Source organism: Epinephelus moara, chromosome 9 (assembly GCF_006386435.1).
Source record: "Epinephelus moara isolate mb chromosome 9, YSFRI_EMoa_1.0, whole genome shotgun sequence".
Lineage (NCBI taxonomy): Eukaryota > Metazoa > Chordata > Actinopteri > Perciformes > Serranidae > Epinephelus > Epinephelus moara.
In genome coordinates, this window is record NC_065514.1 from 18,542,441 (window position 1) to 18,670,642 (window position 128,202).

The 128,202-nt window shown below is 40.5% G+C and overlaps 7 protein-coding genes across 12 annotated transcripts in view; 4 read left to right on the plus strand and 3 right to left on the minus strand.

Moving 5' to 3' along the window:
- The window catches only part of plgrkt (plasminogen receptor, C-terminal lysine transmembrane protein), a 17,240-nt gene extending 17,001 nt beyond the window's left edge, over positions 1 to 239 (minus strand). Inside the window, exon 1 of one of the 2 annotated variants that reach the window (XM_050053535.1) lies at positions 94 to 239. The gene's annotated coding sequence lies outside the window, so the exon portion shown is untranslated. Of the gene's footprint in view, positions 1 to 29 lie in introns of both variants that reach the window. The other variant, XM_050053536.1, reaches the window with a different exon arrangement.
- A 5,709-nt stretch (positions 240 to 5,948) lies between these two features.
- Positions 5,949 to 19,423, plus strand: LOC126395885 (uncharacterized). The gene is made up of 10 exons (XM_050053660.1): positions 5,949 to 6,077; positions 8,064 to 8,124; positions 8,229 to 8,491; positions 8,919 to 9,015; positions 9,417 to 9,683; positions 11,996 to 12,115; positions 13,529 to 13,573; positions 16,327 to 16,377; positions 17,014 to 17,137; positions 18,749 to 19,423. Exons 2-10 carry the CDS (start codon positions 8,070 to 8,072, stop codon positions 19,236 to 19,238), a joined length of 1,512 nt encoding a protein of 503 aa, XP_049909617.1. The 5' UTR covers positions 5,949 to 6,077; positions 8,064 to 8,069; the 3' UTR covers positions 19,239 to 19,423.
- Positions 19,424 to 33,732: 14,309 nt separating this feature from the next.
- On the minus strand, positions 33,733 to 58,406 carry mrrf (mitochondrial ribosome recycling factor). The gene is made up of 7 exons (XM_050052917.1): positions 58,278 to 58,406; positions 52,808 to 52,981; positions 52,495 to 52,647; positions 45,662 to 45,780; positions 37,405 to 37,496; positions 35,573 to 35,732; positions 33,733 to 34,543 (listed from the first exon to the last, which is right to left on the minus strand). The coding sequence occupies exons 2-7, from the start codon at positions 52,977 to 52,979 to the stop codon at positions 34,466 to 34,468; spliced, it is 774 nt and encodes a 257-aa protein (XP_049908874.1). The 5' UTR covers positions 52,980 to 52,981; positions 58,278 to 58,406; the 3' UTR covers positions 33,733 to 34,465.
- Positions 58,407 to 58,527: 121 nt separating this feature from the next.
- Positions 58,528 to 72,952, plus strand: rbm18 (RNA binding motif protein 18). 2 transcript variants are annotated; one of them, XM_050052918.1, is made up of 6 exons: positions 58,528 to 58,742; positions 59,735 to 59,848; positions 65,310 to 65,436; positions 66,468 to 66,554; positions 69,678 to 69,778; positions 72,350 to 72,952. In XM_050052918.1, the coding sequence occupies exons 2-6, from the start codon at positions 59,742 to 59,744 to the stop codon at positions 72,531 to 72,533; spliced, it is 606 nt and encodes a 201-aa protein (XP_049908875.1). In that variant the 5' UTR covers positions 58,528 to 58,742; positions 59,735 to 59,741; the 3' UTR covers positions 72,534 to 72,952. The 2 variants fall into 2 exon arrangements, with proteins under 2 accessions (XP_049908875.1, XP_049908877.1); XM_050052920.1 differs by having other exon boundaries at positions 66,468 to 66,548.
- Positions 72,953 to 75,224: 2,272 nt separating this feature from the next.
- Positions 75,225 to 92,728, plus strand: lhx6a (LIM homeobox 6a). Of its 3 annotated transcripts, none has more exons than XM_050053239.1 (9): positions 75,225 to 75,778; positions 76,553 to 76,624; positions 76,830 to 77,012; positions 78,935 to 79,056; positions 88,760 to 88,980; positions 89,347 to 89,447; positions 89,868 to 89,963; positions 90,275 to 90,449; positions 90,570 to 92,728. In XM_050053239.1, the coding sequence occupies exons 1-9, from the start codon at positions 75,665 to 75,667 to the stop codon at positions 90,647 to 90,649; spliced, it is 1,164 nt and encodes a 387-aa protein (XP_049909196.1). In that variant the 5' UTR covers positions 75,225 to 75,664; the 3' UTR covers positions 90,650 to 92,728. The 3 variants fall into 3 exon arrangements, with proteins under 3 accessions (XP_049909196.1, XP_049909197.1, XP_049909198.1); XM_050053240.1 differs by having other exon boundaries at positions 75,225 to 75,742; XM_050053241.1 differs by lacking the exon at positions 75,225 to 75,778 and adding an exon at positions 75,817 to 75,961.
- Positions 92,729 to 92,864: 136 nt separating this feature from the next.
- On the minus strand, positions 92,865 to 108,027 carry morn5 (MORN repeat containing 5). 2 transcript variants are annotated; one of them, XM_050053243.1, is made up of 5 exons: positions 107,834 to 108,027; positions 106,068 to 106,215; positions 104,330 to 104,441; positions 102,882 to 103,013; positions 92,865 to 93,504 (listed from the first exon to the last, which is right to left on the minus strand). In XM_050053243.1, exons 2-5 carry the CDS (start codon positions 106,212 to 106,214, stop codon positions 93,386 to 93,388), a joined length of 510 nt encoding a protein of 169 aa, XP_049909200.1. In that variant the 5' UTR covers position 106,215; positions 107,834 to 108,027; the 3' UTR covers positions 92,865 to 93,385. The 2 variants fall into 2 exon arrangements, with proteins under 2 accessions (XP_049909200.1, XP_049909199.1); XM_050053242.1 differs by having other exon boundaries at positions 107,681 to 108,027.
- Positions 108,028 to 108,057: 30 nt separating this feature from the next.
- Positions 108,058 to 114,321, plus strand: ndufa8 (NADH:ubiquinone oxidoreductase subunit A8). Its single transcript, XM_050053244.1, has 4 exons — positions 108,058 to 108,241; positions 109,350 to 109,513; positions 112,906 to 113,071; positions 113,842 to 114,321. The coding sequence occupies exons 1-4, from the start codon at positions 108,191 to 108,193 to the stop codon at positions 113,977 to 113,979; spliced, it is 519 nt and encodes a 172-aa protein (XP_049909201.1). The 5' UTR covers positions 108,058 to 108,190; the 3' UTR covers positions 113,980 to 114,321.
- Positions 114,322 to 128,202: the final 13,881 nt, after the last annotated feature.

Genomic DNA, 128,202 nt, shown 5'->3' on the forward strand with positions numbered 1-128,202 from the left:
CTAACTAACGTTAGCTCCCCATGCTTTACCTGACAGGTTTAGGTTTTCACCTTGAGTGGTCGCTTGGTTAACTGTAATGAAAGCTTTACATACCTAATATACTTTGACGACGTTTAGCTAAATAATGAAATGATACTCGTCACAACAGCGGGACTGACAGGTCTTTCAAGGACATGACATGAAAACAAAAATGTGTACACCGCCTCAGAACGAACTGACTTCCTGTCTGTCGTACTGTCATCAGTTGGTATAAATAAACAGCGCACTTCCGGTTAGACTTTCAAAATAAAACGAAGAGCATGTGTCGCAATCCTAAACATGAAGGGTGCATTCCAAATGTTAAAAATAATATTATAGGGGTAAATTTTAATCATAATGACAGCCTACCACGAATATAAGTAATTGTATATGTATATGTATAGGAAAAGACATATCATGGTGATATTTCATCAGGGACAAGTCACATTTATGATTCAAAGGCATTCATTTAAAGAAATTCAGCAACACGTGTCTGCTTTGAATTACTTAAATATTTAGTCTGAGAATATAGAGGTTGAGAACACAGTTTACGCATGCTGCTTGCGTTAAAAAAAAGTATAGTGTAATGGTACTGCTTTCTATGTGCAGTCTATGGTCCCAGTGTAGTTAAATGAGAAATGTCTCCCTCTGCTGGTGTTTTGGGGCTTATCCATGGTCTAATTCAGTAATACATTATTTTACAGTCAGTGGCTCTTTTTGCATTTGTTCTCACATGTATTTGTCACAAAATTAGGAAGACTTTCTGCAGATTAAATCAGAACCATGCAGATTCAAAGTTTGGATTTCAACGGGCCCCTGGGTCATGGGAAGAGGTCAACAAAAAAAACTTTTCACTAACTTTAAAGTGATGATAGATAGATAGATAGATAGATAGATAGAAGTTTTGACCAAGGGGTTGCAAAGAAAAGACAATATTACTTTATAATAAGGAGTTATTTTACATTAAATAATGTTTTTAAAATATATAGTTTAGATGGATAGATAGATTATTTTGCAAAATATATATCTAAGCTGTTACAGACAAAAAAAAGTTGAAAACTGTAAGACCTAGTATAGGCTCCACCACCCAGCACGTGGTAAGTGGATATAGATGGACTTTACACAACTGGGGTCCTTCATACGTGTGAAGATACTACAATACCTTTGTGAGAAAGTTAGCATCCCTGCTTTTAATTTGTTCTGACATGACTTGTCAAAGTGAAAATATTCATGTTGCAGTGATACATATCAAGCCAAGCTATCCTTTGTCATCACAACAGCTTTGGGAATTCCTGGCCAAATGTCACCTTCCTGGGCAAATAACGCCTGATTTTCCATCTCCATAGCTGTGTAAGACAAAAAAAACAACATTTAAAACTGAAAGATTTTTATGTAAATATTGCACCCAGCACAGGATAAATGGATATAGATGATGAAAGAATGGATGGACTTTGCACAATTGGGGTCGTTAATACTTGTGAAAATACCACAATAACTTTGAGGGAAAGTTAGCATCCCAAGCTGCTTTTGCGTTTGTGCTGACATGACTTTTTAAAATGAAAATATTCATGCTGCAGTGATGCATATCAAGCCAAGCTATCTTTGATCATCTACGCATTACAACAGCTTTGGGAACTCCTGGCCAAATGTCAACTTCCTGGGCAAATAATCTCTGTAGCTATTACAGACAAAAAAGTTTTAAACCGGAAGACTTTTATGTAAATGCTGACCTGTTATAGGCTCCAGCACCCAGCACAGGATGGGTGGATATAGATAATGAAAGAATGGATAGACCTTGCACAACTGGGGTTACTTAAAAGGTGGATTTGTCAAAGAGAAAATATTCAAGCTGCAGTGATACATATCAAGCCAAGCTATCTTTTGTCATCAACGCATTACAACAGCTTTGGGAACTCCTGGCCAAACTGTACGTTCCTGGGCAAATAACGCCTGCTTTTCCATCTCCTTAGATTCACAACATACATGAGTCATCCTACGAACACTCCTTCAACAGCACATACAGGCCACAGCACCACAGAATACAATATTTGTGTTGAAGGCCTTGCATTTTAATTTATTCTTCCATTTTTAATACCATAATTGACTGAAGAAAAAAATGCACATTTACTCAGATTAAGTACGATCTTTAAAGCCAGACTTACGGCATATTTTTTACTTCCTGGTTACACCCTATCAGTACACCCCCTACGGTACTGTACATAGGCCTATTGAATGATTTACCACCTATTGAATGATTTACCACTGATTAACCACTGCTGGAGGGCACAGGAAAAAACAAACCTGTTTACACAAGATCTTTGTCACAAACCTTACCTGCTTTATCTTAGAGTAATCTGAGTAGCACAGACCATTATGAGTTCAGATTTCCTAAGGGTTTTTTAAAACTGTGGAAATGCCACAAAAATAAACTCCCTAGTCGCAAAAACATTGATAACATCAGACTTGAACCACTATAGAATTGCCATGTTGCAAATTTTGTGTGTGACCACGTACAACACGAGGGAGCTTATAAGTGTTGATGGGAATCCCACAGAAAAATTTGATACAGTCATACTGTGCATGGGACAGACAGAAATCATTGGATGCCTGTCGCCTTGAGTATGGGAATTCCACCTGGCCCATAATTTGTGATGGAAATGATATGTAAAAGATATGTTGCGTCAGAATTTGCCAGCTTTCCCAAATGACGTGTGTTGATTTGTGTGGACATGAATCTCTGTGTTGTTGGAGCATCATTTACACATCAACACCAACTGAAAATTCCAGTTTATTTACGAGACTGTAGTGGCAGCCAAGTGGTAATAGTAGCAGTGTTACTTTGTCAAGGGTGGAAAAAACTAAGTGCATGTACTTATGTGTTTGTCTGTGTCCAATTTTGTGGTAACTGCACTTGGGTATCTTCATTTTCTTCTACTTAATACTTAGTCTTTTCCACTACTTTCAAAGTACTTTTTCATTCAACAGCTATGGTTAATTATAACTTAGCAGAATAAAATTTTATATAGTCTACAGAACATTAGTTTGTAAATACACTGCAGTTGTACAGATTAATCTGCCCAACAGTCTATAAAGTCATTACAACTCCACCTTAACCAGTTTCAACCTTAAAGGGGAACTACACCCATTTTCAAAATTCATACCTATTATTCAGATGGTCAAAGACAGTGAAAAAATATTAGTTATCATTAACAACTCTCTCCCAAATCCAAAAACCAGAGTGCTAAAACTCAAAATTGTGATGTCATAGGGTTCGCAGCCAGGGGAACGATCTGAGTATATGAGTACATATGAGCGAGTTGCCAGTTCAATCCCCGGCTCCTCCAGTCCACATGTGGAAGCATCCTTGGGCAAGATACTGAACCCCAAATGGCTCCTGATGGCTGTTCAATCGGTGTGTGAGTGCATGTGAATGGTATCAGGTGGCACCATGTATGGTAGCCTCAGCCACCAGTGTGTGAGTGTGTGTGTGAATGGGTGAATGTGACATGTGGTGTTAAAAGTGGCTTGAGTGGTCAGAAGACTAGAGGGACACTGTACAAGTGCAGTTCATTTACCATTTAAACATACTGGAATTCTTAATTTAGGTGGTGTTCCTCTTTAACATACCTCTTACATGTTTACGCATCAGTAGGCCTACAGTGTTGAGGAGGAACTAGTTACATGTAACAGAGTTATGTAATTAAATCATCACATTCCTCATCCCAAAGCAGGAATTACTTCTTTAGTATATGTTTCTGAATAATGCAGGTCAGCAGAAACTTATGCACATATGTGTTTAGGGCTTTTCAGCCTCATTGCCCAGTTTAAAACATTGTTGTTCAATTCAATTCAATTCATCCATCCATCCATTCATCCATCCATTTTCATCTGTTTATCTGGGGCCGAGTCGCAGGGGCAGCAGACCGAGCAAAGCACCCCAGATGTCCCTCTCCCCAGCAACACTTTCCAGCTCCTCCTGGGGGACCCCAAGGTGTTCCTAGGCCAGATGAGATATGTAATCCCTCCAGCGTGTTCTGGTTCTGCCCCGGGGCCTCTTATCAGTGGGACGTGCCCGAAACACCTCCAACGGGAGGCGCCCAGGAGGCATCCTGATCAGATGCCCGAACCACCTCAACTGACCCTTTCACTACTACGAAGGAGAAGCAACTCTCCTTCGGGATGTCCGAGCTCCTCACCCTATCTGTAAGGCTGAGCCCAGACACCCTACGGAAGAAACTGATATCGGCCTCTTGTATCCACAATCTCATTCTTTCAGTCACTACCCAGAACTCATGACCACAGGTGAGGGTGGGGACGTAGATGGACCAGTAAGTCGAAAGCTTCGCCTTCTGGCTCAGCTCCATTTTCACCACGACCGACCCAATTCAAGTCAATTCAGTTCAGTTCAGTTCAGTTCAGCTCAGTTCATTTCAGTTCAGTTCAGTTCAGCTCAGTTCAGTTCAGTTCAGCTCAGTTCAGTTCAGTTCAGTTCAGCTCAGTTCAGTTCAGTTCAATTTAACAGAGCTTTATTTAACCTGAAGGAAATTCTTGTTTAACAGAGCTTTATTTAACCTGAAGGAAATTCTTGTGCCAGAGAATGTTTCAAATTAAGCAACACTATGTACAGTACAGAACAATTTCACGTTCACAACCAGTAACAACCAGAGCAACCAGAACAACCAGTGGGTTTCCCAGGCCAGGGTCACTCCGTGGGTTCAGTTTTAAAAACAAGAGAGTATTAAACATCTGGCAAAATATACAAATATACAAGATAAGTTAGAAAAGTGGTAAAAAAAAAGTAATCAAATGTAATCAGAGTACTTTGATACAGTGATTAAAACAGTTAAATTACTTCTACATTTTTTGTTGAAGATTCTCAGTTATCCAGGTCATGGTAATCATAAATGCTATATCGTAGGCAGTGCGTCCAGTTGCATATGATATAGCACTTATGATTATTACATTTTTGTAGCAGCTAACTAGTAATCTGTTACTGCTACATTTCAAAAATAATCTTCCCAACACTGAGTAATTATAATCCAGTAACAGACAGGGGCCATTCTGCTGCATGATAAGTACTTACTTTTGACACTTTAAGTACATTTTGATTCAAATGCATGTGTCATTTTAAGTACTTGTAGCAGCTTTTTTGCATATAGCCCACATGGATATGGTTTACTTAAGTACAGGATGTAAACACTTCTTCTACCGGACTGATTTGTCAAAGCTTTGGCGGTTACTGTAACCTAAATGACATAAATACATCTCACTGAACTGTAAAACAGCTGAGCCGTGTAAAAGTGGAAACTGTAAAGTCTACAAACATACTGCTGTACTGTACACGTGACGTCACAGGGACCCCCGCGAGGGAACTGATGATCACAGAGACAGAAACAGAAACAGAGAGGAAAAAACACACAGACGCCACCAAACACATCTCGCAAAGTCTGATCAATTTGATTAACAGACAACTCTTGAACGTCTCTTATTATTATTTATTGGCACGCGCAGCAGACACACAAACAAACACCTGCCAATAAAGTTTACAGGTTGAAGGTGGCGCTCTGCAGACATGAGGCTTTTGTTAACGTTTAAGGTGTTGGAAACTTGTAGTTACCAGATAAGACATCCGGGACGTCTTTCTTACTGTAAACAGCGCGCACTCATACTTCCTTGTAACCTCGTTATGTTGATAACCTTTCCTGGGATATGACGCGCTGCTTTGTTATTAGAAAAGTAGTAGCCTAGACCTGTTTCCTCGGTAAGGGATTGTAAAATAGCAGGATGCAATGACGTTTACAGTATTTTTTTTATAGCACACGTAGTATTAACAACATGGGGATAAAAAAAATCAGTTCTTCCTCGGTTGTTGGAGTCAAAAAGTTTGACAAACTTGAGCTGAACTCGCAAACGTCAGTGTGTGTGTGTGTGTAGGGGGGGCGTGTGCATGTGGTAAGGGCAGTCATAAACAGTAGAGGAGAGGCAGAGCGCTCAGATCAGAGCTGAAGGAAGAAGGAAACACCAGATGAAAATATATCCAGCTGTTGCATGACCTCCAGGTAAGAAAATTTGCTATCACTGACTGTTAACAGCAGCATTTGCACAGCTTTTAAACCTGTTTCCTAACATATTATTATAATTATTTTTATTGGCTATACTATTTATGTTGGAAGTAGATGTTTATTTGTGAAAATTTAATTACTTTTTCTTTTAATTTTGTATAATTTATGTGGTTTTACAAATGTACTTTTTTTATGTTAATATATCACTGTTTTGCCAAGTGTTTGAATGTGTAGCCTGACAACCAGTTATCTTAACAATAGTAAACATGCTCACAACAGGCTTTTGTAACAAACTTGAAACTAACTAAATTAAGAATTCCAATATGTTATTTCCATGGTCGAAGAAACTCCAATTAATATTTGTGAACATAAGCTGCTCTCTGTCAAAGAGCCACAAGCCACAGAAGTGAGGTCACAGGGTACAAATTCCAGAGCTGCTCCTCAGACAATGAATGGGAGCCTGATTTTATGCACCACAGAATGTTTGGTTTCTGTTTTTGTACCCAAATGAGTTTTACTCTATTGTAGTGTTCTCAGCTGTGAAACAGAAAATATTCCTGTGTACTCAGAACATTCCCCTGGGTGCCCTCAGTGTCATCAAGAACATGTTTCACCATTCATTGTCAGTAAAGCAGCTCCAGAGTTTGTATTTGATGCAGCACAAGTTTGAGTTTTAGCACTCTGGTTTTGGGATTCAGGAGAGAGTTGTGCCTGTTTACTAATAGTTTTTTGGACTGCTTTAGACTATAATGTGTATGTTAGAATATGTATGAATTCTGAAAATGGGCAGAATTCCCTCGAAGCAATGGCAGCTCACCCACATTCAAAGGCATAAATGTTCTGCCAAACTGCAGTTCAATCAGGAGAGACACATTTTTATGGTAAAAGAATATTTATTAACATGTGAACGAATGAATAAGAATGTGGAAAGTCTTTGGCGATTAGACCCCGTAGAGATGGTGTGATTTAAGGAGAGTGATAAATCCATAGTCGAATAGGGAACCCCCCTGGGGTCTAGACGCTGGTGGTGGTAGAGGTGGTGAAGATGAGATGAGAGGAAGATGGAGAAGTGCCGATGATCTGGATGAGTAGAGGAATGAATCTTTGAGAGCTTGTCCTGGACTCCGGATACGATGGCTGGAGGTGACCGGGGTGGACAAGGGTGCAAAGATTCTGCCTAAAATGATGGCTAACAGCAGCAGAGGAGAGAGCAGATTTAAAATTTTGCAGTGGCATCCTGATTGGCTGAGAGATCGTGGCAAAGTGTGATGGGATAACTAGAGGAGTGAACACCCATAGACAGCTGATTAGAAGGAATAGTGGAGAGTGGGATGGAGAAAAATGTGAAAGGGTGAGCACGAGAAAGGTCTTCCTGATTGAACTTACGCTGAGCTTCATTTGTCATTTCCATCTCACAGATTATTTGCTTTTAGATCTGTGTGATATGGTGCAAGTGAATAAAACTAGATTTGTAGGTAGAATTTCATTCTAAAAGGATTACTAAAAGTGCACCCCGATTTTTACGTGTTTCATGTGTGTCTGACTTAATATGTTCTACTGAAGCATATTTGCTATCAGATGAAATCTATTCTGAGAAAAACATCTGCTTTGTGAGTGTGTGTGTGTGACACAGCTCCAGAGTCAACAGGGACAACCAAGAGCATCCTTTGTACTATTTTTAGTTCTTTATCAAGAATAAGCCAAGAGGGAAGTAAAATGCTTTGCAGAGCTGAGTCATGCTGAAATTAGGAAATAAAAATGTATATCTCACCTACATGTGATGTTTTGATGCGATGATGTGTGTTTCTCTTGTCTCAGAGTCATGTGTTTTTTTCTGCGGAGTGTTGAAGTAAGCTAGATCGAGCTAGCTGTGGCTGTGGAATTCACATCTGGCCTTCTCCAGTAAAATGACTCATGCTTCTCTGTAACACGAACAAAAAAACATCTTAACATCAGTGCAACTCCTTTTTGTCTCTTCCTTAGGTGTCAATGGACTGGGCCTTTATTCTAGTTTTGCAGATCATGCTTCAGCCATCCCTCTCAGGTATGTGGTAGAATCTCTCTTTCAGGTATGTGGTAGGAAATGTACAACAGACACATGTCATGACTGTGTTAATCCTGACATTACTCTGTGTTATCCCCCTGCAGTGTTGTTCACTGTTGAGGCAGAGCAAACCATGTACAAGTCGAATTTCGGGGGAGCTGTTGTGATGGGCTGCAGGTTTCAGCCCAAACTATCAAGTCCTCTTGCTGACCTGAAGGTGACCTGGCACTGGATCGGCAACGGCTTGGTTCGGGATGTTTACTGGATGGACGACTGGAGGGAGAACCTGGCGTCCCGGGATCCAGACTATGTGGGCCGAGTCAGGCTTCTCACTGATGAGCTGCAGGATGGCTGGGCCAAGTTAGAGGTCAGTACTGGCAGTGATGTGTTCAGGTTCACGTAGAATTTGTTATGGGTTGCCTTTGTACATGGGCGTCTGCTCTACCTACTTAGCTACTGGGCACCCTTGCCAGCTCCTTTTCATGCTATCAGGAATTACCAAGGCTCACATTCCCCACACACAGGATGGCATAGAAACTGCACTGCTTACCTCAAGAGTATCATATTTATCTCCCCATTATTCTCTGTGTTCACAGTACCAGATACTCAGGTATCACTGCCAAATAGAGACAGAGACAGTAGTGTTTGTCTAAAGCAGAACAGTAAACAAAGAGATGTGCTAGAAATAAGTGTTGGAGATAGCAAAAGAGGGACTACGCAACTGAATTTATGATTTTCATTCATGATTTTTAGTTTAAACCAAGACACTACTGTCTTCTTTTGTCACTTCACAGATCTCCAAGCTCAGGATAAATGACTCCGGCAACTACCAGTGTTTGGTGCAGACAAAAGAAGGAGCCGATTATAAAACCATAACTTTGTCTGTTACAGGTAAGAGTCTGTGACAGTGTAGCACTATAATATATTAGGTCTTTAAAAGGGGAAGACTCCAGGGGTTTTGTTGTGGGAAGGATGGGCCGTAGCCTGTGGTCATTTCTGGGCAGCCGGCGCAGCAGTCATTGTGTGAAAATGAAACTAACACCAATATTACTCAATATGTTAAAAAATGCTTTTGGCTCATATAAACTTTCCTCGAGATCTTCCCCTAATCATGCAAGATGTCTTGATCATAATCCTGAGATTCTCATGGATCAGATTTGATAGGACTCATTAGACTTTATTGCATTGCAGACAGAGCACAGGCACTGAGACAACGACATGCAGTTTAACATTTAATCAGCAGTTAAAACAAGGTACTTATTGCATATTCTTCTTGTCTGATTCTCCTCCAGCACCTTATAAAAATGTGACTAAACACATTCAGAAGGTTGAAGAGGGGGACGAGGTGCTGCTGACCTGCCAGTCGGAGGGATACCCGCGGTCCCCTGTTACGTGGCAGGATGGACACCGGCGGAGCATCACTTCCAATAGCACAGACAAATCATCTCCTAACCAGCTTTTTAAAGTCACCAGTCAGATACGCATCAAATCGTCAGACAAAAACAACTACACGTGTACCTTTATGAATGGTGGCTACTCTGCAACATTTGATATTCCAGGTATGTTTTTATTTCCTTTCCTTCTACTTACAAAAAAACTGAACTGGAGAGAAAATGAAAGCAGACAGGTTTTTAAAAAAAATATATATATATATATTGACCATTTATTTGCAACATCTCCCGGTCAAGTCTGGCCAGGGAACTTAATTTAATGTCATGCCCCGTCACTCCCCCATCATTTCCTGTCAGCTCCCCATGACCCGCTCCCCCTCCAAAAGATTAAGGAATCAAAAGAAAGCAAGCAAACAGTCATCAGTATGATGTGTCCTGCGGTGGAATGTAACCAAGTACATTGACTCATGTATAGTGCTTAAGTAGAATTTTGAGGAACTTTACACTTCTTAAATCCTCTGCTTGTCAGAGGGAAATATTTTACTTCTTACTCCACTGCATTTATTTGATAAGTTACTTTGTAGATACAGATTCATACAAAATATAATCATCTGTATGATGCATACAAATAATTGTAACAAGCCAGCTCAAAGGCTGCAACAAACATAGGAAACAAAAGGGTAATATTTATTTACAACAATAGCGAAAAAGAAACGTCTGTAACCAAAAGAAAAAGCAGGAGAGCCTATGAAGAAGAAGAAGTAGAAGGAAAAAGAAGAAGAGGAGCAGGGACTAATTTTATTCCAAAATTGCATAATTGCCTAGAGTTGGTTCGTGTTCTCACGGCAGCATTTACAAGCAGACCAGATCAAATGCCTGCGCGAGAAAGCTGCTCTTGATTGGTCAGAATTTCCATGTGGGAAAAATCCAGGAAGTAAACAAAACGTTGAAGAAGAGCACACTTGTAAGATAAATGTGACACTTTCTAATGTCACAATGGAGGGACAACTACGCAGGTTGATTTTAGCGCTGCTCATCGTGGACTATATTGCTGTCATTGTTCATTTTAGTCAAACTAGAAAACAATGTTTTGATGCACTGGATGTGCTGAATGTGCATATTAAGGCAGTACAGGAGGAGGTGCACATTAATAATCCTCCAGGACTGTAACATGCTCATGTTTAACCCAAACAATGTGTCATGTGACTGCAGTTGGTTCGGGTTGAGGTCGGAACACATTCTCACCACAAACAAACTGCACCAGAGTTTGTTTATAACCACATCAAGGCCACCTCTTCAAGAAGGTCTGGTTGGTTTGGTGCACACCTGAGTGCGATTGCTGTGTTCACACCTGCCCAAACGAACTGCACTTAGGGGGCAAATGAACTTGAGTTCAACTGAACCAAACCAAACAGGGCAGGTGTGAAAGCACCCTTAGAATGAGCTGTTTATATCTACATACTGAGCCACCATGTTGTTCTACAGTAGCCTAGAACAGACAAACCAAACACTGGCTCTAGATAGGGCCATTTGTGTTTTTGCATCAACCACAGTAGTTCTCCTTCATGCCTGGAACACAGGGGAATTTTCAGTTCTGCAAGCTCTCCGCTAAATGCCATTAAATCCTGCACACTGGACCTTTAAGTAAATCATCTTAGTACTTCTTCCATCAGTACTTCTTCATTTTTTTCCCCCCTCATGGCACCTCCGTTAAACACCTTCCCATGGATGTAAGAAAACTGAAGCAAATTTGTGCTACTTTAACTTATACACAAGAAAAATAAGCTTGCACTTCTCAGTTTGGTGAAGTCTTGTTATCTGACAACAGGAAATACAACCATTTGCGTACTTATCACCTAACTGCTGTTTCCTGTTATGTTTGCATCAGAGATATGTGCTGTCAACCCACTTCAAATGTGATTACTAACACAGATGAGAAATACCAGCCTTCAAACTCAGTCTTTCCAAAGTTACAAATTTCACTTGCTTTTCAGTGAAGCTGTAGGTGGTGTGTTTGGGTTTGAGCTTCGATTCACAAGTGTGTAGGAGTTCTGTTACAAGAGATTTTGTGTTGTGCGGAAATGTGTGGCTGGGTTGTGTTTGATGTAGGCTGCACATGTTTCTGCTTACATGTATGCAAAGGATTATTTGCTCCTTTGGATGCAGCATGTTGGAACCTGATAAGCTAGGAATATAAGGTTTGTCAGGTTATTTTAAATAAATAAAAACAGCCTGCAAATATGACAAAAAGATGAAAAGTAAAAGAAACTCTGTCTGCATGCATGGCTAATAAAAAAAAAAAAAACACTTTTTAACATCTGCATATTTTAGTTCATTATCAGTAAGGGGAAGTTCACAATGGTTTATCTTCGGTATATTTGGTTATTTCCATAGTGGTCAACCATTAAAAGCATGGGCAGCACTTTTTTGTCCTGACCCTGTCATTGCTGAATTACATGTTTTTCTCACTCTTTTCACAGACGAAATATCTGTTGCTGTTCCGCCAGTAAAGACTGACGCTGTGTTCATCGTACTGAGCATAGTAGTGGTAATGGTCGCCATTATCGTTGCAGTGCTTGTGTACCGACGACGACGAAAAGGTAACCAGTCACTCAATTCTTTATGTGAACAGCACAAATTCAGAACATGTAGCTTACAACAAACACGGTCATACACAGAATGCAGGTGTAGATTGGAGACAAACTATACAAATTGGAATACTCTCATGTCCATGCAGAGTGCAAATGGTGCTGGGATTATTTGTTCTTGCACTCATGTATGAAGCTGTAATGCACAATACACAGCGACGTGACACTGAAGCTGTAGCCTGAAGACAGTGTGTGCAGGACAGCAGTGTGTGCACTGTGCAGAACAGGCAGCATGTGCAGGGTAGGCGGGGTCACTGCAGAACTGGATTTCCCTTTAGGATGTGCCTTGAAAGAATATCTGCAGGAAATGGAATGGGAATTTCATTTGTTTTTAGTCTTGATTATTTCCTCATTGTAAGCATTCACACTGGTTTATTTTTAACTGTGACAGCCAATGCCTGTGACAGCCTTTACAAAACACTTTAGTGATTTAGGCCAGAACAGAATTGAACTTTTTTGATGCCCAACCAGAACAGAGTTGTTCAGTTTGTGTCAGACTCATTTGTCAGTATCTAAAGCATATCCTTCCTGTGTCAAAGCCATGGCAACCTACTGGTGCTTATTTTGTTTTTTGTCAGATGGCCAGAGGAACTTGTGCCCTGTCAGTAAACAACTGTGTCATTTCAAATGAAAGACACTGCAGGCTCTGACACACACATCAATACATGTTGAGTCAAGTCGCTGCTGCTGAAAAGAGGAAGTGTTTGAAACATTACAAAATTTAGACATCAGATCTGTCTCCTTAATGTCTGCCATTTTTCCTCGAGGGAAGTTTACACCACCATGTGATTTGCTATACATGCTTACATGTGACCATGACTTTGCTATTTGGATGAGACGTGTTCCAGTCAACAAGTTTGGAAACACCCATGGTGTTAGTATTGGTTTATGTGGCAGGGGAATTTGCGCAGCTGTTTGGTAAATGCGTGGGTGGTTTTTTTTAGTGTAGCACGTTTCTTGTTTGTATAGTCCCCTGAACAAGCACCTCTATCATTTCAATAGTAGGTTTATTACATGTTTCTCTATATATGAATGTGTGAAGATGATAAGATACTTCAGCTACAGGTCTGGAAACCTACAGGCGGCATTTTTTAACTGGAATCAGATCGCAATTTCTAAAAAGGTCTTGTTGTTCACCATAAAGAATACAAAGAATCGCGCACGTGATCCATCACATGTACTAATTCATGTACTTTCAATAGCACATAACATACATGATTGATATCAGATATTTAAAAGACAACATTCAGTGTCACATTAAGAAAACAGTGCCAAACCTCCACCTTTTCATCTATCCATACTTAAATACACACACACACACATGCTGTATCAACACCAAATTAATGGCTATGTTTCTTTCTATAGGTGTAAGCACTCACAGTACCAGGAACTTGGTGTTTGATGGTCGAGGTAGGTCACTTTCACTCTAAACAAAGTTGAACAATTTACTGGCAACACACAACATGTGCATGTGCAAATAATGTAACACCCATTAAAAGAATGCCTTACAGGCTTGTTACCGTAATAACCAAAGCCATGGCACAATGGCAGTGACAGGACTCACAGTCACAACCATACCAAAGTGTAGAGTAGTGTCTCTCAAACTTTTATTATAATATTCCCCTTTTAAAATATGTTTTCAGTCGAGTACCCCGCAACCAGCGCAAAACAATCAATATCATCTCAGTAAAGAAATATAAAGGTGATCACAGTGAGTTTGATCAAGGGGGGCAGCGTTCGAGACCAACAAACCACTCAAAGCCAGCTTTTTTTTAGTGACTTCTACAATCTTTTCCTAACCCATAACCAAGTAGTTTTGTTGCCTAAATCTAACTGCCAACCTCTTCTTGCTTCCAACTGCTTCTGCGTCCAGATACAACACAAAAGGCTGGCCACAGCATCATAGTAGTAACACTGGCTTCTGCCCAAGTGGCATAATACAATGAGTGGGGATGAGATCACGTTTAGAGAACTACGTTAAAGGGCCAGTGTGTAATATTTGGCATGGTTTATTGTCAATCTGAATCTGAATCTGAATATTCTACCCATTAATATGTTTATACAAGTGTATGATCGCTATAAAATAAAATTCGTTTGGTTTTCGTAGCCTTATAATTATGCTTATATATATATATATGTATAGCAAGGGCCTTGCTTTAGAGAGGTCGCCATCTTGCGCCGCCATGTATGTACGGCAGACCAAGCGGACAATCCAGCCAGCCAGAGAACGCGTTTCGCGTGTATAAATGAACCAACGAAGACAGCGGAAGGAAGGAAGAAGAAAGAGGAAACAGCAGAGAGTGTTAGTAGTTCGTCGATGGAGAGTAGTGAAAAGTTTTTTTAGTTATAAAGTTTGCGAATGGACCACACTTACCACACAACAGGAGAGAATGAACCCGAACCGTCATCTGCGAGGAAAAGAAGACGCAACTTCACTCCTTGTGATGCACTCTCTGCGGCGCTTTTCCTCCTGATGATATATCTCCCCAGCAATGGTAGCAGTAGCACCGAATCCCATTCTGTGCATTCAGCCTCTCTTCTCGCCCGCTCAGCATCAAACACATGGAGTTCCTCATCTGTATGCTCCGGCTCAAACAGGTATGGCTCTGGGTCTGTGTCCGCTACAAGAAACTCTTCAAAATCGCGTTCAAAGTCGTCCATTGCAGCTACTATAGTCCGGAGATATTGCTAGGCTAAATAAACAGCTGAGCTCTGTTTACAGGCTACGCTGTCAGTCAGTATGCGGGCTGGAGATTGGTGGAGCAGAGAGGGGAGGGGGGTCTCCACTCAGTATGGTAAACGAGTATGCGTGTATGAAGTGTGTCTGTTACGCTAGAAGAGTCAGAGTTTGGGACGGAGTCTTTTACCCCCTGGAGTGTTACCGGAGTTTCTGGAGTGCTCAAATAAACTGGCCTTTTTCCCGAACGCTCTTCTGGTCTCCTGCTCGTGAGGGATTCATTACAATATCGTAACATGGTTTAGATTTCTAAATAAACATTCACCTTGTCGCTAGAAAGACCTACTCCTGAAAAACTCAAGCGCAAGGCTTTTTGTCCCTACGAGGCCACCATCATTTACCTGACGGGAGGGGTGAGCGAGTGAGCCCTGCAATCTAGAATTTGACCACTGATGTCACTGTTTTCAACCCATTTTACACACTGGCCCTTTAACTAGCCTGCACTACTTGACTCAACACTAGTTGCAAAAATACAGAGGGTGTGCCCGCTTATGCTGGGCACGACTGATGGCTGTAACTAATACATTATATCACGCCTTAGCTTAGCCTTCCTCTATGGATCAGAAGGAATGCAAAATGTATTAGGATGTAACACTAAATACTGCGCGGGAACACAGAAGTTATTGCAAGGTAATGTAAAAGTAGTGCAAAAGTAGCAGTGACCTTTAGGGCCTCCGTAGATTCCACTTAAAAAGAATTTCGCTGCAAACAAGATGATCTTTAGTCAAATTGCTGATGATGCATTTGCATAATATTTCGACACAAGACAAAAGACGCCTACAGTTTCTGTCATTCATGAATAAGACTGAGACTATACATTTAGGGGTATCCTAAAATGCTGATCATAATTTCCTCCTCGACTGTGATGATTCACTCTCTGATCAACATCAGCCATTCTCCAGTTGCCTGGCTGCTTGACTAGCAGTTGCCCATGAAAGTTACTCATGAAATAATGAAATTGTTATGAGTCATTCGCATGTGTGGTTTAACAGTGGAAATTCTAAAATCCCTGCTAATGGCCCCTGACGGCTGTGCTGCTCGCGACCAAGCGAACATGTAGCGTGCTTTCACAAGAAGGGCTAAAACTAAGATGACTTCTTGCAAGTTACAAAAACATAACACATACGTAAATGCATTGAGACCTGTGGTTGAAGTTATTCGTGTGAAACGCTCAGTGAAGGTGCTGAAATACGGCTATTTCATGAATTACGAAAATTATCGGCATCGCGTGAAAGCTGATTATGTTACATGGACTCAACACTTGTTCTCTTGAATACAGAAGTGCAAAGATCCCCTTTTCTGTACAGTTGCACAGCACAAAGTACATCTTAGATTCGTATGTGTACACATCAAATAACTCACTTATTAATGACAATAACACTCTTCTTTGTGTCATTTTTCTAATGGCACTCTTCTTTTCCATCAGACCTTGAAAAAAATAAAGACATTGCGGAGGAGACAACTATCTTTAATGTGGGTAAGTGGCTCTCAAGTTTTTCATCGTCACATTTTCCTTAAGCCCAAGATGATGTCTTCAGATGTCTTGTTTTTTGCAAGCAGCAGTCCAAAACCCAAAGATATTCAGTGAACTTCCACATAAAATATAAAAAAGCAGCAAATCCTCTCAATTTGGCTGCTTGAATTGGTGAATGTTTGATATTTTTTGTTTGAAAAAAGACAAAATAGTGGCCAATTAATTCTCTGTCAGTCATGAAATCAGTAAATCAGTTCTACAAATGATTATACAGAATTAATTTGCAGTGGCACTGAGTAAAACCCCTGTGGATGTTTGTGGAAAACTGCCTTTAAATGTTCAATACTGACGTTACCACACCCAGTTAAGAGTTAAATGTTTTCAACAAGCCTCTCAGAGAAGACTTATTTAGCGCGACAACTTGTTCCAGGAATCTGTAGTTTTCTGTAACAGCATTATACTAAAAATGCCTTTTACTGTAAAATTATAAACCTACGCACTTCACACCAATATTACCAAACAGACACTCTTCTGTGCAAGACTGAAAGAAAACATCTACAGGATTTTTCACACCATTTGCTACCTCTTCATAAAATGACGCGGATATGGTCATGATCTGGTCTGTTTTATTGTCTGCAGGCTGCGTGGAGGAAAATCTGGGGGTGTTTCTGAAAGCCCATTATTCCGATTCCTTCAGCACAGAGGCGAAACAGCACTGCGACGCTGTCAGTGTGGAGGAACTACACCACAAGTTGCAAAACAAGTGAGTCACAAACATAGATTTTCTATGTTGATTGTTCAGATGCCAGACTTCTGTGATCTTATTTACAGTAACAGCAACAATTTGGTTGTTTTTTTTTTATTCCAAATTATTGAGAAAAGTTTTAATTACCCCCATTCTCTTTGATATATGAGCAAGCTAGCTTGCAAACTGTTAGTTAACAAACTTAACTGTCAGTCAGCAAGCTCGTTAGCTTGGCCAATAGCAGGAAAAAAAGTACACACAGCTTTTAAAGATGCTCATATATGAGAGTCTGCAAACCATTCCTCTATTGTTGAGCAGTTAATGCTTCAGCGAAGCAGGGTTAGGCTGCAAAGATGGCTTGATATTGGCCAGTGGCATAAATGTGCAATTCAGAATTCACCAGAGTTGAACTGGACATTAAAAGTTTGGGCAGATTTACTTCTCCTCTGCAAGCCAAATTATAGAAAGTCGTGATTCCATCCAAACAAATGGATATTGTCATGAATGCTGATGTGACCATCTTATATATTGATATACAATCAGTGTTAATGGTACAGTAAATGTAGTCAAGCGAAGCATTCTATGTTGACCGAGAAAGTGGAGTTCCCCTGCTTGCTGAGACAAAATGTTTTTTTCCAAGGATGGCCAAGGCATGAATCCCTTCTCTCCCTCCTTTATTGGTTGAATTGGTAAGGTTTAGGCACGAGGAGAGGAGTGAGAGTGGTTAGGGTTAGGTTAAGAATAAAAGGCACAAGTAGGGCGGGTCATGCCTTCGCCATCCTAGGAAATAGAAATCTTGCCTTGTGGAGCAGTGCCACCAGTGGCTACATATACCAGGATGCAAGCTTCTGATGTCCATTACTAGCCTGCTAGCCTATAGCTATTACTTTGTTGGCCAAAACATAGCATTAGTGGACAGAAATACTCCCTCAGTGGTCATCTGTGCACTCTCAGCATCTTGGTGGTCTTTTCTGGTTTATTTTCTGGATCCTGACACACCTCTGTGTAAGAGAGGAGTTAAACTTTCATGCATTGTAACTCACACACTCATGGTTGGGATCAGCGACAGCATCCAGCAAAAATTGCAAACGCTGACATTGATTGCAGCAGAATGATTCCGTTTTCATTGGCATTGGAGGGCAATTTGAGCAAAGGCACCACCAGTTGGTGTTTGCTCTCTGCAACTCAGATTCTGGAGAGTTTCCGCTGGCTGTATCCTCTGCACTCTTATTTTAGGATGCTATTTTTGCTGTTGGAAATGTAGCTAGTTTGCAATATAAGCAAAGAGACAAGGAAGTTCTATTTCTGAGCACCATGTAGAGGCGAAATCCAGCTTGTACAGTAGTTCTTCCTTGCCTCCAAATATGTCACTGCCAAGTCAAATGACGATGCTGGATGCAGAAAGAACAACAGATTTAGCAGTCAGTGTAGCATGCACAGAGGAATTTATTGCTTCAGTTGACTGCATTTGCCATCAACACTGATTGGACATCCATATGCAAGGCAAATTTTCCTGCAAGGAATTTTAATGTTGTGTGTGAACATATCCAGTTGACACAGCTGATAGATATGTTTTAATAGTTATATGGGCCTGTGAAGCTTACAGTCGTATCCTGCTTGTTTTTCCAGTAAGGGCCAGCCTCTGAATCTTCAAGCTTTACTCCCAGAAGCTGGAGAGACACTCTTCCTTGAGGGGCCCCCAGAAAGCGGGAAGACAACTTACGCCCACATCCTGGTCTCCTCTTGGACTGAGGGGTCCACACAAGCCCTCTCGAACCTCCTCGATCTCAGCACCCTTCAACTCCTCTTTTACGTCGACTGCAGCAAAGTGAAGGGCAGCCTGTATCAGGAAATAACGACTCAGCTTTCTCTCAGTGAAAAGATATCAACAGAGGATGAGCTGAGGACGGTGTTAACCAGGTGCAGTGAGGCTCTGCTGCTGTTGGACGGGTACAAAGAAGGGAACCAATATTTCGACGAGTCCTTGAGGAAGTTTCTAATGGAGAAAGGAGAGTGCAGGGTGCTGGTAACGGCCTGCCCAGGACACTGCCCCACACTGAAGGGGGCAGTTGAGACAGAACAGGTGCTGTTGCTCCAAACACAAATTGCAAAGTACTGAGGGCACAAACACTTGTGACCGACAAAGACATTAAGCACTTGTTACATGTTAAACAAGCATTTTATGATGTTGATATGTTTTTACATGGACTATGTTGTGTGAGTTTGTATAAGCCCAAATATGCTGCAAAGACTGTTGAATTCATATATGTATGATATGTAATAAATTCTACTTTTGTACTCTAACTCTTTACATGACAGCCCTGTTATTTTGACTGAAAATACTACAAGGAATCATTTTTTATAAGTCTTTTGTAGAAATGGGTGTAGAAACTCCACAGTACAATCGGTAATCCACCTTAGCTTTGTTTTCTCTTATCTTGAAACTCCTGAAAGGAGTTTCGGCGACATCATCAAACTCTCTGTTTCCAACAGATCTGATAGTTCAACTAACACTTGATTAACGACTGCAATAGTTTCTGTTTCTGTTCTGTGTCAGTCCGTGAGAAAAAGAAAGGTCATTATTAGGGTCATAAGTTAGACTGCAAGTGAAGCAGGAACAGCTTCTATGCTGCTATTAGTAAAAAGGGAAACGAGTGTTCCTGGCAGCACAGTGACAGAGTTGATTCCAGTAACATTTGATAAAAAAAAGCCTTGACTTTTATTTCTGCCTGTTCTCTTTTCTCTGGTAATCAAAGTGTCTTATCTCTCCGAATGAATGAGTAATTAAGACTTTTTATTCAGTCAGCATGTTGTGCTGTGGGTTCATGCATATTTGACCTATTCTTCACCAATGCTTATCCTGTTGCAGTGCCTCTCCCCAGCAACTGCAACAATGTTCAGGTCTATTGAATAACTAGAATGAATGTTGGCATTGTACGTGTCTGCAAACTATGGATACATTTATACAGATATGTGGACACTTCATATTTATTTACACTTTTGCTTTCAATTTTACAACAGTGGTCTGCTGCTGTCTGCGACTTCACTTAAAATACCCAGGTTGGTCGCCACAAACACAGGTGGAAATGCGTCGTTAAAAAGTACCCGGTCTTGAACAGTGGTCTACTGCAGTCTTACCTAAGTGAAATGCCATCCACCATCCCCGCCACCTCCTCTTGATAAATGAAGCTTTGCGTTAGTTCATGCAGGACACAGAAGTCATACGCACACCAATCACAGCCCATTCCCACACAAGGCGGTCCATTTAAATATGGCGTCCCATTGATCCCTGCTACACCAATGCTGCCACACACCACTGCTGCTGCTGAAGCTTTACCTCCACCACCCCAGCCTCCACTGCAATAACTGTATTTCCATTTGTTGCAATAAATGGTTAAATCTATGACGAGAGTGTTCCTGACTCAAGTAACATTATGATACGTATGAAACGTACAAATGAAACATATCCTTGTTTTGGAGAACTATACAATGCCAACATTTTCTTCTGGTGACTGTATTGTTCAGGTTTAGACCGGAACCTGTACTGAATGTTGGATTGTGTGTGTTTCCACTGTAGTCAGCAGTGATCAGCATGATATTTCCTTTCTCTCACTCTTCAAAATCTTTGTGTGATGTGTAATTTGCCAACTCAAACTGGATTCAGGAAACAACATACAGTCAGTGACCTGCAAAAACCAGCGCACTGTAGAAGACGTGGTTCTTATTTTCACACTGTTATTTTTGCGTTGCCACATAAAAAGGTGCAGTCAACAGCAACCTTATTTACATACATGCTTTACAGCGACGGGAGAATATTCTAACAGACGTTGAAAAAAGGAAGGCTTTACTCAGTACAGAGAAATGAGAAACTGTCAGTAACTCAACGTGGGGGGGTTTTTTTGGATAAGAAATCGGGTTGCATCAGAAAGCCGTCTGTGTTCCTTAAAGCTGCTCTTATCTACATATTTATAAGAGCACTGGGTCAAATGCTGACAGGTTTTGTTTGTAGTGATTAATCCACAGAGAATCATCACCCAATTCTGCAGTTCATCTCATCTTTATAAAGAGCATTTTAGCATCTTTCAGCTCATCGTTTTGCAGCCTGCAACTTGAGTTTCACAGCCTTGTTTCGGGCCTCTGCAGGCAGCTGTGTTAGTGTAAAAGGCACTGATAAACACACTGTACACTTCCTGCCTGGCACCAGACAGCAGACAGATAACATTGGGTGACTGTGGCTCAGAGGTAGAGCAGGTCATTCACAAATCAGAAGATCAGCGGTTTGTACTGAACCCGGAATTGCTCCTGAGTAGCAGGTGGCACCCTGGATGATAGCCTCGGTCACCAGTGTATGAATGTGTGTGTGAATGGGTGAATGTGGCGCTTTAAGTGGTTGGATGGCTATAAAAGCACTATACAAGTGCAGGTCTATTTACCACCCATTACCAGGTCCAAAGTTAGCGGCTAACTGATGAACAAAGTGAAGCATTTAGCTGCTAAAAAGATATATATTTCCTTCAGGAGCTGGTGGAGACGCAAAACAGAGCTAAAAGGCGACTCAATTGCCAGAAAACAGTTGGCATTGAACATTTCTGCAAACAACAGATACATAGTAGTTAGAATTGGGCACAAATCCACTTAGTTATGGTTAGGAAAAGATCATGTTTTGCCTTAAAGTATGTGCTTTCCATTGCTATATTCCAGCCTGAAATGCAGCGATGTCTCGGTAAAAAACAACTGCTTTTCATGCCTAAAAAGTCACTGATTAAAAATAAGTATACAGTGCAGTATTTTTCTGCAGGTGTGCTGCAATATATCATGTATTACTAATTGAACTTTTAACTAGGACTGTGCCTGTACTGTAAAAACAACTAATCATCAGACATGAAAGAAAAACCACACGACCACATGATCATGTTTTCGTGCTTTGTTTTGTGCATGATTTGCCTCTATCAGCTGTTGCATGCTGGTTATTCATGGACAACTTCCTCCTACTAATACCTGAGAACTAACGCTGCAGGAGCTGCATGTGTATTGTTTTGTTTACCCTGAGATTTTCTGCTTTGCTCAGCGAGTTAATGAATACATGCTTTAATCTGCACCGTCAGCTGTGGTGAATACCCCATCTGTACTTCTGTTTGGTCAAGTGGACTGGAGGTGACTGTATATACAGGAAGATTTATCAGTCATTTACATGAATAGGAACAGAAACTGTCTCATAAAAGAGTCATCCGTTAAAATATAACATTATTTTATTTCAAATATTCCAGTGTGTTATGTCCCTGTAGATTGTGTAAATGTATTTATTATACACAGGCATACTGAGCTATAATAATGATAGCTATTGTAACATCATCATAAATGCCCAGGCTTGGTGATCTCAGGCAAAATAACTTGGTACTGTTATGGTATATTCTGTAGATTTGTGGATTACTGTAAGAAATATGAATCATGGGAAATACCGAAGGTGTTGCGATATTTTGGAGAAGATGACAGTTGGGAATACACTGATGGACTGGGGAGAAGTAGTTTGTGATGCAAGAGTGGTTTGACAAGTATCTCTTGAAGTTCACATACCATCCAGCAAACTTGTCACTGTTGGAAACTATTCAAAGGAACAGGAATTCAACTTTTGTAGGCTGCTGCTCTCTTTCTATTACAGTGCAGCCCCCTTTTTGGAAGATGGTGTTCGATATTAAAATGATAACATTTGTATATCAGTCATGCCATGTTACTTACAACTAGTCCAGAACGCTGCCGCCAGGCTTCTGTCCAGATCTCATAAGTTCACTCACATCACTCCAGTCCTGGCATCCCTGCACTGGCTCCCTGTTAATTTCAGGATCCAGCACAAGATTCCACCTGAAGGCCACCTACTTACTGTCCCTCACACAAGATTAAAGACGAAAGGTGATAGAGCCTTTAAGGCTGTTGCACCGAAATGGTGGAATGCACTACCTCATGAGCTGAGAGCGGCCTCTTCCGTGGACATTTTTAAAAAGCAGTTAAAAACACATCTGTTTAGGCTTGCGTTCCATTAATTGTCCATTGTATCATCTCTGTATTTCGCTGCACTTTACTTTTTATTTGTTTTTGTGTATTTTGCATTGTTTCTGTTATTGTATTTTTTGTATTTTATCTTGTGAAGCACTTTGTGAGTCCTCTCTGTGAGAAGTGCTATATAAATAAAATTTACTTACTTACTTACTTTGAATTTGTGAGGAAAACTTTGCTGTTCTCGCACGCCTCCTCAGAAAAAAGCCAACATACTGATTTACTCATTGATTGGGGACGCTTTGATTCAAGGAAAAACTGCATCAAAACATCTGTTTACAAACTCTCACTCAACCACAATCCTGTTGGGGGTCATGGGGGCTGGAGTCTATCCAAACTGGGCAAGAGGCAGGGTTCACCCTGGACAGGTCACCAGACTATCACAGGGCTGACACATAGAGACAGACAACCATTCACACTCACATTCACACCTACGGACAATTTAGAGTCACCAGTTAACCTGCATGTCTTTGGACTGTGGTAGGAAGCTGGAGTACCTGGAGACAACCCACGCTGACACTGACCTGGAACCCTCTTGCCACCACTAACACAACCTGTGCAGAATAATCCAAGTCATATTTATCCAGTTGAATGCTTGGTTAATCCTGAACACATGCGTTTTCTCTAAAATAAAAGTTACAATTTGAAAGTGAACTGAAACTGAAACTTACTTCAAAGCCAAGTTTTTTTTAATCTATTTTTTTTTAAATGCATGTGTTTGGGAAGTCCTGAGCATAGAACTCGAATAATGAAACTTGGATTATATTGCACAAGCTGTCTGGGAATTTGCAGTTTTTAATTTAGTTTTGCTTTTGTTAAACGTGATCTCCGATCAGTCAGTAAATCAATATGTTTGCTATTTTCTTCTGAGGCATGCAAGAAAAAGTATTCCTCTAAGGCTGTTTAATCAGCCTCACTTTCAACTGATAAATGTCAGGTACATTATAAAACTGCATTTTTATCTATTTATGTAACCTTTATTTAACCAGAAAAACCTCTTGAGACTAAAAATCTCCTTTTCAGCAGTGTGCTGGCCAAGACAGGCAGCAACATAAGTTACAGACAGACAACACAGAGCAAAGATAAAGAATAAAAATAAACAGCTCTAAAACAAGCAGTATAAAACACAACTAAGATTACTACAAAGAAAAGGCAAAAAGTATGTTGATGTATACTAGAAATGAACCATAAAAACACAAAAAGGGCAGCTACACATGATTACAAAGACCAGCTAAGATACACAATGACATTACATTTAACAGGTGTAAATCACAGAGTATTAATTAAGTATTAATGAGTAGTTTATAGTTGTTTTTTGTCATTAATACGTAATATCTCTAAGCACTTTATTTCAGCCACTACAATAGTAAATGGTGTAGTTTCCCTCCTTGCCTACATCATGATTTCACTAGATGGTGCCATCCTCCTTCACATGCAGCCTCAGTGTAAGCGCTGTGCAGGGTTTCTAATGCCAACTGATTATGAATCCATGCAATTATGTATACATATGTGGAGTTAAAGGGTCACAGGGAAAATAATTTGGAGGGAAAACATAAAAAAAGTTCATTTTTTGCTGGCAATATTTATTTGATAACAGGGAAGGTTCTTATGAGGATACCTTGTCTCTTTTTTACAACTGTTCTTCCATTTCACCGTCTATGCTTTATCTTATTATTATAGTCACTAATGTGTATTTTGTTGCTTCTTATTATGTCTTATCTCCAAAATTAAGAAATATAAGTCAAGCTAGGTTGATATGTGTGTGCATGTTTGTTTGCTTGTCTGAATACTCACACATCTAAGTCTTTTACAGGAGAGTCTTGGCCAAAATACTGTAGCAGCAGCACAGCTTTACAGTTTTGCTTTTTTATTTTCTGCTTAAAGACAATTTTCTTTGGGAAAGAGAAAAAAATTAATCAATAATCAGTTCTGTGCCATAAATACAACAGCTTCGTCCAGCTGTCTGAGATATTCTCATCTTCCATTCAATCTGAGAAAAATGTATCTCCCTTAAAACTCAACCCTACAATATAGCTGAAGCTCTACCACATCCCTATCATCCCCTCCTCACACACTCACACACACACACACACACACACACACACACAAAATGAGAGTTAACCCCATCAAAAAGGACGATCTCCTACATGCGCGGCCCCCATTTCCTCCTTTAACCTCAACCCCCCAGACCAAAGAGGCGGTTTCATCATTTGGTAATTAATATTCTGGGGAAGAGGAGAGCATCAGGAAACAATTATTCAATAATGTATGGATGTAAATGCACGCTGTGTCCACACAAAAACACACGCATGCACAAGCACATATATATCACCGTGATCGACTCTTCCTCTCTTCCACGATCCGGTTACTCTCATACATGTAACACAACTGGAGTGAATGGAATGAATGTGCTGGATGGAGGGGGAATCTCACATTTTAAAATAGTAAAGGTGCCGGCTTACACACATTCTGTGTTTCAAAATTTTCACAATAGAGAATGTTAGTACACTACTAAATCATTGTTAGACTAGTCTAACTTCTGCTCTTAAGCAGCCATAAAAATCCAACAGGTTTTTGTGAAATAGTGTGAGCTGATAGACTGATGCAACATGTGATAATTGTGCATTCAGTCTGTCAGCGCATTTATCAAACAAAATAAATAGGCAAGCTGTTACAACTATGATTATGTGATCCAGTAACTGAGCGTTTACCAGAGTAATTATGCTTTTTAAAAATTTTATAAGACAGTGTGTGGACAGTCAACAGAAGTAAAAGTGGAGGAGGTGTATAAACTGACATGAAAGGAAAAGAAATAAGAAGATTTCATATAACCTGACATTTTATATTATAAAATAATAAGCCTTGACATAAAAGTGCACGAGACATGCTACAACAAGTTTTCCATTTGAGCAGCTGATAACTGTTATGACATGAAAAGGTAAAACAAGACGAAGACAATATGACATGTCCTAAGACTTAATATTACTGTAGGTTTGAGACAAATACCTGGATTAAATGAGTATCCATGTACTTTTTATGAGTATGACTATCATCCAAGTAAAATGAGTCAGTGTCTCGTGATGAAGGAAAATCCTCATTTGAGTAGCTATATTCAATCTCATACTTGATCAAAAATGATCTGAGCCTCAATCCTGAGATTGTTCTGTGAATAGTTTTCTAATAAATAATAAATATAGCAACTGCTGAACAACCCAAATTGGTTCCAGGTTTAAAATATCAACTGCTAGTTAGGTCCTACCTACCTAAAATCAGGTGTAAAAAAATCTGGGTGTTATTCTGGACAGTAATTTGACCCTGGAGCAACATGTAAAGAACATTATCCAGTCTTGTTTTTACCAGCTGAGGAATATCTCCAAATGTGGGTCACTTCTGTCCTTCAAGAACGCAGAGTAAGTTGTACAAGCGCTTGTATCCTCCTGCCTTGATTACTGTAATGCCTTGTTCACCTGCCTGAGCAATCGAGCTATACACCAGCTCCAAATCGTTCAAAATTCAGCAGCTAGACCTCTGACCAAAACGAAACCATCCTTACACATCACACCTGTCTTGGCTTCCAGTCTGTTTCAGAATCCATTTTAAAGTACCTTTAATCACATACAAGGCTCTCAATGATCTGGCACCAGAGTATATAACTGAGCTTCCCACACCGTACCGCCCAAACAGGCCCCTCAGGTCTGCTAGTCTGGGTCTTCTAACTGTTCCAGAGTCCAGGTTAAAGACAAATGGTGATCAAGCCTTTTCAGTTCTTGCTCCTCGGCTTTGGAACAGCCTCACACTGAGCATCAGATCAGCTGACTCTGTTCACGTCTTTAAATCTCGTCTGAGAACTGATGTTTGAACTTTCGTGATAGTTGATAGTGACTTATTGTGTGTATGGGAGTGTGTGTATTTGCAGGTATATATGTGTTTAAGTGTATATGTTGGTGTATGTGTATGCTTATGTTTTATTAGTATCACTTTTATTTTGTATTTTCTACACATTGGAAAGTGCTCTACAAATAAAGTTATAAGTATTATTATGGTTAAAACTCTGCCCATTCCAGTAGAGATACAGATAATTTAGTTAGCTGAACAGAGACAGGTAATGGTGTACTCGCTCATCCCTACTTAATACGACATGACAAACCAATACAGATTGCTACCATTTTTCACAGGTTGCACATTTTGGAGTAGCCTTTTACTGTGACCAGCCCAAGGCACACCTGTGTAGTAACAATGCTGTTTATTCAGCCTCTTGATGTGCCACACCTGTCAGGTGCATGGATTATCTTATGGAAAAGGAGATGTGCTTACTAACAGGGATATTAACAAATCTGCAACCATAATATGAGAGAAATATATCTATTAAGCGCATAAAAAAGTCTTAAATTTTCACCTTAAATCTGTGAAAAACAGGAGCAAAAACAAAGTGTTGCATTTAAAAAATTTTGTACAGTGTATATGTAAAGCACTTTAAAATGTCTTGTTGCTGAAATGTGACATGCAAATACATAAACCTGTCTTTCCTGTTTCTTGATCTATAAATTAATGAATGCACTTACTGTTTACTGTATGTGCAAAAGCCTTGAAATGAGTTGGTGTTGTTAGATTTCAAGGTGCCTTTGTGGTTACATTTCCGTTACAGATACTGTAAGTCGTAGGTTTGCTCACCATGAAAACAAAACTAAAACCCACCAACACTCACTCATACAAAAACCATGCGGTTATAGATGTGTTAAAGTACAGATTCTTTTAAATGCAGATGTACTGGTGTGTGGGGGGAGGCAGCGTTGTGGGGCAGCAATGTGTTGATTTAAGCCAAAAGGATGCCACACTTGGGTTGTCACTGGAGTCTAACACAAGACTCCAGTCTGTATCCACATAGTCCCCGCTGGCTCTGACCCAGTCCGTCTGGTAATTGGGATCAGATGAGTGGCAGCAAAAGCGAGGCGACCTGGGTTCTCCGGGACCCACACTAACCTGGAAGCATTTATTTTATGGAAAAGATGTTTAGTTAAAGTGCAGCGCTGCAGCCTGCAGCCCAGCCCCTCTAATGACTCTCCAGCTCTCTTGCCCAGGCCTGGAGACAGAGCCCTGTGATGGATATGACTGGTGAAACAGGGACACACACACACACACACACACACGAACACACATGCTTCCATCACCGTGCACTGTGATGGATATGACTGGTGAAAGCTCTGAACACTGTTTCCTGAGTCCTTCACTTCCTTCCTCCCAGGCTTCGGTCAGCCAAGCTGAGCTGGGTTTCACTATGCTCGGGCCGGATTGGATTGCAGATTAACTGGCTTCCTGTCCAGTCCGTTGGCTGCGTTCATCTGCTTTCCTAACGGTCACTTTTATTTATGAGCGAGCGGTGACGTTATTGAGGATGAATGAGTCTCCTCAGGATGGATGAGATCCTGGAGGGGGGCTGTGGATTTACTGAGGGACAATGTTTTTTAAGAAGTGTATCATGGGAAGAATTTAGCAAAAATATTAACATTGAACAAATCCAATAGAACAGCACGTCTTTGTACTTATACATGCATGCATTTAACAACTTCCAACCCTCCTTATTTGTTCAGTGTATGATTTGTCTTGCTGAACTACAGCACACAGCAGCTGAATTTTACTGTAGCATTTATGCATGGAAAACATCTCAAAAATTTTGTTAATCATTGAGCCCTGAAAGTCTTATTTTCTTAAAACAAAATTTTCAAGAATCAAGCATAGGCATATATTTCGCTGGTGGGGTGGGGGACGGGTGTGCAAATGGCACGTCCCCCTCAATATTCAGAACATGTGCATTTGTCCCACCCAGTAAAAACATTAACCTAACAGTAGACTTTTACTCTGAATAAATTAAAGACATGTACACTTTAAATTGTTGCAGAAAAGGCACAAATTGATGCATAAAAAATCCCCAGAATGCAGGAAATTATGTGTTTGATGCCCAGATTTTCTGGCAATGGACTCCCAAACCCTATTATTAACCCTATCTATTTCATATGTGTCGCCCCTAAATATCAAAACAAAACCCACACTCTTAGAGCAAAGTGTCCTTTTTCTTGATTCTAGTGCAGCCGTCTGCTTAATTCTGTCTTAATAAACTAATTCAGATTTTTATTGGAAATGAGTTGAAATAATCCTCCTGCAATAGCACTTTCTTTAAAAAAATGTTACTGTGAGAAAACATCACTTTTGGAAACTCTTTAAAAGATGACAATTACATGATAAAGTGATTTTTGCAAGGGCTGAATATTGTTTTATTTCTTGCCTTCTAACCAACTTTGCCTTTCACCTGTTGTAGCAATCATCCAAAATGTCTCCCTACTATTGTTTGGTTAAAGACAAGTGTCTGTTACAGTTTAGAATTTGCACATGCGAAAACGATTTTTTAACAACAAAATGAGCGGATATTATTTTCTGGAAATATTATCCAGATATACAGACACAATTCTATGTAAAAAAATTACCAGCAGGTCATGCCAGACAGTTTTTTTTAAATCAGACTTGGCCGAGTACTTCAGTATTTTTCTAAGAACTGAGATGTAGAGATTTGTAAATTGGGTCCATTGTCATTCCCTCCACCATCCCATCACTACAGGCCTCCAACACCACCCACCCCACACCTCTCATCCTCCCTCCCTCCTTCCCTCCTTCTCTTTCTCCCTCTCTCCTGCTGGCAGCCCTTGATTACACTTGTCTCCTGGGGGAAGGTTTAAACTCCTCAGAGATAGTAATATCGAGGGCACTACTGGCTAGTCACTTCAGATCAGGGCGGGGGAAGGAAATGGCGATGGACATAAAGCTAAATATATAATTCCTCCCATGCCGGTAATCACGATGTCCAGACGATTTGAAATGACAGTTTAACCACTTTAGACTGAGGAACGCTTTGTTCAGATTTGAGAAGCAGGAGGTGTGTGTGTGCAGGAGCGTCTGGTTGCTCCCTACGATGGTTGGGGAGCCTCCTCGTGGGTACAGAGGCTATCCAAAAGGGGCCCGTGTGGTCCTCTCTAAATGCACGTGGGGGGGAAAGAGCACACGTTCCATTGAGTTAAAATGGCTAGCAGACCAGACAGGAGCAATTCTGTGAATGACTGACGTGCCAAGAGCTCCGGAAGGAAACACTCTCACCGCCCGGTATTAGTTTACCTGATTATTAGGATATCCAGCTTCCTCCTAAAATGGCCGGCCATTTCCCTGTTAGAGGCAGTAAGAGCACCCACCTGGATTAGCCTCTAAACGTGGTCTGCATTACACCAGGCACAACAAGACCTCATGCCACACGGCTCAACCAATTACATCTATAAATATTAATAGGCTAATCTGCACATATTCTTCTCCTGCGAGCCTGTTACTACATCCCCGAAAGGGTCAGAGATACTCTCATGAACATCAAATCCATTTAAAAAAATTTCTTCAATTTGCATATGCAGAGATTTTTCTCGCTCCAGACGGGCTCTCTCAATGTCTTCCCCCCCATCATCACATCGCAAGAGAGTGCATTTCATATTCACATGCTGATTGGATCCTTGATGAGATCTTCAGGGTGGCTTCACACACTCTGACGCTCTCCACACTCCAGAGGTGATGAGAAGAGACAGAGAGGAGAGGAGAGAGAGAGAAGGAGGGAATAAGAGGTGTGTGTGTGTGGTGGGGGGATCTGACCAATTCTGTCTACGCTGAAGTGGTCGGCTCTGTCACCGTCCGGGCTCCACGGCCTCCTCAGCGGTTCAGCTGCTGCAGGAGCACCGTGGCTTGATGCTCAGTGTAATCACAGATGCACAAAGGGAAGGGAGAAAGCAGAGGGGAATCATGTATATACATTCTCCCTTTTTCACACACACAGTGACTATACAATATAATGCAGGTCTTTGAGGAAACTAGTATGAGACCATGGTATCTCTCAAAAGATATGAATAATGCAACACAGAAATCTGCATGAAAAGGGGCAGAACGAAGTAAGAGAAGATGGAGAGACTGAGATAGAGGGCGACACTCAAGGGATTTTCATTCTTTTTTCCAATATGACTTTAAATTGTACTCCTCAGTGGCTGACGATGATATTTGTGCTTTCTGAAAAGACTAAAGGGATAAAATTGGATTCAGTAAGTAACACTCATGCTTTAAAAATGATCCATTTTGATGATTTAAAGTGAGACTATGCAACTTTTAGAAGAAGGAATGATAAAGTCTTCCTCTTACAAATGAAAACTTGATTTCATAAGAGCTTACACTTAGGAGTTTAGTACACTGGTTTGGTGTGACCAGTGTGTTGGCTGATGTTAGCAAACTTTAGATGTTTCTGTATGACTCTTCTCTTGTGCTACTTCTACATTACATTTTAACATTTATCATTACCCCATAAATGTCACCTACACGGCAAATTAGCAAAAGTTATGTAGTATTGCTCTAATTCTTGAGATAAATGGATTTTAATTTGTTGGTAATGTTCCTTGATGTCCTGAAGTTCAGTTAAGCAATAACATGTTTGTATTTGTCATGTGAGAATCAGACATTGATGCTTTTTGGTAAAAATACCAGAGGTTGAACCAATTCACTATTTTGCAAGTCCCATATACGTCTCATGTCTTTGCACTCAAGTCCAAAGTCAAAATAAAGAAGCCTCAAGTCACGTTCCAAGTCCTAAACTTTGAGATTCAAGTCCTTAAAAGTCATAATATGCCCTTCACCAAATACGCCATTTTAACAACAGAGTAATGATATACTAATTTCATAAAAATCATAAATGCTTTCCAAAAAAAATATTTACTTCTTAAAACAAGTTTGATGGAAGTTATCTCCATGTGTAATTTTCACCCCACACGTTTGCATACTGCAATTTGTTATTTGTTACCCCCCCAAAACATTAGTTTTTCTCTCCTGCAACTTTACTGGATGTTGTTGGATTGGCTCAAACCAACTGGAGAATTAAGTGTCGACTTGCTGGGAATAGTTAGTTGATTCAGGCAATAAAGTAATTTGTGGCACACTTTTTAAGTAACATACTTTTTAAACGTTGGGCTGAGGGGAAGGTATCAAGTGTTTTCAAGTCAAAAGGCTCAAAGTAAATTCACAAGTCATTGGTGTTTAAGTCCAAATCGAGTTGCAGGTCTTTTTGGATTTTGTCAAGTCGAGTTCAAAGACATGAAATTTGTGACGCGAAGCTGACCTAAGTCCAAGTCATGTGAAGCGAGTCTCTGAAAAACACAGCTTTATGAAGAGCTTGTTGTGAGTTACAGCTGCAAGTGCAAAATGTGTAACTGGTTATCTTTCCTTAAACGCACCCGCTGCAAATAAAAGGCCAGACTATCAAATCGAACGTTTACTGAACTAATTTAGACTTGTATATTTTTGTGAGGAATCGCCAAAGGACACACCAGAACTTCCACAAAGACAAACCTCTATTGCTCTCTCGCTCGCACACAAATGCAGTCACACACACACACACACACATACACACACGCACACACTCATACGTCAAAAGGCGGTGCTAGTAGTAGTAAACATTTGAAAGGAACAGGGGTAATTCACTTGATAAATGTCAACCGAAATGAAGCTATCAGCTGAAAGCAATTTCCTCGTGCTTGCCTGTGTTCTGCGCCAGGGACTTGGGAGATTTTCACCCCTCCATCGATCATGAAGCCTCTGTTTTAGGCCAAGGTACACAATGCCCTCAAATTGCTGACATATGGACCCAGAATCACCACAAAAACCTGCCATTTCCACCCCACCCCTCCTCTGTCCGGACCCAGCCACTCCTCCGCTAAACTCTTGTTTATCCAACGACTCTGGTCTGTTTAGGCCATTAAAGTGAAGCCATTCGGGGAGACAGAGGGCCAAGGCAAATATAATAAAGCCACAATCTGTAGCGTGCAACTTAGCGCTGCTACCAGCTAACACCAAAGATGACAAAATAACCACCATCGTGGAATCTGCATCGTCATTGTTCCGCTGTTTATTTTCTCCCCGCATTTTGATTAAGATTTAATTACTAGCTTGCGATGTTGCAGCGCTGTAATCATCAAATGACTGGGTGGTTATAGGAGCAAGTGTGTGGGCAAACTTTTAAAATTAAACCTGTGTGCCATGTGAGCTGCCCTGCGACCAGTAGCAGAGGAAGCAAAACAAACCATGATAAAGATGAAGACAACGACCACATAATAGTACAGAGAGCCTCCAGCTGGTGTAAACAGCGGATAGATGAAGGGAGAGGCATGTGTGTGTCGCTGGGTAGGTTTCCAATTCATGCATTTCTTGTAATTGATCCACCTTGAACACCTACTCACACTCCAAGTCCTGTTGGTGGCTTTAAAAGTGCTGTTATTTAAAGACAAAAGGGGCCAAGTGCACAACATTAAAAGTCTCTTTTCCTAATGGACTATTGTGGTGCCAGCAGCCGGGGCCTGGAGGTCTGTACACAGGAAAAGTCCATTATCACTCTGACTAATGGAGGAGGGGGCGACTTCAAACTACAGCGGAGAAAAAGAAAAGAAAACAAAAGAAAGAAAGATGACGCACACGCTACAAAGCACTTTAATGGAGTCCATCAATAATGTTACTTTCCCAACTTTATTGTCGAGAGTAGCCAGATTATCAATCCTAAACATGGGCAGAAATTAAAAGCTTTTTGTACTCAAGTGTATTTTTTTTTTAACTTTGAATCAATGTAAAACAAATGTTTGGCAACATGCTAATCATATCCTGCCTCTCTGGAACAAACCCTCTCCCTTTCTCTCTCGCTGTTGCCACCAAGACAAAACCCGCAGCCAGTTTACATTCAGACGGGTGCGCTTGTTTTATATAAACAGACAGCCCTTGTGGTGAGGGGTTTGATTAGGAGGAGGCCCGCAAATCCCATTAAAAGTCCATTGGTCCCTCGCTCGGTGTTTGTTTGAAGACAGGAAGAGTAACAAGGGAGGAGGGAGGTGACTGGCAGTCTGTTGCTGTTGTTGTTGTTGTTTCCGTGCCAATTTCTGTTTATGCGCTGACGGTTAAACACAGATATCACCCAGCAGCGAGGAGCAGATTTTTGCCAGTGATGTGGGCAGGAACCAAAGCCCAGCTTCTGCCAAAACATGTGCAACGGGACCGAGACTCGTTCGCCCGTGTGAAGCTTTCAGACTGTGAGAACGGGATTCAAAATCTACCTCTCCAAGAGGATTGAATCACTATCTATTATAAATACAAGAAAATGACATATTGTTTCTGTTATGTGTGTCCATCTGTAGGTCCGGCCAGAACCAAATAATACAGTATCAAAAATAATCACTTGAATTATCTCCGTCAGCCTAAAAGCTCCTTGGTCTTGGCTGCAAGCTGTTTGTCAATGTCCACTGCGAAGTTGTCCGCCATCTGCTGAATCTGTGAAGGCAGAGGAAAAGATGGAAAAAAGATTTTGAATACACACTTTTTGGGCTTATTTACGTACATGACTGGCAAAGGATGACATCGTGTAGCTGCGATGTGACAGAATGTGACTGGACTGACGATGAATTAATCACCTTGGTAGTTATAATGTCACTGAGGAAAAAGGCCCTACCCTGCGATTACAACAGATTCAGGTCTTAGTGGCTCTAAGTATTAGTTACTTCCTTGACTCTTTTCAGTTTTGTGACTCATCTGTTGCATGTCGCCACTCATCTCAAACTTCCTGTAAACTCCCCCTCCTCAGCCTGATCTATCAATTATAGCCTCTCTCACACATGCACTGCAAACCTGAAACTATCTAGACTATCTATCTCCCCGAGGAGCTGTATGTGAGAACGCAAATGTCCGAATCAGTTGGACCAGACATTTAACGGACTTTACCTTGCCAACTCCCTAGTAAAAATTGTGTAAATTATCCGATTGAGCCCATGTGAAAATAGAGCAGGTTATTGTCTGGAGAATTCAAAGTGAGCGAGTGGGCATGTTGATGAAGTTTCTATCATGGACTCACACAAAACTGGAGGGAAACAAGCATCCACTTGTGCAGAAGAAGGGTCTTTTACACAAAAATGGCAATTGAAATGTCTAACTGGACCGATGATGAGATTTGGGAACTTCTGTCAGTAAGGGCCGACACCAAAATCGTCACACAAATTCAAGAAACGGAAGAGACTCAATTGTTTACGACCAAACTACGAACTGTCTAAGTGACCATGGTGTAACCAGGCGCCACCCCTCACCTAAACCATGCAGAATATTTCCAGTAGGTGTTAACGCTTTTGATACAGACAATCCTGTTGTGTGCCACATGTGTGAAAGGGAAACTCTCAAATATGTCTGCACCCGATTCTCCATACACTGCACAGAGTTCATATTAGAAAATGGCTTATGAAGCTATTTGAGGCTCACTGTCTCTGTATGTAATAAGCACTGTTGTCCTTTTTTTTCCTACGTGTCTCCTACCTGTTTTTCCACAAGCCGTATGGTGTCCTCCGAGTGTCCTTCCCTCATCCTTTTGACCTGTGTGACAGCATTAGCTCGCACTTTCCTCAGCGAGTCTTTCCCCTTGTTGCTTAACTGTTTGGCCACCTTGGCGAGGTTCTCCCTGTGTTCCCGTGTTATTCTGCAGGGAAGGGAGGAGACGAGGGATATTACAGATGACAGGGACAAAACAAAACTGAGGTAAGAGGGTAAGAATCCCTGGGACTGCTCCCAACACATAAACTCATCTGTGCCCTACTCATCTGTGTCCAAACAATGTATGGACTCATACAGAAGTAACCCCTCTCAATCATCACCTATGACCCACTCAAAGTGTGCGGTGGTATATTTTTCTGCAGAGACTCTGCCCTCTGCCTGTATTTTCTTATTTTCTTCTTATTATCTGTGGTGGGGAGGTTTATGGGAGTGTAAGCCCACAGAGTTCAGGTGAGGTCAGAGCTGTATAAAAAGGTAGCAACCAGGTGCCAGACTGTAAGCAGCAGGCATCCAAGAGACACAGTACCGAAAAACCACTAATAGAGCGAGGCGAAGCGCCAAACAAGGGTAAAGTTCAAACCTTTAAAATGCTGTTAAACTCAGACCATTGGAGAAAGAGTACTTGCTAGATAAACTAAAAAGTGAGCATGCCTTCAAACTGCAAACAGAGACCGAAAAATAAAGGGTTAATCCGACTCTTGGTAAAACACAGAAACACAGAGACGCATAATTATGCAGCGACAGAGTTAATGGAACAAAACAATGTCCTCACTTGTGCAAATGAGAATATCAAGTGTTTGTAAGCATGAAGTCTAATCATTTTAGTTCTGACTCGTGAGCAACCACCTAACGACAATCACTTGCCGAGGTCTCGGACCAGAACTGAAACATCCGTCACTACAACAACTTTGTATTCACTTTGCATTTGTTAATCACTCAGAAAATCCTACTTCCCATTTCACTCTCCCTCTTTGTCCTTAATTGGCTTTTTTTTCGTTGTTTTTGCCTCTGGGACTATTTGCAAACAATCCAAGTGCAGCGTCTATTTACCACAAACAATACGGCCTAATTACTGATTCCAGGGCCAATCAAGGAGCGCCTTCTCTTTGGAAATGCAAATGGAGGCTTGGAGCGTGCCGAGACTGATTGCAGGGGGAAAGCAGTCTGACTCTTGTGTCCCTCCTCTGCCAGACTAACACCTGCTGCTCCACACGCGCACACACACATGCGTGCACACACATGCACATAAACACAGGCTGGCATTTATACATGTACACTTACATGCACATGTGTGTAAAAAAACACTGTATATACACACGGAGTGGTTTACTGAGTGAGTGACGGATAGTTTTTTGTGAGGTTGTTTGACTTGGCAGAGAGAAAAAGGGAGAGACTGAGGGGGAGAGGGGTCTAGCCAGGATAGACAGAGAGTGACCCGACCCTCACGTCAACACACTCGGGGTCTCCATACATCTACAAACAAAAGTCCATAAATCTGTCAGCTGCAGGGATTTATTCGCGGGGAGACATTTAAAACCACGGATGAGACTTAGTGTAAGGTTTAGATTTATGATCATTTACATTATGTTTCTATCATTTCATTGATTTATTAGTTGCTTATTTAGTCTATAAAATCTCACAGACACAGGTTAGCAGAACATAAAAATGTAAAAGTATTAACTAAAAGGAATAACAGAGGAAAAGTAAAAGGTGTGAGGAAAAGATCAAAAAGAAGGAAAGTGCTAAAAGCAGGAAAGTGTTTCTGCCCTTGGGGCTCTGTGTGTGTTTGTGTTTGTGAGTTTAAGAAAGGGACTCACTTGGGAACAGGCACCTTGATGATCATCCCGTCCACCTCTGGGTTAAGGTTCATGCTACTCTCTCTCAGGGCATGGACAGCGGCCGATGTAACCTAGGACACACACACACACACACACAATAACAGAAACATGCACAAATAAATGAATGTGTGCTTGCTCTGAGCGCTGGTGTTCATGGAAAAGCAGCGCTGCAACTGCAGGTAGTGGCCCAGCTCCAGCTGGCAATCATTAAGGTGTTGTGGTGTGTGTGTAGTGTGTTTGGGTGGGGTGTGTGTGTGTGTGTGTGTGTGTGTGTGTGTGTGTGTGTGTGAGAAGAAGCCCGTGCAGTGTGGAAGTGCCTTGGGCCACTGTCAGCGCTCAGCCCTGTGGGACGGGACTGAGAGGTTGCAGGGCAGGGCGTTGACCCGCGGTGATCTCACAGGAGAGTCTGCTTGTGCTTGTGTATGATACATGGACACACACAGACACACACAGTGCTTTTGAGTGTGTATGTATTATTTTTTAATCTTTATTTTCATATATAAAAGCAGCTAATTGTTTCTTAATTAAGATGGTAAATGATAACCTTTTTTGAGGTTAGAACATGTACATGTATATTCACTTTAACTAAGAGTGCATGAAAACACTTTTCTTGTATTGTGATCAGTTTTTGCATGTGGCCAGGTCATTACGTTATGTAGTGATGAAAGGGAGGTCTTAACTCTGCTGAGTTTAACTAATATGGTAGAAGGCAGAAGTCAACACATACAGAGGTAAGAGGCATTTAAGTTACACATGTTGCAAGACATTAATATTTTATGGTCTTTAGACAGCAGGGCTCGACAATAAGGATTGCCCAACTGCACGGGACAAGTAAGATGCCTCATTGGGCTAGCAAATCTAGAAACTTGGGCAAGTGGCAAAAAAAGGAATAACCACACTGGGCCACATTCATTAATATATGCACAGAAACGTACTTACTCTAGATGTTGGTGAAGATTCTCAGTCATCCAGGTCATGGTAATCTTAAGTGCTATATCGTAGGCAACTGGACTTGCTTGAGTTTCTCAAGAAGACGTTTCACCTCTCAGTTCAGTTCTCACTTCACTTCACATGTCAGAACTGAAGAAGCCTCTTGGATGAGAGGGAAAACGTCTTCAAGAAACTCATGCAAGTACAGTTGCCTATGATATAGCACTTAAGTTTTTACTCTATGCACAAAATAAGCATCATGCAAACTCACCATCGGATTTATGACACATGTGCACCGGCTTATTTTGTCCTTACCACCCGTGTGTATGTTGGAGAATCATAATTATTCTAAATTTACAGGCACATGCTCGCTATCTGCAGTCAGCATACTAGTTCCCCCAATTCTCTATACAAGGAAAGACGTTTGCCCAGAGGTATATCATGGAGAAAGGAGTGAAGTTGTTTCTATGCACATATTAAGGCCCTGACACACCAGTGTGGGACCATCACTGAGCATCTCTGAATGTCCTGGCCATTGGAAACAGCTGATAATGATTCGTCACTGTCTTCAAATATGTTCAAACATGTCAGTCTTTGAAACGCTCTTGTCTCAAGGCGCAGACTGCAATATCCTTCAGTAAGGTCAGATATACCATCTGAACAGCCGCTTAGAGGTAAATCAGAATCTTTTCTACATCCTGCATGTGTATTAATACCCTACCAATTAATTAGTTGGCTACAAATGAACAAATGCGCAATTTCTATAAAATAAAAGCAGAGAATTTTTTAAAATTAATAATCAATAAAATATGAGAATAAAAGGGTGTCAGTTTCATAGTTACTTAATACATCTGACCAATGCATTAGTGAATAAACAGTTTTAAATATTATCTTCGAAAGCCTTTTTAAATTAACACAGTTTTAATATGGTATGCATTTAGTTAAAATGTGTTTTAACATTTTCTAAGGCAGCCGGACCTTCACCATTTATACGCATGTATGGTCTGAGGCAGTTCTAAATCTGTTTGCATAGTAGGAAGAAATTATTGATGATGTATCCCAGATAAATAAAGCCCATTGGTCTTTTTGGGGTTGATGATATAATTAGCTAAGGAGCAAGCCATCTTGCTTCCTTCTCATCTTGTTGAGAGTTGCATATGCGAGGTACTGATCGGGCACTTGTGAGAAAATGGGGGCTGGTAAAGACAAAGTTTATGAACTGAAAAGCAGGCGAGCATTCCAATTATCCTGGAAACAGGAGATTAGTTGGGTGGCGTAAGAAGATTTGGGCGAAACTCCAACTATGTTTTGCGCAGTTTGCCTCAAATTTTATAGCAAGGCAGATAAAACAGGCTATTGGTATGTAGTGATATTTTTTCAACATTCTTATCTACGACAGGTCAAAAAGCCTCTTGTGTACAATAGTTTCACTGTTGCCAAATCACTTTCTGCAAATGCAGTGTTTTACTGAAAGTCAGTTTTGTCGAGACCATTTGATTCCCTTTAATCTGGCATCATCATCATCATCATCATCATCATGACGCTGCATGCTTCTTAACTGAAGTAAAATCTTGGCGTAAATGCGAACTAGGCAAACAGATTATCTGATCAAAAGCTGCTTTCTTGAGACATAAGAGACACATTTGTCCACATTAAGAGCAAAAGTGAAAATGCATGTTTCTGATCTGCGCAGAGGAACTACATCAACAAAAACTAAATAGATAGAGGGGATGGTGATGGATTTGGGACAAAACTATTACAAGAAATGAAAACATCTGCAGAAAATTTCCTTCTCAGCTGTTGTCTAAAATGGCTTATAGAAAAAAGAATATTTCCCAAACACCATCTGTCATCTTTTTAAAGGATGAAGATAATCAGAGGGAGATGAAAAGAAGAGCATTATGTGTTTTGTGAGGGAACAAGTGATCCAGAGTTAGTGTGGACGCTGGCTGGAGACGCAGCTGTGCTGTAAATGCTGAAAGATATCTCAATACAACGCAGCATCAGACAAAAATGCTGTTAAGAGGTTTTGAGAAGTGTTGGTATACAGTCACAAAATACTTTAATAATATCAGTTAATTAATAGCGGGGCTTCTTCGGGTTTTATTTAAAGTTTATTTGTATCCTCTTGGCAGGCATGCAGGGTAGCAAGTGGAAGAAGAAGCTTGCATCTAACTGGTAAACATTAAAGGAACAGTGTGTAGGATATAGTGACATCTAGTGGTGAGGACTGCAGATTGCAACCAGCTGAAGCTTTTCACATGTGCCAAGCGTGAACTCCAGGTTAGGATTCCTTCAGTGTTCATTGTCCAGGAGGTTTTTATCGGAAGCTGAATTATCCGCATAAGTCTTTTCCTCTCCAAAACAAACGGACCAGGTGATTAAAACCAGTAAAACACTGAATAAAGCAGTTTTACATTTCAAATCAGTGTTTCTCTGACGCTGTTTGGTGCGTCACAGACGGGTCGCTAGCCAAGCATCTGCTAATGTGTGCTCACCTTTTTTCTCTGATAACTTTAAATCGAGACGTTCAGAGGTGGGTTTTTTTGTTAATGGGAGCTACGTTGTTCGCAGAGGTCTCTTCCTCTCGAAAACTAATAGTCCTGTCACATTGCTAGACATTGCATATGGCCGAAACGAGGCCTGAAAGAGGCGTACGCCAATTCCCACGCAAAAGTTGTGATCTATAAAAACAGACTTGATAGGAGAAATCTTGACCCATGCTTACCTACATTTTGGAGAAAGGAAATTGGTGAAACAGAGGGTGAGGTGAAAGCCTGATTGTAGAAACTGCTGAGTATTTTTTGGTGCACACCATTTTTAGCTTTTGTCCGTACGTACAGTTTTAGGATGGATCCTACGCATTGTTTTATAAATGAGACCCCTGGTGATTTAAACCAGTCCAAACACAAAATGAAGCGGTTTCACATTAAAAATTAGTGTTTTTCCAATGCTGCTCATTGTGAAGGGGCTGCTAACTACAGTGGCTGGGGCGAAAACGTGAATGGCCCTATCTAGTGTTTGTCCATTCTGAGGTACTGTAGAAACATGGTGGTGCAACATGGCAATCTCCCTAGATTAGGACCAGCTCCCTATAAAGATATAAACAGCTCATTCTAAGGTAACGAAAACACAACAATTCTAATTTTCAGGTAATTATACACTAAAAAAAACACACTCACTGTATTATATTCTTTTTCTGCCAATATATCCCCCTAAATCCTACACACTGGACCTTTAAAACAGCATTCACATATGTGAAACATAAAAACTTGATCCACTACATACAACACAATCCTTCAGTCCAGCAAATACTACATTAGAACCAGAGAGCTACAGTTAAACAGTGCACACACACACACACACACACAAGAAGAAGGAAGCCAAATCCTTTGAATTACTGAAAACAAAGTCACACTCCTCGAACCAATTCTGCAACCGCATGACAATTCCCATAGCTGAGCTTCACAAAGTGTGCGAATGTGCAATGCGAGGAAAAAGAGCATACCATTTCCTCTCTTTTTTTCTACCCCTTTCTGTTCGACTCCGCTTTCTCGACAGCTCGCTCAGGTTTTATCCGCTGGGGGAAAAAAATGGCAGCGAGATTAAAGGAATTTATTTGTGTGTTAAATTAATTCATGAGGTTTCTTCCCCTTTGTCAGAATCATCCGGAGCGCAGGCCTCTGGTCGCTCTCTTTGAGTGTGGGGTGATAGATTCAGCCCATACCTATGTTTGATTGTTCTCAGCATCAAATTCATCACCGTTTCCCCTCTCCCGACGACCATGCCGGTGGTTACGGAAAACCGAGGGGAATTTTTCTGGAAAGGCCGGGAAGGTTCTGGTTAATATGTAGAGGAGGAAGAGAAATTACACTGAAGTTTCACATCAAACGCTTGACGGCCTGGTTCAAAGCAAAGAGGCAAGCGCAGAGGAATGTGTGTGAGAGTCCATGTGTGTGCGTGTTTAAGAAAGGAGTCCTGAAGAAAACACTAAAACCTAAATCCTAAAACACGCACACACCAAATTACCTCGTGATCTAAGCATGCTGGTAGTTGTTGTTAGTTCCACTGTGCCTTCCCAGGCTTCTCTTAATGAATGAATGGAAAACAATGGAAGGACCTCTGGAGTGCCTGGTAATGGATAGGCGTCATTATAAGCCTATTAGCTCTGGGTACTGAGGACTCACCTCTGTGCGGGACATGGGTAACGCAGGGCATGACAGCATAGCGTGTGTGTGCATGAGTGTGTCTGCTGGTGTGTGTGTGGTCTGTGGTTAAAGTTTCTGGGAAGGAAATAGACTCACCAAGAGGCCGTTCAGCCTGATTCAGGTTAAAGAGTGGATTTCCAGATTTAAGATGTTGATAAATTTTTGGATTTGCATGTTGTTTTGTGATGTCGGCACAAAAGAGAACAAAGAGGTGAAAGCACACCACTCAGGTTCACAGGTGACCGGTGGGAAAACAGAAGGTGGAGAAAGACTGATTGAAAAACACTTTTCTTGTTACAGTCAGGTGGTTCTCCAAAATGACAAACTGCCTTTGGACCTGAAAATTTTAAATTATTACTGTAATCATTATTATTAGCAGGTCTCTGAGTGATGTGTACGCTAGCATCATTTATATGGTGATTCGTATTCATCTGAACTAACTTCTGTTCTCAGGTCGTACATATGTTTTCCTCATCATCCTTATTCGATTACATACTTTAAGTTATGCATGTGTGTTCACACTTTTGGCACATTGTGCATATAAACATTAAATGTATGCTTACTGGGTGAAATTAACACAAAGATTTTTTCACAGTCATATGAGCGTTTTACCAGGCATTTCACTACATGATGAATATGTTTAACTAGGTACATAAGAAAAATATATTTGAACTTGAACTCTACAAGCAGTAACAATATCTTTTCTAAAAAAACAAGCGTGTGGTTGCATATCAGCTCAGTGACTAATAAGATCTAAGATACCCATTTTCCGCCAAAATTTGCACATGTATGCAGGTTTTTTAAACACGTGTAAACCCACTAAAAATAGGCTGTAGTCTACTTTCCCAATGTCAGTAGACCAGAGCTGTGCACACGGCTCTGGTGCAGATGAGTATGCCTTTCCTAAATAATAAATTTCTAATGTAGTTTGTTTAAAATGAAGCTGGTGCCCTCTTCAGTTATAGTAAGTAAAAGCCCTGCCACTATTTTTTAATTCTATTACTTTATGTCTGTCTCCATTATAAAGAAATAACATTGTTTGCTAGCCTTATGTTAATAGCAGTACTCAGCAGGTTGCTAAAGTGCCTCTGCTGTTTGATGCCATCATTTTTCCTTTTTTACTCTGTGTGGTAATGTCCCTACAGGAAATATCAATAAAAACGGGGAGTTGTTCCCTGACCGTTGTCTACGGCAGCAGATCGCTCTGTGTTACTGCTGGTCAAAGTCACATCTGTGAACAACAAAAGGAAAATCAAACACGCTCGACTTTCTGTTGGCGTTGGTTGTTGTCTACTATGACAAACTACACGAGATGAAACAATGGATTATTGGCACTCGTCATACACGATCTTAGCCGACATCGTACGATACTGCGTCAGGCTATGATCGGGCTGATATTGTGTAGTGTGTGCCCGGCATTATTCAGTCTCTCTCTCAAACTCAGTGCAGACTACTTTGGATAGACGTTTGAGCGCTGCTTGGGCGGAGACGGACGGTATTTTGTGGCAGCCCCTCATTGCATCTCACCGGTAAAGGGGCTAAAATTTGTACATTCACCCAGGTGTTCTATTTCCACCAATGCCAATTATAGCTTGAGCTGATAAATACCCACGACTACTGCAGAGTCATTTGACCTGGGTGTGAATGCCGACTGAAACCTTTCCCATTACATACAAAAGCTAGATATTGGCAGGTGTTAGTGAGTTCTTTGTGTAGTGGGAAAGGGGCTAGATAAATCATCAGTCAACACAAGCTTCCCTCTCTTCATTTCCAGGACTTTTCCATGACATTTTCAGTAATGAGCTCGCTGGTTGACAAACAGGGATCGCACCATCCACCAATATCTTCCTCTCTGTGGAAGTCTAATTTTAAACACATGCAGTCTATGGCTTTAACTTATCTATGAAACCATCCTTTACATGCTTACACATTATGACCAACTGATGAAAGAATAATGCACCTGCAAATGTGCAGCATTTCACTTTATTAGTACTAGTTTATTGCCCGTTCAAAACATCCCTGTTCAGATTGTTCAGATTGCTGTTTGAAGCTTTCTCAAGAATCGTTCATCCAAACAACTTGACACTGAACACTGTGCTTCACGTATGATACTTACAGTTTCAGCCATTTGAGATGTACTGTCATCGAACCTGCATGTGCTACCACGTGACGTAACCTGGGGGTGTGTTCACAGCGTTTCCACAAAATAACCCAGATCAGCCTAAATACTCACGTTCATAAACGACTATTTGAACGTTAATATGATCTTGAACGTAACTTAGCCCTATCGGTTGACAATGTTATCTGTTTCAGGGAGCTCTGATAGACAGCCTAGTAGTTCATTCTAAGCTAAAGGAAAATAGGGAAATGTTGAAATAATTTTCCAGGACAATGCAAGATTTTCCAGGACATTCTACTTTTTCTCTCATTTTCCATGACTGGATTAGTCAACTGTTTTCCAGGTTTTTCCAGGACTCACAGGAACCCTGCATGACTGTAGATTCTGATTGCGTAATGTCATGTTAAATGCTAAAAATAAAGCACATTAAGATTTTCCAGACCACCAGAAAGTCCAGCCACTAAAAACGTGGACAAAATTTCTTACTGGAGCTCTGATTAGCACGGTTTCGTATCATCTAAGAAGGAAAAGACGGAGAGAAAAAGGAGTTAAAAAAAGAAAAGAAAAATAATCCATTCCTTCCTAACCTGGGGGTAAAATGAGGTCATTTCCTTTTCTTTGACAACTCACATGCAGACAAAACCACATCTCAGTGCATGCACACACACAGTGTGGGTTCATGTTGCTATCTTTCACCCCAGAACAAAGGGACTCCCCGAGTGATCAATCAATTAGCATCTGAGACACGGTTGGAGAGAGAACGGCAGGTCGGGTTTCATTTATACAGAGATGTGGGCTCAGAGTTCTGGTCTGGCTCACTTTCCCTTCTGTGAGGACCGTCCGTCTATCTGTCTGAGCTTCAGGTTGTTTTTATAAAGCTTTTAGTTACTGTTTGCTTGTCCCCATGAGACAAACAGATACTACTAGGAAGTATCTGTACGTGTACGTGTGTGTGCATGTGTGCGTGTGATCATCTTACCTCCGGGAAGCTGCTCATGTTGACAATAATGAGCTGAGGTGATTTCATGGAGACCTGTCCCAGCTGGTTCAGAGGAAACTTGCCATCTTCTGTCGCCACCATGATGTGATCCAGAGCTCCTAAACAAATACAGATCAATTTAATTGTTTATTTACTTACTTCATTTACCTGCATAATCAACTTAGGGTGTCATTATACTGTTGTCACGTGCAATGCAGTCACCTTGGTTTTGAGGGCCAATTTTATCTGCCAATATAAAAAAAACTGAGCGTCTATCGCACCCTGGTCAGAATAGTCCCACTGCAGCTATTCGGCTATTTCCACCCATCCCTACAACATGCTATCATGAATCTCACTGCATGCTGTGATTGGTTAGTAGTCATCATGTTGTGTGTCAAGGTGGGACATGGTTAGAGGTAGGGCAAAGAGGTCATGGTTAGGGTTAGCCAAAGTCAGATATTCTTCAATATCATGGTCATTTCGATTAGAACACACTTACAAATGTACTGCCAGAAGGTCAGGTGACATAGTATGAAGAGCAAAACAGTCCACAGAGGGAGTAAAATATGGTGGTGAATAAATATGCATGGACTTTCACGCAAGAGAGTGGGGTTTGAGGTCCTGTGTAGGTCAACACTGGCTTATTATTTTTAAACTTAGTTGGCTTATTTTCAGTTTTTAGGATGTATAAAGCGGCTGAATGCACACAGTATACATAGACTTTAGCAGAAGGGCTGAATAGATGTGTTTGTCTTAATACCATATTTTGAAGTTGCTAGGGCACCCAGAAATATATACGTCGGTGTAAATAGCCACCCTGGGTATAAATAGCATTGCTGGCAACGAAAACCTGAATCTGCCTATAAGAATATCAGTGTTTGCAGCAGTAACTATTTTATAGGATGCATTTTGTGTATATTTGACTTATTTTTTCATGAATTCAAATTTATTTTAGCTTTGTATTTATAATTACTCAACCCACATACAAGGAAAAAAAAACAAAATAAACCAGAAATACCTAAATAAATACAACGTTTAGCCTATTACATAAACAGAAAGGAAAAATGGCCAGGAAAAACAAAACATAATTGACTCCCAGTAGGAACTAAAGATATTAAATTGCGAATTAAGGTGCCATACTCTCAAATTCAGCATACAAAGTCATTTATCGTATCAAAGTCTCTCAAGGTGAATCCCCAAGACTAGTTCCCTAAGCCATCTAGAGACACGGGGAGCACTGGTAGCCTTCCATTCCTTAAGAACAATCCTCCTTGCCACTAACATGCCAACCATCAGGGACTTCTTTACAGTATAATCTAAATTTCAATGACATCTACTGTTTGAAATTTATTGTGCAGTCTAATATGTAGTGTTGCTGTCGTTTCTGATAGTAAAGTTTAATGTTTACTTGTAAAATATCTTAACTCTCAGAGTATCTTTACTCTCGGTATCAGCCCCGAAAATCCAGTATTGGTCGGGCCATGGTAAATATGGTAGCTCCTTGGTTTGATGGCATCTTTTCCATGCAGACTGAATGATTGACTGCATGTTTTCCTCCATATTTAGTCAGACAGATTAACAAATAAACAGACCGACAGATGAATGTGCAGCAGAAGCCACAAACTGCATGAGTAAGAAAAAAAACATTAGAGGACCACTGTTACCGTGTTAAGAGTTTCCATGATCTACTGTCTCCCCTCACTGTCAACACTGAGAGAAATAAAGGTGAGTTTGCCAACATGAGTCGACTTCTGTCCCTTCCTCCCTCTCTTTGCTCCCTCGCTCCATCCATCCGCCCCTCTCCCTCTCCTCCATCTGGCTAACCTCAGACGCAGTTGTTTCCTCCTTCTCCGCCTCTGCCTTACATCACTCGCTCCTTGCTTACCCGCTGGGGGCTGTGCTGGTGGTGTGTGTGGAAAAGGGGGCGAAGGGGAGGTGAGCCAATGGTGTCATTATAAAATCTATTTATCATGTCATTTTAAGGGCAAAGTAACATAAATGTATCAGTAACAGACACAGAATAAAAGAATAAAAACAAAAGGTTGGTATGATGTGATGATGTGATCCCAACTGGATCACTGACACGCTGTCTACCAATTATTCTGTCTCCCACTCTGACTTCGAACATCAATTTGTGTGCAGCTCTAACCCTGCCTGTCTATCTCACACTGCCTCTCTGTGTATATCTGTGACCTTCTGCCTGTCTGTCTTTGTTACCTGTGCCTTGACATGAGCACCTACACATCTGCTAATACTTTAGGAGGTCAGACAGACAGACAGCCATTCCTTTAAAGGACAGCGCCATTTATTTATTTACTTTTTAGGTTTTTCCTATCATTCTATTGTTTTCAGTAGCGTTCATTACATATTCATATCAGAAAATTGAAATTTTTGGTCAAAGTACGTATGTTTTAGCATCAAAATGCTATTTTCCAAAGCCCCTCTAAAAACTTTTTTCCCCACATGACCTGACCTAGGTTTCTGCATGATGTTGTTGCAACATGTCAGGGTGTCTACAGGTAGAAGACACTTATATTTAATGTAAGACAATAAGACATTTTCTAGATCATTTTTAACCAAATTTAAGACTAATTTTTGGACAAATCATCTCTTTCTTATTCAAGCATTGCAGTTAAGTATTAATTTAAAGTATGATATATATGTGGTCCAGTGCAGAGGTAGGCTTTCTGTAGGGATATGGTTATTAGAGTGAGTTAGGTAAATCTACATTTTGCCAACAGGTAAATTGCAAGTATAAAGTAAAAAGACAGTATTAGTTTCAGTGGTAGGTTCAAAGGTTTGTAACATCAAAAATTATGTTTACGCACAACAGCTTGACTCATGTTGACAAAAAGAATAAAAAGATGGATAAATTCAATGAAATAAAATGTTTATGGAAATTAATACCTCACAAACTCAAACTGAATCCTATTTAATGATTTTTAAGGCCTAATATTGTGTTTGTGTTACTGTGTCACTTTCAGAACCGAATTAACATGGCGTCCACAGCCATACCCTGCTTAGCTTCTACTGCTTAGCTTCTATGACATCTACTGTAAGTAATACACTGACTATTGATCTATAAATGTGTTTATACAGTACAAATGCAGTACTACACTGAATCTTAATGTGTCTTCACCTGGTTAAATAAAGTTTAAATCATAATACAATAGCACCAGAGACCACTTAATTTGTACGCCACAACTACTAGGAATCTTTGCAGTAGATTAATATTTATGATTTTCATTCACCTTCAGCAGAATGACCAATGAACTGAAGAGTTCATTGATCCAATGAACTCTTCATGGTCTGTTTGTTTTTCTGAACCAATGGAGAATCCAAATAATTTCCAACAGCCGAGGGCTCGACTGCAAAAATCAGATTTTTAGAAAACGTCTGATTCCGTTTTTACTGTCAGTTCTATCTACGTGTAGCTGCGACAGTGAGTAATTTGTTTTGTCTAATTGTCTAATTTTAGCAGTGACATCACTGTTTCCTGTAGTGTTTAATAGCCAATCAAAGTGCTCGATGCAAAGTGCTGCACAAAGAAGACAAAGACTGATTGGTTTAATAGGTAAAAAGAGTAGATCTGTAGTATGGATTCATGAAAACAATTAATGTTATTTTGGTCAGTGTTGGCTTTTTACACGTATATAATATGTAGCCTTATAAAGTTGACACTGTCTCATTGAAGCAAACCAACAGTTGTAAACATAATGTCTGCACAGTTTTTGTTTATCTCATCAGAACTTCATGGACATATGGGCTGCTGGCTGAAGCTTTACATTCAACAAAAAGACATGAGTGTGGTATTGGTGGATTCATGTAACTCTTTAAGAAAGTGAAAAGTGTATTTCCAAAATGTCAAACTATATCTTGAAGCCTTGACGGCTCTTACCTTCTTGGAGGACCTATTGGTACCTGAAGGTATTTAAAAGTATTTCAAGGCATATTTTCCAGCACTGTTGTTGTTGTTAAATGTTTCAGTCCACTCTGTCTGAACAAAGTTTCCATGGAAATTAAGCTAGCCAGATTACCCATCTGCGAATAACCGCAATATGGTGGTCACAGCATTGATCCTGTCTCTCTACATCTATCTATGACTTTCTGCTACACGTTTGCCACATGCAAACAAACACATGCACACACACACAATATGGATTCATGGCAACACACAACAGCACATACAGTCATATCCACACACACATACACACACATACTCATAAGCTTAATGAGAGCCAGATGAGAGGTTCATGGAACAAACACACACACTCTCGCACGAGACACACACACATTCGGACAACTGACGTAATTCCATTCCACCATCTCATCTCTCCTGTCAGCTCTAAGTCCTGCTGCCTCCCTGGATTACTGTGCAGCTGGACAGAAGAGAGGAGGACGGATGGAGTGGAGGACAGCGGCAAGCGGATAGAGGATGACAGGATGGAGGGAAGGAGACAGGAATGACAAGAGAAACAGAAGGAGGACTGAGGAGATGGAGGGAGTGAAGTGGGGAACGCTTGCCCTGTGAACAAATGTGTCCCTGTAGGTCAAGAGGAAATTTGAATTCAAAAGTGTGAGACACAGATTGAATACATCATATGAGCCAAAATGTAAAGCTGAGAATTACAGGAATAACAGGAGAAGAGTAAGTAATGGAGGGATGTAAAGGGAGGGGCTGATAGAAAATGACTCAGACCAAGAAATTGCTGAATGATGAGCGGAGAAAAAAGAAGCTGATGGGAACAGGATGAAGAGTGAATAAAGAGTAATGATACAGTTTGAGGAAATCTTCAAGACAAGACTGAGGCGCTGACCATAAAAATCAAGGTTGTGTTTGTGTGTCTGTTGTTAACTCTCCGACATGTTGTGTAAAAGTAAAGACTGCACATGCTGCAGATCAGATGTCTAAGTAAGCTCACTTTCATCTCAAGAGCAAAAGGAGTAAAAGCTGAGACACTTAAAGTTTGAAGTCTGACTCTAGCGGCTGCCTCCTCCCTTGGGAGCTTCCATTATGCTCCCCCACCCCTGACTCTCCGAGCCCAGCTCCCATTTGTTAGAACCCAGAGTCAAAAGGGTCACGACCTGGATGTAGTTGGGGAAACAGAGGTCAAACTGAGGGTCAAGGTAAGGTCACACCAGGGCTCACTCTCAGCCCTGAGGCACTTTGTCAGGTAGATGCAAACAAAGAGGAAGACTTACTGACTTTTACTCTGCAGTAAAAATGCACCATTGATGTGTTGTTAATAGCACATTAACACAATGCTGTATACAGTACATGATGTAGTTGAAAAATAAACCTGCACCAAAACATTCACAATGCACAATTCATATATGTATATTTTGTCAAATTTAAAGCAGAGATCAAACCAATAGGGTAGATCCATATGTGACCTCATGACTGTATGTTACTGTACATACAAGCCTCTTCCATACACACATGCTGGCTTGGTTTGACTTGGTTTGATTCGGCGTGACACTCCATTACAACAGGACTACGCACCTGAAGGTGTGTCTTAAACTGATGACGCCCTTGTCTTGAGTCAACAATGTTTAAAAGCAGCAGGCCGGTCCATGGCTAAAAGTCCCTATATTTGCTCACAGCTCACCTCCAACAGGTAAAAAACTGTTTTACCTCCTGGGCTAGCAGGTAAAAAGAGATGTTTACCTGATGGAGGTGAGCTGTTTGCAGAAGTGCAGTAAGATCCTGTTGTCTGCAGCTCTTCATCAAACACTTCTACTGTGCTCTACATCTCTGCGATATTAGTAGCCTTGTTCTTATTGGAGAATAGCTGCTATAAAAGCTCCACTAATTCTGTGATGAACACATTTTATTTCCTATAACTTCTTCACACTAAAAGTCATCCGTTGTTTTGTTATGTAAACGCTTTTATTGTGAAGCAGTAAAATAAGGAAATGTTTGGTTTTCATCAGCAGTAACTTAACACAGCTCCTGCACAGGTGGAAACCAACATGAAACAGTAGAATAAGGCAGATATCTGCATGTACAAACTGGGACGCAGAAGAGAAACTAGACTTGAAACCAAAGAGATTTAGTTGGGAGCTGCAAAACTACTAAAGCGGAACACACTGACAACTTTCTCCCTTTTCTCCTGCACAGACATCGGTTGAGTCTCACAATATGTGCTTGTTTGTAGGGGAGAAAGGGGGTCGCCATGGTATGGCATGGTTTGATTCAGCGCAACCAAAAGTGCCAATTAAAAAAGCCTCTATAGTGTTGCCTATGCCAATATTAAGGGAACAAAATCAAAAGTTAAAAAGTGATCAGAGGTATCTCATGGAGGTCTGTGATCTCATGGATGTAAACTGATAAAATATTAACCCAGGTTCTCAATAGCAGATGTACAGTAACAAACAGCTTGTATACAGAAGAAGAGAAGCCACGTTTGTGGAGATGAAGAACTGGATTCAAACATTGGCTGTGCTCCGGGTAAACATTTTATCATTCTGGTTGGACTGCAAACATCCGTGAGATCACAGACATATTTTTGCTGATTGAACCTGCTGTTGGAAAATATACACAAATACTATTTTAATTTAGTTGCTCAGCCTGCTTTTTCATTGAAGAGGAACATACCAGATATGCAGCAGATTGAATGTCATACTACAAAGAGATAGATTAAACCCTGACATTTTTTACAACACTGTCATTGCTCTTATTACACTGGCATTTATTTCCACATCAAATAGATACCTGGCACTACTGGACAGCTCTTTATGTTAGTTATTATCGTTTTTTTTTGTCTTCTGTAATGTAAGTGATGTAAGGAGACACAGGCAGACAACATGAGAAACAGAAATAAGCTGAATACCTGGCGAGGTTCGGATGCTGAGGTTGCGTGTGAATTCATCTTGTAGTGCATTGAGAACAGCTGTCATGTCCCTCTCCACCTCATCCAGACTGATGATGTCTTCCACCAGAGCCGCATTAATATTCACCTTAGCTGACTGGCCCTTTGCCTTGGCTTGGAAGATGAAGAGAGAGAAAGAAGCAAAGCACTGAGCGAAAAGTGGAGACTCATATCTAAGATAGATAATATCGAATCACGTAACCCACATTCATGCCAACAGAACCACAGAGGTTGTACACATGTGAACTCCAGTCTCTGCAATCTTCTCACTGACCTTTTGCCTTCTTGGTGGCATAGAGCCTGGTGCATGCAGCTGGTAAGCAGGTGGTGTTGGGGTACAGAGGTGGTGCGCTGACCCTGGAGGTAGCCACGAGGGGAGGCCTTAGCTGTCGCACCAGGGATTGACACAGCAGAGGTCGCAGCAGACTCAGGTGGTTCAAAGCCATTGCTGAAACAGACAGAAAGGGGAAAATGAGAGAGTGGATAAAAAAATCATGTTAGCCCAGGGATTGGTCTTTTCTGTCTATTTGCTTCCCCTTGGTGATGTCATTTGCAAGTATGGTGTTAATTTTTATTGCTACACTGATATCACACAGCTATAGGCACCTGTAAAGCCAAAGCACCTTTCCAAAATCCTAAATTTAGATGCAGGTCTATCAGAAATTTAAAAAATGGATGGGTATGGACTTTCTCCTTTTAAAGTCTGATAAAACAGAGTTATTAGTTGTTGGACCAGCAAAATATCTGGAGATGTTCTGATAAAATTCCTCCCTTCCGATCAGTCAATACCGAGCACTGAACCAATACCAGTGCGTTAAAAAAAGCTATATCCTACTAACCCTATACCCCATATGGATGTGAAATGGTTACCATCATTGTTGTATGGTATGACTCGGCTGAAACATAACCAAATACATACAGAGAATAAATACCACATAATTTTCTTTTAGCTAGTGTGAAATATTGCTAATATCGCTAACAGCTAACATTACACCATTTACTGGAAATCAATTCTTCTTTACAGCTCCATAACAGTACTTGCTAGTGGCTGCACAGTGCTACTTGCTGTGTAGGCTTCTGTTTTAGTGCAGCAAGAAAAAAAAAAAAAAAAAAAACATTTATGGGAAATTTGCTGCAGGTGTGAAACTACTTTACAGTATATTATAAATTTTGTGGTATCAGATCGGCGTAATGACGAGCTCGCTAAAACCTGATCTAGCAATTTAGGCAGTAACAGAGGCATTTCTGATAGTGGTATTGATATTGGAACAACCCTAAAAATATCAGCACCGGTTTGGAAATTTGAGTGTCAACACTGACTGCTGTATTATTTCTGAAAGCCTGACAATCAGTAATCTAGGAGTGACTTTTGACTCTCGTCTGATATTCCAGTCTCATATGACCATATCATTACCAAAACAGCATTTTTTTCATCTTGGTAATATTGCTACAATCCACATTATTTTATCATTATGTGATGCTGAAACAATAATCCATGCAGACTTCATTACTGTAATGCCCCCTTCTCTGGTCTTCCTAGATGTGCTGCTACTAGAAGTCATCAGCTGGTTTAGAATTCTGCAGCCAGGATCTTGACAACAAATAGACAATCTGATCATATAACCCCCATTCTGGTCTCTCTTCAGTGGCTACGAGTGAAAGCTAGAGCTAATTTTATGCTTATTCTTTAAGGCTTCAATTGCTGAAACTGTGACAATATTCACACAGCACTAAATGAGACAGATAAACCGTGAAAAAAAAAAAATCACACTCCCCTGCCTACTCTATTGCCACTGCCACATTATTAATGTGAATGAAAACAGCTGTAAAATGAGAAAGTTTGTGACCCACCCGCTATGTTGGAAACAGTTGACCAAAGTACCGAGCAGCACCCACCGGCCAAATCAACTTTCTCATTTGACAGCTATCATGTTTCTGAAAACATCTGAGGTGAGATATAGGCAATGCAGCAACAGAATCTTGATTTATATTTGATCAGCGCTGCTTCGTTTGACAGTTTGACCACAGTTCACGAGCAGTGATTGACATGATTGACAGCTGCGTTAGAGACACCTCAGCTCTGACTGCTTGTTTTCGATACGCTGTAGTCAATTCTAGCGAATGCCATTAGAAATAGTAGGAAACAGATTATCCATCTTATGTACTTCAGTCAGAATATAGTGACCGTTTCAACAAATATGACACAAGCGTGTTAACATAGAAGTTTACAGCTGTAGCTTTAACCTATAAGGTCATACATGGACTTGAACCTCCTTACTCATCTGAGCTACTTACACTACACACCGGCACACCCATTCCACTCTCTCGCTGCTGGTCTTCTAGTCATTTCTTCAATTAACAAAAAATTAGTTGACTTCAGAGCATTTGCCTGCCATGCACCTTATCTCTGGAACACCCATTAAAGAAGCAACTTTAGTTGAAATCTTTAAATCAAGACTGAAAACCTACCTTCAGATACGTAATTACAGCCTGACCTAGAATTTAAGATTTAGTCAGGTCCATGACCTTTTCAGACATGAGGGTGTTTTAATGTGGTTTTATTTTAATATTTATTATTGATTTATTCAAACATACCCTAATATAGTTGTTTTATTTTAATCTTTAGTATGTTTTATATTGAAACATTTCCTTTAACATTGATGTTTCCTGTACGTTTTATTCCACTGTAAAGTGTTTTGGGACCATGTCTCAAAGCAATTCTACACTTTTAATGTTTTTTTATTGAAAACTGATGCCACTGACTTTGAAATAGCAACATTTGATTGACTTTGACAGAATCACAAATTGTTCACAGATCAGCTGAGGGTACTGCTGGCATATTTATTAAAATGAAGTAATAGCTCCTATCAGCCAGTAGGAGGTAGGCCTACATCTTTTAATGATATTACAGTACTATCCTCTCTTTCTCATGACAACTGTCTGAGGATAATCTGACAAAAATATTAATTAAAAAAGACAAGCAGTGGAGAGTATGGAGAGTTACATTTTCCTATAAAAGGTCTATGTGTGATTTTAGACCATATAATTACAAGTACATATATACTGACTTGTAAATAATTATCATCAAAAATATCAGCCTGTTTTACTTTTAATAAACCTTAAGGATGTTAATAAAGTAGAAGTGTATCTAGGGTTGCAACTAACAGTTATTTTTATTATTGATTAACCTGCCGATGGATCTGACTCACAGCAGATATTCTGGCATGTCATAGCAGGAAAAGCACAGATGTAAATAATAACATTAATAACGGGTACATTCCATTTAGGTGAGCTAGTTTCAGGGCTCTGGTATTGTGTTTGCTGGCTCACTGACCAGACGTACTGGAACTGAGCCATCGTTAACAAAATTTGTTTCACCTGTGTTTTTCCTGCTATAATAGGTCAAAATCACTGCACTCAGCTGTTCAGGCTGCGATACACAAAATTACACTTAAGTCACAAACATGCTTGTTCGCTTCCTCTTACACACAAATCTACAGGCCAACACAAAGTCCGCGCTCAGCCCACGCACAGTTGTTTGGGCATTCCTGAAGGGGAACCTCCCATTCAAAAACCACACAACAATACGAGACCAATCGCTCCTTTTCTATGGAATAACCACCTCCCACCTCGCAAACTGGCTCTCCACTGTGAACTGTGTCACTGAACCTCGGAGTACACACAAGCACAGACAAACTCTGAGATATCCAAGCCCACAGACACAAACACACACTAAAGCCGGTCTTTCACAGTCAGTGGCTGTGAAGAGCTCACAGTGTGCTGCGGCCTGACTGACATCCTCTATTGTCTGGGCTGTGTTTATAACTGGGAGCTGTGAGGAAACCGCTGCATTAAAGACAGTGTGGTTACAAGTGAGAAGAACTTTCCCAAATGCATCATATTACTGAGATATTTTCTCAGTTGCGAAAAAAGAAAAACAAAATTCACTCAACTAGCAGCTGAAAAACTGAAGATTAAATATGCTCAAATGCATTAAGATGTATTTTTTTCTCCACTGGACATGAATTTTATCTGAATAAATAAGCAAATAAAGACTTCCCAGCATGTAAATTTTCTGATTATTATAAATATTATTTCTTCAATGGTTATATTCGATTCTGTCAAATTTATCTCTTTAGCTTTTGCTTTATATGCTCCACACTGCAAGGAATATAATACTTAATTGTTTTATTATATTAAAATTGAAGTACATGTACTTATTTTGCCAGGAAATGAGACACTTAAGGCTTTCTGTTTATAAATCATATCAGCACCAGCCTTAAATAACCCATCATGTGTCTTTTTATGTGTAACCATAGATTGTGAACTCCTCCTCAGGTCACTTAAAGCCCCAAAATCCTAGACACATTACTGTTTTCAGTGTCCTCAATGGTTGCCATGGCCATGCCACAAGTCCCGGCTATTAATCCAAAATCAACCCCAGATAACAACCGAAATCCAAACATATTCCAAAGGCAATATTTAGGCTACACTGTGAACCACCACTTTCAATACAAACCCATACCAGGCATCCACGGCTGGCAGGTTTCCTGACAAGCTGATATGATACAGGGCACTGTGGCGGAGCAGATAGGCTCAGATGTGGGACGGTGACGGATGTCTTTAGGGTGGAAGTCAAGCAGAAAAAGTGAAGCACAGGTGTTCAGTGAGATACTGTAGCCTCATATCCTGTAGATTTCACACACAGCAGCAGCTGCAGACACACCTCTCCTCCGTCCAGTGGCAGAAGCCAGCTGGCGAGCCCGCATCATCTCTCCTTGGCACACTTTGCAGTATCTGATCATGCTCTGCTTGACTCTGCATCCTCAAACAAACAGTTCAAGCTAGGGCTCGAGTTACAATTACTTTGAATATCAGTACACCTCTCAATTATTTTTATGTTTGACAAATTAACTGTTTAGTTCGTAAGGAGCCCAAAAATGCTGAATAATGATGGCCTCACCTTCAGCAGCCCAAGGTTACCTGTTCAAACAGCTGTTTTTGTCCAGTAACCAGTTCCAAAACCCAAAGATATTCATATTACAATGCTATAATACCAAATAGGAGAGGCAAAATATCCTCTCTGGGATGTGCTTCACATTTTTGCTTGATAAATCACTTGTTAATATATTATAAAATTAATTTACACTTTACACTTAATTGCCTAACGTTTTCAGTGCAAGATCACACTATAGATGTCCTACTACAAGTTACTACTTGTGTACATTAGTCATCTGACTTGATGGACTGGTTCATGGTGCATCATGTTTTCTGAAAACTGGAAATGACAGTTTAGTTTGACCTTTTAATCATCATGCAGACCACTGAAACATTAGCGCGGTAATTCCAGAGGTAACAATCCAAACTGAGCAGATGTTTTAAAATATGTCGATATCAGAGTGTGCCTTGCTTATAATTGCTGATTTTGTATTACATTCAGTCATAAAACAGGGTGCTTCTGTGCTGGATTTTGTCATTGATACTTTGGTAAAGCAGAGGACACGAGGCATTAAAAATAGTGAGTACATATTTTACATAACCGACTGGTCCCAACACTGTATGTAAGTGAAGCTGTGTGAAGGTCGGTGTGTGAGCATGTAGCATTTGTTAGCCTTCTCCAGCACACACTACGGCCAAAAGCTAAGCACAAACCCTAACCACGTAGCGTACAATGCCGTTAATTTTAGCAACGACCCGGTAAAACACAACCGCTAACCTTAAATTACCCGAAACAGAATACTTACTTTCAGGTTTACAGCCTTTGTAGGAGCATGTTAGCTAAGGAAAAGCCACATTTGACATCTAGGTTGTCATCACCACGCGCCGGCACTGAGATGTCAGGTTGTGTGTTTGAATCTTTGCATTGGGTCTGCAAACAGGGCGGGGCTGCTTCTTGAAGAGAGACGGAGTCTCGAGAAGAGAGACACGGGAGATGCCGAGTATCAAAACGAGCGCCTCCTCTTGACTCCACAGACAGTTAAACAAACTACAGCATCACCCTGCGCCTTTGTTGTGAGACGGTAGCAAGGCGACTGTTTATCCTTCGAGCTAGCTAACCTGCTCAGTTTCATAGGAGGAAAACCTAAAAATAGCTTGAAATGATTAGTATTACGTTTTGACATACCTGAATTATCCCGACGTGGGATCCGTAGCAAATTAAGTTGAAGAAGTCGGTCGCTATCATAGAGGAAGTTTGACAGTTCGAGGAGGTAAAGTGATAACGGTTCTATCTATGCTAGCTAACTGCTAGCAATCTACTGCTCGTCCAAAACGGACTATTAACTGTTTAGTGGATATATTTAGTCAACTGATCTTAAACATTTCACCACCTGAATGACCGAGATTGTATTAATCTTACACACACGATTAAAATTAGTAAACAGAGCGCTCAGATCATTTTTAATCGATCAACCTGCGGGTAGCTAAGCTAACGTTAGCTAGTAGCAAGTCCACGCTTTCCATAAGAAATCTTGAGTTTTCTCGTTTTGTTATCATTATTTTGAAGGACCAAGTGTTTGCCTTACACCGTGAATAAATGTTACCCAACCTACATGGATTCCCGATTCTATTTGAAATAAATGGAGAAGCTAAATATCCAAACTATACATGCAATTTCTGGACAAGGCTGGTGCTAGCATAATATAGACTGCTCCTTAAATGTGTTTGACCACATTTGAGTCACTGCTTTACACATGTATATACATAATATATACATACATTATATTTATAATGAGCGCACTGTTTGACATGTATGCTATGACACAATATTTTGGTTAAACTTCAAACAATATTCTCATTAAATACCAAAAAAGAGAAAGGAATCTGTCGAAGTGAACTAAGAAATTATAGATTTTTTGATTTATTGAAATGACCCTGTATAAATAGGTACTGTACTTACAGCTGATGTGTAATTGTGTATTTGGACATACACTAAATCAGATGGGTGGACAGATCTTTTCTTATAACTTTTCTTCATTTCCCAGATGTCCTCCGAACAGTCATGTAAGCCACAGTGCTTGGAGAGATATAGTTAGTTTAGTATAAGTCTAGTTTCTTTGTAAGGCAATATTTTCATGTTCTGCTTTTCTTAATGACTGCTGGGTATCTGACACAAATGCAAACACAAATGCAACTGCAAATGCAATGCAAAAAGTACACTTATTTCTGTCTTTTTTCTGTCTTCTGTTCCTGCCTCCCACAGAGTACACATGTCGTCTGCGGCAGAGACAGTAGAAAATGCCTCCATCATGTCAGAGAGTGTGGCCCATGACGGAAACCGCTTGTGGATAGGAAATATCGATCCCAAAATTACAGAGTGAGTAAGGCCACCACTGGTTTCAGCCAGGCCCACACTTTACCCCCACATTTGGGAAGGATGTTCACCTTGATATTCACTTGCAGACCTGAAACAACCACTATGATGGTAGAACAATTTCACATCACATTATAAGAGAATAAAAGTTACTGCATTCAAAAACAAATCCGTATTTCACAGCAAATGTACAAATCTCCAGACTCAAACATGTAAACCAGACAGCTGAATGAAAATCACGGTTAGTTTTTGATTTTGGAGCAGATGGATTTGAGGTTGCTGTGATGCAGTCCATGTTATGAACCGGGGGCATTGCTTTTTAACTTGCCTGGCTCTGCCTCACAGAGAGGCAACGCATTGTGTGTGCATATATGATTGATTAACTGTGTGCGTAGTGTGTGTGCGTCGCAGGCTGAGACTGAGCAGACAGGGCTGGGTGTGTGAAAGAGAGGCAGCGAGGCGTGGAGACCTGCTTTGCTAAGGAGCAGCCATCATTCCTCACTCACCTGCCCTGTTTACTCTCTCTGTGTCAACTTGGAGCTGGCTGTGTGTCTGTGAGTGTGTGTGTATGTGAGCATGTGTAAGTACACAGTTGATGTTTAGGTGGCAGCTGGTAGCGGTGCAGGCTACAACACACTGAGGTGTCTGTGTACATTATTAGCGTGTCTCACTTTACACGTCATAGGTACGTTGTTGCATTTGTGTGTGCAGCTAAGTTCCTGAATGTACTAAACTACAAATGTGAGTGTGGAGGGAACACCCCTACATATATTGTGATGGAGAGAAGGTCGTTTTGCTGGGTGAGGGGTGTGTTTGTGTGCCTGTGGGGGCTGCTGGAGAATGTATGGCCCGCGGCTCTGGTGGGCGTCTAGACAGGCGTTTCCTTCCCCTTTCCCTGCTCTGCTATACCTCTCCTTAAATAGCCCACTACCTCACAGTGTGGAGGGAAAACAAGAGAAATGCCCATGGCCCCTGGTGCTGATTGGGAAGATTAATTAGCTCCTGGGTAGCATACGCAAGTACACCCTCTGTTTGTCCCGGTAAGCCAAACCAAAACTCAGTGCAATGGAGGAATGCAGACCTGAAATGCAAGGTGCTGAATATGAGAACATGAGACCATGAATAGTTAATAAAACCTTTTTTATCCGCAAAAGTTTTTTGATTATTAAAGACATTAAATTGTGTATTAGTCGGTTGCTAAGTCAATAAATCAAGACAAGAATTTGTAGTGTAATATTTCATTTATTTTGAAGATGTTTTCTGTGGTCGGTCAGGATGAAATATTAGATTGATTAGGGTGTGATGAGGCAAGAAAGCTGCACTTCCACTTGTGTAATGTGTCCTCTGTCTGAAAGATGAATTTTGGCATGTGTGTTCACAATAATGATTATGACTGATCTCAGGTTTTCTAAGAAGGATAAAAGATTCCTGTAGGACTCGTAGCCTTTTCCAAAAATCTATTCCATGCATGTGATTTTGAAAAACGAATCAAACTTTCCTCTTCTTCCATCCCTGTGTCGCAGACTTTATTTTTCTCCTGTTTCTGTGCAGGTAGCAACTCTATGATCAGAAAACTCTAATCCTCTTGCTACTTTAAATGCTCAGTAATAGCGATGGCGTCCCAAATTTTTTCTCAGAGGTTAGATTAACATCCATCATAATATTCAGTTCGATTTTTTTCATCTTTCCTTGCACGGTGCACTGAGCAGAGACACAGCAGGTGTAACTGGAGCTTTCACCGCATATTCATGTTTTTGTGCTTTTGGCTTTTCAGAGAGGGAATTTCTCATTAGTGGTAATCCATCACCGTCTCCCTCTTTGTTCTCTCTCTGGTCCTCTCCTTACATTTTAAATTGTGTACCTGGAAGGTCTTATAATCATCAGCTTACTCATACTGCAGGCATAGACTTTATGAAATTATGAAGAAATTGCAGACAGCTGCCTTGCCAGAAACTCCTCCTCTCTTAAAGTTATTCTCCTCTGACCTGCACTTTTCTGTACCAAACCTTTTGTCTTATCTTTTTCTGGACTGGACTCGCATCCGTCTTTTCCTTCCTTCCTCCTCTTTGCTTCCTAGCCCTTGTGTCTTTCCTACCTGGCTCCTCACCTCCTCTCTTCTTTTGGCTTCCCTGTCCTCTTCCTCCACCTTTCACCTTGCCATCAACATCCCCTCAATGAACTTTACTCCCCCTCTCCCCACCTTTCCTCTCCCTTCCCCCCCCCCTCTCCTCCTTTTCCTCCGGGGGTTTTTACAGCCCCCAGGAGGAGCGGTCTATTGTGGTTCAGCTCCACAGCATCCAAAAATGTTCTTAGAGTGTCCCGCACATTTACAAATATGCACAAACACACATCTATGTGAATATATAGCTGTATTAAAATGTAATTTCAGTGCATTACAACCTTTTTAGGGTTTTTGCATTGACTTAGATAGCTGTCTTCCTTATTTCCTGATCAATGTTGCAGAGGTTTAGAGGTGCACAAAGTGTGAAGGCAAGCAGTTTGTGTCTGAGAGTGCAGACAAGACTTAATAAAGTGATAACTTTTACCAGATCGTCACTGTAAATGAGCCTGCTGCTGACAGAGCCCCCTTCACATGGGAGGCCTGCAGGGTGTTGTCTGGGAACAGCAGAAATTCTCTTTGGCTTAAAGCCCTCCAGGGAGTCATAGAAGGGTGGAAGACATTAGCACAACCTGTAGCAAAGACGCACGGTTCACCCTCCGCATCCCACATCGAGACCCATTCTTACACATAAATGCACGCGTGCTCATTAACGTCATACAGTCATCTGTGTGTCGACGGGATGAACAATAACAAACGACGAAACAATAAAAGACTGAAACAACTCCTATTGAACAGTTATAATAAAACACCTGGGGTCACTGTGAGGGCTGGACTGTCACACAAGGTAAGAGCACTCGAAACAAAAACACAGGAAGATGGTTATTGATTTTCTTTTGTTTGTGCGTTTTCGGTTTTGTTTTTGTTGTTGCTGTTTATGGTCTGAAGAGATTTTGACCCGTGACTGTAGGAAAAGCACGTGGTTTAAATGAAGTTAGAGATGGCTGCTTCAGTTTTACAATCCTGGTGTTGTGCACGCTGGCTTACTGTCCTGACTTACTGGGACACTTAAATATATAACAGAGCCATCATTGATGTTATTACCAACACCTGTGCTTTTCCTACAAGGACAAGTCAGAAATGTCTGCAGGGAAAAGGGCTTGTTACCAGATGCGTTGATCAAACGATGCCCACCAGTTATATTAATTAATTTGGGCAGTGAGATATGACCAAAATGTTCTGCCAAAGAACAATCAGGTTTTTTTTTTTGTTTTTCTTCTGTAATCTATTGTTTTTACTTAACAAGGTTCTTCACATGTGGTTTCAGAGACTAATGAATCACAAAGACGCTGTGTGCTGTTAATGAACTGTGTCAGGTGGAGGAGTTTGCCCAGTAGAGGGACACCAGACTCACATAATATTAGCGTTTCATTCATTTTTGGGCAAAACTGCCAAAAATTTACTGCTTTCTGCTTCTCAGATGTTTGCTGGGTCTCTTACTACTCTACACCATTAAGTTGAATGTTTTATTTGAAAACCAGACAAAACAAGCTGTTTTCAATACATCAACTTGAGTCTTGGGAAATTACAGTGAAACATTTTTCACAATTTTCTGGCAGACCAAACAATTAGCAACGGACCGATCTGACTTTTTCAGTCCAATACTGAGCTTTGAGTATTTGCCAATACCGAGTACTGATCTTAAACCAGTGTTTAGATAATAACCTGTGTGCCTCACTGTGTTACACTGATTCTTTTATATGTAAGAAAACATCAGGCCTAACTTAAACATTGCTTTCCTAACTTTGTAAAACAAATGAATACATATATAGAAATGTATTTAATTGTTATTTATTATTAAAATAATAAATTGTGCACCAGGATTGTTTTTTTTTTTTACTTTCTTTTTATATTTGAAATGCAATGTTACCATATCCTTTGTAAATGCAGATAATTTTATGAACAGTAAACAAGACAAATACATCAGTAAGAAAATAATAATAATATTAATAATAAAAATAAAAAGACCTACACCCACATATAAAAAAGGAAGGTTGCAAAAATAATGAATATCACAAATAAAGCCCCTCACCCTCATATTCATTTCTAGAGATAAAGAGAGGTAGCGATAAAGACTAAAATGAAATAAAACAGAGTAAATGCTTGTAGCAATTTGGCTTTACAAATTACATGTTACAGTGCGATATCTGGAAGAGCACTAGAATTTTAGTAAAAAAAAAAAAAAAAAATCAAAATTAAAGTGATTACAATTCAAGTGGAAACCTTTGAAATGCAGCAACAAATTGATCTAAACATGAACAGTAATCAAAATTCCAGTATAAAACAATTCAAATGCATAAAATGTGAACGTAATGCAGTCTACCAGTCTGATACACGTGTGGGTGTGTGTACGCATGATGTGCACGCACGTGTAATCAGATGTAAACATAGAAATGAATTGAGTAGATTGGCTCCATTATCACTGATACCTGATCCAGCTATTTGAGCCAGTATCTCCATGATATCTGTGTCAGTGCATCCATACAAACAGTTAATCGGTTAATTAAAAGTAAGATCGATAATTAAGATAGTAGTTGCAGACACACATTGTATCGCCCACCAGATTAAAGAACAGGCCTCAGACAATGCCTAATTCTGCACACTCAAAAATAAAAATATTGCGTATATAAATCCTTACACAAGAGCTTTGACAAAAAAAAAAAAGCACCTGCTGCTCAGCATGCGTTGGAAACATTCAATCAGCACCTGGGTATTTGCAGCAATACAGCAGTGCATATAGTCTACAGGTGGCCCTGAACTCGTTGCTCTTTTCCACACTGTCAGAAGACAGATTTTTCCCATGGCTGCTAGCAGTCAGTTACACGCAAACCTGCAAATCCTCACACATGCTGCATAGCTCTTCAGTGACAACATATCTATGTTCACTCGCAGTCCAACAGTCCCAGGCAGCTCTGCACAGTGAGTGGATGTTGTTTGTGCAGACCTCAGTGCTCAGGGGGGATTTGAGGCTTCCTCTTTTTTATTCCCTCATTGTCCTGCTACTGTATCCTCAGCATTGTCTCAATGAGAGATTTACTGTCACTGGGCTGCCACACCAGCTGGCCCGCTGCTAAAAAGGTGTCAGGGAGAGAGAGCTGTCATTCTCATTAGCCCACCCTGACAGATTCACAGACTGTGGGGTGAAAAATACAATATGGAGCAGATCCATGTGGCCGTTTTCAAGATAAGAATAATAAGAAAGAATAGGTCTTATCTGTGTTTCAATAAAAGCTTGTCCTCTCTGATGTTTTTTAAGAATCCTTTACTGAACACATACAAAAAAACAAATGTGCTATTTTTCTGTACATTTATTGCGCTCTTTTCCACACAATCCTTTCTTGGCAGGTATCACTTGGTGAAGTTGTTGGAGAAGTTTGGAAATGTGAAACAGTTTGACTTCCTGTTTCATAAGTCTGGGCCTTTGGAGGGACAGCCACGGGGATACTGCTTTGTCAACTTCAACACCAGAGAGGTACGCATAAGATTTATATTTTAAAATGATTTATATTTCATTTTATTTTATATTAAATTACTTTTAATTTTTGCCACAGTATGTAATTTTGTGAACTGTCAGTAGTTTTTCAGCCATGGCTGCATGTCCGGAGTGTTTCAATCATTTTGTTATCTGAAGTAATATTAATCTCTAAGCAAAGAGCACTAAAAATCTCATTTTAATTGATTAGATTGACAGTTTTAATTCCACAATCTCCCATCTTTGGCAGTAAAATGAATGTTGGATCAATACAGATGTTGCATATTAAAGGATATATCAATCATTGCGCATTCACTCTCGCAGTCATATGTATTTTAACAAAGAAAGTCAGTTTATTGAGTGTAGTAACACTCCCAGTACTCAAATGGCCTCACAAAACTTTATTAGACGTCTTTAAGCAGTCAGGACCTGACTGTGTCGCACTGAAGCGGACCACATTTCTATAAAAAGGACTTAAAAGGGGGCCGCTCAGCTCCACAGGTTCAGCAGGCAGTATTTGTTTTGGAGTGAGCCTGGGGATCATGATAAGCATCTTGTTTCACAGCTAGTGTCTATCAGTGGGATATGAAGCCCTCCCAAAAGGATTATACAGAGGAAATGTGTGTTTATCTTACACACTCACACACACACACACACACACACACACACACACAGAAGTACTTCATTAATATAATTTAGCATCAAAGCCTCTTACTCATTTGATTAGACTAAACTACTTTTTCCTCACACTGCCTCTCAAACATACAACACACACACACACACACACACACACACACACACATGCACATATTAGTTAGGGTCTATGTACAGGCAGAGTGGCGCATCATCAACTATTATTGTTTCTGCCATCTCACAATTGTGAGGACTAATTATTTAAAGAGTCGGGTGCAATCATCAAGGCTGATTTTTAATCATAATTGTAAAAAAAAAAAAAAAAAAATCTGTTCCTCTTCCTTTCTCTCCTTTCCTCTTCCTCCTGTTCCCCTCTGTGTTTGTGTGACTGTCTGCAGGAGGCAGAGAGGGCGATCCAGTGTTTAAATGGGAAGCTAGCTTTGTCCAAGAAGCTTGTCGTGCGCTGGGCGCACGCACAGGTGAGGGTAAGTGTCAAACTCAGTTCCTTTTTAATAAGATGGAAAAACTTATACATCCTGTTGGCTCCGTGGAGTAAGGCTCATCCATCACATGTATATATGACACTGTGATTGTGGCTGCAGTGCGACGAATCAAATATACTGTATGGGTGTGCATTAAGCAAATGCTATCATTGACTTGCAGAGATATATATAAAAAAGTAATTAATGTCCCTGTTGCCATGGACAGAAACGAAGCTTAGAAGAATATCCAGGTTACTTCTACAGTAGCCAGTTTATGGGGAGCAGTGGGATCCCAGCACAACCTATGCCTGTCTCTTAACAATAGACCGCCTACTGGCAATGGGTGAAGGGATATCCTGTATAGAGACGAATCACGCCCTACACACACACACACACACACACACACACACATAGTAGAAGGAGGTCAGGGTCAATGCTGCCGCCTCTAAGACAACACGTAGTAGGATAAATCTGCTCATTGTAACTGGGCTCGATCCACCATTCCAACCAAAAATAGCTTTGGTTATTTATACCATCATAAACCTCAAAATTTATCTTGTTTATACCCCAAAATTAATACCAGTCTGTGTAGCTGTGTCACAGGGCAACTCAAATGCAATTAAGTTATAACTACTTAACTCACAGTGCTCTTCCTTTACACTTGCCAGTGACCTCAGTTCATTTTTACTACGAATTTTTTTACCTAAATTCAGCGCTCTATCAAGAGTAGTACCTGGATTTAATACACTTTTCTTTGCAAGTCAACAGCCAGAGGAGGTTTTGCTGCATCACTGAGCTGCACCATGTTTCTATCTTGCATGTTTTATCTGCAGGTTAAGGTGTGTTAAGATTAAACTGTACTTTTATTTGAGGAAGTTGGTTTCTTTCTGTCTTTACAAGTGCGTCACATACTGGAAGAAGTGTTCGGCCTCCGTTTATGACATTTTAAAGTTTAGCATGCAATTCTGGAGAAAGATAGTTGATAGCTGAGTCTCATTCTCAGGTCATCAAATGCAGATGCAGCTTGTCAACCTGGGAATGACACTCAACAATCAACTATCTTTCTGTAGACATGCATACTAAACCCTTAGGCACATAGCAGCCGATTTACAGCTCTGTGCAGCAGAAAGTGTTGCAGTGTGCTAGTGTTTTTTCTAGCTGCTGAACAAAGGAGTGGCAGGATTTGCATATGTGTCTTGTAGGATTCGACATTTGGTTTTGTTGTACAAGCTAGTGTAAAAGACAGTGTTACAGTTTTGGGCACAGCCTCGATTTTGAAGCATGCTTGGATTCAGTGCACGGCTAAAGTGATGTTGCAGACACATCAGCCAGGTATGAGCAAAGCTGCACCACAGGAATTTGATTCTGCTCAGCTGCTCAGAGACCTCTCTGGTCAGTGTCCCATCTGACAAAGTGAATTGCAAGATGTATCATTTGATCTCATGATAGGCTTTAACAAACAAGAGAACATGAATATATCAATCAAAATTATCCTCACATTGTCGCACACACCCTGCGATTGTTCTGCCTCTTCATATAAAACAGGATTTTACAGTGTAATCTTTATTGCACAAGTAAGATTTGAGCAACTTTCCACCAGTGGGGCCAGCTCAGGTCCAGTTGAATGTGATTTATTTTTTTAGCGAGAGTGTCTTTCCAACACAGAAGTGACGTGCTGGGATAAATGAGTCAGAGACAGTCGGTGTTGGAAGTTGTTGTCTCACTTCCAGGCTTCCATCTTGACTTTATTACTTAGCTTTGAAAGGGAGGAAATCACGTTGATGAACGTTTATTGAAGTGTTTCTCCTAAATTCTTCACAAACACCCGTGGCTTTCCAAATCTGCTCTTTCAACAGTTACAGAAATTTGTCCTAATTCATTACTGTATTATTCTGTATTTATTAATATGCAGTTTAGCCAAGTTGTTTGTTATGCATGTGACATCACTGACCCAAAAAATACTCTAAACCTTCCTGTGACTGTATCCATAATGAGCTGTAACACATTCATCACATATTTTAATCTATAATCAAGCTCTTAATGCTTAAATAACTGTGATTATTATCGTGTAGGCCATTTAAAATCAAAAGTGCAACTATTGGAACAATAAAAACATTTAAACATTCCCATAGCTCAAGGTTTGGCTCTTGTACAGAGTCAGTATGGCCTGATTGGCTCTATTCGGATCTATATGCATTCCAGCTACATGCCTTTAGAAATAGGTGGAAGGGAAGGGTCCTGGCTGGTGGAATGGTCATTGTTTTAGACCTATTCTTGGCTATACGTGTTATTTATTTCTTGGGACAGTATGTAAAACTGTGTGTGTGCCTTTTGTGCATTTATGCAACTTGATTCAGCACCATTCACACCCTCTCTGAGCATCACATTCCTGCAAACGGCTGCTGCTGCACCAAGCGCCGGGGGGTTTTCTCTCACCCATCATGTGACCGTTGTTTTGCTTTTTTGTCTTCTTTTTTTTTCTTCGCAGGTTTCAAGAGTTCTGTGTTGGCTGGTGGAGATGTTTGGAAGGTGGTTTTGAAAGGAATGAGTGCGGACGTTGGTTGTTGCTCTTCAGCTGCTCCCCTCTTTATCCTCCCTCGTGCCTTAGGGTGTGATTATGAGCTGGATGTATAGTCCCGCTTGGTTACTGTCTGTTTGGGCAGACACAAACAAAATCAATACTTGAGTTTAATAATGTTGAACTTTGTGGGAGGAAGCTGAAGTTGGCTCTTCAGAGAATGGCTGTCAGTGTTTATTAGGAGGGCTGATGGTTTCTAAGTGTCTGCTTCACAGGAATTTTTTCTGATTATCTGTCTTTTTCTCTGCTTGTTATGTGGTCCTGTTCAAACTGGGCACTAAAATATTTCTAAATGCAGGTGTGATTGTACCCAAAATGTCTGATCACTTTGACAGTATTGTCTTTAGTAAGTCTAGAGAAACTCATGTGACGCACTAAGCAAATATTTTGTGTTTAGCTGAGTAATAGCCACGTGTCCCTGCACAAGAGACTTATCTTTCTTCTACCTGTTATTTTACCCCTTTGTCTCTCTCCATCTGTCTGTCCATCCATGTTTCCATCACTGTTTGTGTGGGTCATTTTGTTTTGGCCACGTGTCTCATCCATAGAGGTTTGAAGGTTTCCGTAACGACAAGACGATGCCTCCGAGCCTGGAGCCGTCGTGCAGCGGGGCGGCGGAGGATGGACCCGTAACTACCAACCACCTCAGGTTGGTATCAGAGACACACAGCATCTTGGTGTCAGTCAGACACTTTTGTCTACCATTTGTTTTGTTTTGTTTTTTTGTTTTGTTCTGATTCCAGCGGAGTAATTAAACTGAGTATCTTTGGGTTGTGGACAAAACCAGACTTTGGAGGAAGTCATCTCGGGCTTTGTAGAAACATTGATCAACATTTTCCACCGTTTTCTCACATTTTATAGACCAAACAACTGATTGATTAATGATCGGCAAATTAATCGGCAATGAAAATAATTGTTAGTTGCAGTTTGGTGTTAGAGTATATCCGAACTAAACCAGCTAAATCTATATTTTTTACCCACTGTGTTATTTTTCTGCCCACATTAAGTCATTAGCTGGGCCCTGAATTGGTAAATCTGAAAACAGTGGCCTTGCATTTTAGTGTGGATGGGGAATACTATGGAAAACAATGACGTAATCCTGCTCAGTCAAAATGGAAGCCCATGTGGCAGTAATGTGAAGAAGCCAACTTTTTTCTAATCACTATTCACTTTGGTTAGCAGTAGCTTTTCTGAGCCACGATTGAATCTTTATTTTATGTTTGTTTAGAAAACAGAAGCATTAAATATGTTAATGAACTACTGTCATTTATGCTATATTAAAAAACAGTTAATGTGTGGAGAGCATGGCGACAACAGAGGTTTAACCAGCTGAGACTGAGCGGACAATCTAGTCTGTGTCCCACTCCTCATGAGATGTTTGATGTTATTGGATGCAAACTGAAGGAGGAAGAAGGATGCATTTACCCATTTTCATTTTGTTTTGGTGTTTTTGTTTGTATGTAGATCTTCAAGTCAATTGTATTTATTTACCCCTATATTCCAAATCAAAATTTGCCTAAGGGGGCTTTACAGTCTGTACAGCATATGACACCCTCTATCCTTAGACCCTCGCAGTGGATAAGGAAACATCAGGAAGACCAACTGAGGAGGGATCCCTCAGACTTGCAATAGAATCATCTGAAAATGCTAGTATGGATGGATGTTGTTGTCACACAAAAATCACATTTTCAGATTTAGCCAGCTCAGTGTGGACATTGTTTGTGGTCGCTTTAGAGGCTACCCTAAAAAAACATCCATTTAAAGTGGTTTTTCATCGCAAGAAAACTAGACTGCCTATGCAGTAGAAAGACACAAATACTTTAAAGATTGGTGCCACATGACCAGAGAAAACAGGAAAATGTCTGAGGCACTTGCACCGGACCAATAAACGCTGCCGCTGGGAGGTGACGTAATGCTAATTGCTCAGTCTGAAATCAATATGGCAGAGGGCTGGCAACAAATGATCTCACATTATAGTTAAACAGTAAGCTAAAATATGTTTCTGAAAACATTTAAGGCGTGAAATGGGCAAGGCAGTGGCAGAATCTTGGTTCATATTTTGTCAGCACTGCTTAGTTAATTAGTATTTTTGACCTCACAGTACAGGAAACAATATGGCACCCGCTTCCTGTTCACAAACTTTCAAATTACAGCCAATCAGTACACTAAAATTTGTTACTGAAAACATTTAAAGGGAGAAATGGGCAACGCAGTGACAGAATCTTGGTTTATTTTTGAGATGTCTCTCTCTCAATCCACTTCGGTACTCTTTGTGTCCGTGGTGGCAAGCACAATGATGAGCAGGAAGATCTGGGCGCTGGTAAGATGGAGGGAAGTTTACCATTGTTCATTTACACATACTACTGTCATTGTTATCACACAGAGCTGGTTGAAAATCGGCAAAGTATCCCTTTAACTCAAGCTTGGTCCTGAAACTATTATTATTGGAGAGCTTGTGGGCTTGTTGGTTTCATGTTGAGTTCATCTGAGTTCAACTGGGCCAACACTTCAGCTCAAAAAAATGTTAAAGTCCTGTTAAAGCCATTTCTAACATGTTCCATTATTGTGGCTACCCTCGCAGCCTACATTCACATATACACATACACTGTAACTACGCCAGTCAAATGGAGCACTTAAGTCCGTAACAGGCCTCTCGTGCTCACAGTTTCAACTCTTCCTGAGACAGTCCAGTGTGTGTAGCAAGTTATCAGCGCTTAGGATCCTTCTCAAAAAAGTCCCAACACTACGGTTCCAGTGTAAACTTCAAAATCACTCTCTCCACACAGCATGAGAGAGGAAATATAAACACTCTTTCCCCCCGTTTTTCCTCTGATGCCCCCTCTAGACTTCCTTTCTGCTGCTTTTTAGATACTTCTCACGCTCACTCTTCTTTTCACCTGCACTGTAATTTGTTTCTCACTTGCTCCTTCAAATTGTGTTTCACCATTTAAATTTTCTTCCATGTCAAATGGAGCACAAGCATGCATGCTCCATTTTTCTGCATCTGTCCCTCCCATTACTAAGAGTGCTAATACTCCTCTCCTTTTCCCCCCTCAGCCAAGAGCCAAGATCTGTCCATCTTAGTTCGCCCGTCAGCACCAGCACTGGTATTTCCCCCTCAGCCTCGCCGCTAACATCTCCTCTCTGTCTCTCTCTGTCTCTCTCTCTCTCTCTCTCTCTCTCTCTCTCCCCCTCTCCCCCCTGCTTTTTCCTCCTCTAGTACGAGTGCTAAGATCCGCGCCATTGAGGCCAAGCTCCAGATGATGGAGGAGAATCCAGATGATGACTACTCGGGCCCATCGGCATACGTTTACAACAAACCGCCAGAGAGGAAACGCTGGGAGCCCTACTCTAAATCACACCACAATAACCAGAGCAGGCCCTTCCGCAAGTTTAGGAGATGACCCATCCTCCCACTCACTCTGGAGACCCCCCTCCCCTCCTTCCCTCACACACCTCAGCCACCACCTACACACAAACAGACTCTACACTAGATACTATAAAGACTATACACATCCTATCTGGGAATTTTGACAATACTTTGAAGACGCGGACTCTTTGGGGTGTAATCACAGCAATCACGGACAGGAACCAAAAGTGGTTTTTAGTTCTTCTTGGGTTCCAGTTATCAGTTATTATCCAGTCTTAACATATGCCCCGTACCTGACCGCTGTGCAGGTTGGATCCCTTATCAGTCTGCTTTCTCACTTTTGCAGAGATGTAATGCAGGTGAATCATCCAGCTGTGAGCCACATGACGCACAGCTGCCCAGGAAAGAGAAATGTTATTATTAAAGAGTCTAAATGCCGAGTCGCTTATTGTATTTGACATGTGTTTTTACTTTGAGATCATTTTATTTAAAGGTGAAATCCAGTTTGTTTGTTTATGCGAGACTTCACTGAAGAGGGAGAAACACACAGATTCGTACCAGGTTTGTATTAATGGAGTTCAAATGATAAGCCACTCAGCGACACTTACTGTAAGTTGCAGTATTTTTGTGTGATGTTGCTCTTTTTCTTAATAGTTTGCTTTTTTTTTTAAATTCCAATTTTGATACGACTGCAGTCAGATCCTTTTTACTGACTTTATGTGGTGTGTAGTTTTGGTATTTCCCTTATTACAGTCTCTTTATTTTAATTTTTCAATTAAAGGCTGTTAAATATCACGTCCACAGCGTGTTTTATGCCATTTTTGTTTCTCTACATTGCTCTTTAAGTGCAGGATTCAGTTCTATGATTATTTGAAATGTGAATGTTATGTAGGAAAGTTGGCAAAGACTTTAGAGGACAATTTACTAAATGCAAATGCACTATTAATCCACTATGGGTTAAAAAAATCAGTCATGAATCAAGAGAAATTTTTAAAAATCATTGAGATGACCACAATCGTCAGTAATTTCAAATACCCCAATGTTTTCTGTCACATTTAATAATCCTATTTAATATTACATCCATTATGTTCTATTGGCCCATTTTTTCCCTCAGACATGGCGGATATTGAGTGTTTTAATTATTTTTGGCAGTCTATCGAAAGTTGCTGTGAATCATTTTAATTATTTTAGAGCCTTTTTTAAAATATAATGTAAAAACAATCTATTTTAAAATGTAATTGTCCCTGATTTCTGTGTGTTCATTATATTTTATATGTGATCTGAGTTGTGTTTTTCTGCAGGTCATAAAAACCCTCTACAAGCCAGAAAAAAAGACAAAATATGTTGGTGAAATTGGAGTCTGAAATTGTTTACATAAAAGAATTAATTTGCCAACCAAAGCTCCGTTTGCAGAGCCAATGTTTTTAAGAGTTTACCAAGAACATATTAGGCTGTAGACATCGCAGCATGGATGGAGACCGGCAGATTAATTGTACAAGATGAACTAGAGGAGCGTAATTTCGTGCGCAACGAACAAATCAAATCCTACCTCTTTACATCAGCCAGCCCTTTTACTTAAAACAAAAAAATCTCTGTTGTTGTTAAATCACTCCACTGCAGAATATTTCCTTTAGATCAACCTAATAATTTATTTGAAATGTGTGTATCTGTTTTCAATAAAAGGCCTATTCGTTAAAATATATTTTCAATTGATTATTTCAAATTAATTTCTCCTCTAAAAATGATGAAGAAGTCTCTTAATTTCTTTAGCTCTGGTTTATTGTGCCGGGATAATTTCTGCACTATAGATTTACAGATAATTGCAGGATCCTTGCGGATGGCCTGAGTGACACGTGGATGTATAAACCGATGTGTGGGCTCACACACATCCTGTAATCATCAGGAGCCCCTTGCGTTAAAAGTCAGTTTTTGTTTCAGCTGCAGCGGCTCCTGAAGAAATAGCCTAGCTGATATTCTCTATTTTTTTTAATGATAGTTAAGTCTGTTTGGTTAGTACAGCTTAAAGCAGTTGTGTCAAAATATATGCATAATCTATATGGACTAAAATGCAGCCCTATAATTTAAAAGTAAATCTGTAAATCGCACTGTATGTATTTATTCTTTAGTTTTTCTGCTTAAATACCACACGTTTTACACAACACACGGAATTACAATATTTGGAATTAATTTCACAAATGTAAATATAATAGCAAAAACCTGTTTAACATCAAAAACGAAACCTTAAATCGTGAGGATAATGCGCATTAAAATGTGTGAAAGCGAGGAACATAACTGCTGAAATTAATGTATTAAACATTAAAGTTTAATTTAAGGCATCATTATCTTTCTGTACATACAGAGACTGAATATACAGTGTAACCCAACAGTGTATATAGGACGCTGCATATAAAAAGGTCTTTATATAAGCCTGGGTATGAAGGTTAATTATTGCCTATACAGTCAGCTCCACTCGTGTATTTCTAGTAGCAAATAAATGGCAATTATATAAATAACTATAATTTACATTGGGGATTTTTTTTCCTCTGGCAGCAGCTATAAATGCCTGAGATATCAAACATACACCAGAAGAGTTTCTGTCATAACTGTTCCACAGTGTGTCCACCCTTCTCACGCAAATGAAACTCTTTCCTCGCCCTCCCCCTTCTTTAACTATAAGGCAGGCCGGAGAGCCGCACCAACAACTTTCACTACAAGCTCTGCAGAGACACTCCGGCTCTCAGCGCTCGCGTCGACTTTGCAGCCCTGCAGTCTCCCGTGCACCTATGAAGCCTTGGAGTAAAAGCTGCCAGCCCCTCAATTTGATTCACTTCCTGTAGTCAGACTCCCTTCCCAAAAGTGGAGAGAGGGGGAAACGGGGGAAAGGAAGAACTCTTTTTCTGTGCTAAATAAGGCTCTCTGAGGAGCAGCAAGCGACTCCTCGCCTCTGCATAGCTCCATAACTTGTCTAGTTTGTGTCAGTGGCGGGCAGATCGTCGCGCGCAGCAGCGTTTCAGAGACAGAAACATTAAATACAAAAATAACTGCGCGCCAGTTCCACCCGAGTCAATGCACGGTACGGATGGTACAGATTTTGACGCCCATCGCCGAGTCTTCTCCTGATTCCACGCACCGAGTTTGGAGACACTGTACGCTGTGAGACCTTTCATGTACTGGAAAAATGAAGTTTTGTCCCCTCTTTCAGAGGGAAATAAGATTCTGTCCGAAGGAATTCCCACGAAGCAGGTACTGACACTTTGGAAACGGCTCAGCTTCAACTTTGTGCGTAAAAGGTTCAGATCGGAGAGGTACCCCACTTATGCACTGCGTGGGCCTTTGCTGTTTGCTTTTGACTTAATTTACATTTTATGTGAAGTGTGAAATCATTTCTGCTTTACCAAACTGTTTATCTTCCTTCTTGAATGCGCAGTGGATGCAGTTTATTCGCAGCCCACAGCATCGTGTGTGAGTTTTGTTTTGTCCCTCTGTGATGTCATAAGAATCACTGCTTGTGTACTGAGATCAGCTGCACGCGCCAGCCGCTGTGAAGAGGCACGCGCCTCTCTGTTATGAATAGCGTGATTTGCGGTCCGCGAGCCTCTCGAGCGCTGCCAATTCGCCCGAGAAGAATTGGATTTTAATTACAGCCATTAAAAATCAAATTTGCAATTCTTTGGGTGACCCGTTGCCTTTCTCTGATTGACAGTTGAAATTGACACTCCGGGTCCCTCTTATCCACGGCGTTTCAAGCTATTTGTAATTACAGGTAGTTTTTTCCCCCCTCCACTCTCGTGTCCTGGATTGCGGAGAAAATACTATTATTCTGAGAGGCACGGGTTAAGGGCAGGGAAAAATCAATCCAAATTGAAATAGCTTCATTAAAATGTGCCTTTTGTTGCGGGGGCCCTTTTAACAGTTTTAACCGGGGCTTTATTGTCAGGACCACTTTATATAGGAGTAGCCCTGAAGAGCTGTCTGCAAATGTCTCCCGACGATTTCTCAGCTGAGGATGAGACGGGGAAAGTGATGAAGACTTTCCTGCACGTTGTCTTGTAGGTGATCTCTACAGAGCATCAGAGTACACCGGGAGCCTCGCGCTGCAGTGTGGACTCTAAACACGCGCCAATGGTGAGAGCTTTATTGCCTATTTATGCCTTAAAAAATGCCTGGATCACTCAACGCGTGCGCCTTTTACGCACAGTAGTTGCCCGCTTGGCCGGTGCGCATCCGTAGCTCGGATTCATGCAGATATATGTTTTAAATGTCTGATTTACGCGCTCATCTGTGCGGAGTATTGTGTGTATGACTGAGCTGTGCTGATGCCTTCTTGCAGTCTCACTCGGACGGAGAATCCCAGCGGTCCAACATGGAGCGGGAGGACACACGCTCGTCCCCCAGCACGCCGTCCACCCCCTCCGTGTGCTCGCCGACCTCCACCACCAGCTCGGTGCCTTCCACCGGGAAGAACATGTGCGCCAGCTGCGGTCAGGAGATCCTGGACAGATACTTGCTGAAGGTGAGAGGCCGATTACAAACCCCTTGGACAAAAATAGGCTGGAACTGGTCAGAGCAGAGGTTATTTTCCTCTGGTGTTTGTTTGTTTACTGTTGCCTTCTTATTTTTACGCATATGCATCAACAGCAAATAGCTCACAGCGAGTGACGCAGGGTGCCATGTTGATCCGGGCTGTGTTTTGGTTCAGACAGGCCTGCTGTATTTTAATGCTGGTGTAGGAATGAGTAAGGCCTTGGCACATTAGACGCACTTATTGTCGAATTTCCACTAAATAAAATCAGACGCAAATAAATCCAACACTGAAGAAGAAAGAAATATGTCACCCCTTTTCAACAGCTAACGTCGACCTAATGTAACCTCATGTGTAACACACAGCAATATCTTATTATAACTCATTTTATACTCATTTTATAGCTGTAATATAACCTACAAAATACACAACAGGCCTGCATGTCTCTAACTGTAACCTCTGTTATCTGCACCGTGATATTTTAGGCGTCAGAGAGAGAGTGTGAGAGCGCACATACAACAGGAATGTTTTGATTTTTTTTTTCTGTTTCACAGCTTCACTGTCAATACGCCCTGTCTTGTGGCGTGCGCCCGCGTGCTTCCAACCAAAACAATATTCCCTGCTCGCGCGCAAATGGGTGTGATTGTCAGGAAGTGCGAGTTTACTTTTATTGTTGTGACAAAGTCGAGGCCTATCAGGGTATCATCTGTAATAATAATTGTTTTAAACGTTATAAAGCTAAGCTATAATCAGACTTTATGGAAAAGATTTTTGAAAATTATTTTAACTGTAAATAAACAGAGCTTAATTGAAAATAATTAGCTCTCTTTTTGTTTAAAACGTCCTTCCTTCATATGTCACACTGGATGTAAATAAATATATACGATACAAAAAAATAAATGCTAGAAATAAATCAATTTCTGCTGATATGAAAAGTTCTTTGATGGTTATATTAAGTGATGCTTTACTACATTTAATTGCCATAATTTTTAGAGCCGGAGTTAGAATGCATTTATGTAGCATGAGGCACCACTTTAAAAAATAAAATAAAATAAAATTACATATAAATAAGAAATAAAAAATAGCATTATTAATCCAACATATTATTTTACAGGACAGCTCTTAATGATCTCAATAATCAAAAAACTGGACTAACATTTAAAAATAAATTATATACATATATATTGAAACATATTACATGGGAACTTTTTAAGTAGCAGGATGGCTTTGCTATCTGCAAACCGTTAAAAATATTTAAATCTTTTTTTTAGTCGTTATTACAGATTGATCTATTGTTTCCTATGCCAATGATTTTTTTTTTTTTTTTTTGGTAGCTAAAAAATCTATCATAATTGCTGTTGACGGAAAATATTACAGTCAGTGCCAGAAATGTTGGTTCGGGCCTAAAAAGCATGGGTTAATATTTCTAAATATTAAAAATACATGCACTTCGGACGCAAATATTAGCCTATAAAGAACGACAATAAATTAATTATTTAATTTTAAAGTGAACCCCCAAGTCCTCTTATTGCAAAAAATCTGGCGTTGCTATATCAAAAAACATAAGATACAAGAAAGCAGAAGAGGATAAAGTCACAGTTTAGCACCACAGACCCACTAAAAGACCCCAATTTATGAATATTAAAATGATATATATGGATATAGAAGCTTAATAGACTAGTAATAAATTTCGTGACGTTTTAAAGGCAATAATATCTTGACATATTATGTCCATATAAGCGTAACTGGTCACACTGTTTATAAATGAGGAATGTTATCGTAGCCTCATGTTGATAAAATAATAGTAAGTATGACAAAGTCCTCCCTCAGCACCACTGACACACTGTGAGTCGTTACTGCAGTGATCTATCATCAGTGTGTGTGTGTTTGACGTGGATGTTGTCTCACTGCAGGTGAACAACCTGATCTGGCACGTGCGCTGTCTGGAGTGTTCTGTCTGCAGGACGTCGCTACGTCAGCACAGCAGCTGCTACATCAAAAACAAAGAGATCTTCTGTAAAATGGATTATTTCAGGTAGGGTAAGTTTATGACCGTGTTTTCAAAATACCACGTCTGCTCTGCCAACACAGGCCTCTCTCCCCTCTCTCTCCTCTCTGTGTGTGTCTGTGTCTCCTCCTTTGAGATGGATGCGGGTTAACTCATGTGTTCTTGAAAGACCTTTTCAAAAAAGTCTGTAACAAAATAAAAGTCTGTGGCTGAAAGATCCACAGTTTTGTTATGGCTACCCAACGCGCACTATTTCCAGTGGTTACAGAAAGAAAAAAAAATCTATTCAACCAGAATACATTTAGAAAATAATCTGTGCTTTATTTAAAAAAAGTTTAAATTGTAATATTGTGGTTTTTAGACGTAATATAGGCTGTGTTTGTGGTGAGGGTGTTTTTGACCATCCGTTCAGATCATGTCAGATTTTAACATTTATCACTGCATCATTCTAATCATCAGTTTCCGGTGCTTCACGCCACCATCAGATATGCCCACCTGTTTTTATTTTTGGTCACTGCATGATATTTTTTCTATTTTTCCTGCGCCAAAATATCAGTGAACTCCCCCTGCACACACACTCACACACACACCGCAGTGATCGCAGTCTTTAACTTATCAACACACACTTAATGCACCACGTGCCACGAAGCGCGCGCTAGATGTTCCATCACCTCCAGAGGGGCACGTGAAACAAACGGAAATCGCCGGAAATGCCCTTTTGAGTGCGTAGCTATCTGAGTTTAGTCGGTCCCTACAGGCAAACAAAGCCTGGAGTGCAACGAGAACTCATATGACAGAGAGGAAAATGCCAAATCTATTATTCTATTCTATTTTATTTTGATTGTATATTGATGATGTAGTACACAGCATCATTAATTAAAGGTGAAAATAGGATTTATCATTAAATTAAAACTGTTATAACAATAAATCATCATATAATTGGTATTATTTTATTTTCAGAAAACCTAGCAAAACAAAATCTATCTATCTATCTATCTATCTATCTATCTATCTATCTACCTCAAATATGTCATACTCTGTTGTACATTTTGGTGGTCAGTCTTTTACATTAATGACAGATCGAGGACAGTAATAAAGTAGGCCTAAATAATGATGATAGTGATACACAGACTCTGGGAAAAATGCAGTGTGTGTGTGTGTGTGTGTGTGAAAGGGAAAGAGAGGGAGAGACACATATGTTATTGCAATTCATGGAAGAATTTAACCTCACTTGCATCCATTCAATACATGCTGTATTTGTGTTTGCATGCAGTTGAAGAGGAATAAGTCATGGTTGATGTTTTTACCCACGGATTCTATGTGTGTGTGTGTGTGTGTGTGTGTGTGTGCGGTATCCGAGGTTAAATGGGGTTCACGCCAACAACAGTATATCGTAAAATTCTGTGCTGTATAGCCTAAAGCTGGTGTATATTGTGTATGGACACACATGGTCGTTTGTGGACATCAGTGTGTGTGTGTGTGTGTGTGTGTGTGTGTGTGCCTGTGTGTGTGTGTGTGTGAAGCTGCGAGTGAGCTTTGGTGTTTGTCTGATCGAAACCTGATACCTAGCCACCGCTCTGAGGTTTATAATCACCAGCAATTAGTTGTCCTCCACCCCAGACCCTCAGGCCTCCAGACCAGCAATTAGACCGCCCCGAGTGCCTGGTCAGCATGTTTCTGATCTGAATGTGACTCCTATCCAAACTAAAAACACACACAAAGATAGATATGTGCACACTTACTCACGGACGCACACCTAAATATGAAAACATGAATATGAAACATTTACATATTAGCAAAAATGCACTGTACACATTGCCTCCTTTTACACCTCTACAGAGCGCACACACACACACTGACACAGCCACACACACATAAACATACACTGAGATCTCTGTTTATTTATGCATGTCCAGCAGCTGCCAATCATTTTGCATTTTTTTTTCACAAAATGGAGATTTTTGTGTTTGCTCTGCCACATCATAATAATATTTTAACTGACCCGTCTCAATTTTAAATGCTCCTTCACCATTTGCCCCTCTCGCCCCCTAAACACCGCGCTCTGGTCTCTGTGCCAGTATTGGACACGCAGAGTGGATGTAAAATATGTCAGAGCATTAGAAAATGGTAATGACTGGGTCACGTATGTCATCAGAGAAATCCTACACTATAATTATATAAAACACAGTGATTTGTGATTAAAAACATGCCTGAATATAGAAGCTATAAATGCGTTCACACTAGTTGTCAACCCACCAAGATAAGGAATAATAGTTTGAATTTCCAACGAGTAACTGTAGTTTGTAAGACACACTACAGATTACACTTTAATAGAGCGATTTTATGTCAACCAGTGAGCTGCAGTGAGCTACATGTACTGTGATGGTTTCCACATAGAATAAAATAGGGTCTTGCTGCAATAGAGCTCCAACTATGGGTTTGATTTGCTTCTTGTTAATAAAGAAACTTACCTCAATCAGCTTCACATTCAAACTCTTGCAGCTTGTAGTGTCATAACCTTTGACGGTCTCTGCTGTATGATAATTGGCTTTGTATACTGCCATGCAATGCCAAAACACAGTTAGAATATATTTGTTGAAAATTAAATTAAGGCCAGAAACTGACTCTTAATTTGACGCAGGATTTATAATATGAAAATGTTGCCATAAAATTAGCAGAGACGACAAAACCGCTTGCATTGCAGTCTGGCTAAGTCAAGCTAGCTGGTGGGCCAAAGCTAGCCATCGCTAAAGCTAATTTAACCCCACTTATTGACCTGTTTCCTGTTACTGTGTTATATCGATAACAAATTATATTATTGTAATATATACATAAATAAGGCAGATCATAAAGGAGAAAAAATAAGACTAGATAAATGAGGCCTGCTAAATCTAACTAGCAGTAATTGAGCCTCTGATGCTCATAGTTTTGGGGGGGACACAGAGTACACACCCCCCTCAATAATTAGAACAAGCATTTATCACCCCCACCTTCCCCACCCAATGAAAAACATAAAGTAGCAGAGGACTTTTATTTTGACAAAATTGAAGACATTCATGCCATAAATTGATGCAGATAATGTACAATTTGGGGCAGTGGCATGATGTAGTTACGATGGGCCCCAGTGCACGCTATCGTGCACATATCATCTCGTCACATGATCAAACAGAGACATGACATTAGACAACATCAATATACATGTTAGAGCAATCATCATTTCATACCTGTATATGACAAAAATGTCAAAGAAAATAGGAAATAGTTCATTTAATTTCATCATTTTAATAGTTTATTAATAGTTTATGTCATTTTGTTATAGATGCTACTGATTATTTTATCAAAGGGTATAAAAAAACAAAAACAGACAGATGATGGGTTTGCCTTTTTCGAGGACATGTATAGCAAAGGGCACCATTTTTAATTTAATGAGAGTTCATCTTTTAACACAGGCATATTTCCAAGGTGGCAGTTTCTCATAAGGGCCCATTCTCCACCCAACACATTGCTGGAGGGCCCATTCTCTCTATGGGCCCCCAGTGCAACTGCACCATCTGCACTGTCTACATTTACGCCCTTGATTTGGGGCATAGATTCAGCCAAATGTGGGAAATTAAGTGTTTGATGCCCAATATTTTATGATAGAGAACCCCCAAACCCCCTGTTTCATGTGTGTGTGTGTGTGTGTGTGTGTCCAATATTGAAACAAACCTGCACCCTTGCTCACTCCAGTGACACCCATGTGATTTGGTGAAGTTAAACTACATTTAAATTCCATATCTAAATCTATATTAATTTATTTGTTCAAATGGACAAGGAAGTTGAGAACACATTTTATTTGTAGAGACTGAAGGTGTAAATTAGGCTTTAAGAGCTTGTTTACACATTTGTTGACACAGTCGCCTTCAAGGTTGTGGAGAAACTGCTCTTTGCATTTGTGAGGCAGTGTAGAAATATACTTCCTTGTTAGAGTATTTCTTTTTCGTAGATGAAAAGTATAAATTTGTTTTTTTAATGTATAGATGTTTTATAGGCAAAAATGTTCGACCAACTTCATAAGATATAAACTAGAAATTTCTTAGTTTCAAAGATTCAGAGCAGTTTTATTCCCTTAAGTGAAATAACTGTGCACTGTCTGATGTGCAGAGTGACTCTACAGATAGCAATAACAAGCAAAGTGATAACAACAGTCTGGATATACTGAAGGTCAAATTGTTAAACACTCTGGAGATCTTTTACTTGAAATGGTTACAACCTCTGGAGAAAAATCCTCCTCATTTGCATAATACTATTTGTAGGTTTAGATTTCCTCGGTCACACTGGAAAACAAGAAATGATTTAGACCATCTTGCAGAGCAACAGTGAAGCTTTGCTGCAGGGCCGGGGACTGCACAATGGTTACCTCTGTAAATATAAACTGTAATCTGGGTTTAGGCCAGATTTAAACTAGGCTAAACACCACTGCGAGTCCAGATCCTCTGGGCTGCTTTCAAACCTCTGGAGATATTTCCTCATCTGTGTCAGCCTCTCATCTGGCTTTGGACTGACAGCTGCTTTAATGGGGCGTAATAGCAGGAAATCAGAGTGGGTTTCCCTCCATATATGTGTGTGTGTGTGTGTGTTGGGAGGGGGGAGGAAGGTGGTGTGTGTATGTCGGGATCGGGGGGCGCAGGACAGAGCCCATGCTGTGCCTCTTAAACCCATGTCAGGCCTCAGGGGCTTGCTCACACACACACATGCACACACACGCAAACCATTTCTTTATCAGCCTCCCCCCTTTGCCTCCCTGCACCCCTCCCTCGCTCCGTAGAAACATCATCCTCGTCCGTGAGCTGCAGGCCACACAGGAAGTTGCATTGCTGCACTAATCAGGGGCACCCTGGGATACTGACAGTGTAACCAGAGTCTATGTGTGGAGGGAACTTTGTGGGAGATGTGTGCACGTGTGCATGCGTCTCTTTGTGTGTGTATGTGTGTATTGTAATAATAATTATTCATCAACCCACCTCTGGTTAGCTGATTGGGTCTCCATAGCAACAAAGATGAGCAAACAGTACAGAGCGAGTGATTTGAGTTTTATTAAGAGCTGAATGAAGTGAAATTATAATAAGACATCTGTCACACAGTGCTACACATTTAATAAAGACTGCTCAGTCAAAGCAGTGAATTAGATTTCAATGAAAGACATTCAAGCTTTCTCATGCAGGGTTATGTTTAATAATATGTTAAATATGTTAAATCTGTTAAAAGATGTTGTCTGTAAAGTATTTAGATATGTAGATTTCCCTACAAAGGCCTAACACGAACCTTGCGTCTTAAAAACCACACAACTCTCTCAGGACAAATCTAATAGAGATTAGAGTATTCTCATAGCACATCAGAAATAATCCAAAAAACGTGTACCTCCTCAAGCCACTCTTTCAGCAGCAGGTGAATTATTGTGGAAAAAAAAAGAGAGAGTAAAGATTAGACGAAAGAAGGGGAGCAAATAGGAGAGGTCTGGGGGAAGAGGGGAGTTTTGCGGTGTAGGATTTTCCCTCTTGTGAGTGATACAAGGGGGGCCGTGAGGATTGACGTCGCTCCAAAATAAACACCAGGTTTTTGGTACAAAGACAAAACGAGATAAAAAAAAATAAAAAAAAAGATGGGGTAGTGAGAGGGAGGGGTTGCAGGAGATGAAGATGGAGGAGGAGGTGGAGGGGGTTAAAACAAGGGATGATTTGCAGCTTTTCTGGGTTCTGTCTCGGAGCATGAAACTGACAAGCTGTCATGCTAGATTAGCCGCAATGTTCCACAATGTTTTCCTCTTTTACTTTAGGAACAGCCTGGAATTCTCCATAACAATCTGAAACGATACGCGCACACACACACACACACACACACACACACACACACACACAGTACAGTAAGCCATGGAGTCGATTTGTCTCCGGAATGGCTTTATTGGGTTATAAGAGGTTTTTTGGTTAAGTTGCACATATCTGTGACAACTTAAGCCCTTTGTAAGTGCCATGCCAGCTAATTTTATTTCAAGGTCACCACAAAGACTGGTGGTTTCACTGCTCTAATGCTGAATTTGTTTGTTGTGAGGAATGCCAGGCCTGGTGCTGTAGATGCTGTTTTTGTATTTGGACATTGTTGCGCTACTTGACAGCGGTGATAAAAACTAGGAGGGCAAACAGACGGATGCAGAGTGAGACAGATAAGAGGCAGATCCTCAAACAGTGGGCATTTAATGACAAGCTATAAATATTCTCTCCCATACGACACGCAGGGAAATGAAACTTCTGGCCAACAAGCTCATATACATAAGGAGGGGTATGAGTTTGTGAGATGTCAGGGCTATAGTATGCTTTCATCCCAGATAGAGTGGACTTGAGTGCACTGATACGCTGCCAAACCCACTCACTTGGCAACCCTCGTGCTCTCCGTCCCCCTGCTCTTTCCCTCTCTCTCTCTGCCATCGACAGCTCTTTGCTTTGCTATTTCCCCCAGCCACTTACTTCCTCTCTCCATGTCTATTCTTTTCATCCTGCCCTCACCAGTTCGTGCCTCCTTCATACCTTTCAGCTAGTGACTGCTCTTTGAATTTTGGCTCGTGTTTTTGATGCTGCGCTTGTACGACTTTTCTCTTTATCTCTGCTGCCTTTGCTGAAATCAAGCAGGGTAAATAAGAAGTGTATTAGCAACACACAGTCAGAAATGTTGAGTCAGCCATTTGCTCTTAAGATCTGTGTCAGTGCTTGCTTGGCAGAATATTCCTATCAGTATGGAAATGTTTATAATTTGAGCTAAAACCAGTTTGCTGTTGTGCTTTTTGCCCCCACTTTTACCCATGAGGCAGCACTTCCTCGCAGGCTGCTTACAAATCCAGCCTCTTTCACCAGAGTTGGCAGCTGCTGACCCCAACAATGGCTCTTAACCTCACCATAACCAGCTCAAACGTAAAGCATTTCATACCCATTAAACCCACAATGTGCAGCTCTTTAAATGAGGAGCTTAATTTCTTTTGATTCTGGTGTAAAACAGGAAATTTGTATAATATTTCAGTCGTGTTTTTTTTTGATTCTCCACAGTGCAAGCTGCTCAGTGAGCTCTATCTCAGCTAAAGGAGAGGGCTGGTGACACTATATTTTTTATATTTTCAATAAATATCATTAAAAGAGCAAAAATAAGTGTTGTCTATGTGGCAAAAGCCTGATATATCTTATTCCTCTCTGTCACAGACCTCCATTGTAGTGCTAAACTATTTAATCACAGTAATAAGCCTCATAATTTCGCGGCAAAACATGTTTTTATAATGATAAGCTGCATTTACAGAAGCACTGTCCTGCTGCTGTGAATAGTTGGGCTTGTTACACAAAAACTGTAATTTATTACTCATTACTCATTTAAGTTTTGAAAAGGTAATATTATTACTCCCCAAATTACCCCACAAAATGGGTTATTGCGTCCTTTCTCCACAAAATTCAGCCTTTGCATATGCGCCTCTGTGTGAATGTCAGGCTAATCTCTGGTAAGTGCAGCTAAGGCTAGATAGCTTGTAAATGAATTTTTACCTGGGGGTCTTCTGTTGCCTGGTGACCTGTATTTTAATGGAGATAGGCAACATTTCGTCTGCCACATATCCAGCACCAAGCTTCATTATTTCTTTTTTGCTTGTAACCTGCAGCTGTCCACGATTAAATTCCAGTTTTGCTCGTTTAGCCAGTGTAGGGCTGCAGCTATCCAAAGCTGAGGAGGGCTCACTCTTAGTGGGGTGCATTTCGTCGTATTAGGAGGTTTCAGGTCATGTTTTTTGCAGTGGAAAGAGTCTTTGTACCACTACATGGAGCAGCAATGTTATTATCATCTTTCCTTCCGACAAAATCAAAGTAATGGGAATATTTCCAGCCGCTGAATGTAAGTGTTTCCATGGTCCATGGTGACGTGCATGTGTGACGAGATTTGATTGATTATTGGATTTCAAATCAGTAGGGGGTGACAACACAAGTGAGGTTGTAAGGAGTGATTTGTTTTGGGAGTAACTGTAATAATATTACTGATATTTTATTAGTAATTCTTTAATTCAATTCAATTCAAGTCAACAGAACTTTATTTATCCCGAAGGAAAAACTTGTGCCAGAGAATGCTTCAAATTACAGTGACACTAAGTACAGTAACCACAATTTTAACGATTCACCAGAACAACCAGTGGGTTCCTCGGGTCAGGATCCCTCACTGGGCCCAGTTTTAGAACAATAGAGTATTAAATATCTGGTGAACAGAAGTGTTTTCTAGGAGCAAAAGCAAAAACCAGTTTCTAATAGAGTAACAATATGAGTAAGATAAGTACAAGTGTTACTAAACATGAATGAAAATGCTGGAAAAAACAGACTGTGCCTGCTAATCAATGTTATATAAATTTGATATGACAATGAGAAGTGGTATTGCACATGACTGAGAAAATGATATTTCGCTACACTGACAAGTGATCATCATATTGTGAAAACATTACATTACACATTACTGCCCAACACTGGTAAATACTTGCTAAAACACCAAATGTGTATCAGTCCGCAGATGAAAATAGTTCCTGTCAAATACTTGTTTACTCTTGTTTGAATAATGATTGTGAAAAACAGCAGTGCCCAGCTGTTTTAGGATGCTACCCAGCCTTTTTTTTAAGAAATGAAACTATATATTTGTGCCCCATTTTCAAAGATCTTCAGGAGGATTAAACGGGCTTGGAGCTGGAAGCCACAGACAGGGCAGGGAAATCAAACAGATACTGAATGACGGACAAACATATTACTGGTTTTGGTCTTTTCCTGTGATTAGTCGACAGTAGGGAAAATAAAGAACATCTGCCTTATCCTTTAAGATTAAGTTTGTTTTCAAACAACTCACACACGTATCTCTGGGAGATTATGAATGTTATGGTGATTAAATCTACGGCAGTCTTTGTCTCATTTTGTTCTCAGTCACATTTACAGCAATTCGGATATTTCATTTGACAAGAGCGTGTTTATTTCAGACATTGATATGTTGTTTTGAGGTCATGAGGAGTTGTCTCAAACCATTTGCTGACTTCACAAACGTATGTAGCCTAGAAACTCTTTTTCCATAGCCTGTCCATTTATCTTTCATCCACCCACCCATTCAGAACAGTAAGTCAGGTGGTTTGGGTTTATACGCCGTCTGACCTCACTGTTGCTATCAGTTACAGCGGGGCGATCTAGAGTGATGTCATCCGAGTCTTTCTTCATCTTCCACTGTGTGTAAAGCCACCCCGCTTTACATGTGTGTAGGTTTGCTCCCTGGCATGTGCGTGTGTCTGTGTTTGTGTGTGCGCATGTGTACATGTCAGGGCCTTCACGCATCAGCCAGGAAATTGCAGGTGTTGGTTTGTTTGCATTCAAGGCTCAGCTTGCAGCCGCAGTCAGGAGTCTTTTCTGAAGGCCACATCCTCCTCCAAGGTTTCTTCCTTAAACCCTTTGAGTTCTGCCAAAACTTCGAGTTTAAAAACACTTATTTTCAACTTCAGCTCTCTCAATGTATTCTCAGAGAAAAAGGACGTCTGTGCATGTTTAATTCTGTGTGTGTACTATCTGGGAATGGCCTTGAGATTAAAAGATCATTGACCACTGCAGTTTTCTCCACCGAAATGTTGCTTCTACCCCAATAATAAAACACTAATTCCCCATTCCTTTTCTCCTCCTCTACCTCTGTTCTCATTCTCTCTCCCTCACAGTAGGTTTGGTACTAAGTGTGCCCGCTGTGGGCGGCAGATATACGCCAGCGACTGGGTGCGGCGCGCGAGGGGAAACGCATACCACTTGGCATGTTTTGCGTGCTACTCGTGTAAGAGGCAGTTGTCCACGGGAGAGGAGTTTGGCTTGGTGGAGGAGAAGGTCCTGTGCAGGATCCACTACGACACCATGGTGGAGAACCTCAAACGAGCGGCTGAGAGTGGTGAGTAGTGGTTCTGGCAAATTTACTGTAATGGTTCTCTGTGGCCGTCCAGATGTTTCCTCAAAAGTCCCTCCAAAACTGTGAGCAAAATAATGACGGCACAATCCACCTTTGTACAATGTATTATTTCTTATATCACTGATAATTTAATATGTCTGGCCTACTTCTTTTAATTTCTCAGCGGTCATATTACAAGAGCTCAGAGCCTCAAATTTGGGTCCCAATTTAGAAAGGAAAGTCCCTTTATGATTCTCTGTCCAAGTCCTTTGGTTTAAATACATCTCCTGGGACTATCTTGATCATTTTAAATTGTTACTCAACAAATTTGTCTGTCGTCTTATACGTGTGTGCTGTTGTGTGTTTCAGGCAATGGTATCACATTAGAAGGAGCAGTTCCAACAGAACAAGACAGTCAACCCAAACCGGCCAAAAGGGCACGGACATCTTTCACTGCAGAACAGCTACAGGTCAGACTCGGTGGTCAGACTAGTCTTCTTCTTTTTTCTTGTACTGCGATCCAGATGGTGTTTGCTTTTTTATGTTCTTCTACTGTAATGCTCTGCACACACACTCCACTCCACCACATCCATCAATGGTCCTGCATGTTCTGACTGTGATAATAATTCACTGATAAACACATTAAGGTGAATGCTATTGCCAGGACTAGAGGTGGTACCCATACTACAGACTGACTGTTAGCATGACATCTTTGGATCATTTTCCCCTTGTGCTTGATTTTTTAATTTTTAAATGAAAAAAACTGCCACCAATCTGGCGTCTGCATGAAAATTCCACTACTGCATTCTAATTCCAATATATAATGATTTCCGTAATAATCCGATTTCAGCAATGTTGATTTCATGCTAATGTTTTGCCTCATTATGCAGATCATGCAGGCTCAGTTTGCCCAGGACAACAACCCAGATGCCCAGACGCTACAGAAACTAGCCGACATGACAGGCCTCAGCAGGAGAGTTATACAGGTCAGTTCACAGAGACCCACGCCCACCCCAATGAACCCCTTTATATTATGGAGCGGATGTGGCTGTATGAATTGAAATAGTGTAATTCAGCAACATGCAAGCACCTTCAACTTGGTCAAGCCACACAATTAATAAAATAAGAAAACATCAGATTGTGTTGACTGTTTTATATGTATTTTAAATAATATATTTTTAAAGTTTTGTCTGCCGTTTCTGATTCTTAAAAAAACATACCTGGCTTTGAAATACATCAACAGATTTGATTTTAAGAATATAGCTACTTGATGTCTGGTTACATTGCATCTTCATAGGTGTGGTTTCAAAACTGCAGAGCAAGACACAAAAAGCACACGCCCCAGCACAGTGGGGCTCCCCCAGGTCATCCCCAGTCCAGGATACCCTCGTCCCTGCCCGATGAGCTGCATTACTCCCCCTTCGGCAGTCCTGAGCGGGCACGCATGGTGGCCCTTCACGGGTATATCGACAGTGAGTTTTGCTATTGTGCAGTAAAGAACATAAACCTTTACCCCTTCTTGTTAGTGCTTGACTTGTAGGTCTTAATTCCACTATTTTAAAATCCATTTTTTCTGTGTGTGTGTTCTCTAGGTCATCCCTTCTCCGTGCTGACCTCTCAGAGTCTCCCTCACCAGGCCATGTCTCTGCCACAGCTCCCCCTCAGCCGCTAGCACTCCACCACTATGACCCCCACGACCCCTAAACCTCCGAATCCTAACCCTTGATCTCCCATCGCTGATGTCTACAGACCTGACCCGGAGGTCGCGCAGGAGCCAGCTCGGAGAAAAGACACATCTTACAGGAGCCCTGCCCACTCGGAAACAGAAAGAGAAATGGAAGAACGAGGGAAAGCTACATCTGTCATTATGTTTTTTCTGAGGACAGGAATATCCCACCTGCAGCCACTCTGTCAAAAACAATTGTGAAGCATTTATCATTAGCGGGAGCTCACTGACTGTATTTTACACCACCTAAAGGACCCATTCTGCTTCACATGTACAGCATCCTCCAGTCTTTCCATCAAACCTCTGACTTGAAAGGTGGAGGGAGTTTTAAGGGGATGAAACTGACAGAGGAAGCAGGAGTGAGTGCTGTCAGAATACTGAAGATAAACAAAGAGGGGAAAAATAAGGGGGAACTGTCATTGTGGCCCACGGGGCCCCGCACACACAGTAGACCACATTAGAGGTAAGACTCCTCACTCTTTTCTCTCTGAGCAACCATGAAGGAAACATACATGTAAATTAAATAAGTTGACTGTTGAAATATTTTCGTTAGGACTGACATAAGTAAAAACTGAAACTTCCTAGTCACATTTTGGGTCATTTTCCACTGAAATGAGGTGTAGAATTAGATTTTTGTTAAAGAATGAACATATAGTGTGCCTTATCTTTTCCATTATTAGAAGATACTTCACAGCAGTGAATCCGATCATTAAAATTCCAGCCAAAATTTGGTGGTTTTTTTTAATTTTATTGTGTAGAACAAAGTATTTTAAATCTTCCATCAGCAGTTTATCATGAAGGAAAACCACAGAGCACATTGTCTGGGTTTGTGTGTTATTAAATTATGGGTGTAACATTAGAAGCAGGAGCGAACAGATTTTAAGCTGCCACAATCCTGTTACATTTCTTTAATCTGACAGAGAGAGGTCTGAGATGAGCATAAATGTTCCTACAGAATCTGTTATTATTTTCATATTCCCAAACAAGTAATACACTAATTTATAATTTCTAAGGTTGCTTGTTCAGCTTCTGTGTGTTTCGCACAAAGAGGGAAAACGAGTGTTGGTGTTTTGGTACAATATGGACAATATGAAACAGACTGGGGTTGTACATAGTAAGACGTATGTGTGTGTGCGTGTGTGCGTGTGTGTGTGTGTGTGTGTGTGTGTATTGGCAGGGGTAGAGAGTGTGCATCTGTATTTTTATGTGCCATGGCCATTGTGTGAAGAACAGGATCCAACAAGACCTCAATGTCCTTGTATTTATTGAGACGGTAAATCCCTGTAAAGCACTTTTTCCCCCCCTCTGAAATTGTTTTGTTTTGTTAAAAAAACACGAAATGAAATCAAACAAAAAAGTTTATTTGATAGACTGTGCATCATAAATGTTTTGTGTACTAAAATGCAATAAAATAGAATGTGATATTTTTGTGGTTTTTGGATTATTTGTGAGGATAAATTAACGAAGTAATAATAATTTTCCCCAACGTCAAATTAGGCTCAACTGGACAGGATTTTGCAGATGACAAACGTACAAATAAAATAAATGAATATGAAGTAATTGTATGTTCTATGTGTTTTATAATTGTGCATGATGTTTAGTGCTTTGGTTGTGGGTGCATGTATTTCCTCTTGTTTTTGTGGATAGTTGTGTGCGTACATCCTAGCGTGTGTGTGTGTGTGTGTGTGTGTGTGTTACATTTTTTTGTGAATGTGCATTTGCCATGAAGCAGGAAAGGTGCATCATGGGAAAGATTCCCTCTGTACAAATGACTGTTGCCTTTAGGGGACTTCATATCTTAATCTCTTTATTTATTGATGCTTTTTTTTTTTTTTTTTTAATTTTTTCAACTTGTGAAGTTGTTAGGTGACTGAGGAGCTATTGTACCCCAACAAATCCTCTGCAGTTTATGGTGACTATATGTTAAAAGGGGTACATGACCCTCACACAGCAGAACTGTGCCCTAAAAACATTAGACACAACACACAATGAATATAATTTAGGATATGTTGTTTTAGCGGTAATGCATGGGTCATATCCAGCGAATCTCATACATTTGATATCAAAATATGACTCTGACTATTTAACATTTCACTGAAAACCTTCTGCGGCATAAGGCCTAAATATTTATTATCTTATTTACTGACATGTAGACTATAAATGGTCATACCCCCATTTTAATATTTTGAATATTATACTGTATTTGCATGCAAAAAAATTTTAGGATGTGAATGTGCATGTAAGAGATACAGCCAAAAATCTTATCTGTAGACTTCTGACCCTGGAAAGTGATATTCTTATAGTAAATGCCTCTAATCAGCATGCCAATAACATCACATGGAGTTCAAGTAAACTCAAAACAACATACAGTACATTTAAAATTATTACTGGACCCTTAGTGCTTGTACATTTTCAGACTCTTTACCTTTTTAAACCCCTCTTAAATTCTCTCTCACACACACACAAAGCACAGTAAACATAAATAATAGGCAGTGGTAACAACTCCTACAATATCGATACCAAGGAGTATTTAAAAAAGTAAATATATTTTACCACTAAAAGATGATTTTTGTTCATTAGACTTCTTCACTAAAGACATGTAATACAAGACAAAAAAAATCAATTAATTCCCTGTTTAAATGGGCTATTCATGCAGATAAAAAGTGGAGTGTAAAAAATGTGTCACTTGGTATTGCTGGTCTCTTCAGGAACTGTTGCAACAGACTTTTCAGGATCAGCGCCAACAACCTCATCCCAAGCTTTCCGGCAAGTCCGCAGAATCCACTCATGTTCGGAATCATCTGTTGGAAAGATTTCATTTGAAATAATTGAGAATTTTTTGGTTCATATTATTGGAAAACACTGTGGAGTGAAAGTAAATCGATTTTTTTTCCCAAACGTTTAAATTATAATTAAATAAATAAAAGAATACAAATGCAAACTGAGGTGTAAAGGTAAAGCGTTTAAATCACAAACTGTAATAATAATAACCAGTAGCCTGCATAATTAAACCACAGGTCATTTCGTGTGTGAGGCTGCGACAGTGAAGTGCCATTCAAGTCTCGGGTAAATTTGTCAAATCAAGATAAGCCTGACAATTAGGAGAAAATAACTTCTCAGAGCCACTTCAGACACCAATAAATAATAACCTCCCCCTCACCCAAAAAAAAAAAAATGGTAGCCAATTTTTTTTAAAACCGAAACGACTGCCAGAGGAGCTGATAATAAACCAGTTTTTCATTGTTAAAACTGAAATGAGTAGCTAATTGCAGGGGAAGTGAGCTTTCTCTCTGGAGCGCTCGCAGCTGCACGCACTTGAGCAGCACGCGGGCCTCACCCCCAGGTTCCACTGCGCGCGGGGCTCCATTGTGCGCGCGGAGCAGGTCTGCAGCTCTCGGACTGATTGTGCGTAATTGCCGGGCATCAACACTAACAGCCACTTCAAGTCTAAAACACCCCGCTCCTCTGTGTCTCTGGGTGTTTGTCTCTCCTCTCTACCTGGGCTGATCGGGAGGTCAATTGAACGCGTCGGACACGCGGGCAGCTGCCGCGCAAACAGTCTTTGTGGCGCATTTGTTAGCGCGAGAAGGTAATTACTGGAGCCTATACGTTGCTGCGTCGTTACGTTTAGACTGACCTCAATTAGCCACAAAAGCACGACCTGCCTTAATGATGATTAGATTGGGACATTTTCATATTTGCTGTAATTCCGCCCTCTTGAGATTCTATAGCAGCGTTTATCTTGGGATTTAAGTCATATGTAATTGGCACCTTGGGTTATTTGAGGGCACAGGTGGCTGATATATTTAGATAATTTCCCCCAATCTGAGGACAGAGGGGTATTTTTGTGATTTGCCACTTTTTGTGAGTCAATACATTTAACTTATAGACCTGCCTAATGACTCTTGTCATCCTTCCTGTGAGTTCGGATACTGCAGTTAAACTGAAATAAATTACAATAAAATAATGATACTGACTAGATATAATTTCAGGAATATTGTGGCCTTTAAATCAAGACAGTGAGGGCAAGGTGGTTGCACTGGGGCCCACAGAAAGACTGGGACAGGAAGAAGAAGATATACTTTATAAATTGATTTTTTTTCACTCTGTTGTCATACACACACAGGCCCGAAATACACACACACACACACACGCACAAACCAGACGTATACATGCATCAAATGGAGAGATATCAGTGTGAGGTGGCAGCCCATGGACACCCCGAGCAGTTGGAGGTTCAGTGCCGTCTTCAAGAGCACCTTAGTAGTGCCCAGTAGGCGAACTGGCACCTCTCCAGCTACCAGTCCATGCTCCATATTTGGTCTGGACGGGGACTTGAACCACAACCCTCTGGATCCCAACCCAAGTCCCTATGGACTTAGCTACTGCCTTATATGCTGGGCAGAAAACCCCTTGTGTCAGAGTGCCACCTCAGAAGTATGCCTGTGTTCAAAGAGGAACTCATATTGAATTAAACATGGTGCCATTTGCTATATTTTCTTTTTTTTGTAATAGTCAGTAGCAATCTGTCAGAAAATATATGCTTATTCTACATAAACTATAGATAAATAATAAAAAATGATCCAATTAAATGAATAATTCTTTATTTTCTTTGGTATTTTTGTCATTTACATATATGGTGCGGTAGCTATATGGTAACTAGCGTGCACAAGAGCCTGTCATAACAGTGTGCACTGGGGCCCATTGTAACCTTATGCCACAGGTCATCATCACCTAGTGAAGTGCACACACATACTTGTTTATTAGAATTTTGGTTGACATCCTTCTGGACTGCAACAACCTGCCTATGCGGCCTTTGTGAAATGTACACATGAAAGAGAGAGTGTGTGTGGAAGCGATAATGGCACCTTGTTAAAGTCTGTTTATCTTAATCCTTAAAATACACTCAGAGGGAAAAGTGTTTCCTTCCAGCCTAATGGCTGCGAATTAACACACACACATGCACACACACACACAAAGAGAGACACTATCTTAATGAGCAAAAGCAAAAGCAAAAATCGTCTTGCTTGTATCACCGTAGTGATTTGAATAAGAGATGGTTGCATTCTGCTGGGTTTAGTATTCACTGAAACAGAAGAGCTGTGACATTTTGTGATGTCAAACTCTGAGCTGCGTCCGCCGACTGAGACGAGGGGCTCAACTAAGCCGACTTATTCAGGGTCAACTGTGCTAATATAAGCACATTTTGTGGTTTCCAAGTGGAGGCACCACAGTGAAATCAAACTTACCTAAATGTGAAAGCTCAAATAAACACTCAAATGCACACGTATAAGTCATCTGTCTCCAATTCACTGCGAGCTGAGCAGCCCTTTGCCTTTGTGTCTTGATGACATCACAGAAAACAGCGGCGGTTTCCTGGTTTCTGGCTTTGAAAGAGAGATACTGATCTTCAAAATTATTAATCCATCTGTCACAGCTCACAGGATTAACATGCGAATCCTGTTTTATGGCGATTTTTGGATGTATGAAAAATGAGAGTCTCAGGAAAGGCAGCGCGAGGATATGTTCCACTCCCCAGGGCCCCGGCTGATTTTATCTGTCTGTGAAACACCTCGGCTGGACGGGGACAAAGGGAGGGGCCGCGGTTTGGTCACCAGAGGTGTTTTCCTTGGCAGTGGAATGTTTTCAGTATGGAGCTCTTTCTGTGTGGAGTTTCAAAGGGAAGCGGTTATTCCAGAAACAGGAAAGTGCTACAAACAATATGGCAACACATGGCCCCTGCTGGAGCTGCTGCCGCCTCCTGCGCCGCTGCCGACTGTTGCTGCCTGTTGCCAAGAGAGAATATACACAACTGACCGTGTGTGTGTTTGTTTGCAATAACAGAATGCGCTCAATCAGACCATGGTGCAGATTTGATTGTGCAGATGTGGCCTATGTATCTTTCCCATCATTCTTTTTTAATTACAGTTTTATAGTGCAATGCAAATGTTTTATATTCTACCTTCAGACTTAAGCAACAATCTTCATCAGCAGTGACAAATTAAGTACAATTATGTGTCTCTGGAAGTTTTGGGGGACAAAAATAGCCCTTTGAGTTGTTTGTTGATTGTGTGATTTGTATTTCAGATTTAACAGTAATCGCTTCATTGTGTTGTAGTTTGCTTTATTTAAGCAGGGCTGCTTCACTATGACACAGGGAGGTGGTAGTAAAGTGGAAGCACATGTTTGTTGTAATGATCTCATGTCATCATAAAAATGCAGATTAAAAAAAATCTGAAAAACAAATTCAAATCTTAATTATTGAACTTCATCAGTTGCTTAGCAGGCAGTGTTTTGCATTTTTAAAATGCACAAAAGTATGGATTAGTCTGCCAGCTCATCAGTGTGCGCTGACATGTTGTCTTATCCTTCTTTTCAGAGTCCCTGGTTCACCCATCCTAGTGAGAGATGAGTTGAAGAGATGAAAAACTGCAGTATCATACCAAATGACTAACTGCTGTGGCAGTAAAGTAGAGGCTGGACGCTCATGAAGAAGGTTGGGAGGAAGATAACCAGTAACAAAGTCTGTGATCCCTGAATGTTCATCTTTCACCACCTGCAGTCACTCCTCGCTGACACACACAAACTCAGACATTCCTTTCTTTCCGTCTTCTGTGTCGTGCAGGAGGTGACTTTGTATCCAAATAACCTGTCTGCCTCCTCGCCTGACTACTTTCTTTCAGACTGTTCATAAAAACAACTAAGAATCACTAAATCCATCATCCAAACCAACCGCAGAAATATTGGTTTGGATGATGATGTGACTCGCTGCCTCTCCAAGGCTGTAAACCCAAATGAAACTTGGAATTGTAGATATGAAATAAAGCATGATTCTGTGAGTAAACGGGATCTCTTTTCTTAAATTTAATCAGAAAACAAATTCAATGGACTACTTAAGTGGAAATTGCTTTTCAAGACAATTTACTCCTAAACGAGAAGAAAGGAAGCAATGTCAGCCCAGTGAGTACATGTGTCATCATGTATCGGTTTGAAAGACTTCTCCCCTTTCTCTTAAGAGTAATTTTGGTCATTTTGGTCGCGACTTCTCTAATCCATGAAAATGCTCCCTGGTCCCTGCCCAAAACCAACGAGTAAAGAGAAATTTGTCTTGTATTTTTGCAGGACTTGCTGAGTGGACCACTTACAATGGGGATAAATCTATTACAGTACATTAGTCTCTGAAGTACTGAGCACGCCACATAGACGGTTAGCTATCCTGTTATTATAAGTACTGTTTGTGTTGCATTCACTGAACACCTCTATCCAAAGTGAGTTGTATTTGGGGAGCAGTTTGGGATCTTGGAGTTTAAACCCCTCAACACTCATGTCTCTTTCCAGGAATTATGACTGCCTTGTGCAAGATACTATAAAGACCTTTTTGTAAGCAGTTTCATGTAGGAACTATTTTATTTCTACTGAACTACACCTGCCAACTGTATCAGAAGGAAGTGTGCATCTACTCATGGACGAGAGGCTCATGCTACTGACTGCACAAGATGTAAACATTAATGGTGTCCTCCTTGGCTGAGCCGTAATGTTTGCTAGCTCAGTGTTTCTAGATGAGCTAGCAGTAGATGATCACTTCCTTCTGCGTAGTGATACAGTTGGTGGATGTGGTTCGGTAGAAAGAAATAAGGTTCCTACGTGAAACTGCTCACAACATGTCTGTGGATTATCTTGAGCAACTGGGTCATGATTACTGGAGAGAAGGCAGACATCTCTACAGCTGATACCTCCAACACTCTGTAACTCACACCAAAACAATCTAGATTGATAAATAGCTCTACAGGTAGGAGGGAAAATATGTACTTTTGATTTTGGAGTGAACTGTCTCCTTTAAGTTTTGGAGTAGTTGTACAAGGTAATGTATCAGTAGCCTGGAGTATGGATGTTTCAGGGATGTTGCATCTTATGTTTGAACCCTCCAGACTCATCTGCAACGGGTGGTTCTCACTTAACAATCCCTACTGACATTACTCTCACCACCCTCCAGCTCCTCCATCATCCTTCATTTCTTCACGGTGTACCACTATTCTCAACATATCTCTCCACACGCAGGCGTATCGGCAGCTCCTTGATGACAAGAAATCGGTTCAACTCCAAAAATAATCTAGAAGCTCTTGGGGAATATTAGCAACAGATCCTATTGTTTTGCTACCTGGCACCATGCCAGGAAGGACTGTTTGTCCAAGTTAGCAACAGTAACTAAGGAGGGCAGGACTTTGCAATAGGTCAGATTTGGCCAGTGAGTGGAGTTTAGCCTGATATTTCCTAGCAACGACGATCAGTTCAGGGGGGTAAAACTTGAATCATCTGCAGTTTAAACCAGTTCCATACGCATCATTTTTGCAACTTTTCTTGATACGAGGCTTCACAGGCTCAGTCCCTCCTAGTCCTACATCCATCAGTTGTAATGGCTACACGGGGAGCTCCTTCCTCTTTCCTTGCCGCAGCAAACGTCCCCTCTGGGAGGGCGGGTCTTCCCTGTGTCCCGTCATCCTCGCAGTCCTCATCCTGGGCGGAAGCCATGAGGCAATAAATTCTGTCTTCACACCCACTCTGACAAATGTGCCTTCACCTCCCAGGGTTGAAAAATAAATCCATACAGGATACGGGAGCATTCCTCTCAAGAATTGTACACCAAGACAAAAGGGAGCGTGCACAGAGGAGGTGTGTGTGATATACAGCACAAGCCACATACACACAACACATCCCTCCACACACTTGCACATAAACACTCCCATAAAAAGGCAGACATCAATTAAATGGTTCCTGTTTGACTCCATATTTATCTAAATCAAAACAGAATCAGAGTATTGTTGGAAAGTGTTCAGTTCCTCTTCTTTTTCATCTCGGCTTCCAAAAAAAAATTCTTCCTCTTGTTCTCTTCCTCTCTCTCCGTCACTGCGCTGATCAATACCAGAGCTATAATGATGATGAACAACCCGCATCAAGGGAAGAATTGCAAAACATATTTTTGTCTTCTTACACACGCTGATGACATCTGGCAAGGATGTGGATCCTCTCCTCTGTTTCCTTCTGTCTCTCCACATATGTAAATGAGATGTGTGTGCTAGTGGAACTAATCTGTATTATGTTGCAAGTAGCTCATCTGAATACAAATATTCTGCCCCCCAAAATAAATTTATACCTTAGGGAGCTTGTGAGTCAAACTTTAAAGTCTGCCAGGACTCATATCTCGACACATTTCTGCATTTGAGGATGAGGATCCAGACATTGACGCTGCACTGTGTCTGGTTTCTGACCAAAATATTGTCTGATTCAACTGCTTTCTGCATTTCTGCCATTAAAAGCAAAGCTACAAGAGTCCTGCATGATTGTGCAACAGCCTCATGCACATAATTAAAGGTACTGTACAGCAAGTGTCCAAAAAAACAGTAGTGTCAAACACCTTTGATGCACAACAGAAAAACTGGACTAACCTTTAGCAAGCCAAATGCCATATATTTAGAGACTGTTATCACAACCTGCTGCCTATTTCACAATGTTGTCCAGTGATGTAAAATCACAGGAGACATGACGAGCGGAGGATGTCAGAATTTGGGAATTCCTATCTGGACACCTGACAGACCGCATTCACTTCAAATCAGGAGTTCCAAAACTGGGCACCCGTTCAGTGGAAAAAATGTGTCTTGAATTTTCCACTTTTGACAAATAACAAAAAACGGGGGGAAAAAAAAGTTTTGAAATGACTGCAATAGCCTATAGAAGCGTGCTTATCAGATGACTTGTAGCAATAATCTTCCATCAGAGAATCCAGGGATAATCCATTTAACATCACTCCATAGGTTCATTGCTATCAGATCCTTCCCATATGGCCACACTGTGTGCTCTCAGAGATACAGCTATTTAAAGAAAATGGGCAAAGACAAAGGGTCCTGCCTGGGACAAATTCAATACAAGAGCTTTGGTATATTTTTAAAGTATTTCCAGTAAGGATTTCTCTATGGCCTGTCCTCAGAAATGTAGAGTTGTTGAAAAGTAGATGTAATTTTACACAGAGCTACTATCTTGTACGACAAGGCAGCAACAATGGTTCCCTCAGTGCTCACATGACTGATTATATGGCTTTTAACTTTTAAAGGTACAGGCTTAACTAGGCATTTCTGTCCTTGAATAACTACTGTATTTGGAACAATTATTGGAGCATTTAAATAAGGAGTCTACACCAAGGCTTATTAAATCTTATTAAAGGTCCAGTGTGTTGACTTTATGGAGATATATTGGCAGAAATGGAATATTATATAATAAGTATGTTTTCTTTAGTGTAAAATCACCTGAAAAAAGGGATCGCTATGTTTTTGTCACGTTAGAGTAAGTAAACATCTACATAGGGAGCATGTCCTCGTCTGCGGATATTGCCATGTTGCACTGCCATGTTTCTACAGTAGCCCTGAACATACAAACCAAACACTAGCTCTATGGCCATTCACATTTTTGCATTGACCACTATAGTTAGAAGCCCCTTTGTGATGAGCAGTGTCAGAAAACACTGATTTTTTTTAAATGTAAAATTGCTCTATTCAGTGTTTTTACTGGTTTTAATTACATGGTCTGTTTGTGTTTGAGAGGAAGAGACCTCTGCAAATAAGTAAAAAGCTCCTGAACAATGAACACTGAAGGATTTGTAACATGGAGGAGTTTCAGCTGGTTGCAATCTGCAGTACTCATTGCTATAGATGCCACTAAATTCTCCTAAATCTTATACACTGCACCTTTAAAACTATCTTAAAATGAAGAAAGTTTAAATTTAAACCTCCCTTTAAGTGTCAGTTTAGCTTTTACTCTTAACCAGGATTAAATTAAATTCTGTTGCACCAAACTAAACTTCAATTTAAGTTGTGATCCAGCATTAACTTTAAATACATGCTTGAGGAGGTTTAACTTTTGAAATGGCTGCCTTTTCGAGATGTACTGAGCAATATAATCAGGTTCCTTGCAGAAAACTAATATTTAGTCTCAACCCAATTGAGTTTCATCAAGGAATTTTAAGAAATCAGTTCACAACGGAAACTGTTATGGAGCTGAACAAGAAGACTGAACCATCTGTCAAACATGACAATGAAAGAAATGCAGCTGTAACACCAATGCTCCAATTCCTGGTAAGATTTTGTGTCACTGGATGTTTCCAGAGGATGGAGGGGACCTGTTTGATCCACACAACTCCACTGTTGGCAGAAGAGAATCAAAGCTTCTCTTCCAAGCCATCATGAGTAACTTCAGGCTAACTAACTGTTTAGCTGGCTAGCAAACAATATAACACATATAACAACAAGGAATACAGAGCAGCCAAAAGTGTTTGGCTGAGACAGTTTTCCCCCCTCTTTTATTACGCCTCTTTTATAACTTACATTTTCCAACAGCATTTTTTATTTGAATAAGTGTGAGCAAACATCTCCATAGTACTTAAACACTATATTAGTTTTGTGCAACAGAGCTCTGCTTAATTTTAAATCTGGACTTACTTATTTTAAACCTAGTTCTGCTAAACTCAGATTGAAACTAATCTTACAATATATACGTGTTGGTTCAACTCAGCCTAAGGAACTGGAAAACTTTGCTCAGGTATGTCATCATGATGGATGTGCGATCAACAACAACAGCAAAAAATAAACATTACACTATCCACTCTATCCTGGAGCTGTGTGTTCATCTCTCACATTACAGCATGCTCTGTTAGCAGGTTAAAAAAGCAACTTGATCACTGGGATTTTGATCAGTGGTGCTGCTTTATTAAGTCACTATAAATTCATTTACCATACGGCAATCTATCACTGACAAGGTGCTTCGTTGGACTTAATACTGTGTATACTTAATTTGAAATGGAAATTTGTGTTTGCTCTTGACTTTCATCTTTCTCATTTTCCTTGGCACAACAGGCTAAGATGCCTGGATATTACTCAACATTCAGATGGAGCCAATTTGGCCTCAAATTAGTGGGGAAAAAAATGTGCACAAACTGGAGCGAAGTAAGCAGTGAGAGACTGAGGTGCGATCTGGATTATGATAGACATGTAGTGATTTGTGAGCTTCATATCTGAATTGTGGTGCTTTTGTCCGACTCACATTAAGTACACAAATTATAAAACATATCCAGACTGGAAGGTATCTATATTTTAGGAATACAGTAAAAATAACAGGATATTTTCTGTCTCACCTGCATTCCTGAGAAATCTGCCAGTGTAGGAAGTGACTACTCTGGTATTGGGGTCATAAAATCCGTCTCCACAATCGTAACATCCATCAGGAATGACGCGTGGCGGATGCAGATCAGTTAGCTGAGATTCTCCTGCATGAAAAAAACAGTTAGTCTGTATTAAACAGCGATCTTAGTGTGGTTTATAATTACTAACACAAGTCCTTAGTATTAGGATTTTTGTGTTCAAATCTCAGCCCTTTCTAATGAGTCATATGTGTAAAGGAGAGTAATGGACATAGGCCATGACTCAAAACAGTTATACTAAATAAGTTAGTGTTTAAAATCTTGAACATGGACTTAAATAAAAAGAGCCATCCAAATTTAACTCCAAAAGATATTAAGCCAGATTAGTTACCCTGCTTTGTGAGACAGTCATTCAGTACAACAATACAGAAAGTGAATCTATGATCACACTGAGCAGCTTCTTAATTTCTGTTTTTTGGTTTGTAAATGAATGCTCATCAAGTTAATGTTTTGGGATGAAACTCACAAATGCTTCCAGTTTCAATGTACACTGCTCAAAAAAAATCACAAGAATATTTCATCGTCACAGTATAACACCAAATCAGTTAAACTTCAGGGATATCAATCTGTCCATTTAGGAAGCACAAGTGACTGTGAATCAGTTTCACCTGCTTTAGTGTGAATGAAAGTGGCAACAGGTGCAATGGAGAGGCAACTGCAAGACAACCCCCAAGACCAACGGTACCCTGACTGCTATAAGGTACCAGGATGAAATCCTCAGAGTGATTGTCAGACCTTACGCTGATGCAGCGCGCCCTGGGTTCCTCCTGGTGCAGGACAATGCCCGGCCTCATGTGGCCTGAGTGTGTAGGCAGTTCCTGGATGATGAAGGCATTGATGCCATTGACTGGCCCTCTCGTTTCCCTTACCTAAATCCAAGTGAGCACGTCAGGAGCTCACTGATGCCCTGATCCAGGTGTGGGAGGAGATACCCCACGACACCATCCGGACACCATCAGGAGCATGCCCAGATATTGAGAGGAGTGCATACAGGCACGCGGGGGCCATACACACTACTGAGTAACATTATGAGTTGCCAGTTTCAATTTTTCTACTTTGATTTTCAGTGTGATTTTGAATCCAGCCCTCAGTGGGTCGATGATTTTGGTTTCCATTGACCTTTGTTGCATCATTTTGTTCTCAATAAATTGTACAATGTACATCAGTAAAGATTTTCAACTTGAATAATTTGTTCATCAAGATCTGATGTGTGATTTAAGTGTTCCCTTAATTTTTTGAGCAGTGTATTAATCGTGTTTTAATTGTTGGCGAAGCTCATTATATTTTTAAGCAAAAGAATATCACTGTGTTTGGAAGTGGGAAGAAGGAGGGAGCAGAAACCACTTCTGTCTGACCAAATCAGCATATAAATAAATTCCAACCTGCAGGTCTGAGCCCATTGCACCTCTCACTGTAGAAGCGCCTGTCGTATCCATCACAGTAGTACCAGTCCTTCTCCTGGTACTGCAGACCGTCAGCAAAGGTGAATGACCCCTTGTAAGGAAGCACAATGATGATGACATTTTATTGGCTCAACTGAGTTTTAAGAATTGAGAATTTCCATTTACCTCTGGATTCTGGCTATGCAGATAGTTAAAATTTTTGTGATACAACCATGTACAATGGAGGTAATTTGTGCTCCTCAAAGCAGTGAAAAAATTACATTTGAAAAACTCAACAGTGGGAACAATGTTACTCAAGATCATCCACAGACCTCACTGTTGGCAGTTTTCCTTGGGGCTATTATTTTGGCAGAAAGTTGTCCCAGTGAAAACTGTTGAAAGCAAGGTCTGGGGGTTATCCTCCGTACCCCAGACACGGTTTCTGCAGAGATAAGTTGCTGCTGAGGTTTTCAAATGTCACTTTTCAGTGCTTTAAGCACCACAAAAGAATTTACATTTTCCTCCATTGTCTCTGGGCTGAGGCGGAAACCTTAGAGATAGATATCTCAAAACCTCATAAAACCAAAGCTGTCTACAAAGATACCACTATGGGAAAGTGGAAAAATATGTCTTTTGGTATTCTGGGTGAACTGACACACTGTGTATATGTGTGTGTGTGTGTGTAAGGAATGATAGCACTGTTATTGGAATTGAAAAATAAACATACATTGTTCTGCAATTTTGCAAAATCTGGGCACATAACAACCTTCACATCAAGGTCAACAGTATAATTATGCAATCATGGAAATGGCATTAATTCATGCCATTTTGAGGGGTGCATATTTGGTGGGGGATCACATTCAGTGAAAGACAGACAGCAGATATCTAGACTCGTCGTTGCAGCACAGGTTCATCTAAAGCATGAACAGTCCTGAACACCTGTGGGATGCAGCCTTGATTAATGTTATTAATTACAGATGTGCTTCTCCTGCTATGATGTGTTAAATCTAAGCTCTGTTATCATCTGTGTTTCTGCACCAGACATAATTAGAGGTTACTGTTAATTTCATATTTGTTGTGTTTGTTCCTACTGTTTCATAAAGTTTAAATATTGTAGTTGCAGAGGCATTTACACCTCATCCACAAGATTTAGAATTCTAAATATCCAAATTAACATACACAGTGGATCTCAATCTTTTAGGATAATGCTTGTTTTATTTGGTTATTAAAAAGGGAAAACCCATCTGTTCAGGGACTCCCAGGCTGAGAGGCATTGTTTGAAGGGAGAGGCGCAAGTTGCAGAACAAGCTATAGGTGACCAGATATAATTCCCTGAGTTTGAATTTCTTGTGGTTATCGGCTGGTTTAGATCTGTTTTGAATGTTCGAAGGTTTTCTCGGGCTGGCATGGATGCAGGTGCAGGGAAGTCTGGGCTAAGGTTTGTCATGCTTCAGAACTGCTATCATTTCAAATGAACCGCAGCTGAAATGATGATAATAATTGGAGTGATCGCTGTTGTGGCAAAAGCCCATGAAAGATTGCTTCAGAGCAGGAGGGACTGCAGCTTCACGCAGGGAAAAGAGGAGAGAAACCTAATAACTACGACAATAATGGTGAGTGATTGCTAAAAGGGACCAGATGTATCATCAACTATAACCAATGTGAAACACGCAGTCATGCATGTGGATGCATATATTCTGACACGCATGCAGGGACACACACACACGCCCCTCCTCACCTGTTTAGCTTTGCCGTGCTCCCAGGTGGCCTCATATTTACTTCCATTGGGAAAGTGAAGCACTCCTTTACCATGAAACATCCCATCTTTCATCTCTCCCTCATACTTGGTGTCTGTGGGGAAGGTGTACTTTCCTTTTCCATCCATCCTGAGGGAGAGACGAGATGGTCACACAGTGCTTGAAACCAACAGTGTGACTTTATTCATTTGGGTGTCTATATCCTGCTTTCTTTAGAGTTATGAGGTGTGATAAATGGGACACTTTTAGGTAGATCACCAAGAAAACCACCTAATACTGAGGACTACGTTGAGTGTTAGAACTTGTTAAGTTTAAACTAAGAAAATATGTTGCCAAGTAAAATAAAAACGTTCGACCTTCAAACACATCAAGAACCCTTACCTCGCTCCAATTACATGTTCATGCAAAATGGGACTGCTGGTAAGGTAAAATGGGTCATGTTTGTTTGTTTGTTTAAATGATTAAATCTATTTATAAGATAAGTCATTATTTCATTTGATAATTAAAAATAACGTGGCTGTTTATTAAAAAAAAATCATCCAATATTTTTGCCATGCTTTCCCTGTTCTTTTACTGCCTGTCTCCTTGGTGCTATATTGTCTAAAATGGACATGCATGTGTGCTTACGTGTGTGTAGGCTACCAGATGAATGAATGAAATATTTACTTTCGTGTCTGGCCATTTCAACATGACCCACCTCTTATGGGATTATTTAGACACATTTAAAGAATGACATTTTTTCAAGTGCCATCACGCTGACACAAAACAAAATAAATGACAAATATAAAGTTAACAATTCAACACAAAACATTGGCATAACCAAATAAATACCTAATACAAATGGAAAATAAGCAAATTAAATAGATAAGTGTTAAGAATAAGTGTAGGACAGACAGGAGAGAGTCAAGAGCAAGAAAGACAGAAAGAGGGAGAGAGAGAAAGACTGTATACCTGCAAGTATGATGCTTTATAAGCAAGAGCCTGCTACTGTGTATAAGTTGTGTGTTTCCTTCTTCACTCTCTACATCACCAAGCTCACAGTAATGACATAATCTCTGGTCTACTTAAGTTCAAGTATAGTTTCAATATGTACTGGTAGTATCCCAGAACAAAACTGTGCACAGAGAGAATGCAGGCTCTAATATAGATGATACATAACATATTTTTAACAGTATTTTTACCAGTGATGGCTCATTCTGGACTATTGTGGTTGACATGGACTCACTGCATCATCTTCCAGGGTGGCACACAATAGCATAACTCAAAATTTTATGGCACCTGGCAGCCCAAAAACATGCTGAATTAACTTCAGAAAAATATCCCATTTAGCTTTTTTTTTTTGTCCTATTTTACCTGACTGCATTAGGCCCATTCAAAACCTGCTCAAACCCCTTTCTCAGAAAAATTAAAGTGTATAGTGAAAATATTTTGATTATAAGTCAAATATTTGATTTGATTTGCTATCTAAGACTAATAGAAATGATTGTTTTATGTAAAGCACATTTGTAGTAACAATGCAATAACATGTTTAGTGACTGGCTTATTAACCTTATGTCTCATCTTACCTGACGTCGTAACTTTACCCCATATTTACCTGCCATTTTTTGTCTCTCCTTTGTAACTGCTTCCAATTAGCTCCATTACCAAATGTACTTTCCAGCACCCTTTCTTCTTTAAATAAACCAACAAGCACACAAACCGTGGGTTTCATATCAGCTGGGCAAGACTGCACAACAGGCAAGTGTACCGTTACTATGGCAACGTGGCAACGGAGAGTCAAAGCGAGGCTGCAGTTTAAACTGTTCAGTGTAAGGAGCAGAGAGATACATTATCACAGTTTTACCATTTTAACACTTTCCGAAATGAAACTTGACGAAACAAATGACAAATCGATCCAAATTCTCTTTTACAGCTCCACCAGTGCGCATGCGTGAGCTCAAGTTACGCATTTGCATACGTCATCAGAACGCGCCTCCCAGCCGAGAACCGCAGGCGCAGTAAACTGACCTTCTCCGGCCTCGTCGCTCGTCCTGGAGCCAGACGAGGACCTTGAATGTTTTTCATTTGAGACTCTGTGTTTGTGTTATTGTACAGACACGAAGCCATGCCCACAACCGTGGAGGTTCCCTCGCTGCAGGAGCTGAACGTCGATGAGGTGAGCAGCCGTTATTGTTTCGCTTAAATTACAAAACGGAGTATGACAGAACATGCTAGCTAACTAGCTAGCTGATGCTAACTGCTGTATGGTTCAAGATGCACCCAGTAGAGTAGCTTATAACTTTTTCCACCTGCGTTACCTGCCTTCACGGTACCGAACGTTAGTAAGATAACCTAGATTATTCATAATTCAATAAGCAAATAACGTTATGTCTGTATGCAACTGAAGCTGGTTAATGTCTTTATGATATCCACATTAGCAACCTTAAATAGCATGAGAGGAACCACAATATGCAAGAACTCATTGGCTGTTAACCATAGTTAACGTTGTATTGCATCTTTATTGCCCTCATTATCTTTTTAATTCGCCCCAGTGGTGACAATAACTGTACAATGGCTGCCCCAAAACAAACCTCTGCCCTGTTTATGTCAGCAACAGTTGAACTTGTCCTTGGAAGTCAAGTGTCAGCTGGCAGCAGCTTGTCTCTCTCCAATACTTATTATGACATGCCTGTGCGTGCAGGTACAAGTTTCTTTTAAATTCAGTATATAAGTATTTGAAGAATTACACTGTAATGCACAAGACTTTCACCTTTCTACTATCAACTTTCTAGTGCTATTTTATATTTGAAGTATATTTGTTCTTTTACTTATGCCCTCACAGATAATTTTCTTTTCTTTTAAAGAAATGCAAAGTGTTTTCATCACTTTTGTGCTACATTACCAGTAGAGATCAATGCAGTTCACCTGGAAACATCCCTGTCCTGGTGGTTGTGCTCTATAAAAAGTCCTAGCTGACTCCTACATCACTAAGTCTGTTTTTTTAAAGATACAAGTTCAATTAATAATATACAAGAGCAGGCTGAAAATGACATGTTCAAGGGGGAAGTTTTCACTTTTGAAATGATCCTAACACTTTCCTATAAGTTGAGCCATCATCTTTGATCAAACGCTTTCTTTTGGCTCTTTTAATGGGTTCACTAATATCAACACGTGTCAAGCTACCAAAAAAATCCTGTACCTAAAAAAATTATATCTTGGTGGTCCTATATTTCTTATATACTAATTCTTACCAAGACTCAATGTTTTTTTATGTTTCCGTCTAGATAAATGTGTCTTCTGCGGTGCTGAAGGCAGCTGCCCACCATTTTGGCTCCCAATGTGACAAACCAAACAAGGAGTTCATGCTCTGTCGTTGGGAGGAAAAGGATCCCAGAAAATGTCTAGACGAAGGGAGAAAAGTCAATGAGTGCGCACTCAACTTCTTTAGGTAAGTCACACACAGGTTTTTTTTTATCTTTTTGGTGCCAAATTCTTCTGGTATTCATAGACACAATGTTTGAAATGGTGTTTCAGAAAGGTGTACACATTGTCTGTTTTTTTTTTCTGGAGTACCAAAAAAGAGTTAACTAATCAGAAACGTTGGTAACAGTAAAGTGGCTAAACACCTAGTGACTTGGCAGAATAAAGAGATGAAGGCTGCCACAGGGGTGTCATCTGTAAAACTGAACCGTGTGCTTGTGGTCAGCGAGTGATTGAAGACGTGGCTGTACTCTGGAGCCAGCTGGAGGTTGCCTAGCTTTGAGAGTCCATTTGAAACCTTGGTCAAAAGAGGTTTGCGGTCAAGAGTTTTTACATTTCTTCCTCTGTGATGGACATGTGGGCAGAAAATGTGCTCTGAGGTTGCAGATACTGCTGTTGGATAGTTGTTCTTTCAGGGGTTACAGTTGTTAAGTTTACACAGTTTCCTGTTACTTGTCCTGCTAATATGCATTTCATTCCATTGGCTTTTGGCGAAAGTGGGATGTGGATACCAGTCTTCGATGTTCAAGTAGAATGGTTTGCTGTTTAACTAAAGTGATGTGTGCAAGGGTAGAAGAGAGAACACTGGTGAAAATTCAGTGACCATCTGGGAACGAGGTGACTGAACAGGTTTTACAGAAAAAGAAGAGTGGGATTGAAGATAACGTTTTAATTCTGAACCAAACTTGGCACTGATGTTTACAAAACTTTATTCCTCCATTAATTTACATGCAATACTGAGTGCTGGATTGTGATTTTGTTGTTGTCATCTTTAAGACATTTAAGAAATCTGGGTGAAAATGGTGCATATGGCATCATTATGCTGCAATGTATTTTAACAGAGACTTAGATAAGATTAGATTCATTTGCAGACAACTTGTTTGTTTTGTGAATATGAACCCAAGAAAAAAAAAAAAAAAAAGACTAGTAAAATAAAGGATAAGGCATTTTTCACACATAAACATCAGAATAAAATCCTGCAGAGTGGAGAGGTTTTGGGTAAACCCATACATACCTATATAAATGGGAGGGTTTGATGGTAAAGGACATCTCCTTCAACGTTTTATGGTGAATTTATTCTTCACACCATGACAAGACTGGATTTTTAAGAAAGTAGAATTACCAACAACAGATTTTTGATCAATCTTTCAAGTACATGAAGTTTCTTGGTATGTTGCCTGATGTCTCAAAAGTTATTTTCCATATATTAATCTTGTTAATATCTTATTGAATCAGTATTTAGTCCCACAAAGCTTTTTATTATTTTCATTTTACTTTATGTTAATTTCCATCTTGTAAAAATCTACTATAACAGTTTGTTGTTTCTCTCTTTTCCAAGTTCTCCACAAATGCATGTTATCTTGAAATATATGCAAATAAATTGTGACTCAAGTATGATGCAGTGAACACCTTTATGCCGTTTTTCTGTGCCACTTTTTTAAAACAACGATCAGTAGACAAAAAGGCTTGTTAATTTTAAAACATGAATAAGTACCGAGTTTATTGTCCATAAAACTGCCTTCAGGGGCTATTTGAGGAAGTGGTCTGGGCCTTTTCACTCTTAACTGCTGTGTCTGTGTTTACTGACAGTTTTTGACTGAGCCTTGGTTATATCCTGATGCCGACGCAGCAACTATAAGGTGCTTTTGTATGTTTGTCCGCGTGTCTCAAACAGAAAGCGTTTCTGGTTCTCAAGAAACACATGACCTCTAATTCTAAAGCTGAAACAAGCCACCGACACTCTGACCTCAAAGATAAACTGAGAGTTACTGTGAAAGAGAAATACCTGTAATTATTATAATGAGGAAAGATTTGAGAAAAGCTGTAATTGCACCCAGGACCTGGTTTAATTCTTAGGTGCTTCTGGCAACTGCCAGACACCTTTTTAGGAGCACCTCGTTCACGCCACCAGTTCAGAAAGTTCTTGTTACAGAAACCTCTGAAATCTTTTGACTAATACCGATAAGTCATAAAGCACAATTTAATTGAAGTTTTGACTACATTAGATTGTGAATTTTGAATCTGAGCAGTTTTAGGCACATAGGATGAACTGGGATGTGTTTATAAATAGGGATGAAACAGTTACCGGTTTCACATTAAACCACTGTTAAATTCTAGAATTCTAGAAAATCATGTTTCACAACTCACAGTAAATAATGTTCAGCACCAACTAGATTTAGTAACAGTCTGGGTTTTCCTTTGCTTACTGAATGGTTGTGTAACAGGCAAACCCAGATGCCAGTGATCCCTTGTCCTCATCTACAGTGACCCAGACACTCCAGCAAGCATTTCGAAGACAATCTTTCCTTCACGTTAATGCAGATTTGATTTTCATATGTTTACATAACGTATTAGCTATGTTATTAATTCTTTGCAAACAAAAAGTGCATAGTGCTGCTAATTTTATTTGTTGTTTGAGTATAAAACATGGTAAAACGGTCCCTCCAGGTGCTGTGATTGCAACAATCAACACAAATTCAGCCAATCCCTGTGAATTCTGCACAATCTTGCAAAGTTGTCCTATGACGGCAACTTTACCACAAATTTGACCATCTGAAACGGGTTTAATCTCATTTAATTGTAGTGCTGCGTGCAGCATATTGATTTACTCAGGCCCTCCATGCCATGCTGTCTCTCTGTTTATCATGAGACTACTGGTGCACCTGTGACAGTCACACACACAGTAACAGGGCTAACTGTTAGCGTTGCACGGCTAATGTTACCCAACATTTATTAATGGGTTTGATGACAGAGTTGAGCCGTTTTGGTGATGTAAGGTTGTTGGGACCATTAAACGGCTTGGAGTTGGATGTTAGCTACTGCTGCTGCTGTGTTAGCTTGTGCTAACTGGGCAGAGAGAGCAGGAGGAGACCAGTCTAAGGAGACGTTCTTTCAGCGCTGCATCGAACTGATCGTCACTGATTAGCTCTTGCTACCACCCTCCCATCCACCACCATTACACATAGATTCTAATTCTGTGGGAAACACTGAATGCTCATAATAACAGGCTCTGAATCTAAGACAGCTTTGCAACTGTTTGTGCAGCCAAATCAGGCCGCAACATTCGCAAAGAAAACAGCTTGCAAAATCCTGGAGGGACTGGTAGAATGATTTCAGTGCGTGTGTCGGTTCTTTTTGGATATTTTCAGTACATTTTAACAATACCATAAAACACTGTCTGTCTCATATCTGTCTCATTCTCTCTCCAGACTCACTATATCTTTGTAAACATTTATTTTTTAGCATGTTTAAGGAGAGGAGTTCCAGTTCATGCACAGGAACCGAGTTTTCTGGACTTTTTCAATCTTATTCTTGCATATCTGATTGTGCTAAAATCTCTTGTTTCACTGTACTTCGCAGGCAAATCAAGGGAAACTGTGCCGAGTCCTTCACAGAGTACTGGACCTGTCTGGATTATTCAAACTTGGGAGAATTGCGCCGCTGCCGTCAGAAGCAGCAAGCCTTCGACAGCTGCGTCCTTGATAAGCTGGGGTGGCAGAGACCTGAGCTGGGAGACCTGTCTAAGGTGAGACTTGTGAGGGATTGACTGCATTCACAACGTGAACAGCTCAGTTGATGGGCTCCATTCTGGCTGATTATGGGCTGTGCAAGAGGCTCTGATTGCATCTGCGTAGTGCTCTCATTCAGCTACAGTTGTGAGCAGGCAAATCATGTATTCTATGTTGCTTTGGTTTTTCTTCTCATAAAATTGCCATTTCTAAGGGGCTTGTGTAACTGGCTGGCGAGCACTAATTAGGTAGCAGCAATCAAAACAAGACCAAAAACTGATCTTGACAATAGCTTTTTGGACATTTATGTCTGTGGTCTTTGAAAGACACTTGGACAAACCTGGGAATCTGTGAATGGCTGTAATCAACTTTCTGGCCATTTTGCACTTGTCAAGCTGAGCTGTTGTTCATGGAATCAAATCGCATGAGCAGGGAAACAAAAGAACAGAAATCTGACATCAGATTACTTTGAGACACGTCCAGGTTTCCTCTGGCATCTCCGCTGTATAACAAATGAAACAACTTCTGTTTGAAATAGTGGGAGTAAACTAAGGAAAGAGAGTTACACATTCAGGCTGTGAGTGAGACAAGGACATGTCAGAGAGAGAATTAAGGAAAGACGGGTTTGATCCAGAAGTCATGAAGAAATTGCAACGAAGGAAAAAAGAGCAGGGGAAAAATGAAAAATAACAAGTACACTTTCAAGAAGAATCAAGCCCTGTAAAACACTGCATCATTAAAACTGAACCTGAAAACTAATGCCATCCATGTTCCTCTTCTGTCTTAGGTGACCAAAGTGGCGACCACGCGGGCCCTCCCTGAGAACCCCTACCATTCTAGACCACGTCCAGAGGCCAACCCACCCATCGAGGGTAAACTGGAGCCTGCAAAACATGGCAGCAGGTTATTCTTCTGGACTTGGTGAGGCAGCTCCCTTCCAAAGTCATGGGCTCTGTCCAAGAACAGCCAGACTTCTTGTGACAGCTGATACATTAATGATACTTTAAAAGGTTTAAATCTCTCGGGCGCAGACACCAGCATTAAGGATGCTGGTTTTGGCACCTTTGTCTGTGTATGGTCTGAGGGTTGGTTTTGGACAGGGCTCATGTCAGCTGTACCTCTAACATCGTCAGTTTGATAAAGGAAGGACGGATGGATGATTGTGTGAATCCATGCAGCTTTCCTGACCACTTCTGTAAATTTAATGAGTGAACAAATGCAACATGCTGTTATTGTTGTTGTGAGAAAATAAAAAGATAAATTATAATTCTGGATTTTAATGTCTTTATTGATCTTTTTATGTCCTTTAGAACAGAATAAAAATTTAGTTAGTTAGTTTGTTCACTAACACTAGAAAGATCAGCTATTCAGAGGCTTTACACTGCCATTTCGTAAGCAGCACTGCCGTGTTTGCACATCTGTGTTTTGTCAGAGTGCGTATTGTCAGACTGATGGAGGCCGAGGTTGGAGGTCAAGGTTCAGGGTCACTACCTGCAGCCAGAGAGAGCTGCTTCTGCTTCCTTCTTTTCTCCCAGCTCACTTCCTGCCTCTGACCCGGACTGGAAGAAGACTACAGGAGTCATTTCGGAGATCCACGGCGAAGTGTGTTATTGCTGCCGGCGCGCGTGTGTACTCGTGACCTTCAGTCCAAGGAGATGAGAATTCAAAGACATGCTGGCCTGTGGAACATAGCGGACTGTGCCAATACCTACACACGTACTCACGTACCACCGGGACGTTGTCCAAGATCAAAGTTGAAGTTTTAGTTACCATAAAAGCTCACAGTTTGTTTCAGCACACACATCAAACATGCTATACCAGTAGTAATAGTCGTGGTATTATAGGAGTTTTATGTGCTTCACTACAAATGTCAGGCAGGTTGAGTCTTAAACCCATGTGCCATGTGGTTGATGTCTTTGGGGACTGATAGTGATGCGTGATTTGACAGTTTTCTCATACTCAGAAGCAGAGATTTGGCCTTCGGGTGTTTGCATATGATGTAAAGACGTCTTGTTTCAGTGCACAGAAACACAGGGACTTGACTTATAAGGGAGGTCGGCAGCTCTCCACTGATGGTCACTGTGATTTTATTCAGCAAATGTAAAAATACATTTTGAGCTTTTTTTGTTTTGACTTATCCTAGATGGAGCAGTTGAATGTGTTTTCTACTCTGCGTGTTTTCAACATTTTTCCCACACGTTTCGTTTTATCCTACAGACATCATTTCAGCGAGGCAGCGTATTGCCAAAAACAACCATGTACTTTGAGCATGTACAGTAGCTCTGTGTGTGTACGCAGACATGAGGGTGCATGTCTCCTTGTTTCTATAGTGCGTCACTGAAGGTAGCTGCAGAAATCCCCTCGCAAGGTGTGGTCTGGACCTGCGGCTTGCACAGGAAACGCCTGACAGACCCTCTTCTGACCTGGACAGCGGGACAAAGGGAGGAGGGAAGAAGGGATGCTAAGGGGAAAGGAGGTGTGGACAGGGAAACATGGAGGAGAAAGGAGCGAGGACAGACAGGAGGTGGCAAGTCAAATATTGCAGTCGGGGAAGAAGGAGGTGGATGAAAGAGGGATAGAGGGAGATAAAATAAGCAAGATTTAAAGGGAGGTAAGGACTCAAAAGACAGGGCTGGGAGATGGGCGATCCAGAAAGGGCAAGGTGGGGACTTTCAAAGCAGACAGACAGACGGAGTGGGGGCACGGAGGTTGTTCAGTGGCTGGCGGTGAGGCCCCAGGGCTCGTGGCAGACCTGTCTCCATGCGACTTGCAGGAAACAGAGGGTCATCGTTTGACACGGCACCTCCACAGGAAACGGGCTCTGGCACAGGAAAGAAATACAATACGCCGCTTTCACAAAGCAACAGCCCGCCTGGGAGCCTGATGCGCTAAAATACTCAAACAACCCGACTTGTTCATAACACGACTGTCAATATTCCCATTGTTCGGCGTCAGTTTGGACATAATAAAATGAATGTTTGAAGTAGTGATGAGCACCAGCAGTCATAGCTGAAGATGAAGTTCAAGGAGACATAAAACAAATTTCTAATTTTTGGTAATGCCTCTATTTAATAAAGATACATAATCAAGTTTGAAGTGAAATCTTTGACATTGAATTTTCTTGCATAAGTGCATTACTTTTGTATTAGTAGCACTACAGTGCACTCTTCTTCCATGAGATGTCTGCTGCATCCATACCATCAAGAGCCACCAACATGTGGGTGCACTTGACTTGATAAACTCTCAAATGTAGGTGTGTTTGATTTGTTTATGTCGGTGAGCCTTCCTTGCCATTTCGCTCTGTGATCTTTAGACTGTACGCGTTGTCGAGTGCTGCTTTCATCTCTCCTCTCATCCCCTCACGCTGCGCAGGGTGGCTTTGAACTGCCATGCAGGTTGCTCCATGTATAACACACACAACCACAAGCCACAAGTGCCACTGCATCCACGTCCAGCACTCCTGGAGATTGATAATCTGAGAGCTTCAAAAGGGTAAACACACTCAGACACATGCAACATGTGCTCACTCACACAGCAGACGGTGTTGTTTTTAAACTTTGTGTTTTCTCAGGAGAGCCATGCAGGCACATTAACACGAGAACGAGACAAGAACATCTCAGGAGTGTAAAACCAACACCAGCTTTTTTGTGAGGATGTGCAAATGAGTTTTGCTAAGCCGCTATCCAGGCGCTAGCAGCCTCACTGTTTGTCAAAATCAGAGATGTAATTAAATAAGAAAGAAAATAGGAGCAATATCTATGTTGTATTACGACATGGTAAAAACAAATTTTGTGTCTGGAAAGCTATTTGCTGCACTCTTAATGCTCTTTTTGTTCAACCTGGAGTTCAGCTGTTTTGATAATAATAATGAGACTCAATGGGAGAGGGCCAAGACTCTGCACAAATTATGAGTTAAATTCAGTAAGTTGTAGAATATTACATTTAAGAGAAATATTAATGGAATCTTTAAAATTTTGTTTTAATCCTGCAATTACTGATCTAAGTTTAATGTTTTGCAATTTGGAGACAGTGGGAATGGTGCCATGCCGTTGATAATAGTCTGAAAATAGTCTGCAAAATGTCCCAGTGGACTGAAAACCCATTTGCGCAATAGCCTGTTATCCGGAAAACAAATAGCCAGTGGTCCGCAGGGCCATTCCTCCGAAAATGCGCTGCACACTCTCCCCAAACAGAAGTACATGCCTAATTATTATATCGAATGACGTCATTGTACCCTCCTAACATAACTATGGCATGACCCTCCCCACCCTGCCTCTGATTGGCTAACCCTGACCTTAACCAATCTCACTCCTCATGCCTATACCTAACCAGAGGCCGCTGATAAACTAAGATTAAATTCCTGTATCTGTGTCACATGAGTTTTGCCATTCTCATGCCCTTTTAGTATATTAGCGGATGCCCTGAGTGAGTCCATTCATTCTGATGGGAAAAGTGAACGTGGGTACAGATTATGACTGTTTCTTTCACCAGACCAATGGGCGTTTGTTTTCGGGATAATAGGCTGTCGTACAAGTAGGCTTTCGGTCTAATGAGACAGTTTTCTGACTCTTGGGGCTTTGGAATTATGGGCCATTAGAGCAATGGGTGGTCCCTGTGGAAACAGTCTGTGACTACAACACCAACATTTCATTTCTATGTCGATCTGGTTAACTTGTTAGCAAACAGCTGCCTACTAACACATCCATAAAATATACAGAGCAACATTAGTACTCATTTGGAGTTGTGTTTCTGGCCACCTAACAAATGTAATCCAGCATTCACTTTCCTTTTAGCTCTGTTTTGGTCTCATTCAACGTCCGAGAGAACTGTCTGGCTCTGTGGCTGCTAAATGCTCAGCTATGTTCACAAGCTTGCCACTAATTTTGTCACATGCCACATACAGTCCTCTTCAGAGCTTCTTCTGCCGACAGCTGCCTGCTGAGAGTGCTGAGAGTGATCTTAAAGAGTAATGTTGGGGCAGGAAAACCAAAATACTGAGCTAAAATATGCTATAAAGCCGGCCAGAGCTGAGGGGAATTGCAGATTTGGGTCATAATTGTCTGTTGGGCACTACGAGTGACCCCTGTCATATTATACCTAGTCATTTGATTCACTTTTTAAAAAGATATAGATTTTAGCTGCTTTGAATAACCTCTGTATAAACTTACCTTTGTTGTGGATGGATTCTCTTTATTAATAACATATTACTGTAGCAATGGGGGTAAAGAGCCTTGCTTGAATTTGTCAGGAAACAAAATTACACCCACACACACACACACAGACCTTAGGTCCTCAAAGCCTGGCCTGTATCTGTATGGTGACAGAGTGATGACCATGACTTGTGTTTTGCATTCCAGCCAGACACGCTTCACAGCCGCTCTTTCATGCTGCAGTTTTGCCAAATGCCTCTGAATGCAGCGCCTAAGATAACATTTAGCAAATTTTAAGGTTTCACTCAAGGTGTTAGCTGGTCAAAGACAAGACAGAGCAGGAGAGCTCTCGCTTCACAGCACCCTAATGAAGCTCAGTCACACACTCACGGACAAACGGTTAAACACACTGACACATGTACATGCTGATAAACATACTTGAACAAATGCGCGGCAGAAAAGACACAAGCAAGCACGCACTTAGTGACAAATATCCTCCCTCCCTGCATGAGTTGAGATTAAATCTGCAGGACACAGCTGGCATTTTTGTCTTTGTGAATTCATGATATTTACAAAGTACGTATTTTTCTATTGTAAGAGAGGGAGTAGTATTTTAAAAGGAGACATCTTGTGCTCATTTTCAGGTTCATACTTGTATTTTGGGTGTCGAGTAAAACATGTTTACATGCTTTAATCTTCAAAAAAAACCCACTTATTTTCCTCATACTGTCTGTGCTGGAACACCCGTATTCACGGTCTGTCTGAGACACTACATTATAGCGCCTGGCCCCTCCTGAAAAAACCCATTCTGCTCTGATTGGTCATCATGTCCGGGTATTCTGTACCTCAGAGTCTCCTTCACTGTCTTTGCAGCCAGGAAATGACTGTAACGACGAATAATGGAATACCATGAAAAATGACAGTGTGACTTGTTCCAGCAGGAATATGGTCTGAATTTGGGAAGATATTACCAACATCAGCAACCAAGAATACACGTTCTCCTAATGTTAGCATGTGGCTACATGTAGCATTGTAGGCTACTTAAATGTAAATGCCTACAGTAGCATGCCTAGAGAGTTAATTTGCATTGTTGTACTGACGTAGTGCATTTATTTTGAAAGAGACTGTATGTAAATGGTAAATTCCCTGTAGAAACGGAAGTGTATTTTGAAAGAAGACAATGCTTGTAACAGAACCTCAACAACCAACGCACTCAGGGTACCTTGCACGTCATATCTGGATGTGGAAAGTCCATGACCAAAATGCCAACGAGGTAGTGAGAGAGTGAGAATGTGTTGGTTTACGTGCTTTAATAATGTTCAAAAAATACCTTTTTCCACATATGCTGGGACACCTGTATTCACCCTCTGTCTTAAATGCTCCTTTTTAGTGCCTGTCTCTTTAAGTCCCCTCCCACAAAAAGCCCAGTCTGCTTTGATTGGTCAGGATGTCCAGGTCTTTCATACATTGGCAACTCTGCACCGTCACTGCAGACAGAGGAAATGACTGTATCATCATAATTTACACCTTCCCCTGATGTGGCTAGCATGTAGCTAAGTGTAGCAGTGTAGGCTACTTAAATGTAAACACTTGCAGTAGTGTGCCTAGAGCAGATGACCATATAAAGAAATCCACCACGAGCTGACGTCAGCTTGTCTCGGAAGCAGAAAAAACATTGTAAACAGGGTATTCAAATACCTCATTATTTGAAACTTTGGCCACATTTAACATGAACATCCGACGCTGTAACATTACACAGCTTATATATGACAGAAAATAAGCAAAAGCGTTATAGGTCCCCCTTAAATGACTCCACTAAGACATTAAAACAGATTTTCTAAAGACTCGGCTAACTCTGCTCGCCCCACGTGTTTAAAAACAAAACTCCAGCCATTTCTTTTCCCTGCGTGTTTATTCTGCCATATCTTAGCAAATGGACCAATGTGAAGTATGTGATGAAACGAGATGTCTAAATGACAGCTCAAGCTGTTGTCACACAGCTTAACACTCAAGGAGTTGTGGTCTGGGAGCCATACAGTGCTCTGTTTATTTGTCTGCAGGCGTGTGTGTGCCTGCGTGAGTGTGTTTGTGTACATGTGTTGGATGTGGGTGTATGATGAATATAAAGTGCTCCTCGCAGCCTTAAGTGTTTGTATGTTTGTGCATTTTTTACATGTATGTGTGAGTAACATTCATGCATGTGTGTGTGTGCGTGAATGTGTGTGCGTGGTGCTGCAGCTCCTTCTGGGCTGGCCTGTGTTTATCTTGGCCTGATCCCAGACCTTCATCACTTCTCTGCTGATAGCTCCATTCCTCCATCCCTCTGTCCCTCCGGCTATTTACAAGTCTACCGCAGACTGCTTTTCCCTGCGTGCCAACATCCAATCCTTTTTCTTCCCTCATCCTCTCCTCTCCTCTCCTCTCCTCTCCTCTCCTCTCCTCTCCTCTCCTCTCCTTTCCTCTCCTCTCCTCTCCTCTCCTCTCCTTCACATGCTGTCATCATTTGCTTTATCTCAGGCTGTGTTTCTGTGCTCTCCCTCTTCCCTGTCTCACTCCACTCTTCTTCTTGTCTCAGCCAAATATGCACATCTGCCCTTTACTCATTCTTTCCTCTGATATGTGCATTAGTCTTGCTGTGCTCCTTATTGAGACAAAAATGTGAGCATTTATCTAATTTCATTCTTTAGTGTGGACATGTGAACAATGAAATATATGCTACAAGACAGTTCCCATAATTAGACGATTGCGTTTTTATATTTTCTATTAGTGTTAGCTTCTATCAAGTACAACAGGGTAATAAAAAAGATCAATTGAAAGTTTTTGGTTTAGTGTCATAGCAGGAAAACAACAGGTGTTACTAATGGTGTTAATGATGGCCCAGTTCACTTCAAGACTCCCAGTATGACAGTGTGACAGTAAACCAGCCTGCACAATACCAGCCATTGTTAATTTTATTTAATATTATTTGAAGAGTTAATTTGCAAAAACGGATAAGAGCCATTCCTGAAATGAATAAACCACCACTCTGACTAATATTCATTTGATTGCACACACACAAAAAAAACATAACTTATGAACATTTAAAAACATTGAGATATGTTATCAGTACAACCAACCCTTCCTTTACACCTGTGCTTTTACTCCTGAGTGATAATAATTGGTCTATTTATGTCATTATCTTAAAATCAGATTTTAAAAAAGTCCCTTGTCTGTTATTCACTGCCGTTGTTGCAGCATGTTGTGTAGTTTAGGGTCCTGACACACTAAGCCGATGGCCAGCCTGCATTCAGTGTTGGGCTGTCAGTGAGCGTCTGTCGCCTTACTTTTTGGGTTTGTCACCAGTCAGCTGTTATCGGCTTCTTTTCTGGCTGATTCATCATGACCATTGGTGAGAGGAGTCACTCTGATTGGCAGTTCAGCTCTTCGCACAAGAAGAGAAACGGAACTAACACAAGTGAAGAAAAGGCTAAAGTCAAGAGGAAGTGAGGCGGAAACAAACTTGTCTTATTAGGTAAGATTATTTTGTTCTCATTGAGCTCTCATGTTTGTTATTGTTCACTTGCACACGGTAAATATCATTTGTCCTTTCAGTGTCAGATTGCGTTGTTAATGTGCAAACTGGCTAACTAGTCCTGAGTCCGTCCTGTCGATCTTCCGCAAAGACTACCGCCGCCTGCTAGTATGGGGATTTATTTCCTCTCATGCAGGTGCAGAATGTACATGCGAGTAAGCTGTTGGCTGTAGTCTTTGCGGTGTGTTCAAATGCAACTTTTCGGTCGAGACACAGCCAACAGGAGGCAACAGGAGGTGACAGGAAGTGACACAACCCTTGGCCTAGTTCTTTTATGTTGCTTTGGTGTGTCTGGGCCTTTAGTTGAGGAAAGGTAGGTAAAGTTATTCGACCTTATCGTAAGTTCTGTTAATGCAATACTCAATGCACTATTCCGCTATACAAGGCCACGTAATATTGTCTTCTTTACTAGGTCATAACTTGAAACTTAAAAACCTCTGGCTTTACAGTCTTGAATCAAATCAATTCTGGCAGCCGAGTCTCAAGTGAGTCAAGTCTCACTGCAGACAAGTCCAGCTCAAGTCAAGTCTCAACTCTCAGGTCTCCTCTACGAGGAGTGAGGAATCACTTTACTCCTGTCAACTCTTCTCTTTCTCACAGTTTTACAGCATCAAAGGGACTTTTACTGAAGGGTCTATCCATACATACACACTCACAGTGCACAGACCAGCTGACATGCACTCAAACACACACATACACGCGCACACACACACTGAACTCAAGCCAGCAGTTATAATCCTGCTAGTAGCCAGAGTTGACTTATTCCCATGCGCTGGGAAGCTGATGTCGCTCTAATGCTGTTGTGCTTGTGGTTTCTGCAAGGTATACTGAGGCATTCCTCCGCCGTGCGCTCATCTAAACAAAGCTAGTTAAAAAGGACGCACAGGGGCTCGGGCTACACAGTTGTGGCGGGGCTCCTCTGGGTGGCTCCTATCTGACAGAGGGCTCAGAGAGTCTTGGGTTTCCTACGCATGTCAAGGTAGGTTAGCTGTTCCCAGCGTCGGGCTGCTCCGAGGCCCTGGTGGGCTATCACTCACAGCGGGCCCTCCCTCTCTCTCTCTGGAAGCCTCTTTCCCTCCCTCCACGCCCTCCTCCCCACCCACCACCTCGCCTACACTGACGCACAGCCTGTCTTCTGGCTGTCGTCCCGGGTTTACATGTCAGGTTTTTCCTTGTCTGCGTCCCTCAGACCTTACATCCCCTCTGTCTTGCTCTTTTCTTTCCACTCAGATCACGGTGTGTCAGAGCCCGGTCCTCACTTGTCAGCTTTAATTTTTCTCTCAACCCCATCATGCATTAAAGCAAACGCTCTAATTGTCTGCAGTCCACTACGAGCCATAGGGAGAGCTAAATTTCATTGCCGTAGGTGTTGAGGCCGTATTGAATCATGTTTTGTTTTTTCCTGGAAACATCTTGCTTGCTGAGGCTGCAGCCCGAGCATATCTTCTCAGAGACAGTTAATCACAGTGTGTTTTGAATCTGATGTGTTTAGCTGAGAGTTAGCCAAGCTGAGGCAGAAAGAAACAGCTTTAAATAAAGACAACACCACCTTTTCTCACCTCTCAGTCGTCTTTGGAGTGTTGTCTCATTTGGGTCAATGTGAGGTAGTGAGAAAGAGACAGTCCAGTCCTCCCATCTCACACGTCCACGCCTCAACACATAAATAATCACACCACTTCCAGGTTTACCGAGCCCGTTAGCATCCTGCGCCACACAGGCTGAGCTACAACACTGTTGCTTAATTGTGAATGCAGGCAGTTTGTGAGTCAAAACTAAAATAACTTTTTGCAAAAGAAAAATAAACTGACAGGGATTTTTCCTGAGAGGAAACCTTTAGTTTACTATATGACATGTTTCTTAATAGTGCTAAAGTGTTCAGTGTTCTTTAAATAAACAATGTGGAGTTTTGCATAGTGGGGCATGAAAGAATGCAGGAGTCTCGCTGCCCCTCTCACACATGTCAGCAATTTGGCTGCCTTGTGTATTTTGGATGTTGAAAAAAAAGGAACATTTCAAAGTAAACGAAAAGAAGGAAAGTCTTATCCGCCTGGCAGCTGCGCTCCGGACCAAATTGCTTTCAGCTGATGCGCTGCAGCTCAAACTTGCTTGGGTAATGTCAAGTGATGCATTGCAATACTGAGAAAACAACACAGACAAAAAATAAATAAAAAGGAAAAGAAATGCTGGAAAGTTCCAGTGCTTATTCAGGCAAAGCCCACAAACCCCCCAACAAGCAGGCATGCTCAGGAACCTTTTTTTTAACTTTATTTTGCAGTTTTTCTTTTTTAATTTAATCTTCATTTAGTCGTGTTGAGAGTCAAACATTAGAGATGTTGCATGCTGTACCTTTGTGTTTGACATTTTAAGCTTTTAAGTGTCTTACAGAGTGACATATAACTGCATGGATGAACTGGATAATACTCAATAATGCAAAAATCTATTGTGCAGAATGGCACAGGAAGAAAGGCATTAAATTAAGATATCATGTTTTAATGATAAAAGCACATTAAAAAAGGTTTGCAGTGAGAAAAAGAAATAGATAAAAATCACTATGTGAGCGCCCAAAAAGCTACTTCACACACACATCGTTGTCCTGGACATGATGATGATGATGATGATGATGATGATAAAATAATTTATTTCATACATTACATCATGTAACTACACGCTGGCATCTCCAGCTACTTGACAAACGCACACTGGATGCCAGTGCTAACAAACATGCGGGCAAACAAATGAAGGTGCAAATCAAGCATTATACAAGATTTATTTTTCTTTCAGCATGCAGGCGCCTTTGAACAAATACGCAGAAATATTAAATCTTAAAACCCACAAATCACAAATGCACTGAAAATATACAGGGCATTTAGAAATGTTCCACACAGAAACACGCAGAATAAATACATTTATTTTTTAAAGATTTTTGTTTTGTTTCATCAAACTAGTGCAGACAATTGAATTTTCCATGTTCAGGGGAGTTTAGATTTCAGTGGTTTGAAAAATGAGGTTGAGATCTCACACATACAGGATTTTGTATTTACACCTTGAGGTCACGACATTTCCTCCGGTGCACGACTGTCATCGAGCTCATTTGTAAATTCCATTTTCATTTTTCACAGACACACGTGCATTTTTCACATTTAATAAAATGCCACGAACATTTTCGCTCTGCCCCATAATGGCTTCTCTGTTTGGTGTTTCTCTAAGGAAACACCTCACTGAGGTGTTTCCCTAAATTTCCCTCGCCAACAGTCTAGAAGTCCAGCATACTATTACATAAGTTGTTCGGTGCACTTTCCAAGAGCTGTGGGGAGCAATCATATATAATAACTTTAATATGCTCTGAGAGGCTGTATGGATTTTACAAGAAGTCTCTGGACACGTTATGTAGCACCGACAGATATTACCCACAGTTTGAAGGGGAATAAAAAAAATGGAGAAAGAGACAGTTAATAAATATGTTTATTATTTAAGTATGTGATGTTGATGATACATCTGAGCACGTTACTGCTTTAACTTTATAGTGACTTTTGTGGGTAACAGAAAACTTCTTCATTTGTTTCATGTGCAGCCCAGTGCTATTACCAGTTTGGGCAACACTTTACTTTAAGTCTCTTTATTTAGCATTTATAAGCCTTATATAAACATCTAATAAATGGTTTATTACACACTATAATTGTAAGCAGTGTTTATTCATGTATTTAGCAACAGTTATAAATTCCCCTATGAGCATCTGTAAGTGGAGGCTGGAGTAGAAAAAGAGAATTTGTAGGAGAAGTTACAATTGCTGACAAATATTGAACATTTTAAACACTTAAAAATGTAGTTTTAGCTGTGTACAACTACATTAGGGTGTTTTATAAACAGCTTATTAAATGTCTGTACAGTATATTAATTATAAATGCTATATATGGGGAGTTACAGTAAAATTTTATTGCCCAGTTGTGTGACAAACAGGAACTATTGTGCCACTGAAATCAAAATTTAATGTGCATGATCTCAGAAACAAGCCACAAATTATCTTTACCTCTCTGTTTATATGGGGTGGAAAAGTTTATTTCTGTGTGCAAAAATATCCATTTTTATAGTAATTCTTTGGGGGTGGAGAGGTGGCATTTTACCTTATTAGACTACAAAAATGAGAGCAGACAGTGATGAAAGAGGGGGACATTGGGAGCAATTACACGGGCAGTATCTTATAAAACAAGACCACCAGACTAAGCAATTTTGTACAACATTGTACAAAAATAATAACACTGTTTTCTCATTGTTTTTCATTTTAGACATGCAGAAATAACTCTGCTGACATCTGCTTTATCTCAGTGTTCTTGCTTCGACAGAATATTTCCCCATCAAGAGTCACCACCTGCACACTCCTGACTTTTTGAGCAAAAGCAACACACTAGTTTTAACTTAAAAAAAAGAAAAGAAAGGGGGGAAAAAAAGTTTTGGCCAACTAACTAAACCAACCAGAGCGGTCCGAGCTCGCCGTATGACAAGAACACAACAGGTTCACTTGCTCTCTCCCAGCCCCCGGCTCTGTTTACATTCTGCTGGCAGGGGGATCTGGAAGTGTTTGGCTCGGCTCTGCACTCACTGGGAACTATCAGACAATTCACATTTTAAACTATTTTGATATCAGCTCTGTGGAGAGTTGCCGTTTCCCTGAGAACATGACTTGCCTCTGGGCTCTGGGGCCTGCTGCACCGCCAGACGAATAAACAGAGGGAGGGGAAGAAGAGAGAGAGGCGGGGAGAGACAAAAGAGGGTGATGGGAAGAGAGAGAAACAGAGAGCACGGCCAGTGTGTTCCTCGACTTCTGCAGTAAAAACAAATACATTTAAAAAGTGTAATCACACTCTCTGCTGCAGACAGGCATCAAAATCTCATGATTGTGAGGATGAATCCAGTGTAAACAAACACTCAGTGAAAAAAATCAGTGTTTAAGATGAGTGACTGAACTCCTCATATTTGCTCCTGGATGTGAAAAACACAGACATACTATAAATAGAAAAGCACAATGTCCATATTGGAGTAGATGGTTGTACTGTATACGCTGCAGTGAGCTGCGGGGTCGAGGGTTTCTGGTGAGTACCCGGTTCTTATGTTGAGGTTAAAGGTGCTTGAATTAGAGGGGGAAACCTTCAGCCTGTGTTAATTAGGTGAGTAGTTAGGTTTCACCCTGCTCATGCAGCGCCTGGAGCTGTGTATGTGTTTGCGCCCATATGTGTGTGTGTGTACAGGGTTGACAAAATAATGGAAAGACCTTAAAATACAGTCAAACAAATGTGATGGTAAAAAAAAGCTCAGTTTTTGTGTAGACAGTTTGATGGTTGGTTTATCTAACATGTTGTTGAAGCTCTTGTACTTCACTTGATTATTTCTGTGTTATTTTACTGCAGTTAATATTTGTACTTAATTAAACTGCAGAGGGGGATATTGCACATTTTTACACCACTACAGTTGCTTAAAAGTTACTAGTTACTTTTCAGATTTAAGATTTTACATATAAAACTTGTGATCAGTTTATGAATTGTTTATTAATATACAGCACAATGTTAAACTACATCTCATATCTTAATGCATCAATAATAATGATTCAATAATATAATAATATGACATGGATAGTTTTTGAATGCCCGATTTTAACTTGTGATTGGGTATTTTTACCACGTGGTATTGCTATTTGGATCCAAATACTTCCCTCTCTCCCTTTGGGTATGTGTGGGTGGGTGTAGTATGTTAGTGGGTGGACAGAGATTAAATTATTTTTATGATTTTGTTTTTCTCCCTTTATCTTTTATATTTTGTTTATATTTGTGTGAAGAATATTGAGCTTACATGAATGAAATGTGCTATACAAATAAAGTGATAATTTAATACATAGTAAAATGTAACACAATAGCACAATACTATTATGATTAACCCTGACAGGAGCCATTGTATATGTGCATATGTACATGTTAGTTACAATATTTATGTAATTTTATGATTATGATTTTATGTTTATGATGTGCATGTGTAATTCTGATGTTTGAATGGGTATCCAGTATTTTGTTAGGAATAAATTAAAGGTACGCACAGATTGAAAAAATTCAAATGACCGTATTTTTTTTTTTAATTTTTAAGGATTCAAATAATAACCATAAATGCTGGCCGTCCTAAACTATCCTGTGTTGACCTGAGAGCTCTATTAAAGCTGACACACACACACTGCTAATTGCTCGTCCGCTGCGTGACTCACTTGTGTAGCTTGTTTCCCTTTAAATTGTGATTTACAGTAGCCGCTATAATCGCCTATGACAGTCCTGACATAACACACTATGAGCTGTTGTATCATAACGTGTTGTTTTGCCCATTACTGTGCGTGCATCTGTGCTGCTCTGTGTGCATGAGCGTACATGCACATATCGCTAATGCAAGAACT

What these genes read in the sequence shown, in the direction of transcription:
- LOC126395885 (XM_050053660.1), top strand. Translation starts at nt 8,070, where the DNA reads ATGGACTGGGCCTTTATTCTAGTTTTGCAGATCATGCTTCAGCCATCC. An exon ending in GCTTCAGCCATCCCTCTCAG is followed by an intron (nt 8,125 to 8,228) that starts GTATGTGGTAGA and finishes ATCCCCCTGCAG; the next exon opens with TGTTGTTCACTGTTGAGGCA. An exon ending in ATGGCTGGGCCAAGTTAGAG is followed by an intron (nt 8,492 to 8,918) that starts GTCAGTACTGGC and finishes GTCACTTCACAG; the next exon opens with ATCTCCAAGCTCAGGATAAA.
- mrrf (XM_050052917.1), bottom strand. Translation starts at nt 52,979, where the DNA reads ATGGCTTTGAACCACCTGAGTCTGCTGCGACCTCTGCTGTGTCAATCC. An exon ending in TGCCACCAAGAAGGCAAAAG is followed by an intron (nt 52,648 to 52,807) that starts GTCAGTGAGAAG and finishes TCATCTTCCAAG; the next exon opens with CCAAGGCAAAGGGCCAGTCA. An exon ending in ATCAAGGTGCCTGTTCCCAA is followed by an intron (nt 35,733 to 37,404) that starts GTGAGTCCCTTT and finishes CCTTCCCTGCAG; the next exon opens with AATAACACGGGAACACAGGG.
- rbm18 (XM_050052918.1), top strand. Translation starts at nt 59,742, where the DNA reads ATGTCGTCTGCGGCAGAGACAGTAGAAAATGCCTCCATCATGTCAGAG. An exon ending in ATCGATCCCAAAATTACAGA is followed by an intron (nt 59,849 to 65,309) that starts GTGAGTAAGGCC and finishes CTTTCTTGGCAG; the next exon opens with GTATCACTTGGTGAAGTTGT. An exon ending in GTAACTACCAACCACCTCAG is followed by an intron (nt 69,779 to 72,349) that starts GTTGGTATCAGA and finishes TTCCTCCTCTAG; the next exon opens with TACGAGTGCTAAGATCCGCG.
- lhx6a (XM_050053239.1), top strand. Translation starts at nt 75,665, where the DNA reads ATGTACTGGAAAAATGAAGTTTTGTCCCCTCTTTCAGAGGGAAATAAG. An exon ending in ACTCTAAACACGCGCCAATG is followed by an intron (nt 76,625 to 76,829) that starts GTGAGAGCTTTA and finishes GCCTTCTTGCAG; the next exon opens with TCTCACTCGGACGGAGAATC. An exon ending in TCAGCAGGAGAGTTATACAG is followed by an intron (nt 89,964 to 90,274) that starts GTCAGTTCACAG and finishes GCATCTTCATAG; the next exon opens with GTGTGGTTTCAAAACTGCAG.
- morn5 (XM_050053242.1), bottom strand. Translation starts at nt 107,727, where the DNA reads ATGGAGCTAATTGGAAGCAGTTACAAAGGAGAGACAAAAAATGGCAG. An exon ending in AGCACGGCAAAGCTAAACAG is followed by an intron (nt 104,442 to 106,067) that starts GTGAGGAGGGGC and finishes CTTCCTTACAAG; the next exon opens with GGGTCATTCACCTTTGCTGA. An exon ending in CAGATTTCTCAGGAATGCAG is followed by an intron (nt 93,505 to 102,881) that starts GTGAGACAGAAA and finishes TCTTTCCAACAG; the next exon opens with ATGATTCCGAACATGAGTGG.
- ndufa8 (XM_050053244.1), top strand. Translation starts at nt 108,191, where the DNA reads ATGCCCACAACCGTGGAGGTTCCCTCGCTGCAGGAGCTGAACGTCGAT. An exon ending in AGGAGCTGAACGTCGATGAG is followed by an intron (nt 108,242 to 109,349) that starts GTGAGCAGCCGT and finishes GTTTCCGTCTAG; the next exon opens with ATAAATGTGTCTTCTGCGGT. An exon ending in TGCGCACTCAACTTCTTTAG is followed by an intron (nt 109,514 to 112,905) that starts GTAAGTCACACA and finishes TGTACTTCGCAG; the next exon opens with GCAAATCAAGGGAAACTGTG.